Source organism: Manihot esculenta, chromosome 3, assembly GCF_001659605.2.
Source record: "Manihot esculenta cultivar AM560-2 chromosome 3, M.esculenta_v8, whole genome shotgun sequence".
Taxonomy (NCBI): domain Eukaryota; kingdom Viridiplantae; phylum Streptophyta; class Magnoliopsida; order Malpighiales; family Euphorbiaceae; genus Manihot; species Manihot esculenta.
The window spans coordinates 2,585,490-2,716,190 of record NC_035163.2 but is presented as its reverse complement, the minus strand read 5'-3'; the positions used below and the strand labels follow the sequence as shown (position 1 = coordinate 2,716,190).

The following is a 130,701-nucleotide window of genomic DNA, read 5'->3' as shown; positions in this document are numbered from 1 at the left end:
TATAATAATATATTTTAATAAAACTATACTCGTAGCAAAGAACTGATATTTTATATTATAACAGTAGAATCAAATGTAATAAATTTCAATCAACTATTACTTTAGATTTATTTTCGATACGAAGAATATCAGATAATCAATCTGTAGGCTGATAGCAGAAATGGGAAACTAAAACCTGGATTCAATTTTGAATTGAGAATGAAGTGAGTTAATTAGCTATGAATGAAGAAAGGGACATTACACAGTTTTGGCTAAGAGTAATTGCCTCACAAATTGTTGTAACATTAAATTATCTACCAAATTCATTAATCCAATTGAACCAAAATAAAAATCAAACAATTTCATTAAAAAAATCATATGAAAATGAGCTTATAACTCTTATTAAATATTTACTATTAAAAATTTGTGTCTTAACTCCCAATATTCTTATTTATAAAAAGACGACACTGATAAATTATTATATTATATAGTTAAATTATAACTATAAATTAAGAGAATTGTTGAATTTTATATGAGTATTGAAATATTTATATAATATTGGAGTAATTCTTATTGATTTTTAATACATTATAAATTTAAAATATAAACAAGGGGATTTTATTTAAATTTTATACGATGAAAAATAATTATTTATGTATTAAATTTATGGTATATCGGATTTTAGTAGCAAAAGGAATGCTTAGAGAGATATGTTCAACTTACTAGACACCTCATTGATAGCAACAGCTTATATATAAGACATGTTGGTTGGGTGAAAGGTCACTTTCCCTTAAAAGTGACCATATTATATACGACAAGATATATGAGTTCAAGTATTCAGACACAGATTCAATTGGGTATCAGTAATTAAATTTGCTGTAAGTAGAAATATCCTTGAGAATTCTATTTCTTCCTGCTTCTATGCTTTTTTCCCCCTGAAATATGTAGACATTTACCTCTTTTGCTTAGCATTTAAGTACTATACACTATAGACAAACCAATAGAAATCAAAATTAAAAATATATATATATATATATTATTTAGCCTCTTTAATATAAAAATTTCATTAATTGGTCGCTCGATTTTAAAAAATATATTAGAACGTTATTAATATTTAAAAAAAATTATTAATATATTTTTTAAAATTAAAAAATTAATTAATGAATTTTTTCATACGAGTCTAAATAGTAAATTTTTCTTAAGAAACGTTGTAGAGGTCCCCAGCTCCTCCCTCCAATTGTTCTCTAAACTTTTCCAAATTGTTCCCTAAGTAAGCAACAGAAAATGGTGGAATTGAATGTGGTATTATTAGACAAGAGATGCCTAGATAGAAGGGGATAATATATATGCATATTGTTGTTGCATATCAATAAGCTTGTGGACAAGCTTGATTCTCCCTTGTTTCCTTATCTTCAAAATGAAAAGCTACAAGGCCATGGAGATGTGCCTGGTTTCTAATCGCACATTTTATAAAACATAAATTCCAATTATGACTTTGCATATATAACGATGATCATTAGATCTCTGGCATCAAATCAAGGCTGAGATCGAACTCTAGAGAAAGAGATGACCCCAAAATCTATTAGAGTCCATTACGCACTGATTATCAACATTCAACCTACAATTAAAGCATGTTGAACTAACTAAGGGCTCGAGCTCGCTAGAAAGGAGTCTAGCTCATTTGACGTAACAGGGAGTAGGAGAGCAAGTCCATTTATACGCGACCCTATCAGCACGGGCACCGGAGGAAAATTAAATGGCCACCTGATGAGAATGGACAGATAGGTAGACCCGTATGTACAGTTCTGCGTAACAGCGACAGTCGCTGGCTTATGCATCATTAGAGGATAAGGGAAAAAGAAATAAGAGGGAGAAAGTGAACGCATAGAAATTTTATTTTTTTAATCTCGAATCATCGTATATAATATAATTAAACTACATACGATAATTACATACAAAACATAAATGTATAATTCATCAATTTCATTCTATTAATCAATACAACTTTATATATAAGATTATTTCTAAAAACTCTTATTAACAGACCGAAAGCGTCAATGCATTGATTAGAATGCTTTTATTTTTCATCAAGCTATACCAGTCCAATGGGTTAAGCAACCATTGATTCAGATTTCAAGAACTTAAAATTTCCAAGTAATTGGAAGTAAAGAGTATGCATGGTTTCAAATGCTATAGTGATGGCTGCTTGTATGAATATGTAGGTCAAAGTTTGATATTCATGAAAATTTTGACTTCAAAGAATATGAAAAAAAAAAAACTTAATTTGTTATGAAATATCCTTAAAATAGAAATAGCAAAGATTATCTAGAAGTATGTAGATGGATAAATTGGCTAAATTTTTTTTAAAAAAAAAAAAAAAAAAAGATAAAGCTTTTATGCATGTGCAGTGAGAGAAGGCTATTTGGGGTTTTGTTGGCTAGTGTAATGCCTTAACTTTTGTCCTTCCAACTTTGGACGATCCATCTTTTCCATTGAAAATTGTAGGACCCAATTCCTAATTTTTGATTTTGTTCACTGAGATGCCATTTAAATGGTCCCATCTGGCCATGTAAGGACAAAAGATAAAAAAAATAAAAAAGTTAGGGCTGGAGATGTCTGTATCTATAACTGCATTTATTCAGCTACCTCAATTATTCATGCTGCTGCTGCTGCTTTTGCTATATTATTATATTAATATATTGTGGGTAACCCTTATGATTTTCATGCAAAACAAAATGCAGTTTCTTGATGAACACATCTGCTCCTTGCATGTAGCAAAGGAAATCAGGAATTAACCTATTCTAGAACTAGAAAATGCCTGCTTGACAATTCCTTCCTTGTCAATCCTTTGACACAGTTCAACTTTGTTCTTTCTTCTTTACCCATTTCAGAGTTGGGTCAGGTCTTCTATCTCCAGGAAAAAAAAGGGTAATTTATTTATAGTAAGAGAAAGATTCCATTGTTCTGGAATTTATGAAAATTATTCTTACATATTTGTAATATATTAACAGATCTGCTTATTCATTTTGATAAAAAAAAATAGTAATAATAATAAAGAAAGAGAAATTATGTCTGAACTAATTCCTCTATTAACACATGATAACTACACCGGAAATTAATATATAATTAACACTAATAGTGAAGCTAAGTAGCTCTTATGGAGACGAAGAAGGGACTTGTGGAAGCTTTACTCCCTTCAACAGAAATCGGACAGGCGAGAGTGAGCTCCAGATCATCATCAGAAGATGTTTTTTTTGATCTGTTCGAAGGTTTTGGCAGAGGTAATAAGGAATTGTTGTCTGAAACTAATTGAGGGTACTCATCATTTTCTTGGTTATTTGCAAGAGTGAGAGGCAAAATGGTATCGTTTTGTATTTCATATTGATGGCTAGGAACATGATCACCATTAGCTTGAGAGCTGCTCCTAACCTGCATGTACAGAAACCAATCAGAACCCTTGATCAATAACATAGGTACAGATCTAGGGGACTTGATGGGTATGCATCGTACCATGTCGAAGAGGCTCGATCGCCGCTTCTTCTTGTTGAGGCTAGCAAGGCGAAGAAAATATTTTTGAGCATGACTGGCAACTTGCGTTGGAGTTCTTGTAGTCACGTAGTTTCTGGAGATCCCTCTCCAGTCTCCTTTTCCCAGCCTTTCAAGGCCGATCAGAAATGTTCGGTGCTCATCTTCCGTCCATGGAGTTCCTATAATCATCCACAGAAGATAAATTATAATAATTTATCAAATTATAATTATTTTTTAAAAAAAAATAAAATTTAAAAACATTTGAATTCAAACTTGCAGCTTTATGTTATTATTTTCGACTAAAGCTAGCCGTTGTGATCAAATCATCAGATAAAAGAGAGAAAAACATACCTTTCTTTCTTTCTTGGACAGGGCCGATGAGTCCATCGGAGAGATAATCAGTGGAAGTTCTATCAGGATTGTCATCGACGGAAACTCGAGAAGAACACAAAGAAGAAGAAGATGGAGAAGAAGAAGAAGAAGAAGAAGGCAAGCACTCCATGCTAAAACTCTTTTTCATGGCAAGAGAAGGAGAAGCAGCAGCAGCAGCAGAAGTTAGGTCAAGTTGGACTCCAAAAAGCCTGAGTCCAGCAGCTACAGTGCCTCTGAAATTGGTGCAGGTTCTTGAATTATGGCCAATGTTCCCACAATGTGAGCACTTCCTGCCCATTTTCTTGCAGACAAAGCTCAGCTTCTTAGACTAACAACCAACAAAAACCACAGATAACAAAGCAGAAATAAGAAGTATAGTTTTGGTGGGATATATGATGATGGGAGAAAGGTGGGGCTCATGAAAATGGATGCACACCAAGAGAAGATGATTGGATGGGCATAGCGTCTTGTTTGGACAGATTAAATTTCCAACTTGGGTTATGAACAAAAGAAATGAAATCCAATTGCAAATAGAGAATTATTATCCCTACCTCTCTCTAGAAGGCTTATCTCATATTGGGTAATGGGTATTTCTCCTTTGGAGAATTTAACATTCTGCATAATATTTATAACAGTAAAATTAATGTTATTGTAAAATTTTTATTAGTAATTTTAATATTTATTATAGTATTAATTTATTATTTTTTAAATATAATTTCACTTAATATGCATTAAAAACTATAATTTATTAACTTTAAAAATAATTTAATAATACAATAATATGAATAAAATGTACTTTTAAAAAAATATAAAATTTATTAAATATATTAACTACATTTCTTCAATCCAAATGAAAATAACTATATAGGCTTGTTTTTCTAAAACAAGGAAAGTATGTATTACCAAAACTATAAATTCTCATTATTTCTAATTATTAAAAATTAATGAATTAATCTTAGACTCCGTTTATTTTATAGAAAATATTGTTTTAAAAAATATTTTATATATTTTCTATAGATATTTAAAAAATTTAATCAATAAAAAATATTTTTTTAATAAAAAAAATCATTTTAAAGGAACGAGAAATATATTTTTTGTACATTAAAATTTCTATTAAGATCTTTATATATAAATTTATTAATAAATTTTAATTTTTAAATTAAAATTAAATAATAAAAAATAAATTAATTTATTAAAAAATATCTTTTAAAAAATATTTTTTAAATATAAATTATTTTTTACAAATAAACAGATATTTAAATTTAAGTGTTAAAAGGTAAAAGACTCGTATGTTCTTTTTCTTTTGTTAGAGCACTCATAAATTTGACTCTACTAATACGATGACGTGATACAGAATTAATTGAATAAGAAGTATTCAAATTGAAAATAAAAAGTCAACCATAGTTTGTTTGATAAAAAATATTATCTTATTTTTTTTAGACTCTCAAAATATTTAATTAATATTTTTTAATTAAAAAAATAAAATACTTTAATAAAAATAAACTTTTTTTAAAGAGAAAGTTATTTTTATATTTTGAAATTTTTATTAAAAAATATATATATATTTATTAATAAAATTTATTTTTAAATTAAAATTAAATAATAAAAAATAAGTTATTTTTTTAAAAAATATTTTCTAAATATAAATTATTTTTCTTAAACAAATGAAGTTAATAATGGGTAAATTTGCAGCAAATTTCAAAGAAAAATCAACTTGTATAATGCAGAGTGTAGAATTGACTCTGCCATTAAAAAATTAGTTTAATCTTAAAACTTAATTACTAAATTAGAATAATTAATATAAAATTAAGCCCACTTTACTTTAGATTTATTAGATTTAACACTAACAGATTTTTCTTTTTTTTAAAAAAAAAAAAAATCACCAATGGGTTTGAAAGTTTGGTTACTAGATGACTTAGAACAAGGGGTTGAAGATCTTAGAAAATAAGACTTTTGAAAGTTGGTGTTGATCAATCAATGCCAGTTCATAGGAAATTCACACAAAATTTAAATAAATCATCAAAATAAAAATAAATATTTGCAAAGACTTGATTGGGAGAGTTTATAGCATCACTTTGAAGTTTTCAACTTCTAGTTGGTCAGTTTAGTGGATATAAATTTTTTTTTATTTAGTTAATGAATGATATTCTAAAATTTAGAAAATAAAGTATAGTTTGAATGTAAAATTAGTCGATTAGTCTGTAAAGATCACGTTTTTTTTTATTTATTTATTTTTTTTTATTCTTTATAGTAATGTTTCACTTTGTTACTGTGTCAATTGTTCCTGTCATTCAGTTACATACATCCAGACATATCAGCATACTCATCTCTGTCAGGCGACCATTTAATTCTCTCGGTACGTATGTTGACAAGGCTGCGAGGTGGCTGAATCTGATCTGTTACCTTTTATCACATCATCACCGGGCTGGACTATCTTTCGGTGGACTCAAATATAGAATCAATTAAAAAAAAAATCATTTTTTAAAATAAAATTTCTTGTAATTATTAAAGGGAGGTTTTTTTAAGAAAAAAAATATTTTTTTAATAAGAAAAAAAATATTTTTTTAATAAAAAACAAAATATTGTCATACTATATTTAAAAATAACGATTTAGTTTGGTCAAATTCACCAGAAGAATGTTCCAATCAATGGCAATACAGTTTGACTCCATAATTTTTCCATTGGAAATTTCTGTTATTGGTCACTTAATTTTAAAATTTACGATAATAAAAATGAATATTAAATCTTTTTAATAAAGTTGAATTAGAAAATCTCTTTAATAAGTTATAATAATTTTTTCTCAAATAAAATGAAAATTAGATAATTATATTTAAATAAATTAAAATTAAAATAATTTCATTCTGCTTGATATTCCTGATTCCTAATTAGTAAACTAATAACCCTAAATAAACAAGTAACTAAATGAGATATTGATAGAGACTATGATAAAATAATTTTATGAAATCTCCCCAACTAGATATGGCTTGTCTTGTTCTTACATTATTATATTAGAACCAAGTTGTTAGAGATATTACGGAAATTTATTTTAATCCAAAGTACATGGAGCTCAAGTTTTGAAGAATTTATTAGCGATCTCTAGTTGAGCCACATGGATAGTGTGGATTCATTTGGCATTGTCATGGAAAGGAATCTCTAATTGCATTGAAAAAGAGAAGAAGATAATGCTCTCACTAAAGTTTCTTTAACTTTCTTTCACTACCTACAAATTTTAATTATTTAAAATCTGTTTATTTTTTATATTTTCTGGTATTTAAACACTCAAAAAATTTAGTCAATATAAAATATATTTTTAATTAAAAAAAATTATTTAAAAAAAAAATCTGAGAGATTTTATTTTTTACCCGAAGGATCAATGATTAGTTAAGCAATATTTGTTAATGTCTAAAATCTCTATTATCTTATCTTCCAAGGACAATATTCATGATATTCTAATAATGTGTTGGCTTAAGCACTGGTTTAGCCGTTGGATTTCAATCCAAACAGCTAACTTTTTGTTCAATTTAAATCATTGATATTCTTTGATTTACTAGATTCTATTTTTTAATATAATAAAAAATTAAATTTTTTAATAATTTTAAATTATTATCAAAAAATTACTTTAATAGTATTAAAGTAATCATTTCATAATTACTATTAAGATATCGCTATTTAAACTTTAGAATATAGCAGTGAAATACAATCAAATAATTATATATATAAAGAATATCTGCAAAATTTTTGACAATAAAGTTTACATTCGGAAATAAAAGAAGTAAAATACAATCTCACAGAATTATCTTTCCAAATTTCTCATAATACTACCACAACCGATGGAAAATATTACATTCAATCCATATTTTTAGCTACAATCATAGATCGCATAAAATATTTATTTAAATTGCAACACGAAACTATTAATTCATGAAAGTATTATGATTAAAAGGCGAAATTTATTCTTGAACAATGGGCGTTAAAAATATAAAATTTTATATTTTTATTTAAATTTATATTTAAATTATTATTAAAAAGTTAAATAAACTCAAATAGGCGGATAAGAGCGCGGCTCACACTTTGAAATCCTAATAAATAAATTAAAAAAAGTGTAATTCATATTCTAAAATCCTAACAAATGATAATCTTATCTAACTATTTAAGATACGTAGTTCAGTGATAAATTTGAACCAAAATATAAAATTTTTGACATGTTTAGTTCCTATTTTTTAATATTTTTAGTTCCTAATATATAATTTAGAAGTAAGTTTAGTCATTTTACGGTGGTGTATTACTTTTAAGACACGCAGTTAAATATTTTTATAATAATATACAACTATAACTTGGAAATACAACCGGTGAAAAAGTTGAGTGCAAATATCATAGGGGTTTGAGATCCTGAGTTCTAAAAGCATCAACCAATTGATGATTTTAAAGACTGAAAATGTACGATTGTGTATAACTCATTCTTTCTCTCGCAATTTTTGCACCAAAAAGCAGCAACTTCAAACTAAAGATAGTTTATAAAGTGTGTCAATTCTGTGAGATAAGCCTTTTTGACACTCAAAACTATAAGAAACAATTCGTACTAACCCAACTTTGATCAAATTTATTTCTATCAGTTAGTGCTGTTTACTCTTTTTTTTGTTCTTTTTTTTTTTATTTATATTGATAAAGTGTTATAAAAGATTATTTGCTTCATCTAACCGAATTTGATTTATATAATATAAAAAAAAAATCACTGTTTAATCTTTATGGTATAGTAGAATTAAACGGTAATTATTTATATTAGTAGATAGTCTATGCAATTTTGATAATTCAACTAAAAGGTGCCTCCTATTAAGTTTTAGCATTGTTAATGTTAGTTTTGCACTTCTCTCACACATTTTACTGTACAGACTAATGGTAATAATGCTATAACTTAATAAGAGAGGCCTTTTAATTAAATTTTCAAAATTGTATGGAATATTTAGAGAAATTTTTTAACAGGGACTAATTAATTAGTTTCACCATAATATAGGGATTAAAGAATAATTTTCCCTCTAATATCTCCAGTTCATCCACTGAACTGGGTTGTAAATGGAGAACCCATTAACTTTTCACCTACTCCTAAAGCCAAAAGAAAAAGAAAAAAGGAAGTTTCAGTCTTTCCAATCTTAAAAAATGGCAGAACTTGATGAGGTAGGCTAGTGCAGATGGTGCTAGGAACAATTTTGGACATTACTGAAACCAATTCATGGGGTCCCATATCTCCACTTTCCAGCTGATGCAATCAGCTTTAATTGGATAAGCTATGAAAGCAAGCAAGAGAAACTTATATACATACATGTATGTGAAGTTGGCAATGACCAATGTCCAGGCACTTTGCATCTTGCTTTTAAAAAGAAATCACTCATCTTGCCTCAAAGGCAAGGCTGATAATAATAATAATAATAATTAGCATTTAATAATGCTGATTTGCAGATGGGTAGGTGCTTCAATTCTTGCTGGTGTTAGTAGGTGAAAGAGCACATGTTAAAGTTTGTGAATTTTGATACATCATCCCCTGCAATTAAAAAAAAATACACAGTTCCACAATACTGACATTCTATTCATCATCTTGCTTCTTAAGAAAGAAAAGGGGCAATTTTAAAAAGAAGAAAAGGTCAAAAGGAGAAAGTGACTAAGTGAGTAATGATCAATGCAGAAATGTTAGGAACTTGGACTCTCAAAAGCAGAATTAATCTTATATATATACACACACACACACACCACAATAGCCAAGTGCTTTGTATTTAGCTAGTATTCTAGCTTCCATAGCAATGATTGAATATAAAATGTAGTCGTCCGTCAGAAATTGAGTTGTACAGAGGTGGAATGAAATTTTCAACTAATTAAACAAGGAAAATTCAAAACATAGAAGGATGGCCCACTGAAGAGAAGTCAATTGTATATGTAGGTTTTTTTTAGGTTGACTTTTAACGGATTCAAAACTTTGCAGCTTGGTGGTTTTCAGCATTCTACATGTAGGACATGGATATTTCTATGATTTCTTTTGACCACTTGGGTTCTCTCCAAGGAAGTAAAATTCAATCTAAGCCATCAAAGTGACATGGAATACGTGAGGCTGATGACAGTACAACTCATTAGTATTTGTTTCCAAAACCAAAAGCAAAGAAATTGCAAAGGAAAATCATTTATACTAGATCTCTTTCTTGCTGTGGAAGGATTTCATGGGTCATGTATAAAGTGATGTCTTAAATGATAGGAAAGTTTGGTGATAGGAACTTAGCAAATTGATTAGGCCACAGGAACTGCGGTAGGTATGAGGATATGAGAGAAGCAAATATCTCGCAAACCTACCCAAATTTGATTTTTCGTGAAAAACTCAAAATCTAATAAGGTCTGACCACGTAATGTAACGATGAAATGTAAAGGGAAACATGGTAACAAAAAGGTCAATAATCAGATGGATCAGAAGAATCAATCCATCTTCAACAGGGCATACGTCAAAAGTTAATATCAATTATGATTACAAATGGCAGTAATGCAAAGACCAGATGGTTCACAAGGTGAAGAATTTACCTAAGCGCGTTTCCATTGAACAAAACATACAATGCTTCTGCTCATCTCACACAAATATTCTACATCTGCGTCCTTTCTATTGCACAAAATTGATGTAAGAATCCTTTTCCGGTATCCTTTTCGGATGTCCCAAATGCTGAGAGTGTCTCAAGTCTCAATAATGATCTCTACCTAAAGCCACTTGGAAAGCATCTCGCAATGAGATGCAAAATACACCAGCTTGAAAATACAACAAATACAACAGCAGATCTGCAAATAGCAAATACCAAAAATCATTCATAGGATAACAATGAGCTTGAATGGCACTATGAATTAGTATTAGAAATACCAACAAAAAAAGGAGAAATCCCATGTGAAAGCCAAGTAAGGATGACAATAGACGAGATCCACGAAAATCATCTTATCCAAACCTGAATATTAGTAATCCCAATATTTGAATAAGCTGCAAACCAAATTAAAATTTGTAAATTACTTACACCAATCCCAAGCCTGATTATCCCTAGGCAAATATTATTTGGACTCATTAATCTTAAATATTTTAATTAATAATTTTGAGTAATAATTTATATTTTAAACCTTTTATAATCCTATGAGAAGTTTTCAATACTTTTTTATTTAAATATAACATATCAAAACTTCATATGTTTTTTTATATATATAGAAGTTCGAGTAACAGGGCATCCAATAGTCAAAAACCAAATCTAAACTCAAATTCAATCCAAACCCAAGTACATACTGATACCACTTGAACCCATCTTATTAGAGCTGGTCCTCACTGAGGACATCATTGCCATTCCTAAAGCCAAGAGCCCCTGAATCATTTGACTATTTGCAGGACCAAAATCACAAGTATATTTTCCGAAAATTCTTTTCAACGAAGGCAGAGGAGCAGAAACTCACAACAGAGTGTTTTCAAGAGCCACTCCAATGTCTGAACTTGCATATTCCACGTCGATTTTCTGCAAAAGAATCACGAAGAGACTGCACCATTGAACATACAACAGGAACCTGACCCAGTTCTTTATCCTGCTCCTGCAAAATGTGAACATTAAAGTTGCAAAATATATAACTTGTGCATACGGCATGTAATTTCTTTTTTTTGAGGGGAGGGGGCGGTTGGGGTTTCAGGGGAGAGGAGAGAGAAAGAGTAATACCAGTTCAGTAAGACGTTCTTCAATACCCACAGAATTGGCATCAACAGACATGAATATCTTTCTGTAAGCCATTCTCAGACTCCTAAGCTAGATCGTTGCCCAAAAATATATGCAGGTCAATTCAAACAACAAAATAAATATAATGGAGATTAAATATATAGGAATTGTAAAGAGGAGAATGACCAAAAAAGGGAAAAGCAAGAAGAATGAAAAATTTGTAGTGTCAAAATAAAAGCCAGCTGATACATCAACAAACAACAAACAAGAGGCCAATGTTAGCACAGATCTTCATACCATGATTTAACTTCTCAAATGGATGTTCCACAGCCTGCAAATCGACTTGAAGAGAAGAACTTAAAGAAGGAAGTGGAACTCAACCTCGTAACCACTACATGCTGTTATTAATAATTCAGCAAGATGAAACATCCTAACAAAAACTTAATGTCACACCCATTCTCTAATCTATAGAGGCAGATATAACTCGAAAAACTAATAAAATTTCCCCTGAATATGTATATATAAAATACGTATAACCTGTTATAATTTTAAAACATAGAAAAGAGGACTGATTGCTGGTCTAATCAATTCATAATATATTTACACCAAACAAAATACATCCAGTACTTAATATACAATTTATATATTTTCCAAAATTACAAAAAGTTACAAAGGACTTAGAATTGGCCCAACCTCCACTAGGCTATTATCTTCCAAAATTACAAAAAGTTACAAAGGACTTAGAATTGGCCCGACCTCCACTACTCTGAGCGGATGAAGGACAAAACTAGAAGATGAAGACTGCTAGGAGTGAATCACCAAAAAGGATCTATAATATTAAAAGTATAGGGGGTGAGTACAATCTATTCAGTGAGTGGATAAATAAATAAGAAAGGGGAAAATATAAAGTTTAAATATTTAATAGTACCAAATATTTAGTTAAAATAAGTCAGCTGAATAAATACAATTTATATAAATTAAGCTGAATACAAATTGCTAAGATATCACTGCTGGATAATGAATCCAAAAATTATAAATGTGATAAATAAAATTCGCATACACTCATAACATGCTCCCTGTGGATAATGCTGACATCTCAGGTGTGATAAAATAAAATAACGACAGCCTGAGAGCAATGCTAGCATCTTAGGCTCTATGATGACAATATTGGCCAAAGAGCTAATAAAATACTGGTCATACACATGTGTGGAACTATCCCAAAGGGTGACCACCTGACATACGCCCCAAAGGCTGTCTGTATATCAAGCGCTGTCCCAAAGACAGTATAAATATATACTAAGCTGAAAATAAATCACCTGTCATCAAGGTGTTATCTGTTCGGAGTATATAGAGTGTAATAGGCTATTTATTCAGCTGTGCTTTAAATTCAATTTTCATTCATTTAAGAAATACGAATTCATTTTATCTATTCCCAATTTTAAATAAATAAAATAGCATATACATATGTAAATATATTTAAAAAAAGTATCAATGTTATATATTTATCCACTCACCTGTACTGAGGACAAAATAGGTTTAGATCGCAGAAACGCCCCTATTATCTAAACTGGGAGCTGGATCCTCCCCTAGAATTAAGAAGAAAAAAATAATATATCAAGTGATAAACAAATATTCTAAAATGAAAATATAAAACGTAAAATGCAAATTTTAAATATATATATATTTTTAAGAAAAATTCAGCAATATTCCGGCATAACTAGACCTCCCAAAATTACACAGGCTCAACAAAAATACACAATAAACTATAAATATTATTTGGATCAACCTATGAAAATCATCAATCCAAAAAAAATAGAATCTCATTAATTTGGTCTAACTAAAACTTATCTCCTTTTAATTTTCAAATCACAAAAATCACTATTTAATGGTAGAGAAAATAAATTATATCGTAATAATTCGAATAAAAGGGATAAAACTCACCTATTCAAATATTGGAGCCTCTGGAAAAAATTATTGAATTTCAGGTCAGGATATTAGTTTAAATAAGGATCTGGCTGAGAATTTCAGAAGTTTATGGATTGATTGGGTTGGGGGGAGGAGATTTAGATTAAAAAGGAAAATTATTTTAAAAAAAAATAACAGAGCTTCTCTGTTTCTTCGTGAGAAGAAGAGGTGAGGAAGAAAATGTGAGTGCTCTGGTTTCGGGACCCTTCCCGAAACCAGAGCTTTTAATTTTTTTTATTATTATTTATTTATTTTTAATTTTATTTTAATAATAATTAATTTTTTTATATATAATTAATTTTTTTTAAATGAGCTGAGTATTATAAGGGTCTAAAAGTTATTTGGGTCAGTTTGGGCCGGACTGTTTCAATTGGTATCAAAGTATAGGTTTATAGATTTTGTAGACTTTTCTTAAGTTAGTATTCTTAATTATATTATGATAATTCTTTTCGTATTTTCGTTTGTAGGACAATTGCCACCTAGAATAGGTAATAGAAGTCGAGGCTGTGGTGTTTGTACAGCTAGATTAGCTGATATTGGTTGACCTCATAGGGATCCTACAATTACACCTCCACCTCTAGAAGGGGTGACAGATCATGTTTTTCCTGAGAGCGGAGAAGGGCATGGAGATTCTGTTTCTCATGGTGTTGAATCAGAGGCATATCCGACTGCACCACCGCCTCCCTTGACACCCACAGTTGCACCTGCAGCTCCACCTCTTGTTCCACCTGTAGCACCAGCCATTCCTTTTCAGATAAATGCAAACCTGAGTGCTTTTGTGGTACAAGTAGTTACAGCAGCTGTTACAACTAAACCTAGAGATCCGTGGGAGATAGTGGATCGTGCTAGACGTTTGGGGGCTTATGATTTTGAGGGTTCTTCTGATGCTGATATTGCAAATAAATGGTTAAAGAAAGTGATAAAAGAGTTTGAATTAATGAAGCTAACTGATCCAAATAAGGTAGATAATGTACATGGATTGCTTCAGGGTAAGACTGATGGTTGGTTTGATGGCATACGTTGCCGACATGGAGTTAGATTGACTTGGAATCAATTTGTATATGAATTTCGCCAGGAGTATTTGTCAGAAAGTTACAGGAAGGGAAAACAGGATGTCTTTTTCAGGTTGTTTCAAGGAAGCCTCTCAATAAGAGAGTATATTGACAAGTTTAAAGACCTCTATTGCTTTGTTTCAGACATATTGCCTTCTAAGGAAGCTAAATGTGACAGATTCAGACAAGGTCTACATGTCAATATTAGATCATCTATGACCTGGTTCAGAGGTAATAATTTTAGAGAGTTGGTGGAAGCAACCTTGAACGTTGAGAAAGTTAAGCAAGAAGAGAAAGAGTATGAGCAGCAGATGAGTAGAAAGCATATGCAGGGTTCACAGGGGTTCAGAGAGAGACCAGCTAAGAGAGGGAACAGTTCATTTCAGTCCAAAATTGAATACAGTGGTAGTGGTTCTTTTGTCAATACAGAGCAGCAAGTTACTCGACTATAGTTTAGTCAGAATTCAGTAGCACAACCAGTGGGTAGTTCCTTTGGAGCACAGAAACGTAGGCAAGGGTAAGGATATAATTTTGGGTTTGAACAAAAGAAGAGACATTTTCCTAAATGTGTCACTTGTGGTAAATATCAAGTTGGGGAGTACAGAAAATTCGATAAGAGTTACTTTGAATGTGGTTCTTCAGGACATTTTAAGAAAGATGGTCCATTACTGATAGCTAGAGACAGTGGTTCTCAGCAAAGATCAGTGGCGCCTCAGAATCTAAAGTATGGTATGACACCATCATAGGGCGTACCTACAGCACAGCAAAGACATTTGAAGTTTAGCACTTCTTTTCTGACATGGAGCAACTAGCCTTGGATTTTACGGCAGACTTGGACCGGGGCTAACTTTTGTATTTTAATTATTATTTTTTGGATATTTTGGGTATTTTCATAATTTTGCACATTAGGGTTTTGTTTCTATTATAAATAGCCTCCCTTGGCTATTAGAAAGCAACTTTTCAATTTTTGAGGAATTTCAATAAAACTTTTAGTCTTTTATCCTATATTTTCTCTTATTTCGTCTTAGCCAAACGATATTGGTTGAAATTCCTGACGGAGTCTAAATAGTCTTTTATCACTTTCACCCTCAAACAGAAGGTCAATCAGAAAGAACTATTCAGACCTTGGAGGATATGCTAAGGGCTTGTGTGATGGAGTTTAGAAGAAATTGGGATAGGTATGTGCATTTAATAAAGTTTTCTTATAATAATAGTTATCATACTAGTATCGGCATGGCTCCTTATGAAACTTTATATGGGAGGAAATGCAGAACACTATTGTGTTGGAATGAGGTAGGGGAAAGACAATTAGAAGGCCCAGAATTAGTGCAATACACTACAAATAAAATTTAGACGATCATAAGTAGATTAAAAGCAGCACAAGACAGACAGAAGAGTTATACCGTACTTTAGATTCTGAGGCGCCACTGATCTTTGCTAAGAACCACTGTCTCTAGCTATCAGTAATGGACAATCTTTCTTAAAATGTCCTGAAGAATCACATTCAAAGCAACCCTTATCGAATTTTCTGCACTCGCCAACATGATATTTACCATAAGTGAAACATTGAGGAAAATGTCTCTTCTTTTGTTCAAACCCAAAATTATATCCTTACCCTTGTTTCTGTGCCCCAAAGGAACTACACACCAGTTGTGCTACTGAACTCTGACTAAACTGTGGTCGAGTAACTTGCTGCTTTGTATTGACAAAAGAACCTCTACCACTACCACTGTATTCAGTTTTGGACTAAAATGAATTGTTCCCTCTCTTAGCTGGTCTCTCTCTGAACCCCTGTGAACCCTGCATATGCTTTCTACTCATCTTCTGCTCATACTCTTTCTCTTCTTGCTTAACTTTCTCAACATTCAAGGTTGCTTCCACCAACTCTCTAAAATTATTACCTCTGAACCAGGTCATAGATGATCTAATATTGACATGTAGACCCTGTCTGAATCTGTCACACTTAGCTTCCTTAGAAGGCAATATGTCTGAAACAAAGCAATAGAGGTCTTTAAACTTGTCAATATACTCTCTTATTGAGAGGCTTCCTTGAAACAACCTGAAAAAGACATCCTGTTTTCCCTTCCTGTAACTTTCTAACAAATACTCCTGGCGAAATTCATATATAAATTGATCCCAAGTCAATCTAACTCCATGTCTGCGACGTATGCCATCAAACCAACCATCAGTCATACCCTAAAGCAATCCATGTACATTATCTACCTTATCTGGATCAATCAGCTTCATTAATTCAAACACTTTTATCACTTTCTTTAACCATTTATTTGCAATATCAGCATTAGAAGAACCCTCAAAATCATAAGCCCCAAACGTCCAGCACGATCCATTATCTCCCACAGATCTCTAGGTTTAGCTGTAACAACTGCTGTAACTACTTGTACCACAAAAGCACCCAGGTTTGCATTTATCTGAAAAGGAATGGCTAGTGCTACAGGTGGAACAAGAGGTGGAGCTGCAGGTGCGACAGGAGGTGCAATTGCAGGTGTCGAGGGAGGCGGTGGTGCAGTCGGATATGCCCCTGATTCAACACCATGAGAAACAGAATCTCCATGCCCTTCTCCGCTCTCAGGAAAAACATGATCTGCCACCCCTTCTAAAGGTGGAGGTATAACTGTAGGATCCCTATAAGGTCTGTTATAAGTTATAGAAAGTAAATATGTTAATATAGGAAGTAAATATTGATAGATGGGTCAGTTGCTTAATCCTAGGGATTGTATAATCATAGACTTGATTTTCCTTCCTATTTAGATACCCTCTCTCATGTATAAATAGATTGTAATCTCTATTGTGAAATACAACAAATATTATCCTTCTACATGGTATCAAAACCTTTCTCGTAGAGATTTAATTTTTCTCTCCAGTCAAAGTTTTTTTTAAGAAAAAAAAAAAAAAATTTTTTTTTGGAGACTTAGGGCTCTGTTTATTTGGGTTACCCATAACGGGTAATATTTGGATCTCACCATCGCTGGAGTCACCACATCATTCCCTTGTCAGATCTGAGGTTTATTTGCCGTTCGGATTTTGGGGGAGGTGTTTTTATCGGTACTGTTCACGGGTACTGTTCACGAGTACTGTTCATCGACACTGTTCACAAGTACTGTTCACGTGGTACTGTTCATCTGTACTGTTCACGCCGGGTACTGTTTTCTGATTCTGAGTTTCTTTTGTTGCTGTCGTTTTGGGTTTGTTGTCATGGTTGAAGTGAAAACCACCACCGTAACTGATGTGATTCCTATGATGACTAAAATCACGGAACACAAATTGAATGGATCTTCCAATCAAGGAATTTTGATATCTGCAGATGAGTATGCACAATTCGTCCAATACCAGGCATCTCTAAAATCCTCTAATTCCTCCTCTATCACTGCAATTGCCGAGTCAGGTAACTCTACTACATGTCTTGTGTCTTCATCCTCAAAATGGGTTATTGATTCTGGTGCTACCGATCATATGTCAGGTAATTCTACCCTTTTGTCCAATCTTGAGTCTCGTACATCGCCTTCTTATGTTACTCTTGCTGATGGCACTAAATCTTCTGTCATTGGTTCTGGTCATGTCAACTTAACCCCTTCTCTTTCTGTATCCTCTGTGTTATGTCTCCCTAAGTTCGCATTTAATTTGCTTTCCGTTAGTAAACTCACTCGTGCATTGAATTGTTGTGTCTCATTCTTTCCTGATCACTGTGTTTTTCAGGATCTTTCGACGAAGCAGATTATTGGTAGAGGGAGTGAGTCAGAGGGTCGTTACGTCTTGGATCAACAACTACATCGATCTCCTCGATCTCTGGTATGCTCCACGCGTTTAACACCTTTTGATGTTCATTGTCGTTTGGGGCATCCTTCTCTCTCAGTTTTAAAGAAGTTATATCCACAGTTTCATTCTTTGTCTACTCTAGATTGTGAGTCTTGTCAATTTGCCAAACATCATCGTTTACCTACACTGCCTCGAGTCAATAAACGGGCTTCGTCCCCCTTTGAGTTAGTACATTCAGATGTTTGGGGTCCTTGTCCTGTTGTGTCTAAGTCTGGCTTTAAGTATTTTGTTACTTTTGTTGATGATTTCTCTCGTACTACTTGGTTATTTTTAATGAAGAGTCGTTCAGAATTATTTTCTGTTTTTTGTGCATTTTATGCTGAAATCCAAACCCAATTCAATACTTCCATCCGTATATTGCAAAGTGATAATGCTAAAGAGTATCTCTCTGGGGAATTTCAATCTTATTTGTTACAAAAAGGGATTCTTCATCAGTCATCTTGTGTTGCCACTCCTTCACAAAATGGAGTTGCTGAAAGAAAAAATCGACATCTTCTTGAAGTAGCCAGAGCTCTCTTATTCCAAATGAAGGTACCTAAATGTTTTTGGGCTGATGCTGTATCCACTGCTTGTTTTTTGATCAATCGCATGCCTTCCTCCATCCTTCATGGTGATATCCCTTATAACATTTTGTTTTCCACTAAATCTTTGTTTCCTATTGAGCCACGTATGTTTGGTTGTACATGTTTTGTTCGTGATGTTCGTCCACAGGTTACTAAATTGGATCCTAAATCACTCAAATGTGTCTTCCTTGGCTACTCTCGACGTCAGAAAGGGTATCGTTGTTTTTCTCCTGATCTGAATCGGTATCTTGTGTCTGCGGATGTAACATTCTTTGAGTCCACTCCATTTTTTCCGCCATCATCTGTTTATAACACCGAGGGGGAGGAAGATGACCTCTTGTTATACACTGTTCGCTCTTTGTCTCCTCAGACTACTCCTACACCTTTCGCTCATGTGCCAGGTCGCCCTCCCATCTTTCATGTGTATTCCAGACGCTTAGAGGACTCTGACTCCGTTCCGCTACCTGCTTCTTCGTCGACAGATCCTGCTCCCACTGATCCTTCACCGTCTGATTTGGATTTGCCCATTGCTCTTCGCAAAGGTAAACGTACTTGCACTTATCCTATTTCATCTTGTGTCTCTTATGATCAATTATCCTCCTCTTCTCGTTGTTTTGTCACTGCTTTAGATTCTATTTCAATTCCCAAAACTGTTATTGAGGCTTTGTCCCATCCTGGTTGGCGTGCTGCAATGGAAGAGGAAATGATGGCCCTTGACACTAATGGTACTTGGGAGTTGATGTCCTTGCCCCCAGGAAAGCGGGCTATTGGGTGCAAATGGGTGTTTGCAGTAAAAGTAAACCCTGATGGATCTATTGCTCGCCTCAAGGCCCGTTTAGTGGCCAAAGGTTATGCACAAACTTATGGAGTTGACTATTCTGATACATTCTCTCCAGTTGCCAAGCTCGCATCTGTCCGATTGTTTATTTCCTTGGCGGCTACTCATGATTGGCCCTTGCATCAACTGGATATTAAAAATGCTTTTCTTCATGGTGATCTTCAGGAGGAGGTTTATATTGAGCAACCACCTGGTTTTGTTGCTCAGGGGGAGTCAGGTAAGGTTTGTAGACTTCGAAAATCCCTTTATGGCTTGAAACAGAGTCCTCGAGCATGGTTTGGCAGGTTTAGTGAGGTGGTCCAACAGTTTGGAATGAAGATGAGTAAGTGTGATCACTCAGTGTTTTATAGAAATTCTGATAGTGGAGTAATTCTGCTTGTAGTATATGTGGATGATATCGTTATTACAGGAAGTGACATTGCTGGCATCACATCCCTAAAAGAATTTCTTAAAACACAGTTTCATACAAAGGATTTGGGTTCCTTGAAATATTTCTTGGGAATTGAAGTTATGCGGTGTAAGAAAGGCATCTTCTTATCTCAAAGAAAATATGTTCTTGATTTGTTGGCAGAAACAGGAAAATTGGGTGTTAAGCCGTGTAGTACCCCAATGACCCCTAACCTTCAACTTACCACAGAAGACAGTGAGCCATTTGCAGATCCTGGAAGGTACAGAAGATTAGTTGGTAAGCTGAATTATTTGACTGTGACTCGTCCTGATATTGCATATTCAGTGAGTGTGGTAAGTCAGTTTATGTCCTCTCCTACTGTTGCCCAGTGGGATGCTCTGGGACAGATTCTTTGTTACCTTAAAGAGGCCCCAGGGCGAGGCCTATTCTATGGTAACCATGGGCACTCAAATATTGAATGCTTTTCTGATGCTGATTGGGCAGGCTCGAAAGTTGATAGGAGGTCAACTACTGGGTATTGTGTTTTTGTGGGAGGTAACTTGGTCTCATGGAAAAGTAAGAAGCAAAATGTGGTCTCCCGTTCTAGTGCTGAATCTGAATATCGAGCCATGGCACAAGCCGTTTGTGAAATCTTGTGGGTACGTCAACTGTTGGAAGAAGTTAGGTTTTCAAATTCGGTGCCTGCTAAGTTGTGGTGTGATAATCAAGCAGCTATCCACATTGCCTCCAATCCAGTATTTCACGAGAGGACCAAACACATCGAGATTGATTGTCATTTTGTTCGTGAAAAGGTTCAACAAAAGATAATATCAACAGAACATATCCGAACTGGAGAACAATTAGGAGATATTTTCACTAAAGCTCTAAATGGGACTCGAGTTGATTATATATGTAACAAGTTGGGCATGATTAACATTTATGATCCAACTTGAGGGGGAGTGTTATAAGTTATAGAAAGTAAATATGTTAATATAGGAAGTAAATATTGATAGATGGGTCAGTTGCTTAATCCTAGGGATTGTATAATCATAGACTTGATTTTCCTTCCTATTTAGATACCCTCTCTCATGTATAAATAGATTGTAATCTCTATTGTGAAATACAACAAATATTACCAATATCAGCTAATCTAGTTGTACGAATACCACGGCCTCGACTTCTATTACCTACTCTGGACGGCATTGTCCTACAAACGAAAATATGAAAAGAATTATCAGAATATAATTAAGAATACTAACTCGAGAAAAGTCTACAGAATCTACAAACCTATACTCTTGATACCAATTGAAACAGTTCAGCCCAAACTGACCCAAATAACTTTTGAACTCTTATCATATCCAGCTCATTTAAAAAAATTAATTAAAAATAAAATTAATTATATATAAAAAAATTAATTAATTATTATTAAAATAAAAATAAAAATAAATAAATAATAATAAAAAATTAAAAGCTCTAGTTTCGGGAAGGGTCCCAAAACTAGAGCACTCACATTTTCTTCCTCACCTCTTCTTTTCAGGAAGAAACAGAGAAGCTTTGTCATTTTAAAAAAAAAAATTCCTTTTTAATCCAAATCTCCTCCCCAACCCAATCAATCCATAAACTTCCGAAATTCTCAGCTAGATCCTTATTTAAACTAATATCCTGACCATAAATTCAATAATTTTTTTCAGAGGCTCCAATATTTGGATAGATGAGTTTTATCCCTTTTATTCAAATTATTACGATATAATTTATTTTCTCTACCATTAAATAGCGATTTTTGTGATTTGGAAATTAAAAGGGAATAAATTTTAGTTAGACTCAAATGAGATTCTATTTTTTTTTGGATTGATAATTTTCATAGGTTGACCCAAATAATATTTATAGTTTATTGTGTATTTTTGTTGAGTTTGTGTAATTTTGAGAGGTCTAGTTATACTGGAATATTGCCGAATTTTTCTTAAAAATATATATATATTTAAAATTTGCATTTTACGTTTTATATTTTCATCCTAGAATATTTGTTTATCACTTGATATATTATTTTTTCTTCTTAATTCTAGGGGAGGACCCAACTCCCAGTTTAGATAATAGGAGCGTTCCTGCAATCTAAACCTATTTTGTCCTCGGTACAGGTGAGTGGATAAATATATAACATTGATACTTTTCTTAAATATATTTATATATGTATATGCTATTTTATTTATTTAAAATTGGGAATGGATAAAATGAATTCGTATTTGTTGAATGAATGAAAATTGAATTTAAAGCACAGCCGAATAAATAGCCGATTACACTCTGTATATGCTCCGAACAGATAACACCTTGATGACAGGTAATTTATTTTCAGCTTAGTATATATTTATACTGTCTTTGGAACAGCGTACAGACAGCCTTTGAGGCGTATGTCAAGTGGTCACCCTTTGGGGATAGCTCTGCACATGTGTATGACCGGTATTTTATTAGCTCTTAGGCCAATATTGTCATCATAGAGCCTAAGATGCCAGCATTGCTCTCAGACTGTCGTTATTTTATTTTATCACAACTGAGATGCCAACATTATCCACAAGGAGCATGTTATGAGTGTATGCAAATTTTATTTATCACATTTATAATTTTTGGATTCATTATCCAACAGTGATATCTTAGCAATTTGTATTCAGCTTAATTTATATAAATTGAATTAAATTGTATTTATTCAGCTGACTTATTTTAGCTAAATATTTAGTATTATTAAGTACTTAAACTTTATCTTTTCCCATTTGTTATTTATTTATCTGCTCATTGAGTAGATTGTACTCACCCCTTACACTTTTAATATTACATATTCTTTTTGGTGATTCACTCCTAGCAGTCTATATCTTCTAGTTTTGTCCTTTCACTTCGTCCGCTCAGAGTCTAGTGGAGGTCGGGTCAATCCTAAGTCCTTTGTAATTTTTTATAATTTTGGAAGATAATATATAAATTATATATTCAAGTGCTGGATGTATTTTGTTTGGAGTAAATATATTATGAATTGACTAGACCAGTCATCCGTCCTCTCTTCTATGTTTTAATATTTTAAAATTGTAGCAGGTTATACGTATTTATATATACATATTCAGAAAAAATTCTATCAGTTTTTTGAGTCATATCCGTCTCTACAGATTAGAGAATGGGTGTGACAATAATTAGTATCAGAGCCACCCTGAGTCAGACAAATTGTGCAGAACTAGTGGGTCTGCGAGGAAAGAGCTACCCGTGTGAGACGAGGTAGAACCGCCCGAGATACTAGCGAACCACAATACCTAAGGATCCGATCCTGATTTAGCAATTGCATTCGATTCAGTTGTGACGAGAACGTCGCAAATTTAGCAAAGGAGAGTGTGAAATTCACCTGCCTGCTTGGATGCAGGAGACGTCCACATCGGTGGATTACGACAAATTAGAATTGTATATAATAGTTAGCATGAAACTACTATTAGAATTGTATATAATAGCGGATTAAGCATGTATTTCATCCCACCAAAAGGAGGCTTCTCACATAAATCATTCACTTGCTCCAACCAAGACCATGGAACCCCTAGCTGCCATACAACTAGTAGAATATCAAATCTGGCTCTCATGTCTCGCCCTAAATCCATTTGTGCAAAAGAAATGCGGCAGCAGCTAAAATGTGATATGCAACTTAAAAGAGACTGGCTAACAATATTTTGTATATAAAACTAGTGAATAATCATCACAATTATCTTCCTTCTGACATTTTTAGTGTATATTTGAAAACAATGGTGGTAAGCTTTGCTACCTTATATTGCCATCAGAAAGAAAGTAGCTACCAACCTCTGTGGCTGTGAATCCATGCCGCCGAAGACCCTCCAAATTCAGACCACGAAGCTCAGCTCTTTCTCCAGCCACCATTGCATATTTAGGTACATCTTGTGAAACCTTCAGCCATAACCAGCACAATTTTCAGAGAGGAAAGTTTTTCTTCTTTTTTTATTTGTTTTCACATACTAATTTCCAACACATCCAGCAAAAGAAAAAAATTATGCCACAAGGATTTTTCTGTCCTTCATTTTTGCCCAACTGGACACACCAATATGTATCAACATCAATCATTAGATTTCCACATTGCACACCAACATCCATGTGGGGTTCCTTGATACGTGAGATTAGAATGGCAAATAAGAAATCAAAATCAGAAAATAAGAAAAGATCATACCACAGATCCGCCGCCGATGAAAGAAAATGAACCAATATGGCAAAATTGATGAACAACAATAGCACCAGCAGTGTGAGTATAGTCCTACATTTGAAGCACCTCGATCAAGTTCTAGTTAGACTCTGAATGTGGAACATTACTATGTGGAATGATGTTATAAAGACTCACTTCCGCAATAACATGACCAGCTAGAAGGGTATTATTAGCAAATATGTTATTGTTGCCGATTTTGCAGTCATGGGCAATATGACAAGACCCCATGATAAGGTTGTTATTTCCTATAATCTGCATAGATAAAGCTAGTCAGACTACTGCAAATATGTGAACTTTACAGATTATGAGTTATGACTATAGCATATAGAATAGAACAGCAACAATAGCCATACCGTTCTATCACTTGGTTTGGAAGATCGGTGAATTGAAGCATGCTCTCTGATTTCGTTGTTGTCACCAATGTCAAGAAAACATTCATCCCCTGGCTAAATGCAAGGATAAACAAAATAAAAGATTCTATTTAATTTTGAAAACAGCCTTACATATGGTTAAATTCTAAATCACTGCAAAAGGCTGCTGCAAATGAACAACTGCATGCCGATTAAGCAAATGCATAATATATGATGATGAAAAATAAATCTATATATCTATGAAGATGAACAGAAATAAAATATGTTTTTTTATGTATTTGTGCATGATGACAAATCTTTCATACCATATTGAACAAGTCAACACCAGCTCATTGATTTAAACTTGACCAAGAATTCAACGTTTAGTTAAGATATTTATTCGTTTAACCAAGTCTTTTGTTTGTTTCCTATTTCTTAGCTATTATCTTAGCTGATAGGATATTATGGGTTAGTGGGCTACTGCATAGAAAGTGGAGAAACGTGCATAAGTTGGTTGAAATTGTAGCCTATAAATAGGCAGTTCCTTTAGTCGAATATATCATCCATTTTGAGCGTATTTCCTCTACTATTAAAGTGAGATATTGAGAGCAAATTAACTTGATTCTTAATTAAGTGCCATTTGTTTCTGGAAGATCAAAGCTGGCAAGGCAATGTTCGCTTTGAAGACAACAGTTGAAGAGGATGTGTTAGAGCATATCCAAGACGCCAAAACCCCAAAGCAAGCTTGGGATACATTCGCCAAGCTATTTTCGAAGAAAAATGACACGAGGCTTCAACTCTTAGAGAGTGAATTACTCTCAATTGCACAACGTGACATGACGGTAGCACAATATTTCCATAAAGTGAAGATGTTATGCCGAAAAATTTTAGAGTTAGATCCACAAGCCCCAATTGGAGAGACAAGGATGAAGCGGATTATCATCCATGGTCTAAGGCCTGAATAAAGAGGCTTTGTTGTTGCTGTACAAGGATGGCAAACTCAACCATTGCCTATAGAATTTGAGAATTTGTTAGCAGGTCAAGAAGCCTTAGATAAGCAAATGGGAGGAGCTTCACCAAAGGGTCAAGAGGAAGCACTTTATGCGAATAAAGGTAGATGGAATTCCAAGCAGCATGGTGCTGGTGGATTTAAAAGAATGAGGACGAGATAGGAGGTCATCAAACCGAAGGAAGCGCTTAGGGGGAGGCTTAAAAAATAGAAGTCATGGCAAAAAGTTTGAAGGGCATGCTTTAATTGCAAGAAGAAGGGACATATGGTGAGATATTGTAAGTTTGAAGGGCAGTGCTTTAATTGCAAGAAGAAGGGGCATATGGCAAGAGATTGTAAGTTGAAGAGTAGGGTCGTGGAGAGTAATGCTGCTACATTCAAGGTCGAGGATGAGTGGGATGCTGAAGCATTTTTTAAAGAAGAGGACGTGGCTTTTACAGCTATAACATCCAATCAAATTGATTATGAAAAAGATTGGATTGTTGACTCAGGGTGCTCCAATCACATGACACGTGATGTGAGAAAGCTGCAAAATTTGTCAGTGGGGAAGCCATGTGGTGGTGATAGCAGACAACTTGAAGTTACCAATAGCTCACATTGGTAGTACAATTGTCTCTCCCCATTCCAGTGATGATGAGATTCCACTTCAAAATGTCTATTATGTCCCAGGTATGAAGAAGAACCTTCTCTCAGGAGCACAATTAACATCTTCTGGCCTTTTTGTATTGTTTGGCCCACGAGATGTGAAGGTATATCGTGATCTTGAGATCATAGAAGAGCCAGTAATGAAGGGACAGAAAATAGAGTCAGTTTATGTGCTATCAACATTAACTGCAGATGTAGACAAGACAAGAAGGAACGAAACTGCTGATTTATGGCATATGCAGCTAAGTCACGTTACCTATTCCAAGCTAGATGTGATGATGAAGAAGTCAATGTTGAAGGGAATTCCTCAAATTGAAGTGAGAACTGACACTGTGTGTGTAGGCTGTCAATATAGAAAAGCACATCAATTGCCATTTGAGGAGTCTACATTTAAAGCAAAGGAACCATTAGAGTTGATTCACTCTGATGTGTTTGGGCCAGTTAAGCAAGCTTCTATTGGTGGTATGCGGTACATGGTGACCTTTATTGATGACTTCTCAAGGTATGCATGGGTTTACTTTATGAAGGAAAAATATGAGACTATTTCAAAGTTTAGACAGTTTAAGAATGAAGCAAAAGCAAAGGTTGATGGAAAGGTTCTTTGTCTACGCACCGATAATGGAGGAGAGTACATGTCAGATGAATTTTCAGATTTCCTTCAAAAGTGCAAGATATGCCATCAATTCACATATCCTAGCACACCACAACAAAATGGCGTGGCAAAAAGGAAGAATACACACCTGGCCGAAGTTTGTCGAAGCATGATTCACACTAAAAATGTTCCTGGACGATTTTGGACAGAAGCTATGAGGACGGCTGCATTCGTTATCAATAGGCTTTAAACTTTCTTTCACCCTTTGAGAAGTTATGGAGTACAAAGCCTACTGTAAGTTATTTTAGAGTTTTTAGCTGTGCATGCTATGTATTTGTACCTGATCATTTACGTAGCAAGATGGACAAGAAGGTTGTTAGGTGTATCTTTGTAGGATATGACAGTCAAAGGAAAGGTTGGCAGTGCTGTGATCCAGTAAACAGGAAGTACTACACATCTCGGAATGTGGTGTTTGATGAAGCCTTTGCGTGGTGGTCCTCAGATAAAGAAGCATTACTAGACTCGGATGTTTTTAAAGAGGCAATGGAATTTTCTCAAATCCACCTGAGTATAGATGAACCTGAAGGTGCAGTAGATGAAGGAAATGCTGAGGAAGATATAACTCAAGATGTGGCTCAAAATCCTTGGCAAACTGGTGTGTATCAACAACCAAGTGAAGAAGATGAGTCTCTTGGAGTGCAAACACCAACTCCGCTCAAATGGTCAACAAGAATCGGAAAGCCAAATCCCAAGTATGCCAATGCCGCCATTATAGAAGAAGCAGAAAAGAAGGAGTCAGAGACATATGAGGAAGCATCTCAAAATACAAAGTGAATTCAAGCTATGGAGGAAGAAATTGCAGTGTTAAAGTGAAATCAAACTTGGGAGCTCGTGCCAAAGCCAAGAGATGTTAAGCCTAGTTCTTGCAAATGGGTTTATAAGATAAAGCGTCATACAGATGGATCAATCGAGAGATACAAAGCTCGTCTAGTAGCTCAGGAGTTCTCTCAGCAGTACGGACTAGACTGCAATGAAACATTTAGTCCAGTAGCAAAGCTTACAACTGTTCGAGTCCTACTTGCACTTGCAACTAGCAAGGATTGAAACCTATGGCAGATGGATGTAAAGAATACATTTTTGCATGGAGAATTAGATCGGGAGATCTACATGTGTCAACTGATGGGCTTTCAAATTCGTGAATATCCGGAGCATGTTTGTAAGTTTCGAAAGGCGCTTTATGGATTAAAGCAAGCGCCAAGGGCTTGGTATGGTAAGATTGCTGAATTTCTTACCCATAGTGGTTATTCGGTTGCATCGGCAGACTCTAGTTTATTTGTTAAACTTGTTTGAGGCAAACTAGCAATTGTACTAGTATATGTGGATGATCTGATTCTCACAGGAAATTATGATGAAGAAATTCAACGAAAAAAGGAGAATTTGTCAATTCAGTTTCTAATGAAAAAGCTTGGACAACTTAATCACTTTCTTGGTTTGGAGGTTGACCATAGTGAAGATGGAATCTTACTCCACCAGCAAAAGTATTCTAGAGGTGTGTTGAAGAAGTTTGGAATGTTCAACTGTAAACCGATATCGACACCCGATGGAGCCAAACACCAAGATGTGTGCTTATGAAGGAAAAGAATTGGAAGATGCAATGATGTACCGAAAATTGGTGGGTACTCTAGTCTACTTAACTCTAACAAGACCCGATATTTCTTATGCAATTGGTGTGATGAGTCGATTTATGCAAAATCCTAAGAAACCTCATTTAGAAGCAGTTCAAAGGATTTTGAGATATATCAAGGGTACACTCGGGTACAGAGTTATGTACAAGAAAGGTGATGAATGCAAGTTAGTTGGCTATTGTAATGCTGACTATGCAGGTGACCATGACACTCGGCGTTCTACTACTAGATATGTGTTTATGCTTGGGTCTGGAGCAATTTCTTGGTGCAGTAAGAGGCAACCAACTGTTTATTTGTCAACATCAGAAGCAGAATACCGTGCGGCAGCTATGGTAGCTCAAGAAAGCACTTGGCTTACACAGTTGCTGAAGGACTTGCATTAGTCAACAGAGTGTGCAATCCTGTTGAATTGTGACAATCAGTCAGCGACATGCTTCATGCAAGAACTAAGCATGTGGAGGTACAATATCATTTCATTAGGGAAAAAGTTCTTGAAGAAAAAGTGGAGTTAAGGCAAATCAAAACAGGTGATCAAATCGCTGATATATTCACAAAAGGCTTGAGCAGCAATAAGTTTGAAGTTTTTTGTCGTCAACTGGGCATGGCGAACGCAGTGCAAGTTGATGTTGAGGAGGAGAATTGAACAAGTCAACACCAGCTCATTGATTTAAACTTGACCAAGAATTCAACGTTTAGTTAAGATATTTATTTGTTTTACCAAGTCTTTTGTTTATTTCCTATTTCTTAGCAATTATCTTAGCTGATAGGATATTATGGGTTAGTGGGCTACTGCATAGAAAGTGAAGAAACATGCATAAGTTTGTTGAATTGTAGCCTATAAATAGGCAGTTCCTTTAGTCGAATATATCATCCATTTTGAGCGTATTTCCTCTACTATTAAAGTGAGATATTGAGAGCAAATTAACTTAATTCTTAATTAAGTTCCTTTTGTTTCTTTGCCTCATCTGTTTCAACATACCATTGACCATACAGAATAATAACTTAATGGTGAACAAAAATCAAGGACCAGAAATCGGAAAGAAGCAATAGAAAAACAAGGTAAAAGAATTGGCTATATGTATCCAATGCCATGCTTCAGCAAGAATGTTATAACAGCAACATCAGCAGATGCACCATGCTTCAGTAAGAATGTTATAACAGCAACATCAGCAGATGCGATCCATAAAATTAGAAAAAAAAAAAAAAAGATATTATGAATCTCAGGTTAGCATATAATCAATGATTAAGCAGGGTTCAATATTAAGAGATTTATAGCATTGAACCCACAGGTAACTGAAACAGGCAATATTGCCATTTGCTGTGGATCTATAAATATTCAGAACAAGCAAGCACACGTATCACAGTTGCAATAGGGCAATTTGCTAGCTTAGCAAACAAAAATATTCAAAAGAACCGTAACATATGTCATCTGGAAATTTTTACTCTTCAACTAATATGAGAAATGCCAGGTAATAATGAAGTAGAAATAAAAGCAGCAGATTCACAGGTTTCCTGCCTTGTAATAAAGTTCAAATACCCTAAATGACACGAAACATGCTTCAAAAACCAGATATAGCTAACTGAATATGACTTAAATTAGTTAATACGTACAATTAGCAGAAAAACAAACCTTGTATTTCATATCTTGGCATTTAACACCAACCACAGCATGATGACCAATTATGTTATTATTTCCTAAAACTGTAAGTCCTGGAAGATCATCACCAACCACAGCGCCACTGCCTGACACATTTCTTTTCTCATTATTATTATAATTTTAACTTTAAACTCCTGAATAACTAAATTCCATCAATATAACAAAAGCATTCAATTAGCTGACTCACGTCATCAAAACACAGCGCTCCCCTAACTCTGTATTTCCAAAAATATGGCTTCCAGGATACAATTGACAACCATTTCCAAGCCTAGCAGACGATCCAACGGTGCAGAAAGGACCAATCGAAACACCCTTTACAAGAGAATGAAGAAATCAGCAAAGAAACGAGTTTAATTAAGTAAAACAGAGAGAGAGTGTGAACCTGGCCAATCAGGGCGTTTGGGTGAACGATAGCTGAGGAGTGAATGAAGTTAGGATTCTCCAGGGATGAAGCTTCGTGTCTCTTCTCGTTCGAGGCATCTGTAAACAAGAACAGATACTTGCATAGATGAAACTGTGTTCTTCTTCTGGGAAGCAATGGAAAGAGAAATATGATTGATACAGAAGAAGAAGAAGAAGAAGAAGAAGAAGAAGAAGAAGAAGATACATGTAAGTAGAGAGGAGAATCGCTGCAGATAGAACGAGCCAATAGGCCTGCGGATTTTAAGCAGAGAATTCATGGCGGAAGTCGGAATCACTACACGAGTGTCCTTCTACTTGAATTTGAAGGTGCAGCTCGCGTTGCCTGCGTATCTAACTTTTTCTCATTTTGCTCTATTTACACAAATTAATCGCATTTCACATTCACGCCCATTTTTGTTGGCGGATTTATTTTTGTATCCTTTTCTTTTAATTTAAAAAAAAAATTATTTAATCGGTTATAATTTATTAATAAAATTAAATACTTATTCCAATATATTAAAAAATTAATAAAATTTAATATATTTTTTATAATTAAGAGACTAATTAATGAACCAACTCTAATTAAGCCCATCTTTGCTTTCATTTAACAAGGCAATAGTCATATTCAGAAACCAAGATTGAAGATTTCAAGAACCCGAAAATTTAGAGATTCAAGAATCAAGAACCTGCTTTGGACATTAAACAGAGAGCAATGAATTAATTCAATCTTAAATTAAATAACACAAGCTTGACAATCTTCACATTCATCATTTACAACTTACAGCTATACATCCAAGAATCTATTCTCACAAGCTAACTCAAGTACTGACTACCATGTAAAACTAGTTTTAAAAAATCCTCCTAACAAAAACTCTTCTTTCCTTTCACTACAATTAAGCTAACTCGTGCGCTTTATCTAAATTGGATCGCTGCAAGGCCTCTTCCCTTTCCCTTTCGCTGTCGCTGCTGCTGCTGTTCTTGCGCAGCCTGCTTCCACTGATGGCTCAGTGATTGCTTGAATTCATGACCATGTCACCTTCCAACATCCGAAGAACCTTTACGAGACAACATAGGTATCAGCTAATAATGAATTAGTAACCTTGTGCTATGAACATTGGGAAATATAATATATTTAAAAGGGTAAACTATCATTTCTAGCTAAACCTTTACATAGTTTTTCAATTTTAACCAATCATTTTTTTTTAATAATGTGATTTAGTGTCTGAAATTTCAGAAATTTGGATAATTCTCTCACCTGAGACATCCGAGGCCTTGAATGAGGATCCCGGCGAATGCACGATGAGGCACATTGCAGCATGTTATGCACCTCTTGTTCCAAATAGCAGTTCATTAAGCGCGGGTCAATTAGTTCCTGAATGGAATGCTTTTCCAGGAGCGGACGCACCTGCTCCAAATCTCATGACATAAGCAATGATACAGAGACAAGATTAATCAGAAAGAAATTTATTCTACCACTTAAAATAAGAGTTCAACAGATCATCGTCACATCATATTTTCACATGCACAAAACTTTAGTTCTTTAGCTCATACCCATTCGGTTAGGCACTGCTGGCCCTTAGGTCGTTTTACATCAATCGCTTTCCGTCCGGTAACTAGCTCCACCAAGACCACCCCAAAAGAATAGACATCAGCTTTTTCTGTGATCTGGCCACTTTGAGCATATTCTGGAGCCAAATACCTATATTAAAACAAGATTTAGCCTATCATTGTTTACAAATAAAGCAATGAATGAGGAAAGAAAATGTTCCAATAGTTTTACCCAAATGTCCCAATTATTCTTGTTTCAACTCCTATGTCTCCACTTGGCTGCCACCTTGCCAGTCCAAAATCTCCAACCTGCCATTGAAAGGTAGGAGTTAGATCGAACATGTTCTTACAATAAAATAACATGAAATTTGATGAGCCTATGACTTGAAACAGCAGAAGACAATTGTACATATAATAATGCTGAATCAATGGCAGGCATACATCTGTGATATGGGCCATATGGTTATAGAGAGATGGCGATAGAAAGAAATACCATTGGTTCAAAATCATGAGTTATGAGGATATTGTTTGGCCTCATATCGCGGTGGACGATACAGCCTACTCTACATTCTTCATGAAGGTATCTCAGCCCTCTAGCTGCTCCAACAGCAATTTTTTGTCGCGCAGACCAGTTCAACGGTTTTGCAGCATGTCCTGCAAATTTCAAACACTGAAATTGACTACCTTGGCCACAGAAAAGGCAACAAATTTCATTTGGAAATAACTGTTCTTTTCTTGGAATATTTTGCAAGAGCTATATATAAGCATATGGAAGCAAGAAGAAATGTCCTGGCTGTAGAGGGGGCTATCTATATTTCATTTGCAAAAGACTTTTTACATGCAACTGAATAGAAGTTTCAAGATGAAGTAGCATTATGCAATCTATGTACATTTCATGGATTTCAAAATGAATTATTTCCACTTCTCTTAAAAAGGTAATAAATATGTCGCATGTATTGCAGGAGAATTTACCAAAAAGATGTGAATCTAAAGATCCATTGCAAATATATTCATAAACCAGCAATCTCCTTCCGTCCTCCACGCAGAATCCAATCAACATCACAACATTACGATGTTGCGCACAACTCAAAACCTCAACTTCTGAGCAAAACTCTAGATCACCTTGTGAACTAGCCAATTTATGTTGTTTGACAGCAACCACCAGGCCATCTGGTAAGACACCTCGGTGAACAGAACCAAATCCACCTTCAGCTAAGAAATTTTCTCGTGAAAATCCATCTGTAGCAAGTTCTAGTTCAGCATAAGTAAACCACTTGGGAGGGTTTCCAAATGCAGGAGCCTTGCGTCGGCATACTGAACACAATGGAGGAGGACCAGGAGGCACATGTGTAGTCAAGGAAATTGCTTCTCTAACACTTTTGCTTAAGTTTAGATCTATTCTATAGTTCAGGACTCCAATATCAGGTTTCCTGTCTAATTTGGATAAATACTCCAGCAAGCTTTTGTATGTGAACATTTGAGATGCATCCTTTGATCTTTGGAAACCATCTAGCATACTTTTTGCAAGTTCGCCACTGGAATTCAGATTATCATCCAACCATGGTTGGAAATATAATCTGGTGGAAGAAGGTGCCTGCTTGTCACTATCTGAATCAGATTCAGATTCATAAAGACTTTCATTTTCTTCATTGAAAACTAAATGCTCTTTCTTCTGGCTCCCATAAATTCCGGATAGAAAAAATGGTGAAGTCCCTTGATCTGAGCTTGATATTGATGATGTCCCAACATCTGTTGCAGTCAGTGATGATTCATGATCTGGACTACTTGCAGGAGTTACAAACGGCCCCCTTAACATATCTACCTGGTGATGCTTGCTCTCAAAGTCCTTTGAAGATGCTTCTGTCTCAAATGGAAATGGCCAACATACTTCTGTTTGCATCACTGGGGATCCAGTCAAATTCAAACGAAGAACCTTTGGCTGAGACCGTCTCATCAACACAACATTACATTGTAATTCCTGCATGCAGTATTTCTTCTCTTGTTTCAGATTTCTGTCAAGAAACAAGAATATAAATTTTAGTTGAATAAATATAATAGCAATCCTCCAGAATCCTAAAATGCAAGACAATAGTAGACAAGATGTAGTTGATTCTAGTACTTATCCAATATAACCCAGTTTGATTGAGCCTTCTTGGCTTCAGCAGCCACCGCTCCACATGATGAACCAGCAACAACTTTCACCCTAATTTTTATCTGTGCAAAAGAATAAGAAGGTGTAAAAGACTCAACAGAAGAGAGAATGAGAGACCTAAACATTTGAAAACAAAGATATCCCGGATGGCCGGACCTTCTCAGGGTCATATGCATCATGGATTTGACGCAACATTTCAGAGCATGAATCTGAAATATCATCCCTCTGATCTAACCTGGTTCCGGACATTGACTTCCCGCTAGTGCAATCACTGGTGAATCTTGAAAAACCCCAAACCCTTTTACCTGAAAAAGCATTTCATCTACTTAACTCATCATTATCAAAATATCATTATCATCATCAACCTTCTTGAAGTCAATATAACTGGACTGGTGGAAAGGGGAAAAAAATAAACACCAGGGCCTTCAATGTTTCAATACAGTGCTAAGATCAGTAACTTTGCCAATTGTTTGTGACCTATACTGCACTTTGCAGGTTTGCCAAAATTATTTACATTTGCTTAAGATGTTCACATGCTAACCTTAAAAAGAAAGCAAGCATTTACACTGAATATGGAATTTGCTGTTATGAGAATTGATATCAGCAATTCCTAAAGCTAGGGATTAAAAATTCTTTGGAATTTAGTACATCTGGAGATAAATTGTGTTCTTGTTTCTTCATCTGGAGATAAATTGTGTTCTTGTTTCTTAGGTTGAAGAAGGAATCTGTGCAATAAATGATGGGGCCATAGAGTGAAAATTTAATACCAGTATAATTTTGTGAAGTGTAAACCAAATTGATTTTAAAGCCTTGAACCTCACATGTAGTCATCAAATTCAAGCCAAGAAATCCAAGTATAAGAAAAGCATTAAGCCCTGAAATTCAAATGAAATTAAGAGCCCTGACAATCAATGGCATATTAACTTTAACCAATCAAATTTTAAACTGATAAAGTCAACATCCCAATATGAAGAAGAAGAAGAAGAAGAAAAGAACAACTGATTAAATATTTACTTGAGGAATGAGCAGGGATGACCACCAGTAGCTTGATGAAATCCCCAGGTTGAACCACATGGGTCAAAGCCCAGATCAAAGCTCTCCTCGGTATCTCTTTTGATGCCTTAACAGCAACCACCACCACTTTTCCGACCGCCATATCTGAAGCACCCTTCCCATTCATATCATCAACTAAGAAATCTAACCAGTAATCCCCCCCCAAATTCAACTTAACAAACAACCAAAACATCAAAATTTCTCATCAAACAAATTACTGAGCACGAAAAGGACTGCATTATCAAGTGGCTGCACGGAAACCAAGATGCTTTTTTCAAAATGACCTGATAAAAAGCTACAAGTGGTAAAAGTAGAAGAGGCTCTTGCAAATCAAGGCAATTTCTCAACTGGGTACTTTTTTTTTTTACATGGAGAAAACAATGGAGACAACTTTGGATCAAGCAACAAACCCAGAAGAGTTTTTGGAAGCACAAGTTCCTTTCACTGAAACTGAAGTTAACTTTTTTCCCTTTTTTTTTTCTATGTTCATGTGAAAAGCGAAACAGAAGTTAGTTCGTCTTTGACAAAGCAGGCTTTTGCACAGTTTACTGAACCTGGTGTTTAATGAAATTTCTCCTGACAAACACCATTACAGAAATGCAAGAAATGGCCTGGCTGATGGTTTTGATCCCCAAGTACAAAATCAAAAGAATTATTGGAGTTCACTTACCCTCCAAGTTTAAAATCTTTATTTAAAAAAACAAGAAATTAGAATTTTGCTTTCTATTTGAGGAATAATTTAAAGGGTTAGGTGCAGGGGAGGGAAGGAATATTGGATAAAGCCACCGTTAGTATGATTTTATATTCACAATTTTATTATTTAATTTTTATATTATAAACAAACTAATTAATTAATCTTATTATTTTAAAAAATTATATTAAAATATTATTAAAGTATTAAAAAAATTATTAATTTATCAATTTCTAAAACTAAATTTTTTCAAATTGATTTAATATATTAAAAAACTATAAATAATTGCAAAGTGGTTCAGATCCTAATCCTAACATAGAGTATAATGAGGTAGACTATTTTAGTATTATCAATTTTATTAATAACCTAATTAACAAGATAGCTATCATATAATAAAAAATGTTAATCTAAAATTTGACTTTTTGCAAGGATTATTTTTAAAATAGAATATATATTAGTTGAATCTAGGGTTGGGCATCTGCCACAATTTATTGATGTAGGCTAAATGCACCCATGTATTTGAAATATTAATATTAATTAAAATATTTCGTAGTAAATAATTTAATAATCAGTATTTTATATGATTAATAAATAGTCAATTATTTATTTTATTAATATTTTTTTAATTTAATTAATCAATTTTTTTATTATATTTTTTAATAGTTGAATACTGATTTAAAATATTAATTAAATTATTCTTTAGAGATAAGAGTGATAATTTAATTGAAACAATTTGATTTATTTAATTTAAAATTGAATCGAATATGATAAATTGAAAATTAAAATTTTAATATTTATAAAAATTAAATTAAATTAATTTTAAATAAAATTAATTTGGATTGAATTAATTTGATTTGAATTAATTTGAATCGAATTAATTTGATTCGAATTAATTTAATTTAGTTTGTTCGATTTGATTTGATGGATTGAATTTTTTAAAATTATTTTATTTTTAATATTTTAAAATTTGATATTTCAGTATTATTTATATATTATTATTACTAATTAGATGGTTTTAGTTTTATCGTTTTTTTTATTTTAATTTTACCAATTTTTTTTAATTAAAATTAATTAAATTAAATTAAATTAATTAATTTTTTAAAATAAAAATTAAATTAAATTAAAATTTGAAATTAATTAATTTTTTAAATTTAAATGAATACTGGTTTGCTTTGCAACAGACAATTGAAATAAAGACAAATTTGAGGGCAGGGAATGGGTTGAATTGGAAATTTCTCCAATTATTTATTTTTGTTCCATTTTGCAAGTTATTTCCCAATTGCATAATTCCTCTATTTTTATAAAAATTTATTTCTTTTTTTTAATCAAGTGTGTGATGTAATTTGTCAAAAAAAAAAAAAAACTGTGATGTAATGCTTAAATGCTTGATACTTATCTATTACCTTGACTATTTATTAAGAACAAGGAAAAAAAAATTAATTATTTTGGAATGATCCATATTAATATTATTATTTTATTATATATGTTTTTTAAAATTAATATCAAATATTATTTAATTAGAAAAGGCTTTAAATTGTTTTTATTATAGTGGCTTGTAATAAATAATCATTTCTAAATAAATAATAATATTTAATGAGGTAAAAATAAGTAAAATAAAATTTAACAATATTTCTTATTATTTATTACCATTCACTTTAAATTTAACATTTATTATTTATTTTAATATTTAATGTATAAAAAAGATATGGATAGCAAAAGTGAAAAATTACTAAAACTTTTTAATACTACTTGAATAATTTATAATAATTAATAGTAAATAATAAAAAATAAATTTACATTTAAGAGAGATAATAAGAGAAAAAAAAATTTTCGTTTGTATTGAAAATTAAAATTAACTTAAAAGAGTTTTTAAAAAAAATTAAAATTGAATAACTAACTTAAAATATATTAAAAATTGAGAGGGCTTAGTGAAAATTAACTCTCAAACTTTCTATTATTAGGACATCTTTGATACGGTAAAATTACTAATTAATATTGGATAATGAATATTATTAATGTAATTTGTTTCATAAAGTTAATTAGTTATGTGGTTATTATTATTATAATTGTAATGGAATTATAACTTTTGAAAAAGGGAAAACATTTTTATATTTTTATTTTATTGTTTTTAAATTTGAGAGATTTTTTTAAATATATTTGTATTGCTCATCAAATTTTAATAGATTTAATAAATTATAAGTGTGAATACATTTGTAAACAAAAAGTTTTTGAAAAAAATTTATAAATAATAAAAAATAGTAAAAATATTTGTTAGGCTAGAGTTGAGTAAAACTAAACTTAATCATTATTTAAAAAAATCAAACTTTTTAAATATGTTTACGCATTATGAATATTATGTAATAACCGCTGGATTTCACTACCCCGATATAAGACCTAGCCTATGATGGCAATCCCGATCCAAGAGTCAAAGGGCCTCTTCAACGAGCCAGCCTAGACCACCCAGCCTTGAGGTCGGGCCTTCCGTGGGCCTCAGTCTTCTCACACCCGGCTCGGCTCTAAGATCCAATGTGATAAGGAGCAGCCGAGCCATACATCCAGCAGATCTGTTACACACGTGCCAAGAGATAATTAAATAGCCGTTTAACATGAAACAGACGTTTGACTTTTTAGTACGTATGTATCCGCATGACAGAGACAGGTGGCCTAATAGTGGCAAGACCGTTATACCTCACTAGTCGACAAAAGAAAAGAATAAAAGAAGAGGAGCTCCCTCCTCCCAGACCAAGCTTACTCAACCATTGTAAATCCTATTTTATTTGAATCTCAAAACTTTATATATATAATTAGATTGTTTTGTATTAGAATTTATGAATATAATAAATTACCTAATTTATTTATTATTGTTGTGAATGAATGTTAGACGACCTACTAATCCTCAAGTACGAAAGTCCAGTTGAAATCCAGACATATTATGTTATATTTAAAATAAAATCTTGAAAAACATCCGTCGCAAGCCAAGTATTATTAGAGGGTTACTGATGATAAATTTTTGTGAATTGTTTGTATTGTAAAACATTTATACAATCATATATATTTATTCAACTGTTAATATATATTTATATTTATTTTACTTATTTTCACTTTAAAATTTATAATTTAATCTATGTTAAAATAGTTATAGTCGATCATTTTTTGACTCCGTTAAAAAATATTAGATGATAAATATAATATAATTATTGATAACCTCCAGATCTTTCCTATCCCAGGAATAAGGTTGGGTCCAAAAGAAGGCCACAGGTCCAAAGCCCATCAGATCATACGCTCGAGAGGCGGCTCGACTTCACGAGCTTGGGCCGGCAACCCAGGGTGACCCGGATCAGATATGAGCACAAGCCCCATAAGGGAGTAGGCCCAATCACTCACCAGCCCTACCCGCATGCGCTCTGGAGAGCATTAAATGGCCGTTACGCATGGAGCAGGTGCCTGACACAACCGTACGTATGGGCCTGAGTGAAAAAGACAAGAAGCACTATATACTGGAGGGTCTTCTCCTTCAAAGGGGACTCTCTCTCCTGCTCCTTCTTCCTTTTGTTTATCCACACTACTTTAGTTCGTAAATCTGATTTGAGCGTCGGAGGGTCTCCGCTGGGGCATCCCCGGTGGACCCCTGACCCCCTTTTCCCTTATTTTGCAGGTCCTTTCCTCAAAGAGAACATGGAGAGACCCATTTAACAGATCCAGAGAGGTCAAAAAGGAATAAGATCCATATAACAGGGGACGAGAGAGAATCAGATCTATCGGATATGGAGTCCAAAGAGATTTAGAGTTATTAATTATTAATTATAAAAAATATATAATTTATTTTGTAATATTATTCTTATATTAATATTTTTAAAATTATTATTATTTATTATCAATATAATATTATAAATATTATTTTAATATATATTAAATTATATATTTTTTAGTGAAAAATTGATAAAATTATTAGATATTTTTTAAAAAATAATTGACATATATATTAATAATTATGAATTATCGAAACTTTTTTATCTAATATTTTAAGACAAATTTATTATAAAAAGAGTAATATGAATGTGAAAGTACATAATTTTTTATTAGTAGTGGTGTTGGGTTATAATGATTAATAGACAGGGAAATAAAAGAAAATAAATATTATGTAATTATATTAGTATTATTGGTAAAGGGGCATGAGAGCTTTTAGCCACTTTGTAGTAAAAGACATAATTGAAAACGATGAGACTAATAATCACATCTGTAAACCAGCTTTGACTAATTCAGAAAAGTGGTCCCCACATCCATCAACCTAACTTTGACGATATTATCAGAAACAAAGCTGCCTCTCACCACCTTGCTTGCACTGCCTACTCTACACATTTTTTCTAAGTATATTTACTTATTCACTTTTTTATTTTTTTATAAAAATTTTGGCCATGTATTTTCACGATAAAGGAGCTAAATTACGCGAGAATTAAAAATATTAAAAAAAATAAATTGTCAAAAAACTAACTGCACCAGCTAAGCAAAAGGCTCATAGCATCAAAAGAAACAAAAAGGAACCTAACGAGATAAAGAAAGACGTTGCTGATAAAAACTATCGTCCGTGCAAAATATTAAAAAATTAATTGAATTAATTGAATTAAATTGAATTAAAAATTTAGTTTGATTTTTTATATATTTCGGTTCAGTTCGGTTTTTAATTTCAAAAATTTCAGTTATTTCGATTTGGTTCGATTTTAATCAGAAAAAAATTGAAAAAACTAAACCGAACCGATTAGTGATAATAATATATTTTTTTAATATTATAGAAAAATTAAATTATATTAAGATTAAAATATTTTAATTAAATTTTAAAATACTAAAAATAAAGTGTAAAAAATAAAAAAATTATTAAAAATTGAAATCGATCAAATCGAACCGAATCAGATCGATTCAATTCGATTTGATTTTTAATTAAAATCAATTCGATTTGATTTTTATAAACACTAAAATTTCAATTTTCAATTTATTCAATTTGATTCGATTTTAAATAAAACAACCGAATGCTGGCTACCACTTATACCATCTACTTGCAACATTTGTGTTATAGTATGTAAAAAATTAATAAATTTTCATAAAGAATTAATTATATAAATATAAAAAAGTTAATAAATTGCGAATAACTTAACCGGGCCATAGCCAGCCAATCAATCAATCAATCCAAGAATAGGACGGAGACATGCTATGGAAATGAATGTAATTTGTTGTATTATCTTTGTCCTGTTTGGATAAAATTAAATTTGCTAATAAATAAATATTAGATACAATACTAAAACTCATTGAATTTCTTAAAAAACTACTCATATTCAATCTTAAAAAAAGGTTATTAAATATAATAATCATTACAAATTTCAAAAGCATTAGCTTTTTACATTTCGAGACTTAACATGATGAAAAGTGTATTTTTATAACCTTAAGAAGTCTAAAGTTCGACTCCTCCAACTCTTATTTAAAAAAAATAAAAACATATTAGCGACCGCTAATGAGGACAAGAAGTAACCAACTTTAGGACTCATACAAATTATTTTTTCAGAAATTAACTATTTAATTCTTATAACATGATATATGTTATATTTTAAAAATATATTAAAATATATTTAAAATTTTAAAAAATTTATTAATTAATTTTTTTTATTAATTTTAATTATTAAACATTTTATTATTTAATTTTTATAATATAAAAAATTTTAAAAAATTTACTATTTAATATCCGAATATTGATATTATTAATAAATCATTTTTTTTGTTTTGAAAAATTTACTAAAAATATTTTTTCCATTAATAAAATAATTTTTTAATTTATTTCTACCATGAAAATATAATAAAAATTAAATTATTCTTTTTTTTCTCTTCTTTTTCTTTTCTCCTTTTTCTTATATTTTTTTTCTTAAGAAAGAAAATAGACTATTTTATTTAGGAGAAAAAAAATTAAGAATATTTTAATAAATTCAAGAAAAAATAAAATATTTTAATAAATTTTTAAAAATATAAAAATTAATTTATTAATAATAACAATATTTAAGAATTAAATAAATAAATTTATTTGAGAGTAAAATTTGATTTAAAATTTTTTTAATTTTTTTTATTTATTTTTAATAGAAAAGAGAATGAGAATACTATTTTATTAATAAATAGAAAATATAAGAATATTTTAATAAAATTCTAAAAATATAGAAATTAATTTTTTAATAATAATAATAATAATAATAATCAAATATTAAATAATAAATCTCTTAAAAATTTATTATTTAATCTATTAATTTTATTAAAATATTTTTTAATATATAATAATTTTAATTTTTTTATAATAATTAACCGTTAAAATTAATAAAATTATTATCAATTAATTTTTAAAAATTTATTATATTTTAATAATTTATAAAATTTTAAAAAATAATTAATAAATTTATTTGTACTTGAGAAATCAAATAATATTTAAAAAAACATAAAAATGAGAAAAACTAGAAATTGAGGTTGATATTGTAAAGGTTATTCAAGCTAGGCTACAAGAACTTGTCATTAATAGTTGTAAAACAATCACAAAATGACAAGAACACAGTTCTTTCAAGTTTCTTTCATATATGCAACAAAAGCAACAAGATGCTGCTTTCGTTTTACAAGCTCGTTTACCAATATTCTATTTTGGCAAGATTCATAATGCAGTCAGGCATCACTTTTTCATTCAAATTTGTATTCTATTGCTCCGTTTCATATAAACATATGATGTAATTATTATAGATTTTTATCCTGATTGGTTGTTATTAATTTCTATTTAACGATCGCGGCGACTTCTTTCACTTTAAAATAAAATTGAATTTAAAAAAAAAATACAGATTTAAAATTTATTTAACTATTTTCAAATAGGTGAATCTAATATAAACATATTTCAATTCGACAACGTAAAATAAGCCGGATTAACTATACACACAGGTTTATTAGAAAATAACATAATTAGATGATATGATAAGAAATAGGAAAACAAGTCTAGTCATCTCGCATGCACGCTGAATAAAATTAAATGACTGTTTAATAAAAAAAAATATACTGATATGTCTATATATATAGTTCTATGTGATAAAGATAAATAATACTATAGTGAGATATTGATAAAAAAAATTTTTTTTTTCTTAATTAATGTTTACACACTCACTAAAAATTATACTTTTTAAATATCAAAATATCACTATCTTCTTATCTAACATCTGTGGCTTGTATTAGTGTTGTTCAACCGAATTGTTAGGAAAATAATTGAGACTTTTGTAGGAAATGGGTATAGTTTCTGATTAAGGCACGTGAAATTTGGCACATTCAGTGATTTTCTTAGTTAGGTACATGTAGCTAGTAGCCGTCAGGGGCTAGTCTACTGCTGGGGTTGATTGGCAATTGCTAATCATCTAGTTTCACAAGTTGCGGTGACCAAATTCTCCAAAACGCATATGCATGGGCCCACTCATCTCTCATCATATCATTCATTTCACCTGATATTGAGATTACCAGGCAGAGGACTCGTCGTTTTTTGTTCAACTCTTTATAGCCTTTTGTGTTACTTGGTGTCCTATAGTTCATGTTCTGTATCTATCCTGATTTGTTTTAGTAGTTAAAGTAATATCAATTACTTAATAATAGGCCAGCAGTATTTAATTTAAATTAAAAAATTAATTAAATTAAATTAATTTAAAATTTTAATTTAATTTTAATTTATTTTAACTCAATTTAATTTAATTTTTAATTTTAAAATTTTCAATTATTTAAATACAATTTAATTTTAATTAAAAAAATTAAAAAAATAAAATCAAATCAATTAATAATAATAATATATTATTTTCAATAATATAGAGAAATTAGATTATATTAAAATTAAAATATTTTAATTAAATTTTAAAATATTAAATATAAATATAAAAAATAAAAAAAATTATTAAAAATTAAAACCGATCAAATCGAATCAAACTGATTCAGTTTAATTCAATTTTTTAATCAAAATCGATTCGATTTGATTTTCATAAATACTGACATTTTAATTTTCAGTTTATTCAATTCGATTTGATTTTAAACTGAAACAACCGAATACTCGCCCCTACTCAATAAGCTCATATTTCAAATCTCTACATTTTTTATTTCCTACTTATATAAAAAAAAGAAAGTGATCCAACTTTTAAAATTAGTTTGATTAAGCAAATATGCCTTGGTTTCGATTTTAATTTTGAATAATTTGATTTTATTTAAATTATTTATTTTTAGAAGGGAAACTTCAGTTTTGGTGTAAATCCAGTTAAACCGATTCGGTTTCAATTTTGAATCCTAGTGTAGCCACCAGCTATACTTGTGATAGAGATCAGGGACGGGCCCTCGGCTTAAGCCCAATCTCTAAAGAACAATTGGGCCAACTGCAGAATCGAACCGTTGAAATTTGAAATTGACAGAGCAATCTCAATCTGTCTTTCAATTGGCAATTCAATTTCCATTCAAAATCTGCCGGTTCTTTCAAACGGTCACTATCAGATAGCAGCAAACCACAAAGCAACAATGGCGGACGGCGACAAATCCGCCGTTCCCACTGCTTCTTCTACCAGATTGAAAAGCGAAGACTATAAGCGAACCAAGCACGACTCTCACTTCTCCAAATGGCAGGTTTGACCTCCCTCCCTCTTCCTCCTCCTCTTTATAAGTTCATGATCGCTGAACTCAAAGTGCGATCTCCATGAAGTATCTAAGTTTGTGCACAGTTAATCTCGTAGCATCTTGAAACTGCATTTCGTTGGCTTTATGTGATTCTATTCACAGGTTCTTATTGGACCTTCTGATTGGGATGATTACTCCCAGAGGAAGGAAGGAGCGGCTAGGTACAGGGTTCATAATCTCCCAACCAGCTCAGGGCCCGGTCTATACGAGCTTGGAATAGCGGTCTCTCGCTCTGGGCTGGGGCGCCTAGTTGGCAAGCTTGATCCTGATGACATTGTAGTGGTTTACCTTGGCCAAGCTGACAATGTCAGGAGCCGTCTTCAGAGTTATGGCCGTTCAGGTGCTCATTTGGGCAATAGCTATGCAACTGGTCACTGGGATAGTTCAAATGGCTCTCCTCAAAAAGGGCCTCGTTTATTCGAGGAGATATTCGCCGGAGGCCACTCCATTGTGTTTAGATGGGCTTCAGTAAGTACTGCCTTTGCTTTCTTTGCTTATTTAGTTGCTTTAAGGGTCCATAATGGTCGAGAAAATTTGGCTCTGCAATCACGTAAGCAAGTATAAACATTTTGTTGTTTTAGAATTTGATATTTCTCTAGGATCAGATGAAATTTCTAGCTTGAATTCACTGAACATTATGAACTAGATGTCATTTTAACCTTATAAACAGTCATAGCTATCATAAGCACGTAAATGGATTGAACAGGTATCACTTACTCATCTAGTGCTTCCATGAGCTCTCCACTATCTCAGAGTTGGTTTAACGCATGGAGATCTGTTACTGTGTATGTGTGTGTACAATGACGGAGCTTTTTTTCAATTCAGACATAATTATTTATTAATTCATATAAAATCCAAAAATATTTTTAGATTGTGCAGGTGTGCTGGGCAGTATCTACACCCATAGTGTTCAACTACCCATTGTTTGACACCGTATCTACACCCATAGTGTTCAACTACCCATTGTTTGACACCGTGAGTGTACCATGGGTGTCAAACTGTCCAGCACCATGGGTGTCAAACTGCCACTGAACATGACATTGACTTGTTTAGCACTTAGGGAGCCGAACATACCTGTCCAGCACCTGCACTCCTAGCAAAAGTGGCACTAAGTGCCTCACACTTTTCTTGCATGCAGGTGCCCGCGTGGCACCTGCATGCACACTCCTCCCTTACTGTGCGTGGCACAGTAAGGGTCGTCTATTCCCATTTCTTCCTCATTTCTGTCCTCATTTTCTTTTACTTCTCTCCCCATTTCCCCCTCTGCTCCCCACTACTGCATTTTTCTTTCTTTCTCTCCACCTCCCTCAGCATACTTCTTCCTCTCCATCATCTCCTTTTCTCTCCACCTCCCTTAGTATACTTCTTACTCTCCATCATCTCCCTCTCCACCATTTTACGCCATCTCCTTCAATCTCCCTCAGCACCTCTATCTCTTTAACAGGTTTGTCTATTACTTATTTTTTGTAATGTGTATATATATATTTTTTGCTTTATAAATAAAATTATGAGCTGTAATTTTATATGTAATTATGAGTTTTATTAGTATATATATTGAAAAAATTTATATGATTATAATTTTGTTGAAAAAATTAGTTTAGTAATAATTATAGTAATTTTAAGATGGAATGAATTAATAAGATTTATTATGATTTTTTGATAGAATAATTTTAGTAAATGTATATTATTTCAGTGTTAAATTTTTTATTGTTATTTAGTGATAAATTTAATATTTGTAATTAATTTAGATTTAAAATACATGATATGGTTTAGTTATAATAAATTAATAATTTATTTTATTTTAGTAAAAAAATTAAGTGTGATTAAGTGTATTAGAAATTTATAATTGACAATGTAACATGTTGATTGAATATATATTGTGGTTTTGGATAGAAAAAGTTTAGTAAATGTATATTAGTGTAGTGATAAATATTTTGTATAGTGATTTAGTGAAAAAAATATTGATAATTAAATTAGTTTAGTAATAATTATGGTAATTTTAAGATAGAATTAATTAATAATATTTGTTGTGATTTTTGGATAGAATAATTTTAGTAAATGTATATTATTGTAGGGTTAAATTTTTTATTGTTATTTAATGATATATTTAATCTTGGTAATTAATTTAAATTTAAAATATATGATATGATTTAGTTATAATGAATTTATAATTTGTATTTAGTTTAGTTTAAAAATTAAGTGTGATTAAGTGCATTAAAAATTTATAATTGATAATTAATTTTTAATTGTGATTTAGTGAGGTAAATTAAGTGGGATTAAGTTTCATAAAAAATTATAAATGATACGTGTTTGAATATTCAGGTGTTTTTGAATATAATAAAGTTAATGAATGTGTATTAGTATAGCATTTCATTGTGATGTGATATTGTATATTATTTTGTATAACTAGATATGAAGGAAAGACACAGTCGCTGTGACCGTCGTGATTATATTTTACTTGGTCTCAATAATCCAATCCATATATTTATATTTTCGGAAGAGAAATAACCATTACCCTTCAGGATGTGGAGCTAATTACTGAGTTGTCGGGTAATGGTATACTGTTACAGGCCGATCACGTCACCATTAGCTAATAGTATGTGAGGCATGGTGCTATTTGAAAATGATCTGACTAGCTTAGAAGTTTAGTAACTTCGAGATGATACTGATGAGGAAGTTGTACAAAGGTTTGCACGAGCATATATTATGAGGGTCATTGGATCTATTTTCAGTGATACATCAGTTTCTCGTGTGAATCAATGTTTTTACTGTTGCTAGTCGATCTGGAAGAAACCGACAATTATAGCTGGAGTGGGGTATGTCTGACATGGTTGTACAGACAATTGTGTAAGGCGACAAATCCTGACATTATGCAGATGGCTGGTCCATTATTCATATTTCAGATATGGGCATCGGACCGTATCACAACAGTATCGCCGACACTCTCTAACCGAGTATCACATCATGATACTCCACTAGACAGCAGATATGTGATATTATAATATTGTTAATATATTTTTTTTAAAATTTAATATTTAAAAAAATATTTGATAATATAATATATTATACAGGTGGAGTAATGCCAGGCAAATAACTGAGATTGTCACCCACGTACTAGTGGAGCTGCGTTATCAGTTAAATCGATTATTATCCGAGCAGGTAATACTGTTAAATAAAATTAATTTATGTATAACACTTAAACATTGATTTAATGTCATTTGTGAGCCATACACTAATGCCCTGATTGAGTCGCTCCCCGAATACTGTCGCGAATGATGAGAAATTTGGAGAGCTGTTGTCCCACTAATCTGCTTTCACATTATAGAGTGACATCAGCCAGATCGTGTCATGCGACAGTTTGATATGTAGCAGCATATTCCAACTGAACCTCAACAATCTATTGCACTCCATGATTTTGATTTGCGGAAGAGCAACACAAATTGGGCAGTAGTGCATTCACATTGGATCGCGCGCTTGAACACCCAAGATCGAAGAATAATTACTGGACCCCAGCAACAAAGTCACTCCATTTTCATTCAGAGTATATGGAGTGGTACTGTAGGGTGTCTAGACGCCAGATTTCAATTAAAGGAGCGGCAATGGAATTAGGAGTAAAAAATTTATAATTTTTATGTCATTTTTTATAATAACAGCATATTTTAAATAATATAATTTAATATATGTATTGCTGGAGGATGGTTTGGAGCATATGTACGCTATTGCTACCAACCCGACCACTGCGAGCATGACGGCTATTTACGACCTAATATAATCCATTTCTTTTTGTATGATGGAAGAGAGACGGCAGTTGTCAGCTCCACATTCAACATCTGCTGCACCGCCTAGCACAGCTGACCCACCTATTCCAAAATCAGTTTCACGTGGTAATAGGGGTAGGAGTCGTGGTCATGATAGGGGAGCCGTGGTCATGATAGGGGCCGTAGAAGGAATCAGGCACAAAGTGAGAAGGATGTGCATCCAATGCCTCCCCTGATACAATATTATCAGTCCACGCATGATGAGAATATACCAAGTTCATCTCATGTGCCACCAGTTCATCTCATGTGACATCCATGATTCATCCTTCTTAGAGTCAGTTCATGGGATGGACGCTTGGACCTTCGATGCCGACTACATCTCCTTCATTTATGCCCGATACTTATGGTGTACCATATACACCAATAGGATCGATATTTCCTGCATTTGCATTAGAGCCTGTTCATGAACCTTCTACTTCTAGACAAAATTACATGTCAGGCGGTACTTCAGAGCATATGTTTTATGGGCATACTAGTGTCAGTCTGTTTGGTCAGTCCGATCTATCTGCGGCTGAGGTGCACAATCCTGATCTCAATCCAACGATGATACAGGACGAAATGGATCATTAACAATTCCTAGCACCGGGACCATGGTAAGGTCGTTTACGGGCTCCACATGAGAGGAGACATCCAGGCTGTGGGACTGGTGATTATAATTGATACGTTAACTTTATATGTATGTGAAAATGTGTTTCAATTAAATTATATTCATTATGTTTATTTTTTTTTATACTTATTTGAGACTATGGTGCAGATATTGATTGAGATGCAACAGATTATCAGTTTCAGAAGCAACAACTTCTTTTGTAGATCCAGGTATCATGGGATGAATGGTTAGGTTGATTTGGAAACTAAAATATTGCTCTGCTAAAATATTGCTCTAAGTCAACCTTACCATTCATCCCATGATGCCTGGATTTGCAAAAGAAATTGTTGCTTCTGAAACTGAGAATCTGTAATCTGTTGCAACTCAATCAATATCTGCACCATAGTCTCATATAATTACAAATAAAAAAATAAACTTAATGAATAAAATTTAATTGAAACACATTTTCACATACATATAAAGTTAACGTATCAATTATGATCACCAGTCCCACAGCCTGGATGTCTCCTTTCATATGGAGCCCGTAAACGACCTTGTCATGGATTACGCACCTCAGTCGCAGATGGATCGGACTGACTAAATAGACAAACATCAGTATGCGCATATCCCAACCCAACAGTATACTCTGCAAACATATGCTCTGAAGTACTGCTTGACATGTAATACTGTCTAGAAACAGAAGGCTCATTAACAGGCTCTGATGCAAATGCAGGAAACATCGATCCTATTGGTGTATATGGTACACCATAAGCACCGGGCATAAACGAAGGGGATGTAGTTGGCATCGAAGGTCCAGGCGTCTAAATGAAGGGGATGTAGTCGGCATCGAAGGTCCAGGCGTCCATCCCATGAACTGATTCTGAGAAGGATGAATCATGGATGTCACATGAGATGAACTGGTGGCATAAACGAAGGGGATGTAGTCGGCATTTTCGATGCCAGGAGTCTAAATGAAGGGAATGTAGTCGACATCGAAGGTCCAGGCGTCCATCCCATGAACTGACTCTGAGAAGGATGAATCATGGATGTCACATGAGATGAACTGGTGGCACATGAGATGAACTTGGTGTATCCTCATCATGTGTGGACTGATGAAACTGTATCGGAGGAGGCACTGAATGCACATTCATCTCACCTTGTATATGGTACACTATAAGCACCGGGCATAAATGAAGGGAATGTAGTCGGCATCGAAGGTTGGGAGTCCATCCGATGAATTGACTCTGAGAAGGATGAATCATGGATGTCACATGAGATGAACTTGGTATATCCTCATCATGTGTGGACTGATGAAACTGTATCAGAGGAGGCACTGGATGCACATCCCTCTCACCTTGTATATGATACACTATAAACACCGGGCATAAATGAAGGGGATGTAGTCGGCATCGAAGGTCCAGGCGTCCATCCGATGAACTGACTATGAGAAGGATGAATCATGGATGTCACATAAGATGAGCTTGGTGCATCCTCATCAAGTGTGGATTGATGAAACTGTATCGGGGGAGGCACTGGATGCACATTTACGGTCCCTAGCATGACTACGACTCCTACCCCTAATACCACCTGACTCTGAAATAGGTGGGTCAGCTGTACTAGGCAGTGCAGCAAGTGCTGTATGTGGAGCTAGCAACTGTGTCCGTCGTCTCTCTTTCATCATACAAAAACAAAAAGAAACGGACTGTATTAGGTTGTAAATAGCCGTAATGCTCGCAGTGGTCGGGTTGGTAGCAATAGCGTACATATGCTCCAGACTATCCTTTGCAATACATATATTAAATTATATTATTTAAAATATGCTGTTATTATAGAAAATGATATAAAAATTATAAATTTTTTACCCCTGATCCCATTGCCGCTTCTTTAACTGAAATTCAGCGTCTGGACACCCTACGGTACCGCTCCATATACTTTGAATGAAAATGGAGTGATTCTGTTGCTGGCAGTCTAGTAATTATTTTTTGATCTCGGGTGTTTTAGCGCGCGATTTAATGTGAATGCACTTTTGCCCAATTTGTGTTGCTCTTCCGCAAATCAAAATCATGGAGTGCAGTAGATTGTTGAGGTTCAGCTGGAATATGTTGTTGCATACCAAACTGTCGCATGACACGATCTGGCTGATGCCACTCTATAATGTGAAAGCAGATTAGCGGGACAACAGCTCTCCAAATTTCTCATCATTCGTGACAGCATTTGGAGAGTGACTCAATCAGGGTATTAATGTATGGCTCCCAAATTATCTTAAATCAATGTTTAAGTGTTATACATAAATTAATTTTATTTAACAGTATTATCTGCTCGGATAATAACCGATCTAACTGATAACGCAGCTCCACTAGTATGTGGGTGACAATCTCATACAATATAATATATTGTATTATTAAATTAAAAAAAAAAATAAATTAACAATACTATAATATCACATGTCTGCTGCCTAGTGGAGTATCATGATGTGGTACTCGGTTAGACAGTGTCGGGGATACTGCTGTGATACGGTCCGATGCCCATCTCTGAAGTATGAACAATGGACCAGCCATCTGTATAATGTCAGGATTTGTCGCCTTATACAATTGGCTATACAATCATGTCAGACATATCCCCACCCCAGTTATAATTGTCGGTTTCTTCCAGATTGGCTAGCAACGGTAAAAACATTAGGTTCACACGAAAAACTGATGTATCACTGAAAATAATTCCAATGACCCTCAAAATATATACTCGTGCGAACTTTTGTACAACTTCCTCATCAGCATTATCTGGAAGTTACTAAACTTCTTAGCTAGTCACATCATTTTCAAATAGCACCCTCTTATGGCATTATTAGGTGGAACGATACCTAATAATGCCTCACATACTCTTAGTCAATGGTGACGTGATCGGCCTGTAATAGTGTACCATTAATCGGCAACCTAGTAATTAGCCCCACATTCTGAAGGGTAATGGTTATTTCTCTTCCGAAAACATAAATGTATGGATCTCTGGTCGCCACCGCTCAACAAGGGCAGTAATTAAGTGTCAATCCAAAGCAAAAAAACCTAGATGTTTCATGTCATAAAAACCCGTACGCCATTGGTGAGGTATAATTTGCTCTGGAATATCGTTCAAATGCAAAATTGTGCTCGTTCTTTTGCAACTTATCGCTCTAGTTTCTATAATTTGTGGCTATATAGCCTCATACCGATGTTTTGCTTGTACATATAGCAACGATGGATTATTGAGATCCGGTAAAATATAATCACGACGGTCACGGCGGTTGCGTCTTTCCTACATATCTAATTATACAGAATAATATACAATATCACATCACAATGAAATACTATACTAATACACATTTACTAACTTTATTATATTCAAAAACACCTGAATATTCAAATATCATGTTAAATTATTATTTATAAATTTTTATAAAATTTAATTTTAATTAATTTACCTCGCTAAATCAAAATTAATTATTAATTATAAATTTTTATTGCACTTAATTACACTTAATTTTTAAATTAAATTAAATATAAATTATTAATTTATTATAACTAAATCATATCATTATTTTAAACCAAAACCTAAATTAATTACCAAAATTAAATATATCATTAAATAACAATAAAAAATTTAACATTACAATATACATGTACTAAAATTATTCTATTAAAAAATCACAACAAATATTATTAATATTTTTTATCCTAAAATTACCATAATTATTACTAAACTAATTTAATTATCAATATTTATTTTTTTCACTAAATCACTATAAAAAATATTTATCACTCCACTAATATATATTTACTAAATTATTTCTATCCAAAACTACAATATATATTCAATCACCGTATTACATTTATCAATTATAAATTTCTAATACACTAAATCACACCTAATTTTTTTACTAAAATAAAATAAATTATTAATTCATTATAACTAAATCATATCATATATTTTAAACTTAAATTAATTACCAATATTAAATTTATCACTAAATAACAATAAAAAATTTAACACTATAATAATATATATTTACTAAAATTATTCTATCCAAAAATCACAACAAATCTTATTAATTCATTTCACCCTAAAATTACTATACTAAACTAATTTTTTCAATAAAATTATAATCATATAAATTTTTAATATATATACTAATAAAACTTATAATTATATACAAAATTACAACTTATAATTTTATTTTTATTTATGAATTAAAAAACATATATACACATTAAAAAAAATAAATGATAGACAAACCTGTTAAAGAGAGAGAGGTGCTGAGGGAGATTGAAGGAAATAATGTGAAATAGTGGAGAGGAAGAAGTATACTGAGGGAGGTGGAGAGAAAGGGAGATAATGGAGAGGAAGAAGTATGCTGAGGGAGGTGAGGAGAGAAAGAAAAATGCAGTAGTGGGGAGCAGCAGCGGGAAATGGGGAGAGAAGTGAAAGAAAAATGGGGACAGAAGTGGGGAAGAAATGACCCTTACAGAAGTGGGGAAGAAATGACCCTTACTGTGCGTGGCACAGTCAGGGAGGGTGTGCATGCAGGTGCCACGCGGGCACCTGCATGCAAGAAAAGTGTGCATGCTTCCGAGTGCATGCCATGAGAGCAAGCTGTCGGACAAGCTGTTTAGTAGCAGTTCGACACCATTCACAGAATTCAAAAATATTTTCTGATTCTGCGTGAATTGATAAATAATTTCTTTATTATGATGAATTGAAAAAAAGTTCTATAATGATGCTACATACACAAAGATGATTACATCATATATGTATATCAAAGTGATTGATGCTTTACTGATTGCAATTGTGTTCCTGCAGTAAAGGAATCAGGGATGCTTGCTTGTTCTGGTATATAGTTTCTAGGATTCTATTTTATCCTTCTCATGGCCTTTCCTGAAACAGATGAAGGATAAGAGGAACGCTGAGAAAACAGAAGCTCTGCTTCTTGACACTTTTGATTATGCATGGAATAAAGGTTGTAATTGTGCACGCCGTCCTGATGATATCCTTCAGAAAATTTGTGAAATTGCTTCTAGTACTAGAAGATTTTCAAGTATTTCAAAAAGGCTTCTATTTCTACGTCCCAATCAAGTGGGTATTAAAATTGAAGCAAACAAGCCACTTTCCCCAGAAAAATGTACTATTCCTGCTGATGAAGATGGAAAAAGTTTCTTCAAAGGAATTTTCAAATTTAGCAGATGGCAGCCTAGATTAGTTTCAGACAAATGCGGCATTGATGAGGACCTCATTCACAGATGTGGATTCATCATGAATGATGGTATCCCTTGTAGACGGCCACCAGTTCCAGGGAGAAAGAGGTGTGAAAGTCACAAAGGAATGAAAATTTATAGATACAGTTCTAAACCAATTTCAGAAGGGAACTCAAGTGATTTGCCTGGTGTGCATCTGGATTCTTGCACTAATTCATGTGGGGTAAATTTGGGTGATGGGAATTTCTGTATGAAGCAAGCAATGCCAGGAAGGCAAAGGTGCGAGGAACACAAGGGGATGAGGGTCAACAGCTCTAAGCCACTAGCAGAGGAAAAATTCCATCCTGCTAACAATGGTTCTGTGGACTGGACGGACAACAACGCCTCGTCTGGAAGCAACATGGATCAGGGACTTCAGTTTCATTCTTCAAATGAAAGTTCTATTGATGAACCTTGTTCTTCTGTTTGTGGAGCAACTTTAGGGAATGGTTCAGTCTGCAGAAGGAAACCCAGTCAAGGAAATGAGCGGTGTTGGCAGCACAAAGGAAAGAGCGGTGGTAGTAACTTATCTAATAGTTCCATCCCAAGTTTGGACACAATCACATGTCGAGTTGCCTTACAGGACGGTTCTGTCTGCATGAGAGTTCCTGTCCATGGAAGAAAGAGATGTGAGCTGCACAAGGGAATGAGAGTCTTCACATCCTTTAATTGATGGGTAGCATCAGAAATTGTAGTGTTGTAAGAAGGAATCCTAACTTATTCAATAATGTTATAGCTTGCTTTCCCTAACACATGTGGGCATGGTTGTTGACTTCTTGTACATCTCTCAATTTGTACTTATCTTGGCACTGTGTCTCGGTAATTGTAACCAGCTGCAAGAAGTGTTTTGTTGTATGTCTTTATGTGAAATCCTCTTGAATCATTTTGCCTTGACCGGAAACAAAAGTCCTTGCACTTCTTTCTCACTTGCCATGTTTCCACCGAGGATAGTTGGTCTGAATTGAACAGCTCTGTTATAATTACAACAATCTTTTTTCTTAACAAGATCCTATTGGATCTCTGTTTTTTTTTTTTTTTATTTAACAAGAATCTTATTTTTTCTATTGAAAAATTTTAGAAATTTCCGTATTTAGAATCCACACTTAAGTTGAGTGATTAGGTGACAAGTGGCGTGCGTAAAGATAAAGATAAAGAAATCAGCTACCTACTGTTGGATCCGTGGCGGTTTAAAGTTCATAACTTGTACGGCACTCTGAAAGCAACTAATTAAAGGTTAATTCTTACTTAAACTCATTCATAATAAATTTAAAATTTAAATAAACAATAAAATGTATAAAAAATTAAATAAAAAATTATTTTGTTTTGCGTATGGGATCAATTAGATAAATTTTTAAATTTTTTATAATTAAATATATAGATAAGATAAAATCATTTTAATGAACTCAAATATCTATCTTATAAAATTAGTGATATAAAGCTTCTCATACTAATTTCAACTTAAACTTTTCAATGGATTTTATGCAATCAAATAGTTGTATAATTATTTTAGTTCAGTTACTAACTGAAAATATATCAGTCGCTTAATAAATTTTGAATTTTTACATCCATAATCCTTATTAAAAAAGTCTAATTCTTTTCTAAAAAAAAAATATAAAGAACTTCTTAAAAAGTTTTTTTTTTTAGAAATAAAAACTTCATTAGTTGAATGAGGATGCATGGTTAATGATAATCGCCAGACTCTATATTTAAAGTAAGGCCAAATCCTAATAAAAAAAATAAATCTAAATCCCACTAAATCCATTTTAAATTGAATTCGTCTAAATCGCGTATTTCAGTTTAATTGAGAAATCAAATCAAACAGGTTTTACGTGTGAAACTTTTTGAAGGAAGTCTAGTCTGATGATGTGATCAGAGAAAAGAGAGTAGTTCGATCACTTTGCAGTTCTGTCTGCATGCACACCGAGAGAATTAAATGGTTCTATAGTATAAAAAGGGACTCTATAATACATTTATATGTATTTATGAACATGAGTGATAGGTGACACTATAGCGTAGAGAGACAGTTAAGAGAAAGAAAAAATTTTTTTCCTTAAACTTACATAAAAATTATATTTTTTAAATTTCAAAATATACCATTGAGCTTAAAAATCATCGCAAAGAAACTAACCATCAGCAAATGCTTCTTTGACTCAAAGATAGGACCCAACAAAAGGACCTTTGCATCGCTGAAGATAATGAAACCATCATTGACCTGTCTCGCAATGCTCCACATGCCTAAGGAAGCAGCATAGAAGCAACCTTACTCAGAAAACAAATCCTCACGGAAGCAGAGGTCTTCGGCCATGGAGTAAAAGCACATTAAAATGTTAATGGTTGAGGGAGGAGAAAGTAGGGCTAATCGGTGACTCACTCGCGCTTTATAAGTGCCATGCTTCAGGTTGCCACATTATCTTGAGCCGCTTTAAAGAGAAATCGTTTATCGCAGATTTGCAAGATCAAACTTAGAAAAATCAGGAACCAACTTATTGCCTATCAACCCCATCATGCACAGACAGTAGCGACCGCCATGGAATCACCTGTAAAAAAACAGAACAAAAAAATATTTTGTTTCTTTTATTTTCTTCGCCTCCCACATTTTATCCAAAGCGTTAGTTTAAATGAAACTCGAAAAGCATTTTTTTCTAAATAATAAAAATAGATGGACAACGTTTAATAAAATTAGACGTACATATGTTATTTTGACACGTGGCTTTTGATAAACCTCAATTTAAGGGAAAAAGAAAGCGTTGTAACTGCAAACCACTTCGTCTGATTTCCTCTACCTTATCTCTCATTCCTAACTTCCAATCCACCACCTAAACAAAATGCCCGCCGGCGAGATTCGCTGCCCCTCCCCTGCACGAACACCGGCGAATAACTCCTACACAGCGGACGAAGACGAGGCCTGGGTGTGGAGCCAGATCAAAGCCGAGGCCCGCCGCGACGCCGAGTCAGAACCGGCTTTGGCTAGCTACCTCTACTCCACGATCCTCTCTCACTCCTCGCTGGAGCGATCTCTTTCCTTCCACTTAGGCAACAAGCTTTGCTCCTCTACTCTTCTTTCCACCCTCCTTTACGACCTCTTCCTTAACACTTTCTCCTCCGATCCTTCTCTCCGGGCCGCTGCCGTCGCCGATCTTCGCGCCTTCCGCGTCCGTGACCCTGCTTGCAGATCGTTCTCGCACTGCCTTCTCAATTACAAAGGGTTCTTGGCCTGCCAGGTACGTAACCAACAATTACCTCAATTTGAAATTGCAAATGCTTTATCTATACAAATTGAGTTGAAATTGTTCATATGTTTTCTTAGAATTCCTATTGCAAGCGAGAATTTCCGTTTAGTTTTTCGTTTTTTATTCTTCTATTTGAAACAGGCTCATCGAGTTGCTCACAAGTTGTGGAGTCAGTCTCGTAGGCCACTGGCACTAGCTTTACACTCTCGAATTGCTGATGTTTTTGCTATTGATATACATCCAGCGGCAAGAATTGGGAACGGGATAATGTTTGATCACGCAACTGGTGTTGTAATTGGTGAAACTGCAGTAATTGGGAACAATGTTTCCATTTTGCACCATGTTACACTTGGAGGAACAGGGAAGGCTTCTGGGGATCGACATCCCAAGATTGGAGATGGAGTCTTGATTGGAGCTGGTGCTACAATTCTTGGAAATGTGAAGATTGGGGAAGGTGCAAAGATTGGGGCCGGCTCTGTGGTGCTTATTGATGTGCCTCCTCGGACCACAGCAGTGGGGAATCCAGCAAGATTGGTGGGTGGAAAAGAAAAACCAGCTAAAAATGAGGAATGCCCAGGAGAATCCATGGATCACACTTCTTTTATCTCAGAGTGGTCAGATTATATCATTTGATATGCTGGTTTGATCTCATATTTGTCATATATGTGTTTGTACGTTGCTGGGTATTGCCAAATTATCCCTTTCTTGTTTGACTTTGGTGGTTCAGATCAACAAGGGATAAAGCTGTTATTTTTATTGTAATTGACTGTTTGTATTGAATGATGAGTACTTGACAGCAACTAATCTATAGTTAAAGCAGCAGACTTTTCGTTTAAAAGTTGCAGAATTGATTTGAGTTGAATACGGCTTGAGCTTTATTCCTTTTCTTTTCTAAAAAAATTTGTGATATTGCCTCCATTCTTTTGATGATTCTGTTCTCCATGAGTGGTTTGGTTCCATAAGAATATTCTGATGAGGTGGTTTGAATTATATATATATATATATATAACATGAGCAAGATTCAAAAAGCCTGTTGTATGGCTTGAATGAAATATTTTGAGAGATCTACTACTGGCGGATTGGTTCACTTTCTTTCCCTAATTCAACTTGCAATACTTGTGAAGCAACTAGCATAAGATGACTAGCGGTGGAGTAAAATGTTCAAGATTTAAGCTTTCTTTTTTCTCCTATTATTTGTTCTCAAAGATAAAGACGGCATTTGATTGATAAGTAATATAACCAATAGATCAGGCCAGCAGCAAACAGAACTTATGGTCTAAAAAAGGACCAGCTATAGAAAAGAAAAAGATCTCAAACCAAGACTAATTCCAAGCCCCAGTTGTTTTATTTAATATTAAGACATTTATATTCTGTTTACTTATAAAAATTAATTTATATTTAAAAATATTTTTTAATGGAATAATTTTTTTTTAAATTTAATTTTAATTAAAAAAATAAAATATATTGAAAATTTATATATAAAAGTATTGATAAAATTTTTAAGGTACATAAAATTAATTTTTTTCTTAAAAAAATATTTTATTTAAAATGATTTAATTTTTTTAATTAATAAAATATATTTCATTAATTAAATTTTTTTAATATTCAAACGGAGTCTTAATCCGTTTAAGGTCAATTGATTTTTTTCTATACACACCAACGATTTAGTATAAAATTAAACGAATGTCCTTTAATATAAATGGAAATAAATTATAGGGGTGTTTGACGCAATTAAAAAAGAATAGAGATATTTTAGTTAATTAAGTTAAATCTTAGGGATAATAATGTAATTCACCTAAATAAAAACTTTTAAACACCTTTTTTTCTTAAAAAAAAAAAAAATTCTACCGCATGCGAACAACCCGAATTGCCCTCGTATGATATGACTAGCCGGCAACTCTGTTAGCTTCGAGTTCAAGTTCAACCGCACACCGCAGTCACTTGACGCGGGAAAATTGTTCAAGAAGCGAGTCTCAGAGTTCTGATTCATGGAATGCGACTTTATCGCCCTGAAAATGCGTAGTCCATCACCAACTTTTCAACGCCTCTTCCCTCCCAATCTCCCAAGTTCAATTTCTTCGGTGAAGCTGCTCAATTTGCCCCATCGCCGTACAAGTTCAGTTTTAAAGTTTCTTCCTTTTCGAGTAAACTTCTCGTTTTGTGCTTGTCTCAATGTTATTGAACCAAACCCCACAAGTGGTTTGGCTCTTACTGATAACCAAAGCTCGCCGTCTCACCTGGAGGAGGTTAATGGAAAGAATTCCAGGAACTTTTTAAGTCCGAATTGGCCTAATTTGTCATTAAATGATCAATCTGAACGAATTGAAATGATGAGGCCTTTGAGCTTTACAGCAAAGGAGGCTTTAAAGCGGTATTCTCGGATGCTGCGTGAGTGTGCTTCAAGGAGAACACTAAATGAGGGGAAGGCAGTTCATGGAAACGTGATTAAAAGCGGGATACAGCCAGATTCACACTTGCTAGTGTCTTTGATTAATTTTTACGTGAAGTGCGGCCGCATACTGTTAGCACGCAGGTTGCTCGATGAAATGTCTGAAAGAGAAGTCGTGTCATGGACTACGTTAATTGCTGGATATGTTAGTGAAGGGTGTGCGACTGATGGCGTTAGCCTTTACTGCGAAATGAGAAAAGAAAATATAAGACCTAATGAGTTTGCATTGGCCACCGTGTTGAAAGCATGCTCAAACTCTTTGGACATAGAGTTTGGGAAACAGGTTCATGCAGAAGCAATAAAAGCAGGATTCTTGCGGGATTTATTTGTTGGCTCTACTCTTGTTGACCTTTATGCCAAGTGCGGTGAGGTGGAACTTGCTGATACAGTTTTCTTCGGGATGCCGGACAAGAATGACGTGTCATGGAATGCTTTGCTTAATGGTTATGCTCATAGGGGTGATGGGGAAGAGGTTTTGAAGTTGTTTTCTCGGATGACAGAGTGTGAAATGAAATTTAGCAAATTCACATTGTCTACAGTGTTGAAGGGCTGTGCAAACTCAAGGAATTTGAGAGAAGGAAAGGTTTTGCATTCTTTGGTCATCAGGAATGGCTGTGAGCTTGATGAATTTCTTGGTTGTAGTCTTGTTGATATGTACTCCAAGTGTGGCGCAATATATGATGCACAAAAAGTGTTCAACAGGATAAAGGATCCTGATATAGTTACATGGAGTGCTATGATTGCTGCCCTTGATCAGCAAGGCCATAGCCAAGAAGCAGCTGAACTATTTCATCTGATGCAACATACAGGAGTTAAACCTAATCAATTTACCCTTGCTAGTGTTGTTAGTGCAGCTACAAATATGGCTGACCTGTATTTTGGTCGAAGCATCCATTCTTGTATATACAAATATGGGCTTGAATCTGATAATTCAGTGGGCAATGCACTAATCATGATGTACATGAACAGTGGATGCTTGGAAGATGGTATCCAGGTTTTTGAAGCAATGACTGATCGGGATTTAGTTTCATGGAATGCCCTTTTATCTGGTTTCCATGACTTTGAAACTGGTGATCAAGGGCTGAGAATTTTCGACCAGATGCTTGTGGAAGGTTTCAAGCCCAACATGTACACATTTGTTAGCGTTTTAAGGTCTTGCGCTAGCCTTTTGGATGTGTGCTTTGGAAAGCAAGTGCATACACATATCATAAAGAACAGCCTTGATGGTAATGATTTTGTTGGAACAGCTCTTATTGACATGTATGCAAAAAGCAGATGCTTAGAAGATGCAGATGTAGCTTTCAATAGATTAACAAACAGGGACCTCTTCACCTGGACAGTCATTATTGCTGGTTTTGCACAAAATGGTCAAGAAGAAAAGGCTGTTAAGTGCTTAGTTCAGATGCTAAGAGAGGATATAAAGCCGAATGAATTCACTCTTGCCAGCTGTTTAAGCGGATGCTCCCGGGTGGCAGCCTTGGGTAATGGACAGCAGCTCCATTCTGTGGCAATAAAGTCTGGTCATTTTGGTGATGTTTTCGTTGCTAGTGCACTTGTTGATATGTATGGGAAATGTGGGTGCATAGAAGATGCTGAGGCCATTTTTAAGGGTTTGTTTTCACGGGACACAGTTTCATGGAATACAATCATATCTGGATACTCGCAACACGGGCAGGGGAAAAAGGCTCTTGAGGCCTTTAGGATGATGTTAGATGAAGGCATTGTACCTGATGAAATCACCTACCTAGGTGTTCTTGCTGCATGTAGCTACATGGGTTTGGTCGAGGAGGGGAAAAAGCTTTTTAACCTGATGTGCAAAGATTATGGGATTACTCCTTCAATTGAGCACCATGCTTGTATGGTGGATATTCTTGGTCGAGCTGGAAAATTCAGCGAGGTTGATGTTTATATAGAGGAAATGAAGCTAAGCCAATATTCTTTGGTCTGGGAGACTGTTCTCGGATCATGTAAATTGCATGGCAATGTTGAAGTTGGTAAACGAGCTGCTGAGAGACTCTTTGAACTTGAACCCAAGATGGCTTCCAGTTATATATTGCTATCGAACATTTTTGCAGCGAAAGGTATGTGGGACGATGTCAGAAGTACTCGGGCTTTGATGTCTACTCAAGGTGTTAAGAAAGAGCCTGGATGCAGTTGGGTGGAGGTTGATGGTCAAGTCCATGTCTTCACATCTCAAGATGGTTCCCATCCGAAAACAAGGGAAATTTATGCTAAATTGGAGGAGTTGGGACAAAAATTGGCTTCAAGGGATTATACACCAAAGACAGAAAATGTGCTGCATAATGTCAGTAACAAAGAAAAGATGGAAAATCTCTACTATCATAGTGAAAGATTGGCTCTTGCTTTTGCCTTTATAAGCACCAATCCAGTTAAACCAATCCGAATTTTCAAAAATCTTCGTATCTGTGGAGATTGCCATGATTTTATGAAACTTGTCACAGACATCACAAATAGTGAAATATTTGTCCGTGACATCAAGCGTTTCCACCATTTCAGGAGAGGCATTTGCTCTTGCCAGGATAATTGGTAATTTTGCTATAGAGGGATGTAGTGAGATGGACAGAAGGTTCACCTCATCCGATCCGGCTCTTCCAAGTCCTGGAACACTATTTGTTTGGACACAGTTTTTGATCTGTTGCAGGACCTGCAGAAATCAGTGCCTGCAGAATTTTTTCTCATGTTCTTCTGCAGAAGCTACTCAGGAAAAAAAATCACAGAACAGGTTTTGGGTTCGACCATATGTAGCCCCGTGGGACAGAATGTGATTTATTCCTGGGATTGTGCCTGTTCTCAGAACGCTGTACAAGGATGAACAAGGATGAACAAGGATGAACAAACTTGTATACTTACTATGCAGTGTTTAAAGGTTTTTCTCTTTTAAGAGCCTGCCACCTTGCTGCGAACCGGAGCTCCCATCAATAGTTTATTTATTTATTTATTATTTATTTTCTTGTGTTGACAGCCTTCGGTTGTATAGTAAGTTGATCAAGCATAATTTAGCCACATTTTTATTATATTTATTACTGTTTATTTACACATTTTTCTAGCTTAATTTGTGTTTTTGTCATGTTTTTGCAGAAAAGGAAGAAATTGGAAAGTTGGAGAAAAAGTGAAGAAAAAGCTGGAAAAGTGATTGGGTCTGAGTGATTTGGCCAAATCACTCGCAGGAACTGGCCAAATCACTCGCAGAGACAGAGACAGAAACTGGACTGAACCCCAGGAAGCGATTGGGGCAAAATGAGCAAGTGATTTGCCCAAATCACTCGCAGGATTTGCCCAAATCACTTTAATAGCAGAAAATACAGCAGAGGCGGGAAAAGAGCAGAAATTAGAAATTCAAAGAAAAGAAGTCCAAGTCCACTTCAAACACCACAAGATCAGTCCCAAGAGCCACGCCCTTCACTTAGAGAGTTCCATTCTCAATCAAATACAAAAACCAAAGAGGAATCAAAGACTACAAAGAAGACCAAATCAAATTGAGATTCCAAAACCCTAATCAAATTGGAATTGGGATTCTCCAGCTATATAAGGGCAACATCCAAACCAGCATATTATCTCATCTTCAGCAATTCTGCAGAAAAATACAGCAGCTTGTCTCCTTCTTTTCTTCTTCTTTTCTTTTGTGATTTTGTCCACCATGAGTGGCTAAACACTTTTCTTTTCTAGTTGAAGTTGGAAAATTCAGATTTGTGATGAATTGGGAGGTTTAATACTCCATTGTTGAACTCTTGTTTATTTCAATATTTATGCAATTAGATCTTTCTATAATTGTTGCTTTGCTTTTAGAATCAATTTAGGCCTATTGCTTTTAATTGCTTGAGTAACAATTGTTTGAACAGTTTAGGTCCGTAATTGCTTAGATTATTTAAACACACATTTAATCAAGTTGCATAATCTAAACTTGACCACGCGGTTGGCAAGGTTAGAATTAGGTTTCTCTAAGTCTTAATGCAGTTAACAGTTGTTCGATGCCAAAGGCCCCAAGGACGTTCCTTGGCAACTTGTTAACTAGTGTTTGATTAGCGAACGTTTCCTAATCAAACTAGAACTAAGGAGGAATTTGGATTGTGAGAAGCGTCTTCCACATCCTGAACTAATTTATTGAAATAAATAGGAGTATTAAAGAATCAATGATCAATTCTAAACAATCTGAAATAGATCCATACTTCAACTAGAAGCTTTTCTCTTATTGATTTACTCATCTTTAAAATTATTGCTTTCTCTTGCTTTTTAGTTTTAATCATCAAAACAAAACCCCCCTCTTTTAATTTCTTGTTATTTACTTGTCCAAGTCATTATTAGGAAAATCCGTAGTGTCAAATCCCTGTGGTTCGACCCTATTGCCACTATCTGCAAATTTATTTGTTGATTGATAATAGGTTATTTTTGACGGCTTCGACAACCGCTTATCAAAAATTGGCGCCGTTACCGGGGAATTGATCTAACTAACGTATTTTCCTTTTATGACCAGGGCTGATCGTAAAGAAGCTCTTCTTTACGATCCTGAAATTGAACGCACTACCAAGACTTACAAGCATAGCTACGGTAAGTATGTCTTTTCTCTCTTCTCAAATTTCTGAACTAACCTCTCTTGTGGATAGTTATGTCATAGGTCGAGCTCAACACTTTCAGCCACCAAGACCATGTAGGATATGTGGATATGTGGGACACCCAACTGATCAATGTCCCACACTTTATCAATATGACCAGCAAGTACATGCCTTTGGAGGATTCAATAGCCAGCCAAGTCATGATCCCTATCTTGATACCTACAATCCATGTTGGAGGGACCACCCGAATTATGACTATGCAAGGGCTAACTACTACCAAAACTATCAAGCCCAAGCAGCACCTCAGAACTCCCTTATGGAACTTGAAGAACAGGTAAGGAAATTGGGAATTTCTGGAAAAATTCTCCAACAGCAAGTGGATCAAGCGGTCAACTCACTGAACGCGCACATATTAAGAAGAGAGGAAGAGCTTCAAGATCTATGGGACGATGACGAAAGTTCCCAAGAAACAGAACAAGCTGTTGAGTCTGCTGTACAAATCACCACTACACTTGAAGCTGAACCAGATACCCGATTCCAAGTTACTGCAGAATTTTCTACACCAGCAGATTTTTCTGCACCTGCTGCAGAATTTTACGCACCAACAAAATCACCCACTGCCATGCCTGCCACTGCTGAAATTGCACCAGAAACTAAGCTCCAAATTACTGTGGAAAATCCAGCAATGGCAGAACCCCCTGTTGCACGTGAAGAAGCTGAAGTTCAAGCTGGGAACCTACCTGTCCAAGCTACTGAAACAAAGACAACAACTGCTGTCAACAATTCTGAACCAGCAACATTCCCAGCACAGCCTGTTGCTGAACCTGCTGAATTAGAAATATACACTGCAGAAACAGCACCTGCTATCCAAAAATCAGCAACTACTGAAATTGCCCCAACCGAACCTGAACCTGCTGAAACCTCCACAATTACACCAGAAATTGCTGAACCTGCTGCTGTCCAAAAATCAACCACCTCTGACATCCTACTTGGAAGGCCATTCTTGAGCACAGCAAGAACCAAAATTGATGTGCATGATGGCACATTAACCATGGAGTTTGAAGGGGAGATTATCAAATTCAATGTTTATGAAGCTATGAAATTCCCTAAAGATGTTTCTCCTGTTTATGGCCTTGATGTCATTGATGACTTGAGCCAAGAAGTCTTTGATTTTGATCTAGAGGAAACACTCCATGCTGATTTGTGCAGATATGAAGAGATGGACAGAAACTGCTCAGAGACAGACCAGATAGTGATGTGGGCAGATTCTGCGAGTGATTTGCCCAAATCACCCAGGCAATCTGCCCAAATCAACCAGCAGACAGAAATGACAGAAGGTGATTTGCCCAAATCACCCAGGCAATCTGCCCAAATCAACCAGCAGACAGAAATGACAGAAGGTGATTTGCCCAAATCACCCAGGCAATCTGCCCAAATCAGTGAGCAGACAGAAATGACAGAAGGAGATTTGCCCAGATCACCGGATGATTTGCCCAAATCACCCAGACAATCTGCCCAAATCAGTGAGCAGACAGACATGACAGAAGGAGATTTGCCCAGATCACCGGATGATTTGCCCAAATCAACAGGAAATCTGCCCCAATCAACCAGCAGACAGAAGGCTGAGACAAAGACAGAAAGTGTACCAGAGCTGAAGCCCCTGCCAGATCATCTCAAATATGCCTACTTGGGGGCTGGAAATACACTCCCAATCATCATTTCTAACCAGCTCAGCCAAGAAGAAGAGGAAAAGCTCCTTGATGTGTTGAGGAAGCACAAGAAAGCAATTGGGTGGACCTTGGAGGACATAAAAGGCACCTCAAGACCATTCGGTGGAGGCTCAAGACAGGATGCAGCACATGGAAAGCATGTTGCAGCTGCTGGTTCAACACTTTCTGCCCACAGACCATGACAGCCAATGATTTGGCCGGGTGATTTGCCCAAATCACCTGCTCAAATCACCCACATCCCAGGCAGTCCCTTTCCTTCTCCTTATTAATTTTTTCATATTTATGTTTAAACATTGAGGACAATGTTTGGGATAGGTGTGGGGGTATTTACTGTTAGGTTATTTTGCATTGTTTACATTATCTTTTTGCTTTCTTTTTGTTTCTTTTTACATCTTTTTGCCCCATAAACACACACCAAAATTGCTTTCTTTTTGTTTCTTTTTACATCTTTTTGCCCCATAAACACACACCAAAATTTTTTCTTTTTTCACATATTTTTTTTCACACACACACACAGAATTTTGACTTAGTTTTTGCTCTACTCAGCATAGATAACAAGGTTAAAAGAGCTCCCTATCTCATGACCCCATTGATTATCCAACCCTTTAAACCTAAATTGAACCATGCACAGTGTGTAGCCTTTACTTAGGAAGTTTTTCTTCTTAAATTGAGTTCTTGAAACTGCTGTGGCCAATAGGAAAGGAAAATAAAATACATGCAATAAAAGTTAATGTAATTCTCTTTGAGTTGATTTGCCCAAATTGATATAAAAAGGAAAAAGAAAAAGAAAAACTCAGCAAATCAAAAAGCACAACCTGTTCCTATGATCTAAGGCTATGAACTGAGCTAATAGTCACTTGGACAAGTGACCAACTGAGTAACCGGAGGTGTATTACCCATGTGCACCGTCGCGTAAAAAGGTTGGTGACTTTTCAAGCATAAAATAAAGTTTCGATGGTCTAAGATTATGAACAGAGCTAGTAGCCACTTGGACAAGTGACCAACTGAGTAACCGGGGGTGTATCACCCATATGCACCATCGCGTAAAAAGGTTGGTGATTTTTTCAGGCAAGGATAAAAAGTGCTGGTAATTAAAAATGCTTAAAATAGGGCAAGTCACTCTTAAGGGATTGCATTAAACCTAATATAAATTAATAAGCATGATCAAATAAAAAACTTTCCCTTGGCCATGGTGAGCGATAGGAAACAAGGAAAGAAGGGGACAACCTTAGTACATGCATCCTACACTGTAGTGTTTCAATTTAGGAGTCTAGGGGGGCTGATTAAGTGGTACTTAGGCTCAAAAGAAAAAGGAGCTTGATTGACTAAGTTGTTTGTTGCTTGAGGACAAGCAAAAAGCTAGGTGTGGGGGTATTTGATCAAGCATAATTTAGCCACATTTTTATTATATTTATTACTGTTTATTTACACATTTTTCTAGCTTAATTTGTGTTTTTGTCATGTTTTTGCAGAAAAGGAAGAAATTGGAAAGTTGGAGAAAAAGTGAAGAAAAAGCTGGAAAAGTGATTGGGTCTGAGTGATTTGGCCAAATCACTCGCAGGAACTGGCCAAATCACTCGCAGAGACAGAGACAGAAACTGGACTGAACCCCAGGAAGCGATTGGGGCAAAATGAGCAAGTGATTTGCCCAAATCACTCGCAGGATTTGCCCAAATCACTTTAATAGCAGAAAATACAGCAGAGGCGGGAAAAGAGCAGAAATTAGAAATTCAAAGAAAAGAAGTCCAAGTCCACTTCAAACACCACAAGATCAGTCCCAAGAGCCACGCCCTTCACTTAGAGAGTTCCATTCTCAATCAAATACAAAAACCAAAGAGGAATCAAAGACTACAAAGAAGACCAAATCAAATTGAGATTCCAAAACCCTAATCAAATTGGAATTGGGATTCTCCAGCTATATAAGGGCAACATCCAAACCAGCATATTATCTCATCTTCAGCAATTCTGCAGAAAAATACAGCAGCTTGTCTCCTTCTTTTCTTCTTCTTTTCTTTTGTGATTTTGTCCACCATGAGTGGCTAAACACTTTTCTTTTCTAGTTGAAGTTGGAAAATTCAGATTTGTGATGAATTGGGAGGTTTAATACTCCATTGTTGAACTCTTGTTTATTTCAATATTTATGCAATTAGATCTTTCTATAATTGTTGCTTTGCTTTTAGAATCAATTTAGGCCTATTGCTTTTAATTGCTTGAGTAACAATTGTTTGAACAGTTTAGGTCCGTAATTGCTTAGATTATTTAAACACACATTTAATCAAGTTGCATAATCTAAACTTGACCACGCGGTTGGCAAGGTTAGAATTAGGTTTCTCTAAGTCTTAATGCAGTTAACAGTTGTTCGATGCCAAAGGCCCCAAGGACGTTCCTTGGCAACTTGTTAACTAGTGTTTGATTAGCGAACGTTTCCTAATCAAACTAGAACTAAGGAGGAATTTGGATTGTGAGAAGCGTCTTCCACATCCTGAACTAATTTATTGAAATAAATAGGAGTATTAAAGAATCAATGATCAATTCTAAACAATCTGAAATAGATCCATACTTCAACTAGAAGCTTTTCTCTTATTGATTTACTCATCTTTAAAATTATTGCTTTCTCTTGCTTTTTAGTTTTAATCATCAAAACAAAACCCCCCTCTTTTAATTTCTTGTTATTTACTTGTCCAAGTCATTATTAGGAAAATCCGTAGTGTCAAATCCCTGTGGTTCGACCCTATTGCCACTATCTGCAAATTTATTTGTTGATTGATAATAGGTTATTTTTGACGGCTTCGACAACCGCTTATCATAAGTATACAAGTTTAGAACCTAGCTTTACTGGCTGATAATATTTGCAAGTTGGATCAAGCTGAACTGGTGTAAATAAAATCGCTGAGTTTGCAATTTGCATGTCAGTTCTATCCTCAATGATAAAGCAGTAAAATTTTATTGATCTCGTTTCTTACCACAGATGGGATGATAAAACAGAGTTCTTTCTGGTTGAATTGAAGACAGCAAAACAACAACTATGTATATATATATAACCAAGTCACTGCATACAGGGAAGAGGATGCCAAACATTTATGATAAGAGCAAGATTTTTCCTCACGCTTTAGATGATCAAGTGCAATTTCATGTTGGTCTTAAAATTATACATTTTCGCTTAAGTTTAAATGATCTATATATACATATATAAAAATTCATTGAGCTCCAAACCAGAAGTCTCTTATTGTTGTTTTACGTCTGTAAAAATTGAACATTGGAAACTCAAACCAGCCTGATCAGTGTTCCCTTTTTTTTTGTCGAAGACCCAGATCAGTTTCTCACATGGGATGTGAGTGCAACCAAATAGAAACTAGTTGAAATTGCAGGGGACGTAGAAAGGCCATGAAGATAGAACAGGAATAGAAAGTAAACTATTGTAAAGAGAAAAAATTGTATTCATGCATACTCCAGCATTGTCTATTCATGAATGGCTATGATGCAACTTCAAATCCTTTACAAGGGCAAGAAGTATTGCAGCAAATGCTCGTGCACAGTAAAACATCGATTTTGAAGCAAAATCAAGTGATTACAACATGATTGTCAATATTTTCCCTTAAAGGAAACACACTGCCCCTTCATTTAAACATCTTCATCAGAAGTTGGATTCTCAACTTCACTCTCACTACCTGAATCATCATCACTGGCAGATGTGGACCTCTCTTCATCTGAATCAGAAGTGTCAGAGAGGGTATGCTTAAGAAGTTTTATCTTTTTCTTCTTTCTGGCGTTTCTCTCTTCTTTCCGTTTTTTTCCTCCATTTTCCGTCAATCTCATTCTCTGTGCAGAAGCTATGAAGGCATTGCTCATGGACTCATTTACCTCCTTATCATCCTCGCCAAGGTTTTCCTCTTCTCCTTTGTTATCAATGTAAAACAGATCAGCATCTGCTTTCTTTCCCCCTGGCTTAAATGCTAGTTGCTCATAGTCAGACTTGGAATCATCAAAGGCTAATTTGGCATGGAATTTGGAGATAGTATCATCAAATAGCCTTATGCCTTGACCATCAAGGTTTAGTAAAAACTCTGGAGAATAATATATTCACAATTAGTATTGCACTGAGGTGTTGGGATAAGCATGAATATAAGATGCAGGTAGAGATTCAAGAAAATAATGTATTCAAGCGAACATGATGAAGATATTTGATAACAATAAGGACAAAATACAATTAAAACTACTCACTTATAAGGGCTTTAGGTGATGCTCCCTTCAATCTACTTGCTTCCTCCCCTATGCCAACCTGGCTTGTGATATACTGGATAATTTGGGTACGGAATCCGGAATTGGAGAAAGAACTACTATAAGCAATAGCTCTCTTTTGGTCCCCACTTTTTCTGTATTGATTTGCAATGAGAGTTAGCTTTTAGTTTCAACTACAACGCACCCACCCATTCCATGACACCAACTAAAATACAGATTCCAAACCTGAAAAGCTCTATGGCTTCATGTGTAATTATCAATCTTTTCACTGCTAGATCTCTCACGTGATTGGCTGTTATATTAACTGCTTTCTCAGGACTGAGAAAAGAATATTCTACCAAAATAGCAGCATCATACAGAATTCTCCTCAAAAAACTTTCATCTTCAGAACTCTGCACAGAAAATTTCCCACATGGAATTCTTAGAAAATAATCAAACTATAGATTCTTATATAACTCGACCAACCACGATAAGTTTCCTAAAGGAATTCAATACTCTAAAAAGTTAAAGCATGTTCTAGAATTTTGTTAACAAACTGAATTTTTCCAAAAAGACAATACATCTAAATTTTCATTGAGATGAAAATATTTACTAATTTCATCTTTGAAGCATTGAAGTTTTAACAAACATGGATCCTAAAACAGATTAATGAACAATAAGTTTACAGTTACACCAAGATGCACCACTTCTCAGTCACCTAAAGTCATAAACCACCTATGTTGTTGATGTGATTGATGAAGAAGGAAATGCTAAAGCGAACAAGTTTTTGGCACCATGCGTAAAGAACTTTAGCCACTGTGTCATTGTAGAGTCTACATATTTAAAACAAACAATACATGTTTAAATTTCTACCTCTTGGGTAAACAAAATGGAGTTCAAATAAATGGAGACCACATATGGTACAGAAGACAGATAGAAAGGAGGGCTCCAAAGGGATAAGGAAGAACAAGATGAAGAACAATGCACACACTATGATTGTGAGAAGTAACAAATCGAGCAGTATAGAAAGTCTAAGGAATTAAACAGTGGAGAAAAAAAGAAACTAACCAATAGTGAAGTCACAGGCAAGGCTGGCTCCAACAGCATCCTCATAAGAGTCTCTGAATGGCATTGTTTATCAGGATGTAAACACATAAAAAGCAAAACCAATGAAAGTACACCAAAAATAGACGTTTCTGCAATCAGCAACTACATTGTTTTGAACAAACTAAATAGGCCTAAAGCCAACTAAGCAGCAGAAATCTTCAAGACATTCAAAAGTACTCAATCTACATTTTCAGTTTGATTTAAATTCTATACCATTCACCTATGCCAAAAACCAAAATATAATAAGAGGCAAAATTATCCTTTACCGGTTTGTAAAAACTAACTCAAAATTCAAACTAAAGATTAAGCTACACTAACCGAAGAAGTAGAAGCTCTGTAACCCAGTTATTGAGCCAACAATCCAACTCCTCAGTTCCTTCTCCAGCTCTTCCCCTCGATTCCCTATTCGTAAATCCAAGCATAGCTTCAACAAGAAAACCTCAGAAATAACAACTCCAGCCAAGTATGCAACTGTTGACCCTCCAACACTAATCTCTTTATATATCTCATCACTCGTGAGAGGTAAAAAACCCTTAAAGCCGTCGTTCCCATCAATCCAGAGACTAGCCAAATCTAAAAACGATACACTCAAATTTGAATCACTTTCCTTACTGACATCCTTACCACAACACACACTTACATATCCAATAATCTCCCCAATCAAAGACTTCGCCTCCTTAGCAGCTTTCTTCACTCTCCTAGCTCCCAAATCTTTGCCCAATAACTCAACAACCAAATTATAAACTTGGAAAACAACAGGAGCTAGCAATGCTATGCTTTTCGAAGCACTACACGGACCTGAGCATCTCGAAATAAGTTGAAACAGTTCCTTTACAATCAGAATATGATCTGAAAGATCCTGGTTTGCTGTTTTTCGCCTCCTGAAGGACAAAGCAGAGTAGATCCAGATCGTTCCTATAGGAGGATCAACTTTCGATTGCATTAATCGGTAGAATACATTGATGAAATGAGACAAATTTAATGTTTCTTTGTGCATTTCATCTACGAGTTGTTGCATTGATTGGTGGAATGCGAGCCCATAATTTTCCTCGATAATAGGAATGGGTTTGGGAGACGAGGCCATGCTGATTCTTGAAAATTAGGAATTCGAAGAGCAACTCTGCCCAGTCAAAACCCTAAGTAATGGCCTCGTAGGGTTTTAGCACAACAGAAACGATGGCGCTTTACATGAAATTACAATGATTTTACTTTTATATATTTATTTGATGAAACTCATGACTTAAGCATTACCTGTTTAATGAGAAAAAAAAAATTCAAAAATTTTGTGATAATTTCATCTCTACAGTTTTAATTTTTATATTTTAAATATTTATAATAATTTAATCTTTTAATTAGATATAATTTTTCAATTTATAATTGATTAATAATAAATTTAAGGGAAAGAATTTTTATTAATAAAATAAAATTTTAAAAATTAAATTATTTACTTATAAAAATTATCTTAAATTTCAGTTATTTAATTGTAAATTACTCCTACTTTTTTTTTAAATGGTACTCCTACTTTTTTTAACACGTTATTGTGGTATTTACCATATGAATTTTTTCTATAAGTTAAAATAATTATTAATAAGATAATAATATATAAATTAATTATTATAATCCTATTTAATTTCATCTTATTTTTAAAAAATTTCTTAAAATTTCTCTTATTATTTAATAAAATTTAATTTTAAAATTTAAAAAATATTTAAATTTAATTTTCAAAGAGATGTTATTATTTTCAACAGTTACGGTAATTTTAGCGACTCTATTGGTAGCATCAACGTGGGTGCCAATCTCTCTTTCAGCCAAGAGACCTGTTTTGGGTGCAAGAAAATAAGAACTCTTAAATTGAAACTTTGAATCAATGCACAAATATAATAACATTCTCAAATCAAATTAACTATTTAAAAATAAGTAAAAAGTATATTAAAAAATTAAAATTAAAAATTAAATTATAGTAAAAATAAAAAAAATAGATATTACTGGTCGATACTCTGTATAGATGTCAAAATTTTTATTTTAATATAACATATTAATAAAATTCATAATAACAATCTATATAAAGTATTTTTTATTCTAAAATTAAAAAAAAAAAAACTGCAATAGTTTAACCATGATTCTCATCATAACATAATTGAATATGATATCTAATGATCTGAAATCCAGGAAATAGGATTTTATAAAGGTTATGTGAATTTAGCAAAAAGTTTAGCTCAAAGGGAAGTATTTCCTCCCTTTTATCCTCTTTCGTCTCCCTCACGATACATGACCTCTCTGCTATAGGACCATCTACCCCTTGGTGTAGGTCCGTACATACGGATAACCACATGATCCTTCCTGTGTTAGATAAGCATTTAATTCCTTTCGGCGTGTGAGTGGATAGAGTTGCGAAATGACTGGATCCGCAGTCTTTTCTTATTGTGACCGGATTTGAGGAAAAATGATCGGAACCTAAGAAATGACTAGTTTTAAGGTTGAAATGGACCGGACCGGTCTGATTGAGTGATTTAAATAGGAGTCCGATCAGAAAGATGAACGGGTTGAACCTAACTTATTCGAGGGTTTAGGAGCCTCCTAACAATGTAAAAATCAATAATTTCAATAATAGTAATTTTAAATTACATTAATTATTTAAAATTAAGCAAATCTAAAGTATATTCAAAAATAAAAAAAGTAAAGTTAAATCCTAACAAAAATTAAAGAATATAAAGATTACCCATTGATGCTCTGTATGAATGGGATTACTGATGATATTAAGAATCCTTTTTGAATGCGACAATTCCATTCTCATTCAGATCCAATCTGACTCTACTTCAATTAAGCCTATTGAACTACAAGTCTATAAGAAATCAACCACCGCCACAGGTAAAAAGCTTTATTTTGACTTAATATCTATGTCAACCTCTAATATTTTATTTATATTAACATTCTTTTTCAATATCATCAAAGGGATGACACTTAAAAGAGAAGAATAGTTTAATTTTTTCTTAATGGTAAAAATGAATGAAGAGATTATTTTATTAACAATGAGAAAAAATAATAACTTTTAATAAGTATTTAAAAATGCAGACTAATCTGTAAATAATAATAATATTTAAAAAATAAATAGTAAATTTTTTTTTATTTTTAATATAAGTGGCAAATTATTTTTTTTAATTTAAATTAATTTTCAGTTTATGATCAATTTAGTAGTAAATTTAACCTAAGGATTATTTTATTAATAAAATAAAAATTCAAAAAATATATTCTGTATTATAAAAACATAATAAATAAAATTATAGATTCTGTTATATCTCAAAAATTCCACTATAATTACTCTTGTTCTTTATTTTTTAACATTGTATTTTCATATTTACGATATGAATATTTTTCTAGAGTTTAAAATAATTATTAGTAAGATAAAATATATTTTATTATATATATACTTAAAGTTTACATATTCATATTTAAAATAACACATAATTAAATAATAATAAACAATAGATTAAAAGAATAAAACCCATTGAATAAAAAAACCAAACATTTTACATTAATTTAACATTTGTTAAACCTTTTAATTTGCTACAATCATAGCAAAGATTACAACATTGAATTTTAAAAAATTAACAGCAAATTACAATATATATACTATCTTTTAACTCAAGCGGGTAAACTCTCAAATTTCAACTCGATAGAAATTAATAATAATACCAATAATAATAATAACATTCTAGTTGATTACAGAAATAAAGTTGGAAGACTATTTTTGAGATGACCTAAACCCCGCTAACTATGAACAGAATCGCCAGATAAATAAATTATTGCACATCATGATATGAATCGCCAGATAAATAAATTCTTGCACATCATGATATAAATCGCCTTAACCGTATTCGTCTCAAATTAAAAAAATTAATTAAATTAAATTAATTTAAAATTTTAATTTAATTTTTTATTCATTTCAATTCAATTTAATTTTTAATTTTAAAAATTTTAATTATTTTGATTCAATTCAATTTTAATAAAAAAGATTAAAAAAATATTCGAACCGATTAGTGTTAATAGTATATTATTTTCAATAACATAGCGATTAAATCATATTAAAATTAAAATATTTCAATTAAATTTTAAAATATTAAAAACAAAGTGTAAAAAATAAAAAATTTATTAAAAATTCAAACCGATCAAATCAAATCAAATCGAAATATACCAATTTAATTCGATTTGATTTCTGATTAAAATCGATTCAATTTTTATAAATTTTAAAATTTTAATTTTCAATTTATTCGATTTGATTTTAAACTTAACCGACCGAATGCACCATGATAAGTCTTATAATTTCTTGTAAATCATAGGGGACATAGGGTGTACAATGAAGAAATAAAATTCAATTTCCAACCACTTAAAACAATACAAGTAAGGTCCTGAAAAATTAAAACTCAAAATTTAAGCGTTAAATTCTCATTCCCCTTTGCAAATACGTAAAAGGGGATTGCCAAAAATTGCAGGCAAGATACATGTGAGGGAAGCCAAGCCCACAACTCTCTCAATTCTTGAACAGAGAGAAATAAGAAATACACTCAGCTCCCAAATAGAAAGCAACTTACTAGATAGAAGTTGTGGTTAAGCATCACCTTTGCCACTAGTGCTTTGAATTTTGAATAACATGTAGATTACTTCACCGCATCTTATAATATTGAGTTCTTGAGACCACACACCGCTGCCCATTCAATGCATATTTGATCATTATATCAATGTCGCGAGGATTTTTTTGGTCCGGTGCGACAGTCATGTTCCCAAATAAGACTTCCCCTTCACATATAGTTAACACATCTTCTAGGTACAGAATTGTTTGCTTCCAGTGTGTAGCCCGTGATCTTGGCCCTGCATTGATTTGAGTTCGTCAGAGAAGCATAAAGTCTTCCCCAATATGCTATTCTAAGAATGAAATGTAGACAATGGACAGAGCATTGTTCAGGCACAACACACAACCAACTGGCCGCGTACAATCCCCACGTACTGTCAAGTTGTCATTCTAACTTTTAACTTTAGACTTGTATTAGTCTCGTGATGACGATGCTCAAAGTAATGAAATGTGTAGTATTGTTGAGGTGACCTTCAAATTCATTGAATTTTACAAAGACAAGCATCTAATCCAAATGACTAGACAAACAGCACATAAAAGCATAAATAAAAAAAAGATTAACCTGTAGAGAAGCTCATTAACTTGCGACATTTGGTAAATGACACATCAAAGTAGGCCACCAAGGCATGGATGTAATCATCCCGCTCAGCCACAAGCTTAAAAGGAACTGTGAAGGAAGCGTCCCCAGAAACCATTTGAGAGATATCCATAATCTGAAATGAGGTGAAGTAAACCAAACGATCACCAAAACAGGGAAGAACACCCAACAAAAGTATAGACCAAAAATTTTTAAACAAGCATACATCCTTGTCTACATGCACATACGTGTTTTTGGCACACACACAAGTTTATGCATATCCCACCTTGAGGAGCTGGCAGTCTGTGACAATTTGTTTCTGATCAACAGTATCAACAAGAGGTTCCATGATGGCTTGCTTCTTGATGCAACTCATGTTAAAGCCATACACATTATTCCAAACTGGAGTAGTGTGAGAGCAAAAGGGACCAAACAACCATTACAAACAAGATCCAATAATTTTTCAGCTTACAGAAACACATGCATAGAAGAGAAAGTCTAAGAAAAACTAAAAGCCCCATTCATGGAATTGATATGAGAGAAGAGTCCCCAAAACTATCCAAATTTTGGAGCCTAAAGAAAACGACTAAAAAATATACTTGTATGCATTAGAAATTCAACAGACTCACATTCAATCTTATCTTCTTTGTAGTCTGCATCCTCAATGGCTGTCAAATAAAGGGAAGCTTTGTCTGGTAGAAGAATTCCATCACTGACCTGAAAACCAGCAAAGCACAAGAAAAGTTAACACCATTGATTTCTTATATCAAAGAACTACAATTGATATAACAATGTTCTGCACAGTCAGAGAATAAAGTGAAAAATGAAATACAACTTACAAGCCATTTATCTCGTGCATAGAGGACCGTGTTTAACATATTTTCATACAATAGAAAATATCCCATCCACTCTGAAATTATAATATCTACTTTAGCAACTGGTAGCTCAATTTCTTCAATCTTTCCCTTCAAAACCGTTACAACTGTAACAATATTTTATTTAAGAAAAAAAGGGCAGAGTCACTGACTACTTTGAAGGAATATAGAAAGACAGTAGAATTAGCAAAACATCATAACACAAATATATTACCTTCTGAAAAACCATTTGATTCAACTATTTCTTTTGCCATGTCAGCCATGTCTGAGCACTCAACCTGAAAATGGAAAAGCAGGCAACCACATTTAATATAAAAAAACACATGACAAAAACACAAAATATGACATGCCTAATCGTAGCATCTTGATTGAAACAATTTCTTGCTGAATAGAAGAAAGGAAAGAAGTGAACACATACCGCATAAACATGTGCAGCCCCAGCTTTTGCACAAAATAGGGACAGAATTCCAGTTCCAGCGCCAACATCAAGTACTATTTTATTCTTAAATAGAAACTTATTCTGATAAATAACATTTTGATAAGTTTTAGTTCTCACTACATCCTTCAGCATTTCCTGCAATGTAAATCAGTTGGTAACTAATTTTATGTAACAAGGGGGAAATGCATCGCATAAAATAAATCAATTCCATAATTACTCAAGAATTCCAGATTTCACAATTTAAAAAGTCATCTAGATGCAGCACGGTAGAAAATATTGAAAAAATACAGATGCATGAATTTGAAACAACTCAAACAACAGATTTGCAAGGACAAGATATTCATCTTTAAACTCAATAATAATTTAAAACGTGGTTTTCATCCTGTGCGCGGGAGAATCATTGATTTTGGAGTGGTTTATGTGAGGTCAAATGGATGCTACTCTTGCTAGCATAAACCTACAAATCCTTAGGCGTTACGAGTGCATGACCATTTTGTAAACACATGCTCCCATAAAAGCTACTCCCAATTCAAACTAAAATAAAAAGAAAACACATAAATAAGGAGTTCAAGAAATCATCCATTTGAAGTAGCAAGAGATGATATTTTGAGCGCAGGGGCAACCCACTTACTTCGTGAATACCTGTGAACACAAAAACAGAATAAACAAATTTTAGTTTTTTGCGAAGTTATGCTCATCTACCTTTTCCTCAAAAACCGTAAGGCCAAAATAAATTTCTATACCCAGTATACTATGCATTCCAAAAGCCAAAATAGACTCATTTGAAGAACATCCAGAGTTTCACTGAGTACAACTTGACATTACATTTAAAACTTTATGAATCAAGATGAGCTATAATATAAATATTTCATTAACTAACAGGTGTAAAGCTTGAAACTTTCACTCAATTGGAACATCGTATAAATATCTATTTCGAGCCGAGCTATAAACTTAAAGCAAAACGAAATGCAGTTCGCGTTTCAGTAATGAATAAATAGCATCTAATCAGGGCCTTGCTTTCCTAAAATTTCATCTCAGAAAGAAAAAATAGAAAAAAAAAACAAATTAAATAAGGAGCAGAGGATGATATAGTTACCAAAGTGAGAATAGGAATCGAAGTAATAATCGGCACTAGTCTTATCACCATCACCATCGACAAAGGAGACATCGGGCTCGCACATGGAGTCGTCCTCCATAGCCATAACTTTGTCGCCGGCTACAGTTGACTCGTCAAGTTTTGAGCTATCTGTTGTCAGCTCTTCGTCTTCATCTTGGAATCGAATCTTGGTGCCCTGGTATTGCGCATTAGGGAAGCCCATTGAGCCCTGATTTTTACTAGTGCTGTTCTTTCGATGGCCCATTCTGTAGATTAGGGTTTTGGCTCTGGAGGCGGGAGCGGGAAATTAGGGTTTATGTATTAACGTATGGGTTATGGAATTTTAATGCTGAAAGTTAGAAGGTAAGTTGTCATGGGAATTTTCTTGTTTTAAACAAAAAGATAATATTTGGCTTTTTGTCTTTTTAAGGGAAATTGGGGAGGATGAGTAAAATTTGATCTTTTAGATTTATTTAGAAGTAATTATTATTAAAATAAATTTATGAGCGTAAAATAATATTTAATTTTAAAATGTGAAACCAATTAAATTTATATTTAAATTATTATTATTTTTTTAGTGTAAAGTAGAGTTTATATTTATTTTCTAAGAATATTGAGTAGTCTTGAATTTAATGAAAAATTTAAATCGAATTTAATTTTTATTTTGATGTCTAAATGAAAATTTATGATAATTTAAAAAAAAAAAGATTTATAAATATATGATTTTAAAAAAATAATAAAAATTAAAAGTATGTTATAAAATTCAAAGTAAAAATTTCACTGAGATTAATTTTATATTTTAATTATTTTTTATATATTTTTATAATTTTATATATTATAAATTATTTTTAAATAATTTTTTTATTATTTAACACACTTTATTATTTTTCACAAATTTTAATAAATTTCTAACGTTTCATTCTATTATTTTATCTTAACCAATTTTATCTTAACCAAATATTATTAATTAAAATTTTTAGTGAAATTTAATTAGTCTTGTGTTAAATATCAAAAAAAAAAATTTAGTGGTTAAATCATATTTCAACGCCAAACACAATATCAATAAATCGGTAAATATTATAACAAATAATTAAATCGATATTAAAAATTATAGATTTACAATCATCTATTACTAAATTTAAATATGAAAAATCAGCTAAAGTAATATTGCAAATTGCATTTACTACTGACTATGAATCAGACTCAAAAAATCACATTTGACCAAAATCTCGAATATAACTTAAGACTTTCTCAAATTGCCAAAGCTTTCACAATTTTCCCTGTGAAAAATCCTGAAAACCGTCAAGGTTGGGCTGCTACAAAAACACCATTTTCATCTCTAACCACTACACCAATGCCAATAAACCCAAGCTAGACCCAACAGAAGCATTCACATTCAATTTAATGCAACCTTGAGTCAGGACGTTGATTCTGTTGAATGCTGCTGCTCGCCATTCTTGAAGATATCTCATAGACAAAGAATAAACTTGCTGTGGGGAATTGAATTTATGCTCCCACACAATCAAGTTTCGATTATACCATAAGCTCCAGCATATCATTATCATCTTTGTTGCATTTTCCACGCCAACACTCACAAACACAACCCGAAACCAATCTGAAAAACATTGCAGCCCCGTATTTTGCCAACCCATATAAGATAATATCCACACGCTTCTAGCAAAATGGACATTGACACACTTGTATTTTTTTCGGTGTTTCATGTTTTTGAGTACTTTATCTATTATTTAATTTTTGTATGTATAATTAAGTAATAACTCACTTTTTCTCCTTCCTCCTTTCTAAAATCCATGGCTGGTAAAATAAATTTGAGCCTCTCTCTCAAACCAACCCAATAGACCTATGAGGAGATGAGACTAATATAATGTGAAAAGCTAATAAGAGAAATGAAATCGATGCAAATGGAATTTTTTTGTCGACTCGAAAGAGTAGAGGTTAACGGTGGCGATAGACATGGATGATGTGGAACACTAGAAAATGTGTTAGTCTCCCCTTCTCAATGACTCAATTAGCTCTTTCCTTCATGGTTTCGCTCTCTTCTCCATGGTAGCCACTCCATGTCTCCCTCTTCTCAATGATTGTGCATGTAATCAGTTTCTTAATATTAGTATTTGGATGATTTTGCAGCCTAAGATAGTTAAAAAGCTTTTAGTGTGAATAGAATAAGTCAATTTGGATTAGATTAGACTTTATCTTTTGGTCCTAATAATGATTTTATTATTTTAATAAATTTTAATATTATCATTGTACATTAAAAATGGTATAATTGAATGGTTGATAAAAAAATTGTCATTTAATTAAAATAATAATTATTTTTTAATTTATTAAAAAAATAAAATAAAATTAAAATTATGAGATAAATAGAGTAATATTATTAAATTATTAAATATCTATGATAAAAAGTTTGCTAAAATTAGTGAAAATATGAATAATTGTTGAACAAATTAATAAAATTACAATAAAAAATTAATTTTAAAAAATACCATTAAATTAAGTGCTGCAATTACATTTCTGATTTATGAATACACAGAGCAACGAATATTTTATCCTACGAGTGTCTCTGTCCTCCTTCTCCGATGAAGTTGCTGAGCAGTTGCATGTAATATGAGACCTTGCGGAGGCAGGTTCCAGAGTTTCCGGGCATGTGTTTGATCAATTTACGAGGTGGTGTCTATTGTGTCATAGTCTTACTAATATTTTAAACTACGCCGTCGACACGTGGACGATCTTCTGCCATGCATACGTGTGCTTAATTAGACTGGTCGCAAGCAGCTGGCATGGACGTATGGTTTATTTTTAAAAAATAAAATAAAACAAAACGTCGCTTTGTTATATTTTTAATTTTTAATTTTTAATTTTAATTTTTAATTTTTAATTTTAATTGTTTTGTTCATTGACACATGTTGTGACACATTATACTATTTAGTTGATTATTTGTAATAGAATATTATTATTTAAATTTTATAATATATATGAAAAAATTTATCTATTAATTTTAATTATTAAATATATTATATAGATAAATTTATATAATATAAAAAATATAAATATTTGAATATTAATTTTAAAAAAACACAGTAAAATGTAGATAATTTTTAAAAATTTTAGTAATTAGATTTTGACATTGAAATTTATTTTTTTTAACTTTTTAATAGTTAAATTTATGAAAAATTAATTAATAAAATTTTTAAAATTTTAAGATATTTTAAATATATTTTTATAAAATTAAAGTAATTAATAAATTGTTCATATTATAATTTTTTTTAAATAAAATTAAAAATTAGAAGAGTAAAATATCAAATCTCTCAAATTTATTCATGTGCCCTTACCATGAGATTAGAAATTGAAAGAGTAAAATCTCAAATCTCTCAAATTTACTCATATGCTCTTACCATTAAACTAAATATGTGAGTGCTTTATATTATAAAGATTAATTGATAATTTTTTATTAAAATTTATCGCGTTAATACAATGTCATGGTGAATAATTAAAAAATAAAAATTAAGTATATCATTCATGATTAAATTTTTTTTTCTTATATATTTTTTAATGTATAGAAGGGTGATTTAATGTGAATATTTATAAAAATAATTTGTTTAAATAAATTATGAGAAACAAAAGAGAAAAAATTTCATATAAAGATTATAAGTTTTTTTTAAAATATTTATGTATATAGAAAATTTTACTTTAAATGTGAAGTATTTTAAAGAAATATTTTTTAAAAAAAAATTAAAGTTGATAGAATTATATTATAAAAAAATGAATCCTGTGGCACGAGTGTTGATTCAGGTACAGAAATTACCTCTGATAAAAATTATTATTTGTTAAATATTAATAAAATATATTTATTTAAAAAAGTATTTTCAATTATTATAAATTGATGGTAAGATATATCGGTTTGAGAAAATAACTCCAATAATTATAAATAATTAATCTGAGGTCTATATATTCTTTCTTTTCTCTCTTACATCTTTAATTTTAATTTTTTTAAAAACATAACAGAATTATTATATGTAATTTTTTTAATTTTATTATATTTTGAATGTCTATTATCACAATTTTACATGACAATGCTCCTAAAAGAAAAATATTATCTTTCATATTCTAAACTCAGTTTATATACTCACTGTTTTAATATATTTTAGATTTTGAATAAAAAATTTTATATAAATCAGATTTATATAAATTAATAATAATAAAAAATAATAAAATTTATATGAAATTTTATATATTTAATAAGAATTTAAACCAACATCTGAAATATTATTCGATTTAAAAGGAAAATAAATGAGAAGAAAAAAAAAAGTGGCGGTGGAAGAAACAAAAATTCATGTATAAAAGGATAATTCATTAATGGCGTGGAATTATTAATATGGTATTAAGGTCAAAAGTCAAAATAACAATTGGGATGTTAGATGCTTTAACAACTAAAGCACCATCATTAATAATAAATAAATAGAGTATTTCTCAATCTTCACGAAATTTTCAAAATAGAACAGCTGGTATTATGCTTATTTTTAACTAAGAAATTTTTTTCTAGAACCAGTAAAAGGAAATGAAACTAATATAAATCATAAATAAAATTTTTAAAAATTATTAAAACTTAGTTTGTCTTTCTTTTTAATGTATTTCAGGCAATTTATAATTGAAAGAGGGTTTAAATCGGTTGTTGATTCAAAAAACAACCAATCCAACTCAATTTAAATTCACAAGAACAATCCAATCCATAACTCAGAGTCCCAACTAAATCAAAACTTGATGATCTGAGATCCAATAGAATAGGGTTTTACAAGGGTTTATGTATTACAGAATAAGGCTTAAGTTTCCTGAGGAGGGGACTCCTCTTTTATACATTGTCTTGCTTGCTGGTGACGTGTAAAGGCCTCTCCAGGATTGGGCCACGCGTCTCTGCCATGCGGATTCGGAGGTACTAGGGTATCAGCCGCCTGCTCCATGCGTAACGGCCTCTGATTCTCCTCGTGCGTACGTTCAAGCGGATCTGCCAGGCTGTCTGGTGAATATTATTCTGGATCCTGGGTTGGGCCGAAAGTCGGGCCGGACGCTAGGCTTGAGAGGAGAGAGCCTGCTTCGTGTGGGCTGGGCCGTTATGAAGAAGCTGGGCCGAGCCCGGTCTTGAAGGTTGAATGAGCCAGGCTTGTTGGGTATACCAGATACGTGGGCCTCTATGTTATGGGCCTTTAGCAGTGGTTAGGCCCCTGGTCCGGGGTGAAGAAATCCATCGGTCATCAATTGCCCCTTCACCTTCTCGGGAGTTATTGCTCCAACTGCCGAGGGGGTGAATATCAAGAACCATTATGGCCGCGTCTGTTCGTGTCTAGGTGTCTTTATAATACCCTTTCCTCTTCTTATCGTTGCTCAGTTTCTGAATCCTATATGCTCTTTCCTCTTTCGGGCTTTTCTTTACTTTCCGCGTTCTCTGCTATCTTTGCTTTCTTGTCATTATTATCTGGACATGTCCTTTCTTTCCTTTCCCATGAATACCTTTTAAGGACTCTGACGGCATTAGTTGAGAATTCGGCTCCCCTGTCCTGCAAAATACAAACTTTCGGATATATATTAACATCGCCTCCTTACCAATCCCAGGCATTCTGTGGGAGCAAAGGGATTTTTCTTTCGAATTAGTCTGTCTGTTTCCTTCTTCCGGCGGGATTTTTGTATTGCCCCAGGAATTTGCTTTAATCTCGCTTTTATCATCTCGACGGAAGATTATCCTAACTTATCTCTGTTTTGGGACCCTTTTACAGTACCTGAGATGAAGATGAGTCAATTCAAAATTTTTGAGGATTGAAGGTTACCTCTAAGGAGTTGGAACGTTGTTTCGGAGATCCTTCTGGTAGGGCGGTCGATGGGTGGGACCATTCGGCGAGTTGCTGAAACTACTTCGTCCAGGATTTCTGGTCGACCTCCCCCCCTGTTATCTTCTTTTGATATAAATGGAAGTGGCGCAAGTGCTCAGCTTATTGTTCCTTTTGATGTGAAGTACCAGTATTATTGTTTCCTTCGATGTGAAGTACCAGTATTATGTGAGACTGGGATCTGCTGCACTCAGTCAAGTCTCCAACGATTTCTTCGAATGTGTACTTCGCGATCTCTTCGGGGCCATAGCCCGAAGACTTATGTTTTTCATGTGTGGTGCACGGCCGGCATACAATATCTGAGCTTGTTCGAATGTACCGTGCATCACATTCGGGTAACCGAACGTTTGCCCAGGGGGATAGTGAGAAATGCTTATGGGAATCAACTTGTTCAGTTCCCCTATAATAGCGGGACAGATCTTGGCCTTCTCTGAAAAACTCGCATTCCGAGCTGCGAGAAGTCCTCCGAACTGAAGACTAGAATAGTAGGGTAGGTGATAATCGTAGATGATGAAGTATCCGGATATGTAAATCCTTTAAGGGTGGTCTTCCATTCTGTAATGTAGGCCTTTGTAACGTGCTGTAATGTACTTTTCCTTTAATGAAATGCTTGTTTTTCATACTTGAGCTTGTTCTTTTTTCTGTCATGGATGAAGTACTGATACTGCTCTTTTTCGTAGCTTTAGCCAACTAACTGTTGTTCCGTTTTTTCCGAACTGAATCAATCGTGTTTCGCGAACTTCTTCTTTTGGTCGATGAGCCGAGCCTCAGGCCTACTTAACCAATTTGACGGGCGGTTTACTCTTCCGAGCTTGACTAACCGACCTGTGAGCTTGGTCTTTTCTTGATGGATTGAGCTTTGAGCCTCCTTTAGCTGATCGAGCTCTCAAGTTATGTTTTTCGAGCTGGACTAATCCGACCTGTGAGCTCGGCCTTTTAATCCTTGAGTTAGTTTCTGAGCTCTCAGCTCTGTATGATCCCGAGGTGCTCTTGGCGCCTCTTTCCGATCTCACAGCCCTTGTTTAATCAAATCTTATAACCTTTTAAGTGATGAGCAAGTCTGACCTTTATCATGCTCCCATTTGCTTGTACTTTTGAGTCTTTTCATGACTTGCCCCTCTGTTTCCTCGGCTTTTACCATAGGGATGGTAAAGTAGTAGGCTAAGTTGCTCTGACTGATGAGTTGGGCTTGTATTATGTGGATGGCGAATGGGCTTTTAAATGATGGGCTGTCATCGTGTATTTGGCCCTTGATAGATGTAGATAAGCCCAGCGATCATCCTTTTGCCCCTTTACCGTCTCGCCGGTTATTACCTAACCGTTGAGAGGGTAAACTTCGAGAATAATTAATGATCGCGCCGTTCCAAGACAAAACTGTTCAGATCAACGCCCTGCCTCATAATTGCCTTTCTTTTCAAATTCCTTCTGTCTTTTGAAGAACTAGCTCTTGTTTGCTCTCTGTCTTCCTGCAACTCCTTGTACGGTTTTTCATCCCATCGTGTTCTCAGGTACGCTTCCTTGTTCTTCCATGGCAAGTTCAAAGCTTCCTGATGTTTTTGACCTTGAGTCGCATATTACACCTTCCAACATAACTAAGCATATTTCCCGGAGGCTTTTAGATACTCCGTTGTATCTTATTCGAGCACCTCTTCCAAATGAGAGGATAGTTCTTCCTTACGCTCCCCCTCCTGGTTTGGTGGATCCCCAAGAGGTTCGTAGCATAGTGTTTTTCCTGAAGCAGAGAGAATTTGGTCTACCGTTTCCTTTTACCCCTTTCTTTATTGAGGTCTTTGAATACTTTGGGGTAACTCCTCGAATGTTATCCCCAAATTCCATTTTATTCATGTCCTGTTTCGAGTCTATCTGTCTGGGTTGGGGTTTCGCACCGACGGCCTGTCTGTTTGTCACTTTTTTCCGCCTGGTTAGGGCGAAGCAAAACTTCTATTACTTTTCCCCCCGTAATGGGCTATCTCTTCTTACGGGCTACAAGGATTCTATAAAGGGATGGGTAGAGAATTTCCTTGTGGCGGAGCTGAAACTAGGGTCCTGCCGATCGTGGGATGTGGACCTAAGGTGGGGGGAGATCTTTCCGGGCTGTAACGATCTGCCCGAATCGAGTCTTATTGAGCAGGTCGGGCTGCTTCGACTGACTTCCGTTGAGAGGAAGTATGATGTCGAGAAGTGTATGTTTGCGTCCAACCTTAGGGATATCCAGGACACGGGTATAGTGCTTTGTCCGGCTATTCTGTTTCTTCTTTGCTCATAATATCAGGAAGTATGCTGACTCTTTATAACTTCTTGTTTCTTGCAGCTTCTGAGGTTAGAATGGATGGCATCAAATTCCCCAAGAATCTTGACCTGTCTCGGGAGAACATGCATGCAATTTTTGACGCCTTTGGGGATGGGCGTTCTGTAACTGAGATTGCTGCAGAGCTGGCTCAGGCCGCTTCCTCCAAGAAGGTCAACCGACCTCCCGTCAAAGCTTCTTCTCGAACTTCCAAGCCGAGCTCTCGCAGCACCAAATCAGCTCGGCCATCTAGCCGTGGTGGGTCGAGCTCAACCTCGACGCCTGCTGAAGGGTCTAGATCCGTTCCAGCCTCCTCAGAGGTCGTGAGGGAAACTTCCCTAGCTATTGTGGAGCAGACCCAAGCTACTGAACAAGTGGGGCAGGGTGCTGCTCATTCTACTGAGGGGGTGTCAAGGGGAAAGTCTAAGTCCCCTGTTGAAGACAAGGAGACCTCTGGGACAGGGATGGAGATCATCCTCCTAGAGGATCAAAGCCCAGAGGTTTCTGGTGAAGGTGCCCCTACCCCTGTGAGGACTGAGCCTGAGGGGTCTGAAGTCGTCCCATCAAAGACCGGGGGCAAGCGTCCAACCCCTTCTGGAATGCCTACTCCATCTCCTGCTCGGAAGAAATCCAGGACTGCTGCAGGTCCTTCCCCACCTCTTCCTCCCATTGGGAAGGGGGAGGGTGTTTCTGCTGTTCCTTCGTCGTCCCCTACTGACAACATTCTGGACCTGTCAGGCATTTCCTCTGAGTCTCCGGCCTCTGCTGTTGCCGCACTTCTCCGGGAGCGGATGTTCGGCGGGATAACAGAGGCTTCGGATCCTCGTCTTCTGGCCCTGACTGGTCACTTGGCCAGTTCTACCAAGGAGCAGGTGTCCTTCCAATCTCGCTCTCGTGAGGAGCTCGGATCCACGGTTAGAGAAATGCTTCTGATGGTAAGTTATTTTTTCACTTCTCTTTGAGTTTGCTTTGTTTCTTTTCTTGACAATTGTTCTTCCGTACTAGGTGTCGGGCCTATTTATGGAGGTGGATGCCCGTGACCTCTCTCTCCGGGAGTCCGTGGACCGCCGGATCGAGGAAGCGCGCCGCGATGAAAACCTAACTGCCACCAGCGACGCGAGGGGCCACCTGGCAGCCGCCCGGGAGCAGATCCAGTCTCTCCAATTGGAGTTGCATTCTGCGCTGGAGGCCTCTAAAAGAGATAAGGACAGAGCGGCTGAGGCGGCAGAACATAGCAAATCCCTGGAATCAGAGCTGTCTCGTACTCGCAGGGTTCTCCAGGAGTCCGATGAGAGGGCAGCTGAGGTGGAAGCTCGTTGTGTAGAGGTTGTAAAGCAGCTGTCCTCTATGACAGTGGCCCTTCAGGAGAGGGATGAGGCTGTAAGCCAAACAGCTGAGGTCCAGCGCCAATATGAGGCCTTAAAGGCTGATTTTGAAAGGCTTCAAGCTCACCTGAATGAGGTGAAGGATCAGAGGGAAAGTGCCCTAGCCCGGGTGGAGGTCCTTGAGCAGGAATTGGGCACAAGTTCTGAACGTATCAAAGATCTGTCTTCATCGGCTGAAGAGTTCAACCTTCGCCAACAACAGCTAAAAAATGAAGTCAGGGCTTTGGAACGTAAATGTTTAGCCCTGCTCGAGGTGGTAAAGTATGCTGAAGGGAAGGCTCAGCTAAAGCGTGAACAGTATATAGCAGAGTATCAGGAGTCTGATGAGCTGAAGGTTAAAATTGAGCAGGCCTGTGAAGCTTATCTTCAGGACTACAAAGACTCTTCTGAGTTTAAGGAATTTGTAGCTGAGGCTTGTGAAGAACATCTTGATGAGTATAAAGCTTCTGGTGAAATGAAACAGGCAATCTATGATAAGGCCTTCCGCATGTATGTAACTGGCTACAATCACGGTTTAAGAGAAGCTAGACAGGCTCCTGATATTCCTTTGGCCAAGCTTCGTAGGCGCGAAGTGGACTCAGATGGCGAGTCAGTGCTATACGGGGAGGATGATTTCCCTTTGCCCCGAGGAGATTCCCGGAGGAACATAGACCGGCCAGCTGAGTCTTCTTCAGGGGAATCCGAGCTAGGGTCGGAGGAAGATGATCCTGATTCTGAGAAAGAAGGCTTCCACCCTGGGTCAGAAGTTGCCCCTACTATTAATGTTGAGAGCTCTGGCCCAAGGGACACCGAGCTTCCTTCGGAGGTGACTATAAATAGAGATAATGCAGGCGAGGGTGTTCTTACTGATGTAAGTCCTTTAAGGACTATTTATCCTCCCACCTCGCCGGAGAGATAAATTGTAACAGTCATTAATGAAATATCAGTTTCCCTTTTTTTTTTTTGTTTTTCATATTTCTTGAAATTTATCTTTCGTATTTGTGGTGTAAACTACATATTTTCATTCATAAGCTCTGAATTAATTTTAAGTTTGCGAGCTCAGCTCTGAGAGATCAAATCTTGTACCTTTTTAATGGCGACGATCACGTCTGTTTTTTGCGTTTAGTCATTCTTTCTTGGTTGTGACTTTGTATATTTGTTTTATATAAACTGATTTAGGCTTTTGATTATAGCCTTTTTATCCTCCTAAGGATTTCTTCATTTATGAGTCCTTCTATGGGGGGAGCTCGGCCTTTCTCTTTGGCCTAGCTCGGCCTTTCTCTTTGGCCTTCGTATCTTGATCTTTTAAGGATATGGGTTTATCCGATCTGGGAGCTCGGTCTTGGACCTTTGTGAATATCGGTCCGAGCTGAGAGCTCGACCTTGAGTTTTTAAGAATATAAGCCTATCCGAGCTGGGAGCTCGGCCTTTTCTTCGAAAGCCAAAGTTTTGGCGTTAGCGTCTTTTTCGAGGTTAGGGCTTCTTTAGCTTATTAGGCCTTGTACCTTTTTCATAGGTCGGAACCTGACTATCCGAGCTGGAAACTCGGCCTTTTTCTTTCGTACCTTGAATTTTTGCGGAGATAAGTTTATCCGAGCTGGGAGCTCGTCCTCGGCACTTCTATAGCTATTACGCCTCGCGCCTCTTTAGTAGGTCGGAACCTTCTCTTTTTTTTTTTTTTTTTTTTTTTTCCCCCGGGAGTTCTAGGGGATCCCGGTCTTCATGCTCCGGGAGGCGTCTTTTAGACCCTCACCGGCCGTTCCGGGGTGACCTCGGGGCCCCGCCGGCAGTTTTTTTGTTTTGTTTTCCCGGGAGTTCTAGGGGATCCCGGTCTTCATGCTCCGGGAGGCGTCTTTTAGACCCTCACCGGCCGTTCCGGGGTGACCTCGGGGCCCCGCCGGCTGTTTTTTGGTTTTGTTTTCCCGGGAGTTCTAGGGGATCCCGGTCTTCATGCTCCGGGAGGCGTCTTTTAGACCCTCACCGGCCGTTCCGGGGTGACCTCGGGGCCCCGCCGGCTGTTTTTTAGTTTTGTTTTCCCGTGAGTTCTAGGGGATCCCGGTCTTCATGCTCCGGGAGGCGTCTTTTAGACCCTCACCGGCCGTTCCGGGGTGACCTCGGGGCCCCGCCGGCTGTTTTTTGGTACCTTCTTTAAGGTTTTGCACAAGATTCAGGCTCATGGGCCTTACTGTCGCTTCGTCATCTCAGCTGGTTGTGTGCCTAACTGAGGTCTTGTTTTCAAGGGATCTTTCTGAGCCCTGTTCTTTCTTTTTCATGGAAAAATGTTTTTCACAAAGATAATCACATTGTATAAACAATTTTCATTTATTTGTATTTGTCAAAATACAATGTTTTTCTTTTACAAATATTTCAAGGGAAATACCTTTTTAAGTGCTGGATGTTCCAAGCGTGGGGCTCGGGGTTTCCTTGCATATCTTCAATTCGGTATACCCCGGGCTTAACCACTTTTGTCACCTTGAATGGACCTTCCCAGGTCGGTGCTAGCTTGCCTGCGGCTGCTCTTTTTCCTGTAGCTTCCAGGTTTCTTAAAGTCAGGTCTCCCACCTTCAAGCTTCTTTCTCTGACCTTTTGATTGTAATATTTTGCCGCTCGTTGTTGATAAGCAGCAGTTCGGACTTGGGCTTCTTCCCTAACTTCTTCAAGAGCGTCTAGGTTGCTCCTTAATTTGTCCCCATTAGCATTCTCACTAACGAATTGAACTCGATGAGTGGGGATCTGCAACTCAACTGGGACTACAGCCTCTGTGCCGTAAGCAAGTGCAAACGGGGTTTCTTGAGTGGGCGCTCTGGGAGTGGTTCGGAGTGCCCATAGAGTGCTATTGAGTTCTTCTGCCCAATTCTCCTTTGCGCCATCCAGCCGTTTCTTTAGTCCTTGAAGGATAGCTCTATTAGTGACTTCCGTTTGGCCATTAGTCTGAGGATGAGCCACGGAGGAGAACTTATGCCATATGCCCATGTTCGTCGTGAAGGCTCTGAAAGTGCTGCAGTCAAATTGTCTGCCGTTGTCTGAGATAAGTACTCTTGGTATGCCAAATCTGCAGATGATATGTCCCCATACGAAATCTATCATCTTGCGAGCTGTGATTGTGGCTATTGCTTCTGCCTCTGGCCATTTCGAGAAATATTCCACAGCCACCACTACGAATTTCCTTTGCCCCGTAGTCTTGGGGAAAGGTCCCAGGATGTCAATTCCCCATTGTGAGAAAGGCCATGGACTGGATATGCTTGCTTGAGGAGTGGCAGGGGTCCTGATGGCATTAGCAAATCTCTGACATACGTCACACCTCCGGACAAACTCTTCTGCTTCTTTTTTAACAGTGGGCCAGTAGTATCCTTGCCTGAATATTTTGTTAGCTAATGTCCCTGCTCCCTCATGAGCCCCACATAGGCCTCTGTGTATTTCCTCCATTACCTTTGCAGCTTCTTCCGGACTCACACACCGGAGCCATGGGCTGGACTTCCCTTTTCTGTATAAAGTTCCCCTTATTACTTGGTAATTGGCAGCTCGAGCTGCTATCTTTTTGGCTTCAACTTTATCTTCGGGGAGTTCGCCCTTTTCCAAGTATCTCAGGTATGGAGTCATCCAAGTTGGGCTCTGTTCCACCTGCAGTACTGTGTTTGTCTTCTTGAAAGCAAGTGTGCTGACATGTTGTATGTATACTTCATCAGGGAGCTGCTCTAACTCTTTTTGGTCAGTCGACTAAGCAGGTCTGCCTCCTCATTTTCATCTCGAGGTATCCTTTGAAATCTGGTAATAACTCCTCGGCTCGTGAGGTCGGCTTCCACAGTTTTTACATTATCGAGATAACTCTGCATGGTGGGATCTCTGGCCTGATATACTCCCGTCACCTGGTTGATCACCAGCTGAGAGTCACTATTCACCTTGAGGTCGGTTACCCCTATTTCCAAAGCTACCAACATTCCGTTCACCAAGGCTTCATATTCGGCCACATTATTAGAAGCTTTGAATTCTAGCCGTAAGGCATAACATACTTTAAAGCCCTCCGGCCCCTTAAGTATTATCCCAACGCCACTGCCCTCAGAGCCTGATGCTCCGTCTACATATAGCTTCCAGCTGGACTCTTGGGAAAGCTCTCCCTCTCCTTCTTTTCTTAGTATCTCCGAGGATGATCCTTCCTTCTCCTCGTTGAATGAGCATTCTGCTATGAAGTCAGCTAGCGCTTGAGATTTTATAGCTGTCCGAGGTCGGTACTCCAGACAGTAAGGGCTGATTTCCACGGACCATGCTAACATCCGTCTTGAAGTTTTCGGCCTACGTAGGATCTTCTTTAAGGGTTGGTCCGTCATCACAACTCCTTGGTGGCCTTCCAGATAAACTTTGAATTTCCGGACTGCTAACAACAAGGCATACGCCAATTTTTCAATGTTCGAGTATCTGACCTCAGTGTCTCTGAGTACCTTGCTGACGTAGAAAACAGGTTTCTGCTCCCCTTCTTCCACTCTTACTAATACTGCGTTGACTGCTTGCTCTGAGGCTGCCAAGTATATTAGGAGTTCTTCCCCTTTTATGGGGCTGCTGAGCACGTGAGGCGAGCTGAGGTATTCCTTAAGCTCTGTGAAGGCTTTTTGGCAGTCTTCTGTCCATTCAAAATTCGGAACCTTCCTCAATTTTTTGAAGAATGGCAAACACTTTTCTGCCGACCTCGACATAAATCGGTGAAGCGCCACTACTCTCCCGGTTAATCTCTGGACGTCCCTTACACAGGTCGGCTCTGGCATATTTAATATGGCTTCCACCTTCTCCGGATTGGGCTCAATGCCTTTTCCACTCACCATGTATCCCAAGAACTTTCCTCCCCTGATGAAGAAAGCACACTTTGTTGGATTCAATTTCATCCTGTATTGATCTAGCACCTCAAATATCTCCCTTAAATCCGTTATGTGTTGTTGAAAAGTTGAACTTTTAACCACCATGTCATCCACATACACTTCTACATTCCTGCCGATCTGGTTCTTAAAGATCTTATTCATTAATCGTTGGTAAGTTGCCCCGGCGTTTCTTAATCCGAAAGGCATAGCTCTGTAGCAGTAAGTCCCGTCTTCAGTTATAAATGAGGTCTTCTCCTCATCCGTCTTTTCCATTGGGATTTGGTGGTAACCAGACATAGCATCCAAAGAAGACATATAATCAAAGCCGGCCGTTGAGTCGACCATCTTATTAATATCGGGGAGGGGGTAACAATCTTTAGGGCAGGCCTTATTCAGGTCGGTAAAATCTATACACATCCTGTATTTGCCATTGGCTTTTTTGACTAACACAGGATTTGCCAACCACTGTGGGTACATAACCTCCCTAATAAAGCCTGCCTCTTCTAGCTTCTGCACTTCTTCCTGTATAGCCTGCTGCTTCTCTCTTCCCACTACTCTCTTCTTTTGCTTTACTGGTCTGGCCTCGGGGAGGACATTCAATCGGTGTGTCATCACTTTGGGGTCAATTCCCGGCATGTCTGAGGGCTTCCATGCGAAGGTCGGCGCGTGACTTCGGATCAGGGTCATGACTTCACCTTTTTGTTCTTTGGTGAGGCTGGCATTAAAACTGAAGACCTTGCTTGCATCTGCTTCTGATAAGGGGAAGGTCTCCAACTCTCCGACTGGCTCTGTCCGGGCTTCTCTTGTTTCATCTCTGACCTCCAGAACTTCCGAGTCAAGTGCTTCTCCATTTGAGCTTGGCTCTGTTACTGTGGCCAAGTATACCGCCCTTGCTTCTTCCTGGCTGCCCCGGACCATTCCCACTCCTTCCGTTGGGAACTTGAGTGCCAAATACCTGATGCTAGTGACAGCTTCAAAGTTGAACAACGCCGGCCTCCCCAAAATCGCATTGTAGCTCAGTGGGAGTTTGACCACCAAAAACACCTCATGATGGGTGCGAGCTCTGGGTGCTTTTCCCAAGGTAAGGGCCAGCTTCACCTTCCCTTCTACAAGTATCGGTGCTCCTCCGATCCCTTTGATGGGTGACTGGTCCCGAACCAGCTGTTCCTCTGGGATTCCCATTTGCTGGAAAACCCTATATGGCAATAAATTGACCTTACTCCCATCATCCACCAGAACCTTCTTCACCCGAAAATTATGAATGACTGCTTCAATGACAAGCTCGTCATCATGGGGCATCTGAATGCCCTGTGCATCTTCCGAAGAGAAAGCGATGGTCATGGGAGAGTGTTCAACGATCTGCATAACCTCGCCATTGCTGGTCTCCCCTTCCCGGTTTCTCTTCTTTCCTCGACGGTTCATCCGTCCTCCAGTTCCTCCAACAATCATATTAATAGTCCCACTGGACCCATCATTCACTGGTCCAGCTCCAGTTCTCCTGGGCATCTGGGCTGTCGGACCGGGTTGAGGCCTCTGCCCCTCCGGTTTCTTTACAAAATTTTTGAGATGCCCCCTTTTTATCAATCTTTCAATCTCCGCGATTAACTGAAAACAGTTATTTGTATCGTGGCCATGCGTCCAGTGGTACTGACAATACTTGTCAGGATTCCTCTGATCTGCTTCCGACCTCATGGGTTTAGGCCACTGGAGGAACTCCTTATCCTGGACTGCCATGAGCACTTCGGCTCTGGAAGCGTTGAGGGGAGTAGGCTTCTCGGGAACCCAAGGAGGGAGCACTCGTGGTTCATGAGCCCTGGGAGGAGGGGGAGGCCTTTGATCCCTTCTTTCCCAGGCCTACTTGTACGGCTCAGGCCTCTTTCCACGCTTCTTCTCGTGTTTCTCCGGCCTCCCCTCCTCCGGGGCTTTCTCTTTTCCTGCCACCCCTTTGGCAAATCTACTCGTTACTAAGGCGTCATCCTGTCTTATATACTTTTCCGCCCTCTTCATCAACTCGGCCAGTGAAGTCGGAGGTTTCCTGCTTAGAGAACCAAAGAACTCGGCAGAGGTTGTTCCCTTTTGCATGGCCTCTACCGCCCTTCCTTCGTCAAGCTCGGGAATCTGCAGGGCCTCCGTATTGAAACGGGCGACATACTCTCTGAGGGATTCACCAGCTTTTTGTCTCACTGTTTCCAGATAGCTCGTCTTCCTATCTGCTGGCACCCCGGCTACGAACTGGCTAATGAAGCGGGTGGCGAGATCTCCAAAACTTTTAATGCTTCCGGCCTCCAGGCTGTTGAACCATGCCCTTGCTGGTCCCGAGAGTGTTGTTGGGAATACCTTGCACATCAGAGCATCTGACAGAGTTTGCAACTCCATGAAGGTCTTATAGTTCATGACATGCTCTCTCGGGTTACCAGCCCCATTATAGGCCGCCATCGGCGGCATCATAAACTTTTTGGGAACGGTCTCCTGCTGCATTAACTTTGAGAAGGGAGAAGAAGTAGGCAAGGAGGTTTGACTCTGATCTTTCTTACCTAGCTCGGCTAGGAGCTGCTCCTTCAACCTTTTCAGCTTTTGGTTCATTTTCTCGTCTTCCGGGCTGGATCTTTTGCCCAAACTACATTCTTCCTCCTCTGTTTCAGTTCCCGTTTCCCTGGTTGTTTCAGCAGAATAGTCGTCCACCTCTTCATTTTCTATCAACTCTCTTGCCCTTCTCCCATGGATTCGGGCCTCCGGTTCTTCCTCTTCTCCGGCATCGTGGTTGTTAGTTTGGAGGCGGGCAGAGGTAGGTTGGGGTTCATCGGTTCTGGGTTCCTCCACTACTGGGAGTGCGTTTACTGGGGTGCTAAGTTACCTTTGTTGCATTATCTGCCCCAACCAGTGAGCAGTGGTTTGTAGCTAGAGAGCCATGGTTTGAATGTCTTGGTTAGACAGGGTCATGGTGGGAGTATTCCCTGCCAAGCTTGGCGAGGGATTAAGAGAAATAGGTGTTTGGATATTCAATGTTGTAGGGCTAGAAAAGGAGAACTGCTGCCCCTCTTGGGCAGAGCTCAGGTCATTTGGAATATTAAGGTTACTTTCTTGGTGGTTTGCCATCGTGGATCTCAGTGGGTTTTGAAAGTGAAAACTCCGGTGATGAAAAGATCTCCTTCGTTTCCCACAGACGGCGCCAATTGATGATCTGAGATCCAATAGAATAGGGTTTTACAAGGGTTTATGTATTACAGAATAAGGCTTAAGTTTCCTGAGGAGGGGACTCCTCTTTTATACATTGTCTTGCTTGCTGGTGACGTGTAAAGGCCTCTCCAGGATTGGGCCACGCGTCTCTGCCATGCGGATTCGGAGGTACTAGGGTATCAGCCGCCTGCTCCATGCGTAACGGCCTCTGATTCTCCTCGTGCGTACGTTCAAGCGGATCTGCCAGGCTGTCTGGTGAATATTATTCTGGATCCTGAGTTGGGCCGAAAGTCGGGCTGGACGCTAGGCTTGAGAGGAGAGAGCCTGCTTCGTGTGGGCTGGGCCGTTATGAAGAAGCTGGGCCGAGCCCGGTCTTGAAGGTTGAATGAGCCAGGCTTGTTGGGTATACCAGATACGTGGGCCTCTATGTTATGGGCCTTTAGCAGTGGTTAGGCCCCTGGTCCGGGGTGAAGAAATCCATCGGTCATCAAAACTAAATCTCAAAAATGTTACATAAAAATTTAATGCAATGCATATTCAGTTATATCATCCATCGTCATTAACACCGATCAATAAAGAAATGAAACCAGACCAATCACCACTATAATAATTGATTCATTACAACAACTATAACTAATGGACATTAAAAAGCACAATATTAAACATGCATGTATTAAAATTAAAGAAAAAAAATTCTCAAAAGCAAAATAATAGAGGCAACTGGAGGGAAAATCAAAATACGAGAAAGGAGACATGAGTTTTTAGTTGGTTATCGGTCAGAGGGAGCGTGAACCATTGGATATATTAGTTTAATTTTAAAAATGCCAGTGTTAAATCCTCTCCAAAGTAGAGATACCAACTCTCACTTAGGTCTAAAGAGCATTCATCCCTCTCACATAGGGATGGCAACGGGTAGGGTACCCGCGAAATTGAGAGTACCCAAATCCGAACCCGAATATATGTAAAATTCCCGAACCCGTTCCAAACCCGTTTAGTATTTTAATTTTAATACCCGTACCCGTCCCAAATCCGTTTAACAATACCCGCACAATACCCGAACCCGACCGAATCCGATTTTTTTACTAATTATCCACCGTTTCTGCAAAGAAACAGGAAAGTGCAAATCAGCCACAAAGTAACCATAAACACGAAAGTACAAGAAGCTGTGGGTAAAAAATAACCATCACAATAATTTTCTTTCTTGCCAAACAGAAAACGAGAAATCAAATTACACAATAAACAAATTTAGCTCAAGACATCTAAAATCTTGAAACAAATTAAAAATATAGCTAAATTTACAACAGAAGCATAGAAACTAGAAGACGATAACCAGAAACGAAGATGGTAATTACTGGATCAAAGAGAATAAATTGATCTCGAAAACAGGTTAAGTGATTAAAGATACAAAAGAAAAGAAATTGTGAAAACATGTGGTACCGCATGAACAAGAAGCAAAATTATCTGGGGAAAATGAGAGAAAGGTGAAATGAGCGGATCGAGAGATAGAGATAATATTAATATATATCGACCAAGAATAGCGTGATATTTATAAGAAAAGAGAGGTAAAAGAACCGGCATTAAGCTAGTAGAGAGTTGAGACGTACTCTTTCTCCGGCGAGGTGGTGAGAACTGAGAAATGGCTTTCTTCTCGCTTTCTCACTCTCACAGCTTCCTCTCCCTCTCTCTCTCCCGACGTCGACGTTTGGCGTGTGGCGCCTTTATGCTGTTAGTCCGCTATTGGACTAGAATTGAGAGAGAAGATTTATCATCGCTTAAGAGATAAACGAGACGCCGTCGGTGCTCACTGGACTGCCGGCAGTCGTCAGTGAAATGGGGGAGAAAGGCGATTGGAAATTATGGGAAGGGAAGCAGAGGCGCCAACGGAGAGAGAGAGCTGTGTATGACCGAGTAAAATGAAAAAATAAATATTAGGGATTAGGGTTAGTGTTGTTAGTATAGGTATCCGGGTTCGGGTAACGGGTATCCGATCACTTAAATCCGAACCCTACCCGAATCCGCCCAAATCCGTTTTGTAAGAACCCAAATCCGTCCTAATAGGATTTGGACGGATCGGATACCCGTAAAAACCCGCCCGCCTGCCATCCCTACTCTCACATAAACAAAAAGGACTTCTAAAATAAATGACAAAAAAAACATTAAAAAAAAAAAAGCCACTGCCACACTCTCACAATGAGGGACAACCATGGAGGATGATACTATTCCCTATTGAAAGACAGTAAAAAATATAAGAGAGAGCAAATGAAACAATAAACGACAATAGCTTAATCAAACCGTATCCACCTTCATGCACTCAAAACTCAACTTTGCAATCACTCTAGTAAATCTCTTTGACTTGAAATTACTTAGTTTATCTATATATCACTTTGTGTTTGATAAATTCAAAAGTGAATCCTTACTCTCTCAATTTTCTTATTAAAAATTAATAAATATGTAAATTATTTTTAGATTTCAGTATTATATTATTAATTTTAATTATAATAAATACTAACACAATAATTTATTTCTTCCGGTCGATTTATCTAGGGCGTTCTCTCGTCTTGTCCCTCTGACAAGTTTCATCAATTTTCGTTTCTTAATGATTATTGATCGTACTTATTGACTTAAATTATGGCTGCGAATCAATTGGCAGCTGATGATACTAAACGTATAGCGAAAGACATGGCTAGGTTATCTGTGGAGGATGATGGTGAAGAGGTTGTCGTGATATTCTCACTGGAGAGGATTTTGATATTTCTTCGTTGTGCTTGATCGGACATTTCTTGACAGAGAGGCTAGTCAACTTCACAGACTATGAAACATACATTGGCAGCTCTCATGAAACCTGTTATGGGATTTCTGTTAGGGAGGTCAATGGAGGGGTGTATATTTTTCAGTTTTATCATGCTGTGGATATGAACAGAATTTTAGACATGAGTCCATGGTCCTTTAATAACCAGACACTTCTAAAGGAGAAAATGGGGGATTTTGAGAACTCCTGTGATGTTCCTCTTAATCATATGTACATGTGGGTGAAGGTGTTCGGTTTGAAGGCTAGTTTTAAATCAGACAGTGTGGCACCATGCGTAAAGAACTTTAGCCACCATGTCATCGTAGAGTCTACATATTTAAAACAAACAATACATGTTTAAATTTCTGCCTCTTGGGTAAACAAAATGGAGTTCAAATAAATGGTGACCACATATGGTACAGAAGACAGATAGAAAGGAGGGCTCCAAAGGGATAAGGAAGAACAAGATGAAGAACAATGCACACACTATGATTGTGAGAAGTAACAAATCAAGCAGTATAGAAAGTCTAAGGAATTAAACAGTGGAGAAAAAAAGAAACTAACCAATAGTGAAGTCACAGGCAAGGCTGGCTCCAACAGCATCCTCACAAGAGTCTCTGAATGGCATTGTTTATCAGGATGTAAGCACATAAAAAGCAAAACCAATGAAAGTACACCAAAAATAGACGTTTCTGCAATCAACAATTACATTGTTTTGAACAAACTAAATAGGCCTAAAGCCAACTAAGCAGCAGAATTCCTCAAGACATTCAAATGTACTCAATCGACATTTTCAGTTTGATTTAAATTCTATACCATTCACCTATGCCAAAAACCAAAATATAATAAGAGGCAAAATTATCCTTTACCAGTTTGTAAAAAATAACTCAAAATTCAAACTAAAGATTAAACTACACTAACCGAAGAAGTAGAAGCTCTGTAACCCAGTTATTGAGCCAACAATCCAACTTCTCAGTTCCTTCTCCAGCGCTTCCCCTCGATTCCCTATTCGTAAATCCAAGCATAGCTTCAACAAGAAAACCTCAGAAATAACAACTCCAGCCAAGTTTGCAACTGTTGACCCTCCAACACTAATCTCTTTATATATCTCATCACTCGTGAGAGGTAAAAAACCCTTCAAGCCGTCGTTCCCATCAATCCAGAGACTAGCCAAATCTAAAAACGATACCCTCAAATTTGAATCACTTTCCTTACTGACATCCTTACCACAACACACACTTACATATCCAATAATCTCCCCAATCAAAGACTTGGCCTCCTTAGCAGCTTTCTTCACTCTCCTAGCTCCCAAATCTTTGCCCAATAACTCAACAACCAAATTATAAACTTGGAAAACAACAGGAGCTAGCAATGCTATGCTTTTCGAAGCACTACACGGACCTGAGCATCTCGAAATAAGTTGAAACAGTTCCTTTACAATCAGAATATGATCTGAAAGATCCTGGTTTGCTTTTTTTCGGCTCCTGAAGGACAAAGCAGAGTAGATCCAGATCGTTTCTATAGGAGGATCAACTTTCGATTGCATTAATCGGTAGAATACATTGATGAAATGAGACAAATTTAATGTTTCTTTGTGTATTTCATCTACGAGTTGTTGCATTGATTGGTGGAATGCGAGCCCATAATTTTCCTCGATAAAAGGAATGGGTTTCGAAGACGAGGCCATGCTGATTCTTGAAAATTAGGAATTCGAAGAGCAACTCTGCCCAGTCAAAACCCTAAGTAATGGCCTCGTAGGGTTTTAGCACAACAGAAACGATGGCGTTTTGCATGGAATTACAATGATTTTACTTTTATATATCTATTTGATGAAACTTATGACTTAAGCATTACCTGTTTAATGAGAAAAAATAAATTCAAAAATTTTGTGATAATTTCATCTCTATAGTTTTAATTTTTATAATAATTTAATTTTTATATTTTAAATATTTATAATAATTTAATCTTTTAATTAGGTATAATTTTTCAATTTATAATTAATTAATAATAAATTTAAGGGAAAGAATTTTTATTAACAAAATAAAAATTTAAAAATTAAATTATTTACTTTTAAAAATTATCTTAAATTTCAGTTATTTAATTGTAAATTACTCTATTTTTTTAACACTTTATTTTCGTATTTACCATATGAATTTTTTCTACAAGTTAAAATAACTATTAATAAGATAATAACATATAAATTAATTATTATAATTCTATTTAATTTTATTTTATTTTTAAAAAAATCTCTTTTATTATTTAATAAAATTTAATATTTTTAAATTAAATATAATTAAAAAGTTAATAAAAAATTATTTTTTTTAAATATGTGTGAAGAAATAAAGTGAAAAAAAAATTATGAGATGAAATGAATATTAATTATTATTATATTTATTATTTAAATAATTATTTAAAAATTCTAATATAATAAATATTAGTTAAGTTAAAAGTTGAAAATATCATTATAGAAAATACATATTAAACAAAATATTAAATATATTCATAATTTTTATACATAAAAAACTGTGATAAATAGGTTAAAACCAATTGTGATTGTGATTCCTAATGCATATCTTGGATCCTATGAGTCGAAATATTTACTAGCAAAACCTTCAGGAAATTTGTATAGTCTGCCTGTATTCTGAAGTCTGAACCAACACCGATTCTGCCACCTTCCATACCATATATATAGATATACAGCTTATGCAGAAGTGACACCGAATTCGTATTTGCAATTCCGAGCTACAAAAACTCCTGTGTGATTGTCAGCTAAGAGAGTCATGGCTAAACATAAAAGCAAGTTTTGTTGGGTTTAAAAAAGATTTAGTTTAAAAGATTGATTAAAATATGACATGTTCTTTAGTTAAATTTTTTTTTAAAAAAAAATAAAAAAATAAAAAATAAAGAAGAAAAAAACATAATGGCTGTGCTTTGATTGCATTAGCTATATTTTTACTTTTATTGTATACATTATTAAATTTAATAAGTCTATTTATAATAAAAAAATAATAAATTAATTACATTTTTATTAGTTACAACTATAAAATTTAAACAATCTATAAAATTTTAAAAATATTTAAATTTAATTTCCAAAGAGATATTATTATTTCCAACAGTTCTCGCAGATTTAGCGACTCTATTGGTAGTATCAACGTGGGTGCCAATCTCTCTTTCAGCCAAGAGACATGTTTTTGGTGCAAGAAAATAAGAACTCTTAAATTGAAACTTTAATTAATGCACAAATCAATAATATCGATAATAACAATCTCAAATCAAACTAACTACTTAATATTAAATAAATATAAAATATATCCAAAATTCAAAATTAAATTTCAATAAAAATTAAAAAATATAAAGATTAACGATGGATATTACGAAATCACTCGAATTTCTATTCTAATATAATATATTAGTAAAATTCATAACAATTTATATAAAGTAGTTTTTATTATAAAATTAAAGAAAAATTCACCGCAATAATTTAGTCATAGTAGAAACTCACACTTCACTTATTATAACATAATTGAATATATATCCACTAAAAATAAAAAATCTTCCATTTACAATAAAACTAAAAATTCTCACAAACTCTTAAATTGAAATATTGAATCAATGTATAAATCAATAATCTCAATAATAACAATCTCAAATCAAATTAACTGCCTGAAGTTGAAGTTAAATAAATCTAAAGTATATTTAAAAATTAAAATTAAAAGCTAAATCCTAGTAAAAATTAAAGAAGATAAAGATTGTTCCATAGATGCTCTGTATGAATGGACTTACTGATGATATTAAGAAGCCTTCTCGGATGCGACAATTTCATTCTCCTTCCCATTCAATCAAACTCTACTCCAATTATGCCTTGATGTTAGTTCATTGCTTTCTTGTTAGTTCGTTGCTTTTTAATTGGACGTGACAATTTTACAAGTGATCAACCACCACCATATATGAAAAGTTTTTAAAATTTTGCCAATATTAACATTTTTCTCCAATGTCGTCCAAGGGATGACACCGATGAAATATCAAAAGTCCTTCAAAGGAATAAGAATTAATTTAGATGAGAAAAATAATTTAATTTTTTTCTTAATAAATTAACGATAAAAATAAATGAAATGAATGAAAAAAAAATAATAACTTTTAATAAATTTTAAAAAATACAGATTAATTTATAAATAATGACAATACTAAAAAAATAAATAGTAAATTTTTTTTATTTTAATATAAATAATAATTTTTTTAATTTAAATTAATTTTCAGTTTATAATTAATTTAGTAGTAAATTTAACATAAAAATTATTTTATTAATAAAATAAAATTTTAAAAATTATATTCTTTATTATAAAAAAATAATAAATAAAATTATAAATTCTGTCAATATCTCAAAATTTTCACTATAAATTACTCTTATTCTTTATTTTTTAACATTGTATTTTCATATTTACCATATGCATATTTTTCTAGAGTTTAAAATAATTATTAGTAAGATAAAAATATATTTTATTATATATATACTCAAAGTTTACATATTCATATTTAAAATAACACATAATTAAATAATAATAAACAATAGATTAAAAAATAAAACCCATTGAATAAAAAATTGTTAAACCTTTTAATTTGCAAAGATTAGAACATTGAATTTTAAAAAAATTAACAGCAAATTACAATATATATACTATCTTTTAACTCAAGAGGGGTAAGCTCTCAAATTTCAACTCAGATGGAAAGAAATTAATAATACCAACAATAATAATAATAAGATTCTAATTGATTACAGAAATAAAGTTGGAAGACTAATTTTGAGACGACCTAAACCCCGCTCACTATGAACGGAATCGCCTGAAAAGTAATTTCTTGCAAATCATAGGGGACATAAGGTGTACACTGAAGAAATAAGATTCAATTTCCAACCACTTAAAACAATACAATTAAGGTCCTGAAAAATTAAAACTCAAAATTTCAGCGTTAGATTCTCATTCCCCTTTGCAAATACGTAAAAGGGGATTGCCAAAAATTGCAGGCAAAATACATGTAAGGGAAGCCAAGCCCATAACTCTCTCAATTCTTGAACAGAGAGAAATGAGAAATACACTCAGCTCCCAAATAGAAAGCAACTTACTAGATAGAAGTTGTGGTTAAGCATCACCTTTGCCACTACTGCTTTGAATTTTGAATAACATGTAGATTACTTCACCGCATCTTATAATATTGAGTTCTTGAGACCACACACCGCTGCCCATTCAATGCATATTTGATCATTATATCAATGTCGCGAGGATTTTTTTGGTCCGGTGCGACAGTCATGTTCCCAGATAAGACTTCCCCTTCACATATAGTTAACACATCTTCTAGGTACAGAATTGTTTGCTTCCAGTGTGTAGCCCGTGATCTTGGCCCTGCATTGATTTGAGTTCGTCAGAGAAGCATAAAGTCTTCCCCAATATGCTATTCTAAGAATGAAATGTAGACAATGGACAGAGCATTATTCAGGCACAACACACAACCAACTGGCCGCGTACAATCCCCCACGTACTGTCAAGTTGTCATTCTAACTTTTAACTTTAGACTTGTATTAGTCTCGTGATGACGATGCTCAAAGTAATGAAATGTGTAGTATTTTTGAGGTGACCTTCAAACTCATTGAATTTTACAAAGACAAGCATCTAATCCAAATGACTAGACAAACAGCACATAAAAGCATAAATAAAAAAAAGATTAACCTGTAGAGAAGCCCATTAACTTGCGACATTTGGTAAATGACACATCAAAGTAGGCCACCAAGGCATGGATGTAATCATCCCGCTCAGCCACAAGCTTAAAAGGAACTGTGAAGGAAGCGTCCCCAGAAACCATTTGAGAGATATCCATAATCTGAAATGAGGCGAAGTAAACCAAACGATCACCAAAACAGGGAAGAACACCCAACAAAAGTATAGACCAAAAAACTTTTAAACAAGCATACATCCTTGTCTACATGCACATACGTGTTTTTGGCACACACACAAGTTTATGCATATCCCACCTTGAGGAGCTGGCAGTCTGTGACAATTTGTTTCTGATCAACAGTATCAACAAGAGGTTCCATGATGGCTTGCTTCTTGGTGCAACTCATGTTAAAGCCATACACATTATTCCAAACTGGAGTAGTGTGAGAGCAAAAGGGACCAAACAACCATTACAAAACAAGATCCAATAATTTTTCAGCTTACAGAAACACATGCATAGAAGAGAAGTCTAAGAAAAACTAAAAGCCCCATTCATGGAATTGATATGAGAGAAGAGTCCCCAAAACTATCCAAATTTTGGAGCCTAAAGAAAACGACTAAAAAATATACTTGTATGAATTAGAAATTCAAGAGACTCACATTCAATCTTATCTTCTTTGTAGTCTGCATCCTCAATGGCTGTCAAATAAAGGAAAGCTTTGTCTGGTAGAAGAATTCCATCACTGACCTGAAAACCGGCAAAGCACAAGAAAAGTTGACACCATTGATTTCTTATATCAAAGAACTACAATTGATATAACAATGTTCTGCACAGTCAGAGAATAAAGTGAAAAATGAAATACAACTTACAAGCCATTTATCTCGTGCATAGAGGACCGTGTTTAACATATTTTCATACAATAGAAAATATCCCATTCACTCTGAAATTATAATATCTACTTTAGCAACTGGTAGCTCAATTTCTTCAATCTTTCCCTTCAAAACCGTTACAACTGTAACAATATTTTATTTAATAAAAAAAGGGCAGAGTCACTGACTACTTTGAAGGAATATAGAAAGACAGTAGAATTAGCAAAACATCATAACACAAACATATTACCTTCTGAAAAACCATTTGATTCAACTATTTCTTTTGCCATGTCAGCCATGTCTGAGCACTCAACCTGAAAATGGAAAAGCAGGCAACCACATTTAATATAAAAAAACACATGACAAAAACACAAAATATGACATGCCTAATCGTAGCATCTTGATTGAAACAATTCCTTGCTGAATAGAAGGAGGGAAAGAAGTGAACACATACCGCATAAACATGTGCAGCCCCAGCTTTTGCACAAAATAGGGACAGAATTCCAGTTCCAGCGCCAACATCAAGTACTATTTTATTCTTAAATAGAAACTTATTCTGATAAATAACATTTTGATAAGTTTTAGTTCTCACTACATCCTTCAGCATTTCCTGCAATGTAAATGTGGTCAAGAGAATATCAGTTGGTAACTAATTTTATGTAACAAGGGGGAAATGCATCGCATAAAATAAATCAATTCCATAATTACTCAAGAATTCCAAATTTCACAATTTAAAAAGTCATCTAGATGTAGCACGGTAGAAAATATTGAAATAATACAGATGCATGAATTTGAAACAACTCAAACAACAGATTTGCAAGGACAAGATATTCATCTTTAAACTCAATAATAATTTAAAACGTGGTTTTCATCCTATGCGCGGGAGAATCATTGATTTTGGAGTGGTTTCTGTGAGGTCAAAGGGATGCTACTCTTGCTAGCATAAACCTACAAATCCTTAGGCGTTACGAGTGCATGACCATTTTGTAAACACATGCTCCCATAAAAGCTACTCCCAATTCAAACTAAAATAAAAAGAAAATACATAAATAAGGAGTTCAAGAAATCATCCATTTGAAGTAGCAAGAGATGATATTTTGAGCGCAGGGGCAACCCACTTACTTCGTGAATACCTGTGAACACAAAAACAGAATAAACAAATTTTAGTTTTTTGCGAAGTTATGCTCATCTACCTTTTTCTCAAAAACCGTAAGGCCAAAATACATTTCTCTCTTACATCTTTTAATCAATAGAAAATATATTTATTTAAAAAAGTATTTTCAATTATTATAAATAGATGGTAAGATATATATCTGTTTGAGAAAATAACTCCAACAATTATAAATAATTAATCTGAGGTCTATATATTCCTTCTTTTCTCTCTTACATCTTTAATTTTAATTTTTTTTAAAAAATAACAGAATTATTATATGTAATTTTTTTAATTTTATTATATTTTGAATGTCTATTATCACAATTTTACATGACAATGCTCCTAAAAGAAAATATTATTTTTCATATTCTAAACTCAGTTTATACACTCACTGTTTTAATATATTTTAGATTTTGAATAAAAAATTTTTATATAAATCAGATTTATATAAATTAATAATAAAAAATAATAATAAAATTTATATGAAATTTTATATATTTAATAAGAATTTAAACCAACATCTGAAATATTATTCGATTTAAAAGGAAAATAAATGAGAAGAAAGAAAAAAAGTGGCGGTGGAAGAAACAAAAATTCATGTATAAAAGGATAATTCATTAATGGCGTGGAATTATTAATATGGTATTAAGGTCAAAAGTCAAAATAACAATTGGGATGTTAGATGCTTTAACAACTAAAGCACCATCATTAATAATAAATAAATAAGAGTATTTCTCAATCTTCACGAAATTTCCAAAATAGAACAGCTGGTATTATGCTTATTTTTAACTAAGAAAATTTTTTCTAGAACCAGTAAAAGGAAATCAAACTAATATAAATCATAAGTAAAATTTTTAAAAATTATTAAAACTTAGTTTGCCTTTCTTTTTAATATATTTCAGGCAATTTATAATTGAAAGAGGGTTTAAATCGGTTGTTGATTCAAAAAACAACCAATCCAACTCAATTTAAATTCACAAGAACAATCCAATCCATAACTCAAAGCCCCAACTAAATCAAAACTAAATCTCAAAAATGTTACATAAAAATTTAATGCAATGCATATTCAGTTATATCATCCATCGTCATTAACACCGATCAATAAAGAAATGAAACCAGACCAATCACCGCTATAATAATTGACTCATTACAACAATTATAACTAATGGACATGAAAAAGCACAATATTAAACATGCATATATTAAAATTAAAGAAAAAAAATTCTCAAAAGCAAAATAATAGAGGCAACTGGAGGGAAAATCAAAATACGAGAAAGGAGACATGAGTTTTTAGTTGGTTATCGGTCAGAGGGAGCGTGAACCATTGGACATATTAGTTTAATTTTAAAAATGCCAGCATTAACACTAATAAAAATCCTCTCCAAAGTAGAGATACCAACTCTCACTTAGGTCTAAAGAGCATTCATCCCTCTCACATAAACAAAAAGGACTTGTAAAATAAATGACAAAAAAAACATTAAAAAAAAAAAGCCACTGCCACACTCTCACAATGAGGGACAACCATGGAGGATGATACTATTCCCTATTGAAAGACAGTAAAAAATATAAGAGAGAGCAAATGAAACAATAAACGACAATAGCTTAATCAAACCCTATCCACCTTCATGCACTCAAAACACAACTTTGCAATCACTCTAGTAAATCTCTTTGACTTGAAATTACTTAGTTTATCTATATATCACTTTGTGTTTGATAAATTCAAAAGTGAATCCTTACTCTCTCAATTTTCTTATTAAAAATTAATAAATATGTAAATTATTTTTAGATTTCAGTATTATATTATTAATTTTAATTATAATAAATACTAACACAATAACTTATTTTTTCCTGTCGATTTATCTAGGGTGTTCTCTCGTCTTGTCCCTCTGACAAGTTTCGTCAATTTTCGTTTCTTAATGATTATTGATCGTACTTATTGACTTAAATTATGGCTGCGAATCAATTGGCGGCTGATGATACTAAACGTATGGCGAAAGACATGGCTAGGTTATCTGTGGAGGATGATGGTGAAGAGGTTGTCGTGATCAGTGAGAATACTGGAGAGGATTTTGATATTTCTTCGTTGTGCTTGATCGGACATTTCTTGACAGAGAGGCTAGTCAACTTCACGGCTATGAAACATACATTGGCAGCTCTCATGAAACCTGTTATGGGATTTCGGTTAGGGAGGTCAATGGAGGGGTGTATGTTTTTCAGTTTTATCATGCTGTGGATATGAACAGAATTTTAGACAGGAGTCCATGGTCCTTTAATAACCAGACACTTCTAATGGAGAAAATGGGGGATTTTGAGAACTCCTGTGATGTTCCTCTTAATCATATGTACATGTGGGTGAAGGTGTTCGGTTTGAAGGCTAGTTTTAAATCAGACAGTGTGGCACCATGCGTAAAGAACTTTAGCCACCATGTCATCGTAGAGTCTACATATTTAAAACAAACAATACATGTTTAAATTTCTGCCTCTTGGGTAAACAAAATGGAGTTCAAATAAATGGTGACCACATATGGTACAGAAGACAGATAGAAAGGAGGGCTCCAAAGGGATAAGGAAGAACAAGATGAAGAACAATGCACACACTATGATTGTGAGAAGTAACAAATCAAGCAGTATAGAAAGTCTAAGGAATTAAACAGTGGAGAAAAAAAGAAACTAACCAATAGTGAAGTCACAGGCAAGGCTGGCTCCAACAGCATCCTCACAAGAGTCTCTGAATGGCATTGTTTATCAGGATGTAAGCACATAAAAAGCAAAACCAATGAAAGTACACCAAAAATAGACGTTTCTGCAATCAACAATTACATTGTTTTGAACAAACTAAATAGGCCTAAAGCCAACTAAGCAGCAGAATTCCTCAAGACATTCAAATGTACTCAATCGACATTTTCAGTTTGATTTAAATTCTATACCATTCACCTATGCCAAAAACCAAAATATAATAAGAGGCAAAATTATCCTTTACCAGTTTGTAAAAAATAACTCAAAATTCAAACTAAAGATTAAACTACACTAACCGAAGAAGTAGAAGCTCTGTAACCCAGTTATTGAGCCAACAATCCAACTTCTCAGTTCCTTCTCCAGCGCTTCCCCTCGATTCCCTATTCGTAAATCCAAGCATAGCTTCAACAAGAAAACCTCAGAAATAACAACTCCAGCCAAGTTTGCAACTGTTGACCCTCCAACACTAATCTCTTTATATATCTCATCACTCGTGAGAGGTAAAAAACCCTTCAAGCCGTCGTTCCCATCAATCCAGAGACTAGCCAAATCTAAAAACGATACACTCAAATTTGAATCACTTTCCTTACTGACATCCTTACCACAACACACACTTACATATCCAATAATCTCCCCAATCAAAGACTTGGCCTCCTTAGCAGCTTTCTTCACTCTCCTAGCTCCCAAATCTTTGCCCAATAACTCAACAACCAAATTATAAACTTGGAAAACAACAGGAGCTAGCAATGCTATGCTTTTCGAAGCACTACACGGACCTGAGCATCTCGAAATAAGTTGAAACAGTTCCTTTACAATCAGAATATGATCTGAAAGATCCTGGTTTGCTTTTTTTCGGCTCCTGAAGGACAAAGCAGAGTAGATCCAGATCGTTTCTATAGGAGGATCAACTTTCGATTGCATTAATCGGTAGAATACATTGATGAAATGAGACAAATTTAATGTTTCTTTGTGTATTTCATCTACGAGTTGTTGCATTGATTGGTGGAATGCGAGCCCATAATTTTCCTCGATAAAAGGAATGGGTTTCGAAGACGAGGCCATGCTGATTCTTGAAAATTAGGAATTCGAAGAGCAACTCTGCCCAGTCAAAACCCTAAGTAATGGCCTCGTAGGGTTTTAGCACAACAGAAACGATGGCGTTTTGCATGGAATTACAATGATTTTACTTTTATATATCTATTTGATGAAACTTATGACTTAAGCATTACCTGTTTAATGAGAAAAAATAAATTCAAAAATTTTGTGATAATTTCATCTCTATAGTTTTAATTTTTATAATAATTTAATTTTTATATTTTAAATATTTATAATAATTTAATCTTTTAATTAGGTATAATTTTTCGATTTATAATTAATTAATAATAAATTTAAGGGAAAGAATTTTTATTAACAAAATAAAAAATAAAAAATTAAATTATTTACTTTTAAAAATTATCTTAAATTTCAGTTATTTAATTGTAAATTACTCTATTTTTTAAACACTTTATTTTCGTATTTACCATATGAATTTTTTCTACAAGTTAAAATAACTATTAATAAGATAATAACATATAAATTAATTATTATAATTTTATTTTATTTTATTTTATTTTTAAAAAAATCTCTTTTATTATTTAATAAAATTTAATATTTTTAAATTAAATATAATTAAAAAGTTAATAAAAAATTATTTTTTAAAATATGTGTGAAGAAATAAAGTGAATAAAAATTATGAGATGAAATGAATATTAATTATTATTATATTTATTATTTAAATAATTATTTAAAAATTCTAATATAATAAATATTAGTTAAGTTAAAAGTTGAAAATATCATTATAGAAAATACATATTAAACAAAATATTAAATATATTTATAATTTTTATACATAAAAAACTGTGATAAATAGGTTAAAACCAATTGTGATTGTGATTCCTAATGCATATCTTGGATCCTATGAGTCGAAATATTTACGAGCAAAACCTTCAGGAAATTTGTATAGCCTGCCTGTATTCTGAAGTCTGAACCAACACCGATTCTGCCACCTTCCATACCATATATATAGATATACAGCTTATGCAGAAGAGATACCGAGTTCATATTTGCAATTCCGAGCTACAAAAACTCATGTGTGATTGTCAGCTAAGAGAGTCATGGCTAAACATAAAAGTAAGTTTTGTTGGGTTTAAAAAAGATTTAGTTTAAAAGATTGATTAAAATATGGCATGTTCTTTAGTTAAAATTTTTTTTTAAAAAAATAAAAAAATAAAAAATAAAGAAGAAAAAAACATAATGGCTGTGCTTTGATTGCATTAGCTATATTTTTACTTTTATTGTATACATTATTAAATTTAATAAGTCTATTTATAATAAAAAATTAATAAATTAATTACATTTTTATTAGTTACAACTATAAAATTTAAACAATCTATAAAATTTTAAAAATATTTAAATTTAATTTTCAAAGAGATATTATTATTTCCAACAGTTCTCGCAGATTTAGCGACTCTATTGATAGTATCAACGTGGGTGCCAATGTCTCTTTCAGCCAAGAGACCTGTTTTTGGTGCAAGAAAATAAGAACTCTTAAATTGAAACTTTAATTAATGCACAAATCAATAATATCGATAATAACAATCTCAAATCAAACTAACTACTTAATATTAAATAAATATAAAATATATCCAAAATTTAAAATTCAAAATTAAATTTCAATAAAAATTAAAAAATATAAAGATTATCAATGGATATTACGAAATCACTCGAATTTCTATTCTAATATCATGTCCACTAGGATAGGATGTAGAGTCCTGTCTTGAATGATGATGTGAAATGCCATGATTATATACATGTGCATAAATGATATGTTATGTATGCTATGTATGTGATAAGGGTTCATGTGTTGACGCATGAACCATATGATGCTGATGTTTTGAGATATGTGCTGTTTTTCAGAAACAGGATGAGAGGAACTCGTCGATCTGCACGATTGACTGGAGTACCACCTCAGGACGAGGGCACTGATGCCCGTCCTCCAGCATTGCCTAGGGCGATGTCTAGTAGGTCCAGCAGAGACCGAGCAGTAAGAGACCCTAGAAGGTCTTTAGATCTGGGAAGAAGCAGATCAGTCAGAGGAACAGTTCAGGGAGATATGTCAGAGGATGTGGGAGATGAGATGGACGTGGAACAGAGGAGGGATGGCAGTTTAGGAATGGGTATGTCAGGAGAAGACATGGGAGAGTCCCAAGGAGGCACTCAGGCCTCGGGATTTGTACAGCCACCCCAGTACCCACCCTTTCCACATAATCCCGGGTATTCGATGGGAGGTACATCGGATTACCCTAGTTTTAGCCTTTACCCCACACAGATGCCATACGCACCATACTACCCACCATATCCACAGTACCCCATGTACCCACCTCCACCATACTATCCAGGTACAACAAACCCTACCCAAGGGGATGTTGCACCACCTCCACCACCACCAGCATCTACTGTCCCAGAAACCCAAGCACCTACCTCATCTGGAGGGAGCAAGGTCAAGATGACCGACTACATGAAGTTGGGTGCCCCACAGTTTGAAACCGGTGATGATCCCTTTGTATACCTTGAGAGGGTCAAGGTGATTACAGATGAGATAGGGGCTGATGACAGTAGAGCCATCCAGATGGCTGGGTTTACTCTAAAATGCAAGAAGGCCCGTGAGTGGTTCAAGAGCTATATAAAACCGAGGGTGGACAGTCTATCATGGGAGGAGTTTGCTAATGAATTTGCTGGATGGGCTTTCCCTGATAGTTCAAGGGAACAGAAGATGATAGAGTTCGAGCAGCTGAGACAGAGTGATGATATGAGTGTAGATGAATACACTGACAGGTTTATGGAGTTGCTGCCATTTGCTGGGCAGAACCTTGACACAGACCAGAAGAAGTCAAGGAGGTATATCATGAGGCTCCATTCCAGGTATTCCTCCTTGATACAGTCAGCAGATAGAGAGAGTTTCCACACCATAGTGGATATGGCCAGGAGGATGGAGGCTAGTGCTATCATCGAGGGAAAAGTCAAGCAGTCAGTAGCACAGCCTTCTGGTTTCAAGACCCCAGGTGGGGGAAGAGTAGACCCTTCTTCTTTGAGTTCAAGCAGTAAAAAGTGGAGTAACACCACCAGGAAATCAAAGAAGAATAAGTTCTGGAGCAAGATCAAATCAGGTCTGGGATTAGGAAGTGGTTTGAGCTCTGGTGCGGACAACGCTGTTTGTGCGAAGTGTGGTAGGCAACACTGGGGAGTGTGCCGGTTTGGGACAACAGCCTGCTATAGATGTGGGCAAGAGGGACACATGTCACGGGAGTGTCCTAGGGCAGTTCATACGGCACAGCCTCAGCAGACAGCATCAGGTAGTGTGGCGCAGCCAGTAGCTCCAGCTGCTACACAGGTCAGTGGCAGAGGCAGAGGGAGAGGGTCAGCCTCTTCTTCAGCAGGGTTCAGAGGTGAGGGTCCGTCAGCTCCAGCACGGATCTTCACCATGACACAGCAGGAGGCTAACACATCCAACACCGTGGTGTCAGGTAATCTCATCATTGGGTGTTCTGATGTGTATGCATTAATGGACCCGGGTGCATCTCATTCTTTTATTGCTCCGAGAGCCGTTCAGAGGTTAGGGTTGATGGTCTCTGAGTTAGAGTGTCCCCTATGGGTCAGTGGACCCAAGTGTGACCCGTCAGTGGCAGAGTCAGTCTGCCAGTGTAGTCCAGTTTTTATAGAGGGGAGATGCATGTCCGCCAACCTTGTGGTTCTAGATTTGACAGATTTTGATGTCATTCTAGGGATGGATTGGCTATCTACCCATGGTGCTACCTTGGATTGCAGAGACAAGGTAGTCAGGTTCAGATGTCAGGATGGGTCAGAGGTTGTCTTCAGAGGAGACAGGAGGGGTACACCTAGAGGTTTGATATCAGCCCTAGCGGCTCGTAGGCTGCTCAGGAGGGGATGTCAGGGGTATTTGGCTCATGTGAGAGAGCTAGACAGTCAGGTTAGAGAGCCCGCCTCAATGCCAGTGGTCAGAGAGTTCTTAGATGTTTTCCCAGACGAGCTGCCAGGTTTACCACCTGCTAGGGAGATAGAGTTCGAGATAGAATTAATGCCTGGAACCAGACCGATCTCTATCCCTCCCTACAGGATGGCACCAGCTGAGTTGAAAGAGTTGAAAGAACAGTTGCAAGAGCTAGTAGACAAGGGCTTCATCCGACCGAGTACCTCACCTTGGGGTGCTCCAGTGCTTTTTGTAAGAAAGAAGGATGGATCCCTCAGGCTTTGTATCGACTACAGGCAGTTGAGCAAAGTCACCACTAAGAACAAGTACCCGTTGCCAAGGATCGACGATCTATTCGACCAGCTAGTAGGAGCGGGTTGTTTCTCCAAAATAGATCTGAGATCTGGGTACCATCAGTTGAGGATCAGAAAAGAGGATGTACCAAAGACAGCTTTCAGGACCAGATATGGGCATTTTGAGTTCCTTGTGATGCCGTTCGGGTTAACCAACGCCCCTGCAGCATTCATGGATCTCATGAATAGAGTGTTTAGACAGTATCTGGATCGCTTCGTTATTGTCTTCATAGATGATATCCTAGTGTATTCCAGAAATGCAGAGGAGCATGCCCATCATCTGAGGACAGTTTTGCAGACCTTGAGGGAACATGGCTTGTATGCCAAGTTCTCCAAGTGTGAGTTCTGGTTAAGGAGCATATCATTCTTGGGGCATGTAATGTCAGAGAATGGAATTGAAGTAGACCCCAAGAAGGTAGAAGCTGTGACTAACTGGCCTAGACCCACTACAGTGACCGAGATCAGAAGTTTCTTGGGTTTGGCTGGTTACTACAGGAGGTTCGTTCAGGACTTCTCAAAGATTGCAGCTCCTTTGACCAGGTTAACCAGAAAGAATCAGAAGTTTGTATGGACAGACCAGTGCCAAAAGAGTTTTGAGGAGCTTAAGAAGAGGTTAACTTCAGCACCGGTGTTAGCTCTGTCGACTAGTAATGAGGATTTCACCGTGTTCTGTGATGCATCCAGAGTAGGCTTGGGTTGTGTGTTGATGCAGAATGGTAGGGTGATCGCTTATGCTTCAAGACAGCTGAAGAGGCATGAGTTGAATTACCCCACACACGATCTTGAGATGACAGCGGTTATCTTTGCACTCAAGATGTGGAGGCACTACCTCTATGGGGTAAAATGTGAGATCTTCACAGATCATAAGAGCCTGCAGCACATCTTGAGCCAGAGAGAGCTGAATTTGAGGCAGAGGAGATGGGTAGAGCTGCTCAGTGACTATGATTGCAAGATACAGTACCATCCGGGTAAGGCTAATGTAGTAGCTGATGCCTTAAGCCGGAAATCACTTGGCAGTCTATCCCACATCACGGCAGAGAGGAGACCGGTGGTGAAGGAGTTTTATAAGCTCATGAATGAAGGTCTACAGTTAGAGTTGTCTGGTATAGGTGCTTTGATTGCACAGATGAGAGTGGCACCCGTGTTTCTGGAGCAGGTGGCTCAGAAACAGCATGAGGACCCAGAGCTAGTGAAGATTGCCAGGACTGTTCAGTCAGGCAAGGATAGTGAATTCAGATTTGATAGCAAGGGGATCCTCCGCTATGGGAACCGTTTATGTGTACCAGATGACATAGGGATAAAGGGAGACATTATGAGAGAGGCTCATAATGCAACGTACAGCGTTCACCCTGGAGCCACCAAAATGTATCAAGATCTAAAAGGGGTGTATTGGTGGCCAGCTATGAAAAGAGAAGTGGCACAGTTTGTGTCAGCCTGCGAAGTATGTCAAAGGGTGAAGCTGGAACATCAGAAGCCGGCTGGAATGCTTAACCCACTACCGATTCCAGACTGGAAATGGGAGAATATAGCTATGGACTTTGTAGTGGGGCTACCAGCGGCGTCCAACAGATTAGACTCCATATGGGTGATTGTGGACAGACTCACCAAATCTGCTCACTTCATCCCTGTTAGGAGCAACTACTCTGTGGATAAGTTAGCGCAGGTGTATGTTGATGAGATAGTCAGGCTACATGGGGTCCCTGTTTCAATAGTGTCGGATAGAGGGCCCCAGTTCACCTCCAGGTTTGGCGGAGTCTGCAGAGTGCTATGGGTACCAGGTTGGATTTTAGTACTGCCTTCCACCCCCAGACTGATGGACAGTCAGAGAGGACCATCCAGACAATAGAGGATATGCTCAGAATGTGTGTGCTAGATTTTGGCGGTTCTTGGAGGCAACATCTACCCTTGGTGGAGTTCGCCTACAATAACAGCTATCATGCTAGCATCGGGATGGCTCCATATGAAGCTTTGTATGGGAGGAAGTGCAGGTCACCCATCTGTTGGGAAGAAGTAGGAGAGAAGGCCTTGGCAGGGCCTGAGCTAGTAGAGATTACCAGCAGGGTGGTGCCCATTATCAGAGAAAGGATTAAGACTGCTACAAGCAGGCAGAAGAGTTATGCAGACATCCGCAAGAAACAGGTAGAGTTTCAGGAGGGGGATCTAGTATTGCTCAAGGTGTCTCCAATGAAAGGGGTGGTTCGGTTTGGGAAGAAAGGTAAGCTAGCTCCACGATACATCGGACCCTTCGAGATCTTGCAAAAGGTTGGGAATGTGTCGTACAAGCTGGATTTACCTGCTTCAATGCAAAGAATCCATCCGGTTTTCCATGTTTCCATGTTGAGGAAGTTTGTGTCAGATCCGGGCAAGGTTCTTAGTGAGCCTGATGTGGAGATCCAAGAGGATCTCACCTATGTAGAGCAGCCAGTACGGATTCTTGACACTCAGATCAGAAAGCTAAGGAACAAGGAAATCCCGATGGTGAAGGTCCTTTGGAACCACCACAATATAAAAGAATGTACCTAGGAGACACGGGAGTCCATGCTCCAGCAGTATCTCCATCTCTTTCAAGGTTAGTGTTTATGTGTTTATATGTTATGTATGTGTGTTATGTTTGATGTTATGCATGTACTAGTTGAGGAACATTCGGGGACGAATGTTCTTAAGGGGGGAGAATGTAATACCCGGCTAGACTCCGGTATCGGAATTCCTACCATCCGGTGGAATTTGGATGTCGGAGACCTCTAGAAGGGTGACATCATGTTTTCATAAAATGTTTTCATGTATTTTAATGTTTTTAAGTATGAAATTAAATGAGTTTTTGCATGAAAAGTCTTTGGAGGAAAACCCAGGTTCGGCCGCCGAAAGTCAAGTTCGGCCGCCGAACATGCATGCGTTTTGGAGGCACGTTAGGCCCCCGAAAGCATGAGTGAGGGAAGTCCAGGTTCGGCCGCCGAAACTCTAGTTCGGCCGCCGAACATGGCATGCATGCGGAGGCACTTTCGGCCCCCGAACGTGGCCTAACCAGCCACCTATAAAAGGGTCGCTTAGCCGAAATGGGCGAGCTTTCTCCCATTTTCGGCCACAGCTAGCTTCCGACCTCCCTCTCCCCAAATCTTGTGTTCTTTCACCAAATCTCCTCCATTTTTCTTGAGTTTTAACCTCACATTGCAAGTTTTGAGCATTTAAGACAAGTTTTGGAGCTTTGGAAACTCAGGAGCTCATTTGCTTGGATCTCCGAGTTTTAGGTCGTCTCCCTCTCGATCTTCAAGAGGTAAGAGCCGATCTTAAGTTCTTTGTATGTTTTAAGTAAGTTTTAAGTTGTTTTATGGGGTAGAATGGCATGTATAGGGTTGTATGAGTTTTTGAGCAAATGTTATGATTTTGAACAATGTGGCATGTTTGAGTATGTTTGAAGTGTTATAGTTGGGGTATATGTTTGTTTGAGGCCCCTAGGAGCTTGTATGCATGTTTTGGTTGAGTGGTATGCATGTTTTGGTTGAGTGGTATGCATGATTTGAGCGTGGGAGGCGAAATGTGCATAGGAGAGCTGAGTTTCTGCCATTCGGGAGAAGCTCAGGTTCGGCCGCCGAAGGGACTTTCGGCCGCCGAACCCTCTTGTGGAGGCAGCTTTCGGCTGCCGAAGCCTGCCCCCGAAAGAAGACTTTCGTCTCTGTCTGAGACTTTCGGCCGCAGAAGGTGCCGCCGAAAGTGCCTGACTTTCGGCTCTGGAGGGACTTTCGGCCGCCGAACCTGCCGCCGAAAGTGCCCTGTCCAGCCATTTCTTGCATGTTTTTATGTGATGTTTTCATGATGTTCTAGGGGGTTTTTGGGGATTAGTTTAGAGTAATGTTCATGTATGTTAGGTCCCTCATTTGAGTCCACCTGTGTAGGTTCGGACCCGAGGAACCGAGGACCCCAGCAATGAGTCAGCTGCTACAGAGTATTGTCAGAGCTAGCCAGAGGTGAGTGGAATAAACCTTAACTTTTTAAATTAACGAAATATGAAATTTTTTAGCATGATTCATGCATCACGTATGCCATGTGATATTTTAGGTTGTATGCATTAGATTCCACGAATATGTTGCATTGCATACTTGATGATGATGTGGATGGGTATTGAATGATCCTTTAGTCCTTGATATGTTATGATGAGACATGTTATGGTATGATTGCCGGTTGTACCCATTCTACGTCCCGGCCAGAATAAGAGAAAGACCAGGTTGTACCCATTCTACGTCCCTGGCATATTGGAATGTTATGTTATGTTATGTAAGAGAAAGTCCGGTTGTACCCATTCTACGTCCCGACACTTTGGAATGTAGAGGACTATAGGTGACAATACCATCCTTATGTGATATGTTTGTGATGTGTTGCATTTCATGAAAGCATGAAATTTTAATATATATTTTCTCTATTCTGCTCACTGAGCTTTGTAGCTCACCCCTTTCCCCTAACCCCAGATGTGCAGGTACAGGGTAGACCAGGAGGTTAGCCAGAGTTTTGAAGTATGTTTATGTAATAGTTAGATTGTGGACATGACCATTGTAATATGATGTAATGTAAAAGATTACGGTATGTTATGTAGTGAGGTATATTGAGGTTATTGTAACGACCCGGAAACCGGACCGCTATCGGCGCTAGGATTCAGGTCGGCTTAAGGCCGCCAGAACCCGTAGCAAGCCAAACATACATCCTGTGAACCTGTTTAATCCCATACATGATCAACAACATACATAAAAATTAAAACTTTTCTTTCCAAGCCTAATCGGTGCACACATAACATATCATAAATCCCTCATTGGAGTCCTCATCAAATACCCCAATGGGTAACATAACATATGTTAGGCTTAGATAACATAAACATCATAAAAACATTTTTGGATCATATACACAAGGGATTAAAACAAACTCCAGTCAAGCACATTCTAAACTTTCATTACATTACATAACATACTTTTACATTACAAATAAACCATGTCCACCACTAGGCTATTACATAAACTTCTCTTACTCTTCTTGACTTCTCTATCTACTCTGTACCTGCAAGACTGGGGTTAGAGGAGAGGGGGTGAGCTAAAAACATTTGATTTAATTCCTCCATTTTTAGGTTTATTATTGTTCATTTTATTATTCTTATTCATATTATTATTATTATTATTATTATTTCATTTTTATTTCATCATATTATTTAACTTTTTCTTTTCATGCTTTCATGAAATGCAGCACATCACAGCTAATCACATAAAGGATGGTGTTGTCACCATTAGTCCTCAACATCTCCAAATGCCAGGGGCGTAGAATGGGCCTCACTGGTCTTTCTCTTACATAACATAACATTCTAAAGTGCCAGGGGCGTAGAATGGGCCTCGCTGGTCTTTCTCTTACATAGTGCCAGGGGCGTAGAATGGGCCTCGCTGGTCTTCCATAACATATCATCATAACATAACATCAGAGGACTATGGATCACCCAACAACCATCCACATCGACATCAATTTATGCAATGCAGCATATTCGTGAATTCTAATGCAAACATCCTGAAATATTGCATGGCATAATGATGCATGGGCAATGCTTTATGATTCATTCATTTATTCATTTACTTTACTTTAAAACTTAAGGAGTTGTTCCACTCACCTGGTGACTGAAGCTTTAACAACGGACTCTGAACGACTATCTCACAACCGGGGGTCTCGGTTCCTCGGGTCCGAACCTACACAGGTGGACTCAAATGAGGCACCAAACAACAAGAACATAACTCTAAACATACCCCCAAAAACCTCCTAAAAACACCTCAAAACATCCCTAGAAAACATGCAAGAAAAGGCTGGGAAGGGCACTTTCGGCGGCACCTTCGGCGGCCGGAAGTCCCTCCAGAGTCGAAAGTCAGGCAGGTTCGGCGGCACCTTCGGCGGCCGAAACTCCCAGACAGAGACGAAACTCGTGCATGTTCGGCGGCACCTTCGGCGGCCGAAAGTCTCGGACAGAGCCGAAACTCCCACTTTCGGGGGCAGGCTTCGGCAGCCTAAGGCTGCCTCCCAAGCTGGTTCGGCGGCCGAAAGTGCCTTCGGCTGCCGAACCTGGTTTCTGCCAAAGGGCAGAAACTTGGTTCTTCATGCCCATTTCAACCCCCTACACAACCAATCATGCATAACCCTATTCTACAACATGCATACTCAAGCATACAAGCTCCTAAGGGCCTCAAACTAACTTAAACCCCAACTACAACACACAAGCAAGCCACATTATTCACAAATCACATAAAACCTAACATTTGCTTAAAAACTCATACAACCCTATACATGCCATTCTACCCCATAAAACAACTTAAAACTTACTTAAAACACATAAGGAGCTTAAGATCGGCTCTTACCTCTTGAAGATCGAGAGGGAGACGACCTAAACTTGGAGATCCACGAAAATGAGCTCCTGAGTTCCCAAAGCTCCAAAACTTGTTTCAAAAGTTCAAAACCTTCAATGCAAGCTTAAAACTCAGGAAAAATGGTGGGGATTTGAAGGAAAAACACTAGATTGGGAAGAGGGAGGTCGGAAGCTAGCTGTGGCCGAAAATGGGAGAAAGCTCGCCCATTTCGGCTAAGTACCCCTTTTATAGTGGCTGGCCAGACCACGTTCGGGGGCCGAAAGTGCCTCCGCACGCATGCCATGTTCGGCGGCCGAACTTGACTTTCGGCGGCCGAACCTGAACTTCCCTCACTCATGCTTTCGGGGGCCTAACGTGCCTCCAAAACGCATGCATGTTCGGCGGCCGAACTTGACTTTCGGCGGCCGAACCTGAGTTTTCCTCCAAAGACTTTTCATGCAAAACTCATTTAATTTTCATACTTAAAACCATGAAATGCTTTAAAACATTTTATGAAAACATGTTTCTACCCTACTAGAGGCTTCCGACATCCGAGATTCCACCGGACGGTAGGAATTCCGATACCAGAGTCTAGCCGGGTATTACATTCTCCCCCCCTTAAGAACATTCGTCCCCGAATGTTCACCAAACAACACATATAAAATATAAACATAAACATACATAAAACACATTACACTTACTTCAAAAGAGATGAGGATATTGCTGGAGCATGGACTCCCGTGTCTCCCACGTGCACTCTTCCAAGTTGTGGTGGTTCCACAGGACTTTCACCATCGGGATTTCCTTGTTTCTTAACTTTCTGATCTGTGTGTCTATGATCCGTACTGGCTGTTCAACATAGGTGAGATCCTCTTGGACCTCCACATCAGGCTCACTAAGAACCTTGCTCGGATCTGACACAAACTTCCTCAACATCGAAACATGGAAAACCGGATGGATTCTTGCCATTGAAGCGGGTAAATCCAGCTTATACGACACATTCCCAATCTTTTGCAAGATTTCAAAGGGTCCGATGTATCGTGGGGCTAGTTTACCTTTCTTCCCGAAGCGAACCACTCCCTTCATTGGAGACACCTTGAGCAATACCAGGTCCCCCCCTGAAACTCTAACTGCCTCCTGCGGACGTCTGCATAACTCTTCTGTCTGCTTGCAGCAGTCTTGATTCTCTCTCTGATTATGGGTACCACCCTGCTGGTAATCTCTACTAGCTCAGGCCCTGCCAAGGCCTTCTCTCCAACTTCCTCCCAGCAAACAGGTGATCTGCACTTCCTTCCGTACAAAGCTTCATATGGAGCCATCCCGATGCTAGCATGATGGCTGTTGTTGTAGGCAAACTCCACCAAAGGTAGATGCTGCCTCCAAGAACCGCCAAAGTCCAGCACACACATCCTGAGCATATCCTCTATAGTCTGGATGGTCCTTTCTGACTGTCCATCAGTCTGGGGATGGAAGGCAGTACTGAAATCCAACCTAGTACCCATGGCATTCTGCAGACTCCGCCAAAACCTGGAGGTGAACTGGGGCCCTCTATCTGACACTATAGAAACAGGAACCCCATGCAGCCTGACAATCTCATCCACATACACCTGCGCCAACTTGTCCACAGAGTAGCCACTCCTGACAGGGATGAAGTGAGCAGATTTGGTGAGTCTGTCCACAATCACCCATATGGAGTCTAATCTGTTGGACGTTGCCGGTAACCCCACTACGAAGTCCATAGCTATGTTTTCCCATTTCCACTCTGGAATAGGTAGCGGGTTAAGCATTCCAGCCGGCTTCTGATGTTCCAGCTTCACCCTCTGACACACTTCGCAGGCTGACACGAACTGTGCCACTTCTTTCTTCATTGCTGGCCACCAATAAACTTTCTTCAAATCTTGATACATCTTGGTGGCTCCGGGGTGAATGCTGTAGCTTGCATTATGAGCCTCTCTCATAATGTCTCCTTTTAGCCCTATGTCATCTGGTACACATAATCGACTCCCATAGCGGAGGATCCCCTTGTTGTCAAATCTGAACTCATCATTCTTACCTGACTGAACAGTCCTGGCAATCTTCACTAACTCGGGGTCCTCATGCTGTTTCTGAGCGACTTGCTCAAGGAACACGGGTGTCACTTTCATCTGAGCCAACAAGGCACCTGTACCAGACAACTCTAACTGTAGCCCTTCTTCGATGAGCTTGTGAAACTCCTTTACTACTGGTCTTCGTTCTGCTGTGATGTGGGATAGACTGCCGAGTGATTTCCGGCTTAAGGCATCAGCTACAACATTAGCCTTACCCGGATGATACTGGATTTTGCAATCGTAGTCACTGAGCAGTTCTACCCATCTTCTCTGTCTCAAATTCAAATCTCTCTGACTCAGGATGTACTGCAGGCTCTTATGATCTGTAAAGATCTCACATTTTACCCCATAGAGGTAGTGCCTCCACATCTTGAGTGCAAAGATTACTGCTGCCATCTCCAGGTCGTGTGTGGGGTAATTCAACTCATGCTTCTTCAGCTGCCTAGAAGCATAAGCAATCACCCTCTCATTCTGCATCAGTACACCGCCCAGTCCCACACGGGACGCATCACAAAAGACTGTAAAGTCCTCATCACTAGATGGCAGAGCTAAAACTGGTGCTGAAGTCAACCTCTTCTTAAGCTCTTCAAAACTCTCTTCGCACTGGTCGGTCCACAGAAACTTCTGATTCTTCCTGGTTAACCTGGTCAGAGGAGCTGCTATCTTTGAGAAGTCCTGAACGAACCTCCTGTAGTAACCTGCCAAACCCAAGAAACTCCTAATCTCTGTCACTGAAGTGGGCCTAGGCCAGTTAGCCACAGTTTCTGTCTTCTTGGGGTCCACCTCAATCCCATTCTCTGACACTACATGCCCCAAGAACGAAATGCTCCTCAGCCAGAACTCACATTTAGAGAACTTGGCATACAAGCCATGTTCCCTCAAAGTCTGCAAGACCAACCGCAGATGATGAGCATGCTCTTCTGCATTCCTGGAATACACTAAGATATCATCTATGAAGACAATAACGAAGTGATCCAGGTATTGGCTAAATACTCTGTTCATGAGATCCATGAATGCTGCAGGGGCGTTTGTTAACCCGAACGGCATCACTAGGAACTCAAAATGCCCATATCTGGTCCTGAATGCTGTCTTTGGCACATCTTCATCTCTGATCCTCAGCTGATGATACCCAGATCTCAGATCTATTTTGGAGAAACAACCTGCTCCTGCTAGCTGGTCGAATAGATCATCGATCCTAGGCAACGGGTACTTGTTCTTGGTAGTAACCTTGTTCAACTGTCTATAGTCGATACAAAGTCTGAGGGATCCATCCTTCTTTTTCACGAACAACACTGGAGCACCCCAAGGTGAGGTACTCGGTCGGATGAAACCCTTATCTACCAGCTCTTGTAACTGTTCCTTAAGCTCCTTCAACTCTGCTGGCGCCATCCTGTAGGGAGGGATAGAGATCGGTCTGGTTCCTGGCATCAGTTCTATCTCGAACTCTATCTCCCTAGGAGGCGGTAAACCTGGCAGCTCGTCTGGGAAAACATCTAAGAACTCTCTAACCACAGGCACCGAGGCGGGCTCTCTGACATCTCTGTCTAGCTCTCTCACATGAGCTAGATAACCCTGACAACCCCTCCTGAGCAGCCTACGAGCCTGTAGGGCTGATATCAAACCTCTAGGTGTACTCCCCCTGTCTCCTCTAAAGACAACCTCTGACCCATCCTGACATCTGAACTTAACTACCTTGTCTCTGCAATCCAAGGTAGCACCATGGGTAGATAGCCAATCCATCCCTAGAATGACGTCAAAATCTGTCAAGTCTAGAACCACTAGGTCGGCGGATAGGCATCTTCCCTCTATGAAAACTGGACTGTACTGGCAGACTGACTCTGCCACTGACGGGTCACATTTGGGTCCACTGACCCATAGGGGACACTCTAACCCAGAGACCATCAAACCCAACCTCTCGACCGCTCTCGGAGAAACAAAAGAATGGGATGCACCCGGGTCCATTAAGGCATAAGCATCTGAACAACCAATGATGATATTACCTGACACCACGGTGTTGGATGCGTTTGCCTCCTGCTGCGTCATTGTGAAGATCCGTGCTGGAGCTGACGGACCTTCCCCTCTGTAACCTGATGAAGAAGAGGCTGACCCTCTCCCTCGGCCTCTGCCACTAGCCTGTGTTGCGGCTGAAGCTGCCGGCTGTGCCACACTACCTGAAGTTGTCTGCTGGGGCTGTGCCGTAGGAACTGCTCTCGGACACTCCCAAGACATGTGTCCCTCTTGCCCACACCTGTAGCAGGCTGTCGTCCCAAACCGGCATACCCCTCTGTGTAGCTTACCACACCTTGCACACACTGCATTATCAGCACCAGAGCTTGAGCCACTTCCTAATCCCAAACCTGATTTGACCTTGCTCCAGAACTTATTCTTCTTTGGTTTCTTAGTGGTACTGCCCCACTTCTTACTAGCTGAACTCAAGGATGAAGGGTCTATCCTTCCCCCACCTGGGGTCTTAGAACCAGAAGGTTGTGCCACTGACTGCTTGACTTTTCCCTCTATTACGGCACTAGCCTCCATTCTCCTGGCCATGTCTATAATGGCATGGAAACTTTCTCTATCAGCTGACTGAATCAAAGAGGAATACCTGGAATTGAGCCTCATGATATACCTCCTCGACTTCTTCGGATCTGTGTCCAGATGTTGCCCAGCAAACGGCAACAACTCTAAGAATCTATCGGTGTACTCATCGACACCCATCTCATCTGTCTGCTTCAGCTGTTCAAACTCAATCACCTTCAGCTCCCTGGAACTGTCAGGGAAAGCCCATCCTGCGAACTCATTCGCAAACTCCTCTCATGACAGACTGTCCACCCTTGGTTTCACATAGTTCTTGAACCACTCTCGTGCTTTCTTGCATTTCAGAGTGAAACCAGCCATCTGAATGGCTCTACTGTCATCAGCCCCTATCTCATCTGTAATTGTTTTGACCTTCTCCAGGTACACAAACGGATCATCACCGGTATCAAATTGGGGAGCACCCAACTTCATATAGTCGGTCATCTTGGCCTTGCTCCCTCCAGATGAGGTAGGTTGAGGTCTTTGGGTTTCTGTAACTGCGGTTTCTGCTGGTGGTGGAGGTGCGGCATCCCCTGGGATAGGGTTTGCCGTGCCTGGATGGAAGGATGGAGGTGGGTACATAGGGTACTGTGGATACTGTGGGTAGAAAGGTGGGTATGGCATGTGAGAAGGGTAAGGATTAAAACTGGGGTAATCCGATGTACCTCCCATCGAATACCCGTGGTATGGTGAAAAAGGTGGGTACTGGGGTGGTGGAACAAACCCCGAGGCCTGAGTGCCTCCCTGAGACTCACCCATGCCCTCTTCTGGCATGCTTACACCAAGGTTACCGTCCCTCCTCTGCTCCACATCCATCTCTTCTTCTCCATCAACTGACATTCTTTCCTGAACTGTACCCCTTACTGATCTGCTTCTACCCAGATCCAAGGACCTTCTAGGGTCCCTCACTGCTCTGTCCCTGTTGGACCTGCTTGACATTGCCCTTGGCAATGCTGGAGGACGGGCGCTCGTGCCCTCATCCTCCGGTGGTACTCTAGTCAATCTAGCCGATCGACGAGTTCCTCGCATTCTGTTTACTGAAAAACAGCACAGATAACAAAACATTAGCATCAAATGGTTCATGTGGAAACACATGAACCCTCATCACATACATATCACATAACATGGCATATCATACTTTCATGCAAGACAGGACTCTACATCCTATCCTAGTGGACATGATTTCCTATTGTGCTTGACCTTTCTATCACATCTATGAGCCCGACACTCTAGGTCCGACCATATGAACCTAGGGCTCTGATACCACTCTGTAACGACCCGGAAACCGGACCGCTACCGGCGCTAGGATTCAGGTCGGCTTAAGGCCGCCAGAACCCGTAGCAAGCCAAACATACATCCTGTGAACCTGTTTAATCCCATACATGATCAACAACATACATAAAAATTAAAACTTTTCTTTCCAAGCCTAATCGGTGCACACATAACATATCATAAACCCCTCATTGGAGTCCTCATCAAATACCCCAATGGGTAACATAACATATGTTAGGCTTAGATAACATAAACATCATAAAAACATTTTTGGATCATATACACAAGGGATTAAAACAAACTCCAGTCAAGCACATTCTAAACTTTCATTACATTACATAACATACTTTTACATTACAAATAAACCATGTCCACCACTAGGCTATTACATAAACTTCTCTTACTCTTCTTGACTTCTCTATCTACTCTGTACCTGCAAGACTGGGGTTAGGGGAGAGGGGGTGAGCTAAAAACATTTGATTTAATTCCTCCATTTTTAGGTTTATTATTGTTCATTTTATTATTCTTATTCATATTATTATTATTATTATTATTATTTCATTTTTATTTCATCATATTATTTAACTTTTTCTTTTCATGCTTTCATGAAATGCAGCACATCACAGCTAATCACATAAAGGATGGTGTTGTCACCATTAGTCCTCAACATCTCCAAATGCCAGGGGCGTAGAATGGGCCTCACTGGTCTTTCTCTTACATAACATAACATTCTAAAGTGCAGGGGCGTAGAATGGGCCTCGCTGGTCTTTCTCTTACATAGTGCCAGGGGCGTAGAATGGGCCTCACTGGTCTTCCATAACATATCATCATAACATAACATCAGAGGACTATGGATCACCCAACAACCATCCACATCGACATCAATTTATGCAATGCAGCATATTCGTGAATTCTAATGCAAACATCCTGAAATATTGCATGGCATAATGATGCATGGGCAATGCTTTATGATTCATTCATTTATTCATTTACTTTACTTTAAAACTTAAGGAGTTGTTCCACTCACCTGGTGACTGAAGCTTTAACAACGGACTCTGAACGACTATCTCACAACCAGGGGTCTCGGTTCCTCGGGTCCGAACCTACACAGGTGGACTCAAATGAGGCACCAAACAACAAGAACATAACTCTAAACATACCCCCAAAAACCTCCTAAAAACACCTCAAAACATCCCTAGAAAACATGCAAGAAAAGGCTGGGAAGGGCACTTTCGGCGGCACCTTCGGCGGCCGGAAGTCCCTCCAGAGCCGAAAGTCAGGCAGGTTCGGCGGCACCTTCGGCGGCCGAAACTCCCAGACAGAGACGAAACTCGTGCATGTTCGGCGGCACCTTCGGCGGCCGAAAGTCTCGGACAGAGCCGAAACTCCCACTTTCGGGGGCAGGCTTCGGCAGCCTAAGGCTGCCTCCCAAGCTGGTTCGGCGGCCGAACCTGGTTTCTGCCAAAGGGCAGAAACTTGGTTCTTCATGCCCATTTCAACCCCCTACACAACCAATCATGCATAACCCTATTCTACAACATGCATACTCAAGCATACAAGCTCCTAGGGGTCTCAAACTAACTTAAACCCCAACTACAACACACAAGCAAACCACATTATTCACAAATCACATAAAACCTAACATTTGCTTAAAAACTCATACAACCCTATACATGCCATTCTACCCCATAAAACAACTTAAAACTTACTTAAAACACATAAGGAGCTTAAGATCGGCTCTTACCTCTTGAAGATCGAGAGGGAGACGACCTAAACTTGGAGATCCACGAAAATGAGCTCCTGAGTTCCCAAAGCTCCAAAACTTGTTTCAAAAGTTCAAAACCTTCAATGCAAGCTTAAAACTCAGGAAAAATGGTGGGGATTTGAAGGAAAAATACTAGATTGGGAAGAGGGAGGTCGGAAGCTAGCTGTGGCCGAAAATGGGAGAAAGCTCGCCTATTTCGGCTAAGTACCCCTTTTATAGTGGCTGGCCAGACCACGTTCGGGGGCCGAAAGTGCCTCCGCACGCATGCCATGTTCGGCGGCCGAACTTGACTTTCGGCGGCCGAACCTGGGTTTTCCTCCAAAGACTTTTCATGCAAAACTCATTTAATTTTCATACTTAAAACCATGAAATGCTTTAAAACATTTTATGAAAACATGTTTCTACCCTACTAGAGGCTTCCAACATCCGAGATTCCACCGGACGGTAGGAATTCCGATACCAGAGTCTAGCCGGGTATTACAGTTATAGTTGTGCTTGACCCTATGAGTATTGTTATCCCTTTTAATACATGATCTATAGATATGTTTATGATGTTCATGATAGTCCAAGCTCAATGTTTGATGAGATACCCTATTGGAGCATTTGATGAGGACTCCAGTGGTGGTTTATGTTTATGTTTATGTAATGTACAGGTTGAGCTTGGTTGATATATGAGAATGTTTACAGATTCTTTTGAGATTGTTTGATCATGTATGGGATTTACAGGTTTACAGGTTATATGTCAGGCTTGCTACGGGTCCCGGCGGCCTTACGCCGATCTGGATCCTAGCGCCGGTAGCAGTCCGGATTTCCGGGCTGTTACAGAGTGGTATCAGAGCCTGGGTCTCATGAGTACGGTGTGCTGAGCGAGGACGCTTAGGTCTTATGGGGGGTAGAAGCCCTATGAGGTGGATTAA

General features: G+C 36.3%; 10 protein-coding genes and 1 long non-coding RNA gene across 36 annotated transcripts; 3 read left to right on the top strand and 8 right to left on the bottom strand.

Annotated features, from left to right (window-relative positions):
* Positions 1 to 3,005: 3,005 nt before the first annotated feature.
* LOC110610860 (transcription factor KUA1) lies at positions 3,006 to 4,437 on the bottom strand. The gene is made up of 3 exons (XM_021750937.2): positions 3,859 to 4,437; positions 3,490 to 3,686; positions 3,006 to 3,408 (listed from the first exon to the last, which is right to left on the bottom strand). Exons 1-3 carry the CDS (start codon positions 4,175 to 4,177, stop codon positions 3,124 to 3,126), a joined length of 801 nt encoding a protein of 266 aa, XP_021606629.1. The 5' UTR covers positions 4,178 to 4,437; the 3' UTR covers positions 3,006 to 3,123.
* Positions 4,438 to 8,532: 4,095 nt separating this feature from the next.
* On the bottom strand, positions 8,533 to 31,210 carry LOC110610703 (probable acyl-[acyl-carrier-protein]--UDP-N-acetylglucosamine O-acyltransferase, mitochondrial). 21 transcript variants are annotated; one of them, XR_002487254.2, is made up of 12 exons: positions 31,005 to 31,209; positions 30,780 to 30,877; positions 30,585 to 30,709; positions 30,371 to 30,479; positions 24,813 to 24,905; positions 24,595 to 24,711; positions 24,427 to 24,510; positions 24,045 to 24,149; positions 11,589 to 11,675; positions 11,335 to 11,466; positions 10,435 to 10,683; positions 8,533 to 9,415 (listed from the first exon to the last, which is right to left on the bottom strand). XR_002487254.2 is itself a non-coding variant. In XM_021750743.2 (12 exons), exons 1-10 carry the CDS (start codon positions 31,075 to 31,077, stop codon positions 11,347 to 11,349), a joined length of 1,011 nt encoding a protein of 336 aa, XP_021606435.1. In that variant the 5' UTR covers positions 31,078 to 31,210; the 3' UTR covers positions 10,269 to 10,683; positions 10,845 to 10,876; positions 11,335 to 11,346. The 21 variants fall into 21 exon arrangements, 8 of the variants coding, with proteins under 8 accessions (XP_021606435.1, XP_021606436.1, XP_021606434.1 ...); XR_002487255.2 differs by lacking the exon at positions 8,533 to 9,415 and adding an exon at positions 9,422 to 9,976; XR_006350290.1 differs by lacking the exon at positions 8,533 to 9,415 and adding an exon at positions 10,763 to 10,876 and having other exon boundaries at positions 10,269 to 10,683; positions 31,005 to 31,210.
* Positions 31,211 to 31,512: 302 nt separating this feature from the next.
* On the bottom strand, positions 31,513 to 36,304 carry LOC110610702 (inactive protein kinase SELMODRAFT_444075). Its single transcript, XM_021750741.2, has 9 exons — positions 35,514 to 36,304; positions 34,656 to 34,804; positions 34,467 to 34,561; positions 33,320 to 34,359; positions 32,841 to 33,001; positions 32,580 to 32,656; positions 32,351 to 32,498; positions 32,055 to 32,204; positions 31,513 to 31,854 (listed from the first exon to the last, which is right to left on the bottom strand). Exons 1-9 carry the CDS (start codon positions 35,743 to 35,745, stop codon positions 31,804 to 31,806), a joined length of 2,103 nt encoding a protein of 700 aa, XP_021606433.1. The 5' UTR covers positions 35,746 to 36,304; the 3' UTR covers positions 31,513 to 31,803.
* An 8,411-nt stretch (positions 36,305 to 44,715) lies between these two features.
* LOC110611058 (protein EFFECTOR OF TRANSCRIPTION 2) lies at positions 44,716 to 55,488 on the top strand. Its single transcript, XM_021751174.2, has 3 exons — positions 44,716 to 44,895; positions 45,049 to 45,414; positions 54,262 to 55,488. The coding sequence occupies exons 1-3, from the start codon at positions 44,791 to 44,793 to the stop codon at positions 55,279 to 55,281; spliced, it is 1,491 nt and encodes a 496-aa protein (XP_021606866.1). The 5' UTR covers positions 44,716 to 44,790; the 3' UTR covers positions 55,282 to 55,488.
* On the bottom strand, positions 55,078 to 57,205 carry LOC122723341. The gene is made up of 3 exons (XR_006350283.1): positions 56,737 to 57,205; positions 55,326 to 55,564; positions 55,078 to 55,216 (listed from the first exon to the last, which is right to left on the bottom strand). It is a non-coding gene; the product is annotated as an uncharacterized LOC122723341 (long non-coding RNA).
* A 150-nt stretch (positions 57,206 to 57,355) lies between these two features.
* Positions 57,356 to 58,676, top strand: LOC110612351 (serine acetyltransferase 5). Its single transcript, XM_021753119.2, has 2 exons — positions 57,356 to 57,829; positions 57,980 to 58,676. The coding sequence occupies exons 1-2, from the start codon at positions 57,434 to 57,436 to the stop codon at positions 58,469 to 58,471; spliced, it is 888 nt and encodes a 295-aa protein (XP_021608811.1). The 5' UTR covers positions 57,356 to 57,433; the 3' UTR covers positions 58,472 to 58,676.
* Positions 58,677 to 59,667: 991 nt separating this feature from the next.
* On the top strand, positions 59,668 to 63,446 carry LOC110611021 (pentatricopeptide repeat-containing protein At3g24000, mitochondrial). The gene is made up of 2 exons (XM_043954864.1): positions 59,668 to 63,284; positions 63,387 to 63,446. The coding sequence occupies exon 1, from the start codon at positions 59,827 to 59,829 to the stop codon at positions 62,836 to 62,838; it is 3,012 nt and encodes a 1,003-aa protein (XP_043810799.1). The 5' UTR covers positions 59,668 to 59,826; the 3' UTR covers positions 62,839 to 63,284; positions 63,387 to 63,446.
* Positions 63,447 to 70,002: 6,556 nt separating this feature from the next.
* Positions 70,003 to 73,110, bottom strand: LOC110611027. The gene is made up of 5 exons (XM_043954865.1): positions 72,232 to 73,110; positions 71,875 to 71,927; positions 71,053 to 71,219; positions 70,810 to 70,961; positions 70,003 to 70,652 (listed from the first exon to the last, which is right to left on the bottom strand). Exons 1-5 carry the CDS (start codon positions 72,995 to 72,997, stop codon positions 70,210 to 70,212), a joined length of 1,581 nt encoding a protein of 526 aa, XP_043810800.1. The 5' UTR covers positions 72,998 to 73,110; the 3' UTR covers positions 70,003 to 70,209.
* Positions 73,111 to 76,263: 3,153 nt separating this feature from the next.
* On the bottom strand, positions 76,264 to 101,632 carry LOC110612416 (protein arginine N-methyltransferase 1.1). Of its 5 annotated transcripts, XM_043954811.1 has the most exons (10): positions 100,806 to 101,058; positions 100,449 to 100,501; positions 79,063 to 79,073; positions 78,411 to 78,566; positions 78,207 to 78,270; positions 77,957 to 78,099; positions 77,747 to 77,834; positions 77,404 to 77,519; positions 77,103 to 77,253; positions 76,264 to 76,779 (listed from the first exon to the last, which is right to left on the bottom strand). In XM_043954811.1, exons 1-10 carry the CDS (start codon positions 100,907 to 100,909, stop codon positions 76,574 to 76,576), a joined length of 1,092 nt encoding a protein of 363 aa, XP_043810746.1. In that variant the 5' UTR covers positions 100,910 to 101,058; the 3' UTR covers positions 76,264 to 76,573. The 5 variants fall into 5 exon arrangements, 4 of the variants coding, with proteins under 4 accessions (XP_043810746.1, XP_043810745.1, XP_021608890.1 ...); XM_043954810.1 differs by lacking the exon at positions 79,063 to 79,073 and having other exon boundaries at positions 100,806 to 101,628; XM_021753198.2 differs by lacking the exons at positions 100,449 to 100,501; positions 100,806 to 101,058 and adding an exon at positions 79,528 to 79,845.
* Positions 101,633 to 104,607: 2,975 nt separating this feature from the next.
* On the bottom strand, positions 104,608 to 111,477 carry LOC122723356. Of its 2 annotated transcripts, XM_043955418.1 has the most exons (9): positions 110,645 to 111,477; positions 110,288 to 110,340; positions 106,914 to 107,069; positions 106,710 to 106,773; positions 106,460 to 106,602; positions 106,250 to 106,337; positions 105,907 to 106,022; positions 105,605 to 105,755; positions 104,608 to 105,280 (listed from the first exon to the last, which is right to left on the bottom strand). In XM_043955418.1, the coding sequence occupies exons 1-5, from the start codon at positions 111,408 to 111,410 to the stop codon at positions 106,526 to 106,528; spliced, it is 1,116 nt and encodes a 371-aa protein (XP_043811353.1). In that variant the 5' UTR covers positions 111,411 to 111,477; the 3' UTR covers positions 104,608 to 105,280; positions 105,605 to 105,755; positions 105,907 to 106,022; positions 106,250 to 106,337; positions 106,460 to 106,525. The 2 variants fall into 2 exon arrangements, with proteins under 2 accessions (XP_043811353.1, XP_043811354.1); XM_043955419.1 differs by lacking the exon at positions 105,907 to 106,022.
* Positions 105,600 to 106,525, bottom strand: LOC122723215 (probable protein arginine N-methyltransferase 1). The gene is made up of 4 exons (XM_043954752.1): positions 106,460 to 106,525; positions 106,250 to 106,337; positions 105,907 to 106,022; positions 105,600 to 105,755 (listed from the first exon to the last, which is right to left on the bottom strand). The coding sequence occupies exons 1-4, from the start codon at positions 106,523 to 106,525 to the stop codon at positions 105,600 to 105,602; spliced, it is 426 nt and encodes a 141-aa protein (XP_043810687.1).
* Positions 111,478 to 130,701: the final 19,224 nt, after the last annotated feature.

What these genes read in the sequence shown, in the direction of transcription:
- LOC122723356 (XM_043955418.1), bottom strand. Translation starts at nt 111,410, where the DNA reads ATGGCCTCGTCTTCGAAACCCATTCCTTTTATCGAGGAAAATTATGGG. An exon ending in ACAGAGCTTCTACTTCTTCG is followed by an intron (nt 110,341 to 110,644) that starts GTTAGTGTAGTT and finishes AATGCCATTCAG; the next exon opens with AGACTCTTGTGAGGATGCTG. An exon ending in GGGCTGCACATGTTTATGCG is followed by an intron (nt 106,774 to 106,913) that starts GTATGTGTTCAC and finishes TTCCATTTTCAG; the next exon opens with GTTGAGTGCTCAGACATGGC.
- LOC110612416 (XM_043954810.1), bottom strand. Translation starts at nt 101,571, where the DNA reads ATGGCCTCGTCTTCGAAACCCATTCCTTTTATCGAGGAAAATTATGGG. An exon ending in ATCAAATGGTTTTTCAGAAG is followed by an intron (nt 78,100 to 78,206) that starts GTAATATATTTG and finishes ATATTGTTACAG; the next exon opens with TTGTAACGGTTTTGAAGGGA. An exon ending in CAAAGAAGATAAGATTGAAT is followed by an intron (nt 77,520 to 77,746) that starts GTGAGTCTGTTG and finishes ACACTACTCCAG; the next exon opens with TTTGGAATAATGTGTATGGC.
- LOC110610703 (XM_021750743.2), bottom strand. Translation starts at nt 31,077, where the DNA reads ATGAATTCTCTGCTTAAAATCCGCAGGCCTATTGGCTCGTTCTATCTG. An exon ending in CAAACGCCCTGATTGGCCAG is followed by an intron (nt 30,710 to 30,779) that starts GTTCACACTCTC and finishes TCTCTTGTAAAG; the next exon opens with GGTGTTTCGATTGGTCCTTT. An exon ending in GCCAAGATATGAAATACAAG is followed by an intron (nt 24,906 to 30,370) that starts GTTTGTTTTTCT and finishes CCTTGCATTTAG; the next exon opens with CCAGGGGATGAATGTTTTCT.
- LOC122723215 (XM_043954752.1), bottom strand. Translation starts at nt 106,525, where the DNA reads ATGGGATATTTTCTATTGTATGAAAATATGTTAAACACGGTCCTCTAT. An exon ending in CAAAGAAGATAAGATTGAAT is followed by an intron (nt 106,023 to 106,249) that starts GTGAGTCTCTTG and finishes ACACTACTCCAG; the next exon opens with TTTGGAATAATGTGTATGGC. An exon ending in CAGACTGCCAGCTCCTCAAG is followed by an intron (nt 105,756 to 105,906) that starts GTGGGATATGCA and finishes GCCTCATTTCAG; the next exon opens with ATTATGGATATCTCTCAAAT.
- LOC110611058 (XM_021751174.2), top strand. Translation starts at nt 44,791, where the DNA reads ATGGCGGACGGCGACAAATCCGCCGTTCCCACTGCTTCTTCTACCAGA. An exon ending in CTCACTTCTCCAAATGGCAG is followed by an intron (nt 44,896 to 45,048) that starts GTTTGACCTCCC and finishes TTCTATTCACAG; the next exon opens with GTTCTTATTGGACCTTCTGA. An exon ending in TTGTGTTTAGATGGGCTTCA is followed by an intron (nt 45,415 to 54,261) that starts GTAAGTACTGCC and finishes TTCCTGAAACAG; the next exon opens with ATGAAGGATAAGAGGAACGC.
- LOC110611021 (XM_043954864.1), top strand. Translation starts at nt 59,827, where the DNA reads ATGGAATGCGACTTTATCGCCCTGAAAATGCGTAGTCCATCACCAACT.
- LOC110611027 (XM_043954865.1), bottom strand. Translation starts at nt 72,997, where the DNA reads ATGGCCTCGTCTCCCAAACCCATTCCTATTATCGAGGAAAATTATGGG. An exon ending in ACAGAGCTTCTACTTCTTCG is followed by an intron (nt 71,928 to 72,231) that starts GTTAGTGTAGCT and finishes AATGCCATTCAG; the next exon opens with AGACTCTTATGAGGATGCTG. An exon ending in ATCACCTAAAGCCCTTATAA is followed by an intron (nt 70,653 to 70,809) that starts GTGAGTAGTTTT and finishes ATTATTCTCCAG; the next exon opens with AGTTTTTACTAAACCTTGAT.
- LOC110610702 (XM_021750741.2), bottom strand. Translation starts at nt 35,745, where the DNA reads ATGTTTTGGTTGTTTGTTAAGTTGAATTTGGGGGGGGATTACTGGTTA. An exon ending in CTCATGATTTTGAACCAATG is followed by an intron (nt 32,657 to 32,840) that starts GTATTTCTTTCT and finishes TTTCAATGGCAG; the next exon opens with GTTGGAGATTTTGGACTGGC. An exon ending in AGAATAATTGGGACATTTGG is followed by an intron (nt 32,499 to 32,579) that starts GTAAAACTATTG and finishes GTTTTAATATAG; the next exon opens with GTATTTGGCTCCAGAATATG.
- LOC110612351 (XM_021753119.2), top strand. Translation starts at nt 57,434, where the DNA reads ATGCCCGCCGGCGAGATTCGCTGCCCCTCCCCTGCACGAACACCGGCG. An exon ending in AAGGGTTCTTGGCCTGCCAG is followed by an intron (nt 57,830 to 57,979) that starts GTACGTAACCAA and finishes TATTTGAAACAG; the next exon opens with GCTCATCGAGTTGCTCACAA.
- LOC110610860 (XM_021750937.2), bottom strand. Translation starts at nt 4,177, where the DNA reads ATGGGCAGGAAGTGCTCACATTGTGGGAACATTGGCCATAATTCAAGA. An exon ending in TGTCCAAGAAAGAAAGAAAG is followed by an intron (nt 3,687 to 3,858) that starts GTATGTTTTTCT and finishes GGATGATTATAG; the next exon opens with GAACTCCATGGACGGAAGAT. An exon ending in GATCGAGCCTCTTCGACATG is followed by an intron (nt 3,409 to 3,489) that starts GTACGATGCATA and finishes CTGTACATGCAG; the next exon opens with GTTAGGAGCAGCTCTCAAGC.